General features: G+C 38.6%; 2 protein-coding genes across 4 annotated transcripts; one reads left to right on the plus strand and one right to left on the minus strand.

The window, feature by feature from the left end:
* The first annotated feature begins 7,766 nt into the window (after nucleotides 1-7,766).
* Nucleotides 7,767-90,367, plus strand: TRAPPC8 (trafficking protein particle complex subunit 8). Of its 3 annotated transcripts, none has more exons than XM_061399664.1 (29): nucleotides 7,767-8,396; nucleotides 15,155-15,349; nucleotides 24,671-24,760; nucleotides 26,299-26,473; nucleotides 28,631-28,784; nucleotides 30,918-31,011; nucleotides 31,675-31,931; nucleotides 32,544-32,659; nucleotides 33,498-33,648; nucleotides 38,605-38,705; nucleotides 44,852-44,957; nucleotides 50,894-51,025; nucleotides 55,122-55,346; nucleotides 56,260-56,368; nucleotides 57,816-58,010; nucleotides 58,424-58,554; nucleotides 59,719-59,793; nucleotides 60,273-60,399; nucleotides 63,007-63,161; nucleotides 67,611-68,053; nucleotides 69,573-69,720; nucleotides 70,714-70,810; nucleotides 72,862-72,930; nucleotides 73,021-73,079; nucleotides 74,294-74,467; nucleotides 77,985-78,086; nucleotides 81,712-81,857; nucleotides 87,988-88,077; nucleotides 89,321-90,367. In XM_061399664.1, exons 1-29 carry the CDS (start codon nucleotides 8,240-8,242, stop codon nucleotides 89,553-89,555), a joined length of 4,308 nt encoding a protein of 1,435 aa, XP_061255648.1. In that variant the 5' UTR covers nucleotides 7,767-8,239; the 3' UTR covers nucleotides 89,556-90,367. The 3 variants fall into 3 exon arrangements, with proteins under 3 accessions (XP_061255648.1, XP_061255649.1, XP_061255650.1); XM_061399665.1 differs by having other exon boundaries at nucleotides 7,769-8,396; nucleotides 31,678-31,931; XM_061399666.1 differs by lacking the exons at nucleotides 7,767-8,396; nucleotides 15,155-15,349; nucleotides 24,671-24,760 and having other exon boundaries at nucleotides 26,384-26,473; nucleotides 28,631-28,749.
* On the minus strand, nucleotides 34,768-37,932 carry LOC133237857 (small ubiquitin-related modifier 2-like). The gene is made up of 2 exons (XM_061400484.1): nucleotides 37,881-37,932; nucleotides 34,768-35,187 (listed from the first exon to the last, which is right to left on the minus strand). Exons 1-2 carry the CDS (start codon nucleotides 37,930-37,932, stop codon nucleotides 34,910-34,912), a joined length of 330 nt encoding a protein of 109 aa, XP_061256468.1. The 3' UTR covers nucleotides 34,768-34,909.
* Nucleotides 90,368-144,179: the final 53,812 nt, after the last annotated feature.

Genomic DNA, 144,179 nt, shown 5'->3' on the forward strand with positions numbered 1-144,179 from the left:
CTGCTCTTAAGCATGAATTTTAGGTTTACTTTGTCAAATTCCATAAAATCTCTGTGGCTATTTTGATTGGAACTGCACCGGATCTCTGGTTAGATTCTGATGGAATTGATAGGTTTATGGTGCCTCTGTCACTACCAATGAGAGCATAACTGAAAGCTCCCCAAAATGTGTTTCCTCACATAACTGACTATCAGATAGGATTCTTGCACATATATGTCTAGCTGACAAAACCCACAACAAACGATGATGTCTTAGCTATAAGAGATGGTGAAAACATGAGTTCTGTCTCCTAATTTGGGGAGGGCAACTGAAGAGACGGAGAGTTACACAGATATGATAAAAGTGCTCTATATATTTAGCCCACTATAGAATTTCTAAATAAGTAGTTCTGTTCTTTTTGAAATCTTAAAAATTTTTCTTCTCCAGCTGCTTTTGTAAGGAAGCTAGAAAATTATTGAATAGAAGCAGTGATAATGAGACAAGATAATTTTTGTCTCAATCTGATTTTAAAGGGAATGATTCTTACATTTAACCATTAAGTGTAATATTATGAATCTTTGTTACATAACCTTTAACTGATTAAGTTTCCTTTTATTTAGCTATAATTGACATAGAATAGTATCTTACTTCCAGGTGTATACGGTAATGATTCAGTATATATCGTGAAATGGTTACCACAAAAAGTCTAAAAAATGTCTATACATTTAAAAGTTGCTAAGAGAAGACGTGTGAGAAGTTCTCATCACAGGAAGAAACAATTTTTGTAACTATATTATGGTGATAGATGTTACCTAGATGTTGCACATTTTTGATTGGATAATTTATCCTTTTTATTGAGTTGTAGTAGTTCTTTATATACCCTAGTTTTTTCCCCTTGTATCTCTATACTTTGGGCATCCAAATCCCATTTTTAGCCATATTTATATTTATCATATTTTCACCAAATCATTTTAGATATGTGATTTTCAAAAAACTTCTCCCATACTGTTGGTTGTCTTTTCACTTTCTTAACAGTGTCCTTTGAAGCACAGTTTTTAAAATTTGGTGATGTTCAGTTAGTCTCTTTTTGTAGTTGTTTCTTCTGCTTTTGTTGTTATAGCTAAGCAACCATTGCCTAATTCCAGGTTCTGAAGCTTCACACCTATGTTTTCTTCTATGGGTTTTATTGTTTTAGATCTTACATTTAGGTCTTTGAGTTAATTTTTATGTATATGGTGTGAGTTGGGGGTCCAATATCATTCTTTTGCATGTAGATAAAAAGTTGACCCAGGACCATTTGTTGAAACGACTATTTTATTTTCCTTTAATTGCCTTGGTACCCTTCAAGAAAATCAACTGCCTTTAAAACATGAGGTCTTATCCTGGGACTCTCATTTCTATTCCATTGATCTATATGTCTATTCTTATGCCCATTATCACACAGTCTTGGTTACTGTAGCTTTGCTTTAGGTTTGTAATTATCTGGTTTGAGTCCTTCAACTTTGTTTTTTAAAGATTATTTTGGCTATTCTGGCTCCCTTGAATTTTGCCATACTTTACCATCAGCTTGCCAATTCCTACAAAGAGGGCAGCTGGTAATTTGATATGAATCTACAGAACAATTCAAGGAGTGTTGACATCTCAATCCTAAGTCTTTTGATCCATGAACATGTCCTTTCATGTGTTCAGGTCTTTATTTCTTTCAAACTGCAAATATTTTTTTTATCATGCAAGTTCAGTTCAGTTCAGTCGCTCAGTTGTGTCTGACTCTTTGCAACCCCATGAACTGCAGCATGCCAGGAACCGCAGCATGCCAGGCTTCCCTATCACCAACTCCCAGAGTCCACCCAAACCCGTGTTCATTGAGTTGGTGAAGCCATCCAACCATCTCATCCTCTGTTGTCCCCTTCTCCTCCTGCCCTCAATCTTTCCCAGCATCAGAGTCTTTTCAAATGAGTCAGCTCTTCACATCAGGTGGCCAAAGTAGTGGAGTGGCACCTTCAACATCAGTCCTTCTAATGAACAGCCAGGAGTGATCTCCTTTAGGATGGACTGGTTGGATCTCCTTGCAGTCCAAGGGACTCTCAACAGTCTTCTCCAACACCACAGTTCAAAAGCATCAATTCTTCAGCGCTCAGCTTTCTTTATAGTCCAACTCTCACATCCATACATGACCACTGGAAAAACCATAGCCTTGACTAGACAGCCCTTTGTTGACAAAGTAATGTCTCTGCTTTTCAATATGCTGTCTAGGTTGGTCATAACTTTCCTTCCAAGAAGTAAGCGTCTTTTAATTTCATGGCTGCAATCACCATCTGCAGTGATTTTGGAGCCCCAAAAAATAAAGTCTGACACTATTTCCACTGTTTCCCCATCTATTTCCCATGAAGTAGTGGGACCAAATGCCATGATCTTCGTTTTCTGAATGCTGAGCTTTAAGCCAACTTTTTCACTCTGCTCTTTCACTTTCATCAAGAGGCTCTTTAGCTCTTCTTCACTTTCTGCCGTAAGGGTGGTGTCATCTGCATATCTGAGTTTATTGATAGTTCTCATGGCAATCTTGATTTCAGCTTGTGCTTCCTCCCGCCCAGTGTTTCTCACTATGTATTCTGCATATAAGTTGAATAAGCAGGGTGACAATATACAGCCTTGATGTACTTCTTTTCCTATTTGGAACCAGTCTGTTGTTCCATGTCCAGTTCTAACTGTTGCTTCCTGATCTGCTTATAGGTTTCTCAGGAGGCAGGTCAGGTGGTCTGGTATGCCCATCTCTTGAAGAATTTTCCACAGTTTATTGTGATCCACACAGTCAAAGGCTTTGGCATAGTCAGTAAAGCAGAAATAGATGTTTTCCTGGAACTCTCTTGCTTTTTCGATGATCCAGTGGATATTGGCAATTTGATCTCTGGTTCCTCTGCCTTTTCTAAAACCAGCTTGAACATCTAGAAGTTCACGTTTCACATATTGCTGAAGCCTGGCTTGGAGAATTTTGAGCATTACTTTACAAGTTAGCTAACAAGTATTCATTCATGGCTTTTGAAGACTGCTTAGCAGCTGTAACTATTCATTTTTATGTAAAATCACTTTAATGTGTTGAAATTAAAAGTACTTATAAAGATGTATGAAAACAATGTACGTTGCATTAAATAAATTCTGAAATAAGGAAGGGGAAGTAAGTAAAAATCATTTAGTTAATATATAAACTGGGGAAGTATAATGAAACATGTTTGAGACTGAAAGTCAGGAAACTGGGAAGCTTTTTCCAGCTCTGTGCTTAACTAAGCATATGACCTTGGGGAAATTATATCTCTAAGATTGTTTCTTCACATTTAAAATGATATTGTGATTTTTCCTAAATGGAAAGTCATGAGTCTATGCAACAAATCTACAACATAGCATGCAAATTATTTTTAGCCTAAATCTTGAGGATTAATGTTTATAGAATTGTTTGGAGTTGAGATCTTCAACATTCCCACCCACTGCTTCCCCCATCTATATTTTTCTTATCCAAATCCAGTTGTTTTTGGAAGTATTTACACATGATTTAAAACCAAGTACTAATAGTATTCCTTATCTTAGAAGCCTAAAGGAGAAACTATGTATAAAAGATTTTTACTTGTTGCAGATTAAATTAGAGGAGGATTTATATGGGGCTTAAATACCTATAATAAGTATAAAATAGAATTATGAGCAATATTGTGGCTATGATTCATCATTAAAATAACCAGGAAGTGGATGCCATCTGTTTTAGTCAGAATTTTAATGATAATAAGCCTACTTAAAACATCCAGTACAGTAAATAAGATAACAAGTGTGGGCCAATATGTGGATTATATATTTAAACCTTTCTTTTTTTAGTGTTTGAAAGTATCCTAGCATAAAATTCTTTAAGAAACTTTTTTAAAAAGTAAAGTATCTTTAATACTGTGTTGGTTTCAGGTGTACAACACAGTGATTCAGGATTTTGCAGATTATAAGTTATTACAAGATATTGGGTATAACATGTATATAGTAAATCCTTGTTATATGTTTTACATAGTTTGTATCTGTTAGTCCCATACTCCTAATATGTCCCTCCTTCTCCCCACTTTCATAGCCGTAAGTTTGGGTTCTATGTCTGAGTCTGTTTTTGTTTTGTATATACATCCATTTTTTTAGACTCTACATTAAGCCTAGGAAACTTTTAATGCACCACTTTTCTCAGCATCCCTGGACCTCCAATTACCTCCCATATGAGATCCATGTACTCAGGAATTGTTTTAGTGGCTAATTAGAACCAGTTTTTTAATTGGCTTTTGAAGCCAGTACTCAATAGCACCATCTACTGTTAACACAGTGAAATTTAATAATGGTGAAAAGATCTTCACATTGGAGTGAATACAAGAAATCATCTAGTTCCAACTTCATAAGCTCACAGATAAAGAATGTGAGGCTCAGAAAAGACACATAACTTGTTAAAAGTCACAGATTTATTGGTAAAACTGTATTGCAAGCTATTGCAAGTTAAAATTTCTGTAGGTGCTCTCAAAGTAAGGAAACATGTGGAAAAGCAATTTATCCTAGTGATCAAGTCTCTAGGGTTAAGAACTGAGCTGGTTCTGCACCAGTGTTATCCTGGGACAAGCTAATTAACTTCTGTGTGCTTCAGGTGCCATATCTGGTAACTGGCTACACATGTGCTTCTCAGGGTTTGTGTAAGCAGCAGAAGTAGTAGTCAGTATACCTAAAGTGCTATGCTTGCTTGATGTATGGTGATGGACAATGGTGATATGACTTTTATGCACAAGTGGTGGAGATACTTTCGAGTCCAGGACTCTCTGATTTCAGTGTCCATGTTTTTGACCACAGCAGATATCAGAAGAGACTGGCACTATTTTACATGCAAAATAATTCATGGGCATTTGATAACACAGTATTTCAAAATATAAGCCTACTGGCATAGCATATGTTTTATGGGATTCTTTCATGTTGGGAGTCTAAGAAGTTGGGTTTCATCTTCAATACTTGGAAAAGAGATCCTTAGTTGTTTGTGTTATCATTTGGCCCAGCAAGCTTCCTCTCTTTTAGTGATAGATCTTATCCTCGTGGCCTTGAGGGTTCTGCAGAAAGTAAATGGTTCAGAGGGCAAGTGATGTTAAAAGGGTCAATGTCCAGGGGAGTCAGAGAAATGAGAGAAGTGTGATATCTTAGAATTCAGGCAAATACATCCTGCGGGGTACCTCATTCCTAATAAAGTGGGGAGGAGAAACTTGCCCTGTCATCCCACTTTCATTCTCTTCATTTAGCAACAGAACTCTCAGGCCTGTACTTTCTAGTCTCCTTTGGAGACACTAGAGCCAGTGATATTAGAGTGAAATTGCTGGATGCCATTTTAAAATTTGATCTGAAACCGTTAGTCATTTACTTTTCCATTCTCTTTTCCCCATTCCTGTCGACTGAAATGCAAATATGCCAGTGACTCAGCTTCAATCTATAGGGAAAGAAAATACCTTAGAAGATGAACATGTGAGGTAGTTTAGGATAGACTAGGAAATAGATTTTAACAGTGCACTTACTGGAAACTGTGTGCATGTGGTGTCAGACAGTAAATTCAATGCATAAGCTAACAATCCATTTATGCTTAGACATAAAGAGGAATGACATACTGATTCATGCTACAATATGGATAAGCCTTGAACATTACTCCAAATGAAAGAAATCACACCAAAGGCCATGTATTGTATGATTCAATTTATGTGAAATGTTCAGAATAGGTAAATCCATAGAGACATAAAGTAGATGAGAGATTGCCAGGGGCTAAAGGGCTGCTCTAGGGACTTCTCTGGTAGCTCAGATCGTAAGCAGTCAGCCTGCAATGTGGGAGCTGCTGCTGCTGCTAAGTCGCTTCAGTCATGTCCAACTCTGTGCGACCCCAAAGATGGCAGCCCACCAGGCTCCCCCATCCCTGGGATTCTCCCAGGTTCAATTTCTGGGTTGGGAAGATCCCCTGTAGAAGGAAATGGCAACCCACTCCAGTACTCTTGCCTGGAAAAATCCCACGGCTGGAAGCGCCTGGCGGACTACAGTCCACAGGGTCACAAAGAGTTGCACAGGACTGAGCGACTTCACTTCAGAGGGGTGTTGGGGTGCAGAGTGACTGCTAGTGGGCAATAGGCTTCTTTGGGGGGGTGATCAAAGTGTTCCAGGATTACTAGTAATGATTGTGCAACTTTCTGAATACAGTGAAAACCACTGAACTGTACACTTTAAAGGAGTGAATTTTATGATATGTTAAGTCTATCTTCAAATATCCATTTAGAGTAAATTACACTTGAGAGTTCTTCTCCCAGAGTCTAATACAGTTAGTTTACCTCCAATGTAAAAAACAAGTTGCCTTTTTAACTTCTGAGTTGAGAACTAAAGTAGCATGCTTGCACTGAGGCGCCCTGTTACAAAAAATGTATTAACTTGAGTCACCCGCGGTTACATAAGATTCTCACATTATAAAGCGTAAGGGACATATCAAAGGTATTCAAAAGGGAGTATGTATACTCCAGGGGATAAAAGACCACTTTCCAAGAGGTTCTCAAGCACAGACGGTTCTAAGGAAATGAATTTCCAGATCCTCAACTTGCATGTGTTATTGTTTCTAGACTGATCTGTGGCTAAGTTGCCATGTCATAAGTTCCTATTGCCCTTTCCTACCTCCCATTTTTCAATTTATAGGAGAAAGGCATACTCACCTCTCATGAATTCTTACCATGGTGAAACTTCAGGGTGCCAAACAATCTGACAGTTTGAGACACTCTTCTTTGGGGAATGTGCTTAGTCGCTCAGTCATGTCCGACTCTTTGCGACCCCATGGACTGTAGCCGGCCAGCATCCTCTGTCCAACCCATCTCCTGTGTCTCCTGCATTGCAGGTGTATTCCTTTACCCACTAAGCCATCAGGGAAGCCCCCTTGCTTGGAGAAGCGTCCTTTAAACCAAGGACCATAAAGCCATGATACGGCGTTGCATTTTTCCCTGTCTTGTATTTTTGACATACAATTCAGAGTTAAGTCCAATCAGTTGAATATTTTAGTAAAATTCCTTTCATTAACTTCTACACTTTGAGAAGAAAAGTCTATAAAAATGAAAGCTAGGAAGAGAAGCCGATTCAGGTCTTCATTCGGTACATGATTACTGGCTTCCCACACCCTCATCCCTAGAAAGTAATTTTTCCAGCACAGTGTGAAAAGGAAGCGCCCGAGGATGAAGGGGTCGGGGGCCAAGGCTTTCCCTGAGACCAACGAAAACGCAGGAGTTTCTCTTACACTTGGGTTAACTGCCACATATTTTTGTGCCACAACGGCACATATTTATGCCCGCTGGTTTAGAGTCCACCTTCGTAGTACACCTTTCTAAAAGCATGGTTGTGTTCAAAAGGTACGTGGACGGTTTAAGCCGGCTCCAGAGAAACCTCCAAGAATCCGGCCGGCAGCTAGCTCTCTACAGTGAGCAGGTTTCCCTAGTCATTCCACCAGAAGTGTGGGAAGGGCGGGGCGAGCCGGCCGGAAGCTGCGAGAACAGCCACACAAGGTTTGTCCACTGTTTCCAGGGAGGACCAAGTCGGCGTGGAAGGCGAATGGGCACCTCCCCACTGTGACAGCACCGACCACGAGCGTCATCCTACCTACTCCCTCGTCACACCTCGCTGGTCTTCTACGCGCTGACAGAACCAGGCCAAACGTCGCGTGCCTACCCGCCTGGCTCCGCCCACCACGCTCGTAGCCCCGCCCGAGACCCGCCCAACAGGAGGTCCACCCATCGCACTTCCGGCATCAGCCGGCCGACCAGCCTCCTTCCCTCTTCAAGGCTCTCTTTTCCCGCCCCTATCGACTTTAACACTGTCACGTGAGGGGCGAGCGCGGGGGCTGCCGGGATAAGTACGCCGGTGGGTCAGGGTTCGGCCTCAATATGGCGGTTCCAGTCCGGCAGTGACCAAGGCTTTGCCGTCGAGACGACTAACTGGCGACTGCCGGCGTCTCCACCTATCGGGGTGGAATGCGAGGACGCCGGGGCGAGCGCTGAGGAGCGGCGGTGACGGGGAGGGGTCGGTGGCGGGTGCTCCGGGAGCCAAGGCGGCAGCGTCTGTTCGTTCTATTGGTCTCAAGGCTTCAGCGCCCGGCCCCGCCCGGCCGGGCCAGGCCGGCGGGCGGCGGCGGTAGCTGCTGCAGCCGCAGGATCAGCCTCCGAGAGTGGGCCGGAGGGCGGACGCCGCCGCTGCCTCTGCCGCTGTGATGGCCCAGTGTGTACAATCAGTGCAGGAGCTCATCCCGGACTCCTTCGTCCCCTGTGTGGCCGCGCTGTGTAGTGACGAAGCCGAGCGGCTTACTCGTCTCAATCACCTTAGCTTCGCGGAGTTGCTTAAGCCCTTTTCTCGCCTCACTTCCGAGGGTATGTGGTCTCCCCTTTGCACTGAGCTCCCGCAAAGCCGGGGCCGGGAGAGGGAAGTTGGGGGCGGGCGGGGAATAGAAGGGCGGTGTTTACATCTCGGAGCCGGGAGAGTGGCGTCGGGCTGGGGCCCCACGGTGTCTTTAGTGGCCGCTGGAGGAGGTTCCGTAAAAGAGATGGTCAAGACAGCAGCGTGGTTCTGACCTCCAGTTTTTCGGGCACTTCCCGGACAAACGAGCTGCTGCTGCTGCTGCTAAGTCGCTTCAGTCGTGTCCGACTCTGTGCGACCCCAGAGACGGAAGCCCACCAGGTTCCCCCGTCCCTGGGATTCTCCAGGCAAGAACACTGTTGGGTAATTAAAGAAAAACGTGAGCCGCAGAGAAGGGCATTGAGCCTGTTCTCAAGGGCCGTAGGGAGGGAATTAGGAAGTTGCAAGGAGGTCAGGCTAAGAAGATGCTCGCTGTTAGACCAATGATGTCTTAGTAAAGAAGACAAATCGTCTTCCCCTGGGAGTTAAACTGGGTTTTCAAAGTTGCCTTAAGTATTATATTCTCTAGCAGTGAGGCGTATCCCTTTCAAGACTTAGGTTTATTTTACTTCTTTCTTTTGAAAACATTTCTCTAGGTATCCAGAATTTTACTTCACCTCTCAAGCAAATAAAAGGTATAATAGTGAAACTTGGAACAGCTTTTTTTTTTTTTTTGGCCTGATGGATGAGGAAATAAGGACAAGTTGTAGTTACAATAATTTAATCGAGTTAGTGGCAGTTATCTAGATTTATAGGGATGGAAAAGTCCTGAAGTTTGTGGGTGTTTTTTTTTTTTCCAGATAAAAGTTTAATCAACAGGAGAAATATCTTTTATTGAAGAGTTGCCTGTTTTTTCCAGCTTTAGATTCTTTATTAGGGAAAAGTAAGCGTAATAATAGCCTAGTGTGGTTTAATCAATATCTTTACCTGTACTTTGCAAACAGAACATTGAAAAATATGGGTAAGATTTTTGTTTTAGACTTTTAAAAGGTTCTGTAATAAAGGTTGTCAAGACAACAATGATGTTTACTTGGTTATGATGACTTCTTCACACACACAAATGCTGTGCCATAAGTTTTATGTATTTACAGGCCACACGTGTGTATTCTTTGGGAGAATACCTCCATTATAAGTTTACTTCTGTATTTAAAGGAGACAGGGAGCTATCCAAAATAAACAGGTTGAGAACTCTTGAATTTCCTTCAGCCTGTACCTTAGCCATCCATCTCATCTCCTGCAGTATTTTTTACTAACTCAACAAAAATGACAAAGTGTTCTACATTCTAAATTCTTAAAAAACAAAACAGAGGAGCAAGTTTGCCTATGATTGGAGTGCTCTTTCCTGCTCTGTTAATAAAGAATAGTAACACTAACTGATGTATATACTTAGGGTTTCTCTTTTAGTTTGTCTTGAGTCCTGTGAGAAAGGTATTGTTAACACCATTTTAAGTTTGAGGACGTTTTAAATTTGAGGCATGGAGATACTAACTTGGTCAGTCCTATACAGGTGGGAAAGATTTAAAAACAGGCAGTGTGATTCAAGACAAGGTATTCTTAGTCAAATCATCTTATCTCCTGTTAATGTTTAGACTCAATTGTTCACAGGCAGGAGCAGTGTCTTCCAGTAGTAACAGTGTGACTCACATGCGTAACTTGAAGTTACTTTGTAGTCACATTGTAAAAAGATAAAAAGAAATTGGTAAAGGAGATTAAATAATAATTTATTTAATCCAGTATTTCCAAACGTCATTTCAACAGGTAGTAAGTATAAAAAAACTTAATGAGCTATTTTGCATTTGTTTTTTATTGCTAAGTCTTTGAAAGTTGGTGTGCATCTTACACTTATATCAACACCTAGGTTTGGACTAGATATATTTGAAGTGCTCGGTAGACACTTGTGCCTGGTGCCTCCTGTATTGGACAGTGCAGTGAATAGAGGCTGAAATCTTTACTCTTTTCCTTGTGTAGACTGCAAAAGATTTAGGGATGGAGTATAATGAGATAGACTTGAATAGGTAGATGTTGGAACGGAAGAGGATGAGCACTCCCTTTTGAGAACAGAGATGATGTTAGAATGATATGGACTAAGGTAGAAATGATAATTGAGTGGTCGGGGAACAGTGGGAAAACTCCCTTTTCAGTACAGGATAGTAAGGGAAAAGGCCTCGATGAGGAAGGATCTTGAATTCTGGGAAAGGAATTTTTGATTTCCTATCTCATGGATATGTGATAGTCAAAAAAGATTTCTTAAGCAAGGGCATGGAGTTTGGGGGAAGTTGTGTGGTTTGTAAGCAACTGAGGTTTTCTTTTTTAATACAGGAAAGTTTTATGTGTTACGTAAAGATAAAAGATGTCATTATTTTTCAAAATAATTCTGTAGAACACCAGTTATGTATGTTTCCTGAAAAAAATTTGTGGTCGAGTAAGTTTGCTTAAAAATCGTGTATTTGGGAGAATTAGTGTCATTTAGTGTATTAAGCAGAGAAGGCAATGGCGCCCCACTCCAGTACGATTGCCTGGAAAATCCCAGGGATGGGGGAGTCTGGTAGGCTGCAGTCCATGGGGTCGCTAAGAGTCCGACACGACTGAGCGTCTTCACTTTCACTTTTCACTTTCATGCATTGGAGAAGGAAATGGCAACCCAATCCAGTGTTCTTGCCTGGAGAATCCCAGGGATGGGGGAGCCTGGTGGGCTGCCGTCTCTGGGGTCGCACAGAGTCGAACACGACTGAAGCGACTTAGCAGCAGCAGCAGCAGTGTATTAAGAGCTCTGGGAACACCTACTGTCAAGAGACGTTTTAAAAGTGTAATCTAGTTTACCAGATTTATTTGAACGTGAAGTTGAGTTTTCAGAAACAGTGGTCTTGAGCAGCCAATAATCTGTGGGCAGCACATACTGGTGAATGTTGCTTCAAGGAGCTATATGTGGCAGTCTATAAAAGTAAGGCAGTGGTGGAGCTGAATTTCACCCTGAAATTGAGATGTTATTTGCTATATAAAGTCACCTTTTGTGACGTTATAATCTTAATAAAGCCTTAATATAATTATTTAATTTTGAAGCTCTGGGATTTTTGTGTGTGTGATTTAAGAGCTTTTGTCAATCATTCTTAATTCTTGCTTTTCTCTTTATTAAGCTGATTTTGTGCTACTCCAGTGTATTACTTATCAATTGTTATGTAATAAATTGCCCTGAAACTTAGCACCTTAAAACAAAAGCGTTTTTAAAAATTAATTTTATTTACTTATTTTTGGCTCTGACGGGTCTTTTCTCTAGTTGTGGCAGGGGGCTACTGCTGTTACAGCGCAGGCTTCAATAGTCACGGCTCCTGGGCTCTAGGGCACACACTCAGCAGTTGTGGCACACTGGCCCAGCTACTCTGTGGCACGTGAGATCTTCCTGGATTAGGGATCAAACCCGTGTCTCCTGAACTGGCAGGCAGATTCTTTACCACTGAGCCACCAGGGAAGCCCCCAAAGCATCTTGTATCCCTCATTTTCTCAGGGGTCTGAGAGTGGCTTATCTGGACTGTTGTCTCTTGAGGTTGCCCTGGAGCTGTCAGCAGGGGCTGTGGTCATCTAGGGCTGGAGGATCCACTTGCAAGCTCACTCCTACAGTTGTTGTTTCACCTCTTCACTGGGTGTTGGCCTGAGACCCCAGTTCTCTGCCATATGGGCCTCTCCAGAGGTTCCTTGAGTGTCCCTATAACCTGGCAGTAAGTTTCTCCTAGAGGGAGTGATCAGAGAGAAAACCCAAGATGGAAGCCATACTCTTAAAATCTTATCTCAGTAACCTTATCTCTTATAACCTTATCACAGTAGTTTTTGCTGTGTTCCATTGGTCACACATGGGCTTCCCAGGTGGCTCTAGTAACATATCCAGCTACAATGCAGGAAACATGGATTCGATTCCTGGGTCAGGAAGATCCTCTGGAGAAGGAAATGGCAACCCACTCCAGTATTCTTGCCTGAAAAATCCTGTGGACTGCAGAGTCTGGTAGGCTATAGTCCATGGGGTCCCAAAAGAGTCAGGCATGACCTAGCAACTAAACAGCAAGAACATTGGTCACACATATCCATCCTGGGATGTGGGAGAGCATATACTGGGAAATATCGGGATCATCAGGTACTATTTCAGAGGCTGGCTGCCATATATTGACTCATTTCTGGATTATTGATAAGATTACCCAATAACGACCCATTCCGAATATAGGACACAACTCTTAGTAGAATAACTTTTTTGTGTTAACACTTAAGAATACCAGAGTCAATTTAAAATTTTAAGAGAGATTTAATATACATAATGGTTGCTTATGTTATTTGACAGTTATGGATTAACTTCAAGGAAACAGCTTGTATCCTAAAAATATCAGAAATATATCATAGTATTTTGATGTTTTTTGGTTTCTCTTTCATAGACCAGCTGAGAAGTTTAATTAGGGAACTTGAGTATGTTTATTTAAATCATTTAGAAAACGAGCAATTACAGATGAATGCAGAAGAATGCAAGAAGCATCCAGCTCGCCACTACCTGGAGCCAGCGAATCTTGTCATACTTGCTTTGTATCTTTTTCTTTGCTTTAAGAAACAAAGTTGAATTCACCTTTTTACCCTTCCTTAGTCCCATTTCTTTCCTGCTTTTACCATAGGTAATCATTATAATGGAATTTGTGTGTATACTTTCTGTACATATATTTAGTTTTACAAATACACATATTCATGTCATCTGTAGTATTTTTTAAAAGCTTTTTGTCTTATATTTTTTAATTGAAAATATAGACATCAGCTGAGAGAGAACACACTGGAAATTAAGACAGTTTTTAATGGATGTAACTTTATTTAAAACCTAGGCGGACCTGAACTTAAAAGTTTATTATAAAGCATTTCCCATTAGAGGAAAATGTCATTTTTTAGTGGGTAGGTATGCAAAGTCAGTTTTCTAAGAATTGCCCTGTGTTGGTACATGATGATCCATAACATACTTGAAACAGGGTGTTATATGTGCCGCCGCCATCCTAACTACCTACTCATGTGTTAGGCCTCTGCTGAGTGCTTTACACTTACTGTTTTCTAACAGTATGTCATTTAAATTCTTAAAATAACCCTGTGAAGTAGGTTATTTCCTTCATATGTTACAGGTGAAGAAAAAAATGAAGCATGGAAAAGGTTAAAAGTTGTTTAGGATAACCCAGTTAAAAGTAGTGGGTTAGTATTTCAGGTAAAGTCTGACTCCAGGATTTGGGTCCTTAGTCTATACAATGGACTGCTTCTAGTGCTACCATGGAAGCCAATCATCTTGTCTGATTATAAGAAAAAAATATACTTAAATTTCCTACTGTGCACCATGAGCCCTGTCTTACTACAGTTGCCTAAGAACCTCTTGTCTGGCCTTGAAGCTCTGAGCCCTGGTTATAAATCATCTAGACTGAGACAAGGCCTGTAGTAGGGAGGAGACCAGAGGTATTTATTAGGTTAGGAGAAGGAATATGGGCACTGATTTTTGTTTTCTTCCTTTTTACTAGACTCTGTTTTTTAGAGCCCTATTAGATTCACAGCAGAATTGAGCGGAAGATACAGAGTTCTCATATACCTCCTGTTAGGATATGTGTACAGCATCACCTACTATCAGCATCCCACACTAGAGTGGGCATTGATCTTTATGATAGTAGAACAGGGGCCGAGAATGCAGGCATCTCTGTCAGGGAACCAGAGGAACCCTGGTGGAGCATTTAATGCCTTTTCTTCCCTGATTTTCAGTTTTGATACCATAGATCTCACACTGCCTTGAACCAGCCTTAGGGTAAAGTGAGAATCAAGAGATTTGGTATGGATGGTGGTTGGGCTTCCCAGGTGGCTTAGTGGTACAGAATCTGCCTGCCAAGCAGGAGATGGGGGTTTGATCCCTGGGTTGGAAAGATCCCCTGGAGAAGGAAATGGCAACCCACTCCAGTGTTCTTGCCTGGAGAATCCCATAGAGGAGCCTGGTGGGCTGCTGTTTATGGGGTTGCACAGAGTCGGACATGACTGAAGCGACTTAGCAGCAGCAGCAGCCGGTATTCTTGCCTGGAAAATCCCATGGACGGAGGAGCCTGGCCGGCTAAGTCGGACACAACTTAGCGACTGAACCACCACCACCACATGGATGGTGGTTACGTGCTGCGTGGTCAGTCGCTTCAGTCATGTCCAACTGTGACCGTATGGACTGTTGCCCGCCAGGCTTCTCTGGAGATTCTCCAGGCATGAATACTGGAGTGGGTTGCCATGCCCTCCCTCCTCCAGGGGATATTCTCAACCCAGGATTGAACCCACATCTTTTATGTCTCCTGCATTGGCAGGAGTTCTTTACCTGCTAGTGGATTCTTTACCACTAGCCACCTGAGACGCCCTCCCTGTCAATTCCAAAGGTAAGAAGAAGGAAAAGACCTATGGTAGAGTAGCTGTGAGCATTGCGGTACCGGAGAGGAAGGTTAGACTGTCTAGCTAGCCCTTTGGTGTGTAATGGAATGTTGTTGTTCCGTTGCTAAGTCCTGTCCAACTCTTTGGGACCCTGTGGACTGTAGCACACTATAAGTCAGTTGTATTTTGGAAGACTGTTACACTTGGAATTTCTGGGTTCCAAATTGAGCATTGTTTGTAAATCATTAACCCAAGTTTTTTTCTTTTTAATAATTGTTATAATTGTTGGCTTGTTATACTTTGTGTAGAATTACTTTCAAGTTTGTTTTCTTTTTTTTAGTTCATATGAGAGATCCCAATAATCAGCTTCACGTAATTAAAAACTTGAAGATAGCTGTAAGCAACATTACCACCCAGCCACCTCAGCCTGGAGCCATTCGGAAACTCTTGAATGATGTGGTTTCTGGCAGTCAGCCTGCAGAAGGATTAGTAGCTAATGTGATAACAGCAGGAGATTATGACCTCAACCTCAGTGGTATGTAATAAGGTTTATTATTATTTTTTAAATGACATTTCTTTTGTTAGAAAAGGTAATTCTGTAATTTGGAAATCATTCAATACACACTTAAGTACTTGCTGAGTGCGTGAGCCTGAGAATACAATGTGGAGGACAAGTCCTTGCTTTTTAGGAGATTACAATCAAGTAAGCAGGCAGCCATTAAAATAACGATGAAATACGTGATTCCACATTTTCATAATGAATAATTTTTTTGTAGTTCTACTTGTAAAGTTAATTCCTAGAACATGTGCATAATATTTCTTGAATGAAAGAACCAACAGTAGACAAAAAAGCTATTCTTTTGTGACATTAGTAATACAATGATTATGTAAAAGCATTCATTTTATTTTATCTTTTATTTTGCTTAGTGTTAAATGGAGGAAATGTTTATAGTATATAAATACTTATCCTAATCTGATGTGACTGGTAAATGTTTTCATAATAAAATTGGTAGGTGAAACTATAATAATATGTGAAGTGAGTTAGCAGTATTTGGTGTGACTCTTTGCTAGTGTAGAAAAGACTTGATGGGGGGACATGGGATAGATTTTTAGAGGGGAAAAATGAAAAGTACATCATCTAGGAATTTCCTGGTGGTCCAGTGGTTAGGACTCCCAAGCTTCCACTGCAGAGAGGCATGAGTTTGATCCTTGGGCAGGGAACTTAGCTTCTGCATGCGCCATACGTCATCTAATTAGGCTATTTTAGCTACCTAATAATCATCTTAGATCAGTATAACTTATAATCTATTATATTAATGCATCCTAATTGCATAGTTGAAGATTTTCCTAAACATACAAAGAGAAATTAAGAGGTATGTTTTAGATCGTGAAGTTACTTGGTTGCACTTGTATAGTTAGAAATATTTGTAGATTTACATTGTTTAAAAATTAACAATTTTTCTTCTTTCTATGTCATTTTAATTCCAACAAGGTAAGTTACCTTGATAAGATTAAGTTAAGAAAATTTTGGTTATCTTTAAATCAAAGGAATCCATTTCAGGATATGTACTTTAAGCAGTTCCTGACATAACTTATTTTCATGAGGCAGGATTTGCGTATTTTGGGGAGAAAGTGATGGAATTTGAATTATTTCTCTCATCAGTGGAAAATTTGAAGTGTGAAAGGAAAGGCACTGAATCTAATGCCAGAGTGTCCAGGTTTTTATATTACCATTGCCAGGGTTAGTTATAGTTAGTTGGATAATCTGAATCAGTTACTCAGAATCAGTTCTGTTCTCTGAAGATGAGAGAATTTGACTAGATTACTTCTTAAGGCCTCTTCTAGACCTTTAATCCTGTGATTCTATTTTATAGGGACTTTAACATTTTTATTACTCATGCAACAAATATTTATTGATTTCTTACTATTATGCTTTGCTCTGAGATAAGATGCTATATGTAACTTCATAACCTGATCAATAATTAGGAGACATTCTAATTTATAGTATCTTAAAATATATTATAATAGAGATATAGCATATCTAATATGCCAGAGTGCTGAGGGGCACAGAGAGAAATTAATTATCATATTTTTTCAAAATTATCTTTTTTTATAGTGCAGATACATTCCTGACCTCCAAAGCTCATATACCTTTTACTTTTAAAAAATTTATTAAAATGAGTTGGAAAAAAAAATTTATTAAAATGATACATGCACAGAAAGAAAGCAAAAGTGTCAGTCAGTCAGTCCTGTTTGACTCTGTGTGACCCCATGGACTGTAGCAGGCCAGGCTCTTCTGTCTGTGAAATTTTCCAGGCGAGAATACTGGAGTGGCTTGCCATTTCTTTCTCCAGGGGATCTTCCCAACCCAGGGATTGAACTCTCATCTCTTTTGTCTGGTGCATTGCAGGCAGAATCTTTACTGTCTGAGCCACCAGGGAAGCCCAGTACAAACAGAGATAATGCTGAAAAGACTTAAGAGAAACAAGCAACAGTAATCTGCTCTCTGTACCCCTGCCCCACCAACTTTTAGTGGTTTTCTCTGGTATTCATTTTGTGTTTCTAAGTAATATTTTTATGTGGTTGTTTATGGCTTAGTTAAAATTTTTTATTTATTGATTTTTCATTATATGATTTAGCTTAAGTACGCCCCTTCTTCCATCTCCCTAATGTGGTTTTTTATAATTTTCGGTTAATACTCACTGTTGGCAGTACTAAGTATTCACTTCTTCACTGCTGAGCCAAATATTGGGCTTTAAGTTAGTTTTTATACAGCATTTTGTTTTTTTTCAGGATTTAGTTAATCACCTTTTAAAAAACACCTTGCCCAGAGTTCTTCGTATTTTTTGCTAGTTTCTCAAGCTTCCAATAGCCTTTCAGTAAGATTTTCCCCTTGATTAATTTATGAGATAATCCATTTATTAAGATCTCCTTCCTAATGTCTTCTTTCTACTCCACACGTATTCTCAGTAGGAAATGATAAGCATTGCTCAAGGGGGTGAAAATTTGGTAGTTGGGGGACAAAAAATATATACTACAGTGATTTGTGACTCTCCAAAGAACCACAGTACATTAATGGATACATAGTGTATCTGTGGTATTACGTAAGAATATTCTGTGGGGAGAAGGAACATTTAGAAGAATATTTTAAAAAGCTCACCAGGCGGGGATGGAGGGGAGAGGGAATATAATGAAATGGAAGTTTCAAACACTGTTCTACTCTGTCATGGTTTGGCTGCATTCCAAGACCTGCTCCACAACTGCCATCCTGGAGATTTCCTTCCCTTCTCTGTAGCGTCTCATTCATATCTTTAGGTGTATTTCATTGATTTGGTAAAGGACATCTCCAGTGTCTTCCTAAAAAAGATTTATGTTTTGGAAGGTGAAATTTTTGAGGAATGAATGTCTGAAACTCCTTGCTGCTGCTGCTAAGTCGCTTCAGTCGTGTCCGACTCTGTGCAACCCCATAGACAGCAGCCCACCAGGCTCCCCCATCCCTGGGATTCTCCAGGCAAGAAGAACACTGGAGTGGGTTGCCATTTCCTTCTCTTTAGGCAGACTGTAAAAAAGAATCTCAAGTGGTTAGGACAAGCTTCAGAAGAAAAGTTTCTTTAGCTTCTTTCTCTGCTACTTAAGGCACTTCCCTTTAGCTTTATTGTTATGTTGGTCTTGAAGACTGAGAATGTGAGATGCTGAAGTACTGAATTCATTTTAATAAAATTCTGTTAGAGTAATACTCTTTGGAGATTTGAGTGGTTTTATTCATTTTAAGTAAAATTAATTCTTTGTCTAGAAATACTCTAGTTTTACCATTAATGTGAGTCATCATACTTTTCACCCATTCTGTTTATGAAATAGGTGTTAGATACTTACCTCATAAGCCTAGCTTTCACAGTGCCATTTCTTCATCAGATTGGTCAATTAAAGCTAGTGTTCCTTGGTGTAGTAATTGTAGAGACATAAGGATGGAATTGAAAGAATCCTCATTATATACAGGTATTTCCCCTGGTGGTCTCAGTTTTCCAGATTGTTCACAGTCTACTCCTTGTCTATTACTTTTTTTTTCCACTCAGGTACTACTTTTTTGTATTTGTTTCAGTTAACATGTCTGTTTAATTTTTCTAAAATGGAGTTAACTTTTGTTATCTCTTACCTATTACCTATTGTATTTACTCTTGATTTACAGTATTATCTGCTAAACTCAGGCATTGACCTTGAAAAGTATAAATTGGGCTGCACCTTGTTTTGGTAAGAAGGAAGAATATATTTTCCACCCTTTTTCAGTATGTAGTGTACTTTTTCTGATTGGCTTTATGTTAACTACTAATACTCTGTAAGATACCATGAGACTTCAGTGAATAGTCATTTGTAAACAGTGTTTTAGGAGGCTGTTTAAGTATTCTTTAATGTCTTTCCAAAGATTTTTACTTAAAAGCATAAAGAACCTTTTTAAAAAGTGGTTATTATTTAAAATGTGGGTAGTGCAAAATAGGAAATCATTGCTCTTATTTTTCTAGTATCTTGAAGTATTTTTCTGTTTTTCGTCCCAGGAATTGTTTATCAATACCAGTTACTTTGAACTATAAGAAAATCCAGAAATAATGAAATACCCTAGGATAATGCAATAGTGAACAAAATCACTGTTATATCATCCTTCAGTTTGAAATTTTGTATTGCCCACAGTTCTAAATCTTCTTTCAGGAAGTTATGAAAGAAGTTTGGAGACAACATCTTCATAGTCATCATCTTTATCTTTTTTTTTTCTCCATTGAACACAATTGAGACTTGGGGACTTGTAGTCCATATTGACAAAGAAAAGAAAATTGACAGTGAAATACACAATTTTTCACAGTTACTAGACAAATTAGAAGATGAATGCAGTGACATATGGCAGTTCAGACTAATGCGATCTAGTAGAAATAAATGAGCCACTTACGTTGTTTTCAGTGTTCTGTAGCTACAATGAAGAATGTAAGAATAGGGAATTCCCTGGTGATCCAGTGGTTAGGACTCCGTGCTTTCACTATCAGGGAACCCAAGTTCAATCCTTGGTCAGGGCACTAGATCTCACAAACTTTGTCGCATTGCTGAGAGGGGGGAAGAAGAATGTAAAAAGAAATGAGTGAAATTAATTTTAATGATATATTTAATTTTAACCCAAATATTACCATTTCAAATGTAATAAATGGAATTTTTTTTTTGTATTATCTTCAAAATTTTATGTGTATTTTATACTTAGAGCACACCTCAATTCAGACAAGCCACATTTCAAGTGCCCAAGAGCCACATGTGGCTAGTGGTTACTTACCTTATTGGACTCTGATGACAGTGGTGAAATTGATCCTATATAGAAATCCCAATCTTTTGAGTCTTCAGATGACAGTATCTAGGACAGTTGTCTTCAAACTCAAGAGTTGATGAGTGAGCAATGTACTTCTAAAAACAAAAAGAAAATACAGTATTTTCACCCAGTTTAACAGGAAGGACTTAATTTAACAGGAAGGACTTCATATAATATTTTGAAATGCTAACCTAGACCGTTCCATTTTATTAAAGGACATATGACCATATTTTTTCATCTTTTATGATGTTTGTGTAACAATTTACTTGATAAAATTTTTAAGTGTCAGGTATGTGTATGAAGGTAATTGGAAGGAATCAGATGATGTAGAAATGAAAATTCATTAACTTAATCATTGTGTTTGCTGTTTAAAAATGTAAAGAATGAAAATGCTTCACAGTGATGGAGCAAAATAAAATGACCTTTTTGTTTTCAGCAAAATTTTGAGCCATCACGTTTTTCCAAAATGTTGCACCTTGGCTGTGCAAGAAAAACCAGAAATAATGATAAACTAGAAGTTGTTAGACATGTGTTTAAATCTGGAATCAATATTTACACTGTGAATGTGTTCTAGGTTTGTGCATAATAGTTGATGGACATTCAAAAAACATTGCCTAATTGAGGTACATATCTTTGAAACTGGGAATAGATGGAATACAATTTGAGATTGCTTTATTAAAATTTATAAAAAGCTTGTTTTGGTTTTATTCTTAATTCTGTGAATAATTTATAAAATGAATTAGAAATACAATAAAATATCAAGCGTCGGTTAAATCCAGATAGTAAATGCAATGTCTATTTTTCTTGATATACTGAGGGTTAAAAGGAATATAGTTTCAAAAAGACTGATCTGTTTTTTAAAAAAAAATCTGATGTATGATAAATTTAATTGTTGGACATAAGTAATCATGACTTTCATCTCTTTAGAATACTTTGAGTTTTGCTGATTTTTTTTTTTAGAAAACACTTGATTAGAAATAGTCTCTTCAAGGATAGTTCTCAAGGGTGTTGTTAAAATACAAGGTTAGTATTTCTTAGCTCTTCATATTATTTAAGATTATTTGATTTGCAAAATGCTCATAAATTTTATATAAAAGTTCTGGTTTTAGTTTTTTGTAGCTTTTACAGTCTGAGGTCTTCTGAATTAAACCATATATTCTGATAATCACTGTTACAAGTGTCAAATATTTTTGACTTGAGACTCTTATTGAATTAAATAATTATACATCTAATTATCATATTTCTTTCCCTTACTTGAATATTTTCATTTGGAAAGATATTATTTTGCTACTACTGTTTATCAAAAGTTAAAGTCTTAAGTGCAAACATTATGTGGAATTTGTAATATTTCTTAGTGCCTTTTTCTTTCGTCTGAATGGTGGTTTTCTGGTACTTTCAATGTTTGTGAATGATTAGAGAGGGAAAATACGTGATTTATGGGTGATGTTTATGTTTAGGGTAGCCAGTCTTTTTCACTTGCAGGTTTGGGATCACTGATGATAGTATTTGGTTTCAATAGAAAGAAGACCAGAGTTGCTGTAGGTCTGTCTCACTGCCTGCAGCCCTTGTTAGATATGTATTTGAACACTAATAACTTCAGCTTCCCAGGTGGCACATTAGTAAAGAATCCACCTGCCAGTGCATGAGACACAAGAGACACGGGTTCAGTTCCTGGATCCGGAAGATCCCCTGGAGTAGGGAATGACAACTCATTTCAGTATTCTTGCCTAGGAAATTCTGTGGACAGAAGAGCCTGGTGGGCTACAGTCCATGGGGTTGCAAAGAGTTGGACACGACTAAGCATGCACACACAACTCTGTTTGCCAAGTTACTGGCACTAAGAAGGGAACAAAGAAGAAATGGGGAGAGAGAGAGAGGGCTGCCTTTTGTAGAGTGGAGGATAGAGCATTACTTTTTTTTTTTTTTTTTACTTCTTGGCTGCCTTCTTTCCTTTCTTACCAGGGGAAGTGTATATTCTACATAGAGAAACTTTAACTGGTAGGATGTCATGGTTGCTGTTTCAGTTCCAAACAGAACATGTAGAGAGGGAAAGAAATATGAGAAAAATACTGATTTCATTCCAAAATACGTACAAGAGAATTTTTAAGGGATGAGAAGTGTCACTAAATGTTAGTTTTAGGTTAACATTAAAAAAAAAAAACAAACCTACCTTTTTTCCCTACGTTCTGCAAAAACGTTGCTTGAAAAAGCAGAAAGAGAACGATGCCCTAATCAATTAGCCCTTCAAGGAGGCATGTGGCTGAAGGAAAAAGTTATCTCATCAACGTGAATGTGACCGACTTGAAGGATAAAACCTACTTCTGCCATATATATTTAGAGAATTTTCCTTTGTTCCTGTATTCTATGTTGAGTACCCAGTGTTTTCCTGTACCAGTATTTAGAAAGTATTATTTCAGTTTAAGAACTCCTACATGTGTATGCATGCTTTTTTTCTTTTTGATTTATTTTTTGGTTAGGTTTTGTTATCTGGAACATACAGTTGCAGAGTCAAAACTATAAAAGAAGGTGTATTCACAGAGGCCTAGCTTCTCTCCAGGCCCTTCCCCTTTCTCATCTCTTCCTTGTCTTACACATGGTGCCATTTTTTAGATTCATCCTGTCATTTCTCTTTGACAGAGTAAACTAAATCACGTGTGGCTCTCTTTCTTTTTCCCTTTGTTTCACAAAATTGCATACTTTTCTGCTGTTGTCTTTTTTCACTTAATATATCCTGGGGGCACTTCATAGTAATCATGTGGCGATTTTCCCCTTTCTCTTAAAACTCCATAGCACATCCAGTGTGTGTACCATAGTTTACTTAACCAGTCCCCTCCTGGTGGACACTTGCATTTTCTAGTCTTTATTACAGGAAATGTTGCAATGAATAGCTATTTTGGAAGACCTAATTTGTTTATTCAGAACTCCCCGACCCACTGTGAAACAGACCCCTTGTCATATGTCTACAACTTACCTGTTCCTTGTTAAATCTAAGCATTGTTGAAGCAACAAGGAAAATAGAAAAATAAAGTTGATAAGGCCATTTCTCCCACCATCTGTGGCGATTTCTTATCTAACCAAATCTTTCATTATTTATTTATATATTTTCTCTTCATTGGTACTGAGTGAAAATAAAAACTAATTTTCAAGATAGAGACTCATTTTGACTGATTTAGGGGAAAGATGTTTACTGGTTAGTAAGAAAATTGGTTTCCTGTTGTAACAGACTAGTCTGTGTCATTCTCCAATTATGCCACTTTTCGTGTATGTGTGTGTATGTGTGTGTATATATATAGAGAGAGTACTATTTCTGGGAATGTCTTTCCTCTTCTGTAGCAAGAAAACATGAAATTTTTGTAGTACTGATCCTTCTAAACAATATGGGTTAGTCTCATAATCCATTTGTTGGAATTAAAGTTTTTTTGTATATATGATACTGGGTTGGATATGCTACTTGGTTAAGATGAATAGCTTTATTATTTCACCCGTCCCAGTTTAATGTAGTGTTACAGTGTAAACAGAAAATATACTTGCTATGCTTTCCGTGATTCTAAGAATAAAACAAAAAGTACGTAAGGTTTTATAGTCAACATAAGTAACTAGGAATAGAGAATAGAGTGTCCTTTTAGTAAAACTGTGATTTAGATAATCTGCTTAAACCTAATGAAATGACCAAGTTTAACAAAATTCAAGTTTTTAACAAGTTAGAATAGTTGTGATGTAAAATGCTTAGCATGGAGTGAGAGAGATTTGACATTTTAAGAATCACATCACATACATGTATACAAAAAGTAAAAATACACATCTTTGTATTTGATCGTGAGGTAAGTATGTTTTGAAATTCCATTTGGAGAGGTTCAGTTGCTGTCTGACTCGAGTAATCAAATTATGAAGTAAGGTTTGTCAGCCTCACCACTATTGACGTTTTGAGCGAGATAATTCTTTGCTGGTGTTGGAGTGGGGTGTGTGGGGGGTATTGTTACCCCGTTTTTCTCAGTGTAGGATGTTCTCATTATTCCATCATTCCTGACCTGTTTCCCTAGATGCCAGTAGCACTCCTCCTTGTTCCTATTTGTGACAAGTCACAGTATCTCCAGACAGTGCCAGGTGTTTCCTGGGGGTCATGATTGCTGTTGGTTGAGGACCGCTGTTCAGAAATAATGCCATTTATGAGAAAGAGCTACTTACAACAGCGTGACTAGTGGAAGGGAAAACTGTAGTTCTAAAATCTGGTTGTTCACATAGGTAATACTGAAATCATTAATAAATAAACTGTGGTATCATTGTGTAGGTTGGGAATAGGTCAGTTTTATTTTTGCAAGTACATGTACTGCCATGTATGAATATATTTGTATGGCTCATGTATGTATATCAATATATATATTAAAGCACACGTGAAAAATGCTTGTTTATTGCTAGAAATGATGTTTTATACCTTTCAGGAATATGAACTTGAAATGTGGTCTGTTGTAAACTGATTCTACTGAACAGTTTTAACTTTTTCTTTATTAATTTTAGCTACTACTCCATGGTTTGAGTCTTACAGAGAGACCTTTCTTCAGTCGATGCCAGCGTCAGATCATGAATTTCTGAATCACTATTTAGCATGTATCCTTTGACTTTTATGTTCTCTTAAAATATTTGGAAGTTACTAATCTCAGAAAGAGTTACATAAACGCAAAATTGTTGAGAGGATGTAAAAATTATTTTTTATTGATATGCTTCAGGTTTTCTTGTTGTCCTTGTTAAATAGCATCCTAGTTTCAAGACTGGTAGAGCTAAGTTTTGATTAAAAAATAAGAATACTAAGAGCCTGCTTAGTTTCTGTCATCCAACTTGCACATTTCATGCTTAATATGTTTTAAGTGATTTTAGAAAGAAAAAATGTAAACTGTCAGTGTTAACTGCTTATGCTGATTGTCTCAAAATTCCCTGGTGGTTCAGACAGTAAAGAATCTGCCTGCAATGCAGGACACCCAGGTTTGATCCCTGGATCAGGAAAATCCTCTGGAAAAGAGAACAGCTACCCTCTCCAGTATTCTTGCCTGGAGAATTCCATGGCCAGAGGAGCCTGGCGAGCTACAGTCTATGGGGTCTCAAAAGAGTGGGACACAACTGAGTGACTAACCCTTTTACTTTCAAAATTAACTGCTTATGCAAAAGCTCAGATTTAGAAACAGCTTTCCATCCTTTAGTAACATGTTTTATGGCTATTAACCTCCTTTCACAGTTATGACTTTCATTTTTTTTAACGTGGTTACAGAGAAAAGTTGAGAAGGGACAGAGTATGAAATTGCACTGAAATGGAATGGAGAGGATCAAGACTCAGCAGAAGTTTTCATTATGTTGATAGTTGGACAGTTTTCATATTGTCCCTTTTTATTTTCATGGATTGCCTTATTGTATATATAAGTGATCTAAACAGCTGTCAACAAGATATCTTTAGTACTTAGAACCTTGAATTACTTAGAAATGTCAAAGAAATTATTTTATGCTCGCAGGAAAAGCTGTAAAAATCAGATTTTGTTTGTTTTAGCTCATAAAATACCTCCCTAAGTTTATTTTTAAAGAATAATATTAATTATTGGACTTCCTAGAAGGCACAGTGATAAAGAATCCACCTGCCAGTTCAGGAGATGCAAGAGACACAGTTTCGACCTTTGAGTCGGAAAGATTACTCTGGAGAAGGAAATGGCATCCCACTCCAGTATTCTTGCCTGGGAAATCTCATGGACAGAGGAACCTGGCGGGTTGCAAAGAATTGGACACGACTGAGTATGCACACATGCTTGCTGCTGCTGCTAAGTCGCTTCAGTCGTGTCTGACTCTGTGCAACCCCACAGACAGGAGTCCACCAGGCTTCCCTGTCCCTGGGATTCTCCAGGCAAGAACACTGGAGTGGGTTGCCATTTCCTTTTCCAATGCAGGAAAGTGAAAAGTGAAAGTGAAGTCGCTCAGTCGTGTCCGACCCTCAGTGACCCCATGGACTGCAGCCCACCAGGCTCCTTGGTCCATGGGATTTTCCAGGCAAGAGGACTGGAGTGGGGTGCCATTGCCTTCTTTGTACACATGCTTGCAGTTTGTTTTAATAGGATAGTAGTTACTATTAAGTAATAAGTGATAATTACCTTAATGTGGTTTACAAGGTATGTTGGTGACATCCTCTGGTGAAGCTGAACCTGTGGAACAGTTTTCAAAATTGTCACAAGAACAACATCGAATTCAGCACAATAATGACTATTCCTACCCCAAGTGGTTTATACCAAATACACTTAAATATTATGTACTTTTACATGATGTAAGTGCAGGAGATGAACAGAGGTAAGTTTTATTTTTTTAATTGTAAAATATTTCCTGTCAAATGAGTTAACATTAATTTGGATATGGCTTAAGTTTTTGATATATTTTTCATCTAAGAAAGTAAAAATTAATAAATTAGCTCAATCTTTTATTTGATGTTATATTCAGCAGCTACATCATTTTATTTCATATGCTTATCCAAACTTTTCCTTCAATGTATGTCTATTAATCTTTGTTCATGAGTGCTTGCCATTTTATATCTATAGATCTTAGCTGTATTTCTTACTTGGTATATTATTATTGCTCATTTTTTTCTCTTGTCCCTTTCCCAGTTTTCCTGTAACTTTTCATTTCCTGGTTTATAGGCACTTCTTTTTTCACTCTTCACTCTTAACACTTTATATTTTTAAACTATATTTTTAAACTTGATGTTTTTCACAGTCTCAAAAAAACATCCAAACACTTATTTCTTATGTCCCCTTTAATATTCTTTGTTAGTGATTTGCCATAGTCCTTTTATGTTTGGGATAAGAGTATAGCTTATCTTTAAAGATGAGTTCTTGGAAAAAGATAATATTAAAACAGTTTTGCTTTTGTGGCTTTTTCTGGCCAGTGGGGATTGGGGAGAAGATGGGACACCCAATACTTTTTTGTTAAGAGGGAAACTTAAATGTCCAAAAAAGGCTTAAAAATAAATGCATTAAGACTTTTTGCTGCTTTGCAGTTTATTTTGATTTTTGGTTCAAGATATTGATCAAAATTAATCTTTTGTTTCAAACTGTTATTCTCTTATGTCGATGCTATTTAGAATATGCAGTTAAATAATTGTTTTTTGTCCTTGTTCTGAGCACACGCCATCATTTTAAAATAAAGTTTTCTTGATAAAACCAGAGAATTGTTCTGAGGATTACTAACCTTTATAATTTTTTTTTGACATCATAAATAATCTGTAACCTCTTGGATAAAGTGTATTATATAAATAGGAATAATTTGAACTGGTGTTTATTAGTTTCAGTTGTTTGAATATGGATACCTTCCATATTAAATGGTTATAATGTAGATATTTAAGTGGTAATTAAAGTTATTAGATCAGTGGTTCTTATGCTTAACAGTGTCATTGGTAAAGCAAGTAGATGTTTATTGTACGTGAGTAAATATACACACACATATACTTTGTGTTTATACAAATTTATAACTGTTTTATTTAACCAGCCTTAATTTTACAGTGTGTAGTAGGATTTAATTATTCGTTAGTTTTGTTATTTGTATAGTATTAGTATCTGCATTTGAATGGGCTATATCCACATGTTTTTTGACACCAGATAGCTGATGAGTTTAGGGAGAAAAACTAGGTTAGCTCTATGTACCAAAATTTCATTTCCATTAGAATGTACTATTTGATTCTTAGGCTGACTTATTTGAATTACCTTATCTCTTACCAACTGTCAAGTCTAGTTAACTAAAAGTAAGGAAATCAACTGCTTTTTGTTGCATCTGAGATTAGCTTATGGGTCCAGCCGATAATAAACCAAGCAAAAAAGTTGTATTTTATATAAGTATTTTGACTGCTTTTCTTGTGTGTGTGTGTGTTTTCTTCTTCTAAACTGTGTTTTCTTTGGAAACTGCTTAGGGAAGGGTAAACTGTAGCAGTAAAAGATGATTTTTTTGGGGGGATGCTATAATTATCTATTTTAGCACTTACATTTTTTGATAAGTATCTGTTATCTAAGGCAGAATTTCACAAAGTTGTATTTCCTGAAGGCTAGTCCACATAGTTGAGTTTCTGATTTATAAGTTTGAAGCCACTCTTTGGAAATTCACTGTACACAGTAGCAATGGAAGACTCAGGGGTGATCTGCTGCAAAGAAACTGGTTGGCTTGATTACTGTAGTTCCCCAAACTAGTTTGACCACTGAAACTTTCTTTTTTAATAACATGAGTATTTTTGCAAAATTTATTCCACAAGACGTACTTTGGTAACTGTACTTTAAGGTGATAACCAAGCTAGCTAAACTTCAGTTAGAATCATGAACTTTGTTTTAATTTTTAAAATTATGCTACTTCTAATGTCTTTTTTGGGAACTATTTTTTTTTCATGGTTTTTGTATTATTTTAATATCTATTATTGCCTAAGATCCTCTCTTCGTTGGCTACAAACTTTTCCATTTTTTATTTTAGAGCTGAGTCAATTTATGAAGAAATGAAACAGAAATATGGAACTCAGGGTTGCTATCTACTTAAAATTAATTCTCGAACATCTAATCGAGCATCAGATGAACAGATACCAGATCCTTGGAGTCAGTATCTCCAGAAAAATAGTATTCAAAACCAGGTATATGTAAAAAACAATAATGAAGCAAACCACAAAAGCTGTATTTCAGTTTTATGGCCAATGGCAGCACTGTAGAATTTGTAGAATTACTAATAGTTATTTTATGGAATCTGGCTAGTTTTGATCCACTAGTATGCGAGCTCTTAATGTTTCAAAAGCTGTTTTTAATCGCAGTAATCCCTTCTGTGTATACCTTTCAGATATAAATATCAGTGTTAATTGTTTTCTTGAAAGATGAAAGAAAAGTGGAGACTTCCCTGACAGTCCAGTGGTTAAGACTCTGCGCCTCCACTGAGGGGGGAACTAAGATCCCACAAGGCGCATGGTGTGGCAAAAAAAAAAAAAAGATGAAAAGTGAATTATACATTAAGAATTGAATTAGATTGACTAAACACGTAGATAATAGAATTTTTGGCTTGCACATTAAATTCATTATGAATGCTTACAGTCAATTCTTTATTATCCACATGCTCTGGGGGTTGCCTTCCTTCATTTTCAACATGCTGTTCTTATGGCCACCTTTTGGAGCTCATACTTTTTTAGGTGGGTGGGCTTTTTTCCCTAACTTTCCTTTGATTTCCTTTTCTTTTGAATTTCAAGGAAGTTTTGTTTCTTCCTAATCAATTTTTCTAATGTTGATTTCTAGACTAATGTTAATTGCTGTCTGTTGGCTGGTGTGTGGTGGGTGTAAAGTTTCACGTTCTTTCCAACTTTTAAGATAGAATTTTGTGCCACTTAGTACTAGTCGAATGGCAAATTATACACTTAGTTCAGAAAATCAAGAGTTGACTATTTTTTGTTTAGAAGGAAGATTTCTAAAGTGAATAGAAAATATATTTATATTTTGTATAACTAAGCTGCATTAAATACTTTATGTGATACTATTTTAAGAAATATGAATTAGAAAGTATGTAGATTTTGATGTTCTAATAGAAATATTGTTTAATAATCTGTTTATATATGAAATTTTAAATCCAATTTTATTCAACTTTAACATTGAGATGATTGTTGACCTTCTTTAAGATAATGCTGGGGGAAAATATCTGAGAGAAAAAGAACCAGTTGGAGGTAGAAGAGCTTTAAATAGTGTTTCAGGACCATACTCAGAATAGGAATAGTATTGAAATACTCAGTTTAGAATCTAACCATCTAAGGTTGGGAAAGGGAACATAATAGGTCAGATTGTGCAGTTGGAAAACTTTTAACAGAAGACAGAGCTATAGATATCCTATAGCTTAGAATTCTAGAAGTCCAGGATTGGAGGATAGTTTAATGGTTGTCAGATCCAGTCGTTGTTGTGATGCTTTAATTTCCTTTAAATCTATGAGTGACCTCATCTATTGAAAGTACTCACTGTCTTTTTAGGTGACCTGCTCCATGTTTAAGCAGCTTCAGGATCAAGCTTGTACTCAATCCTATAGGGACCATGTCAGTTTTTCATTAAGATGATTTTCAGAATATAGAACAGAACTCTCATGTCTTTTAATATACCATTTTTTCAACTCTTTCTTAAATGTTGTTTCTAGTAAATTTCTTATCCTGATCACCTTCCCCTTAAGTTCTAGGTTATATATTTTTCTCAAAGTCTGGCACTCAGAATAATAACCTCATGATATTAGTGGGCTCATGGAGTAGTCTGGACATTTTTTAAGTTGTTTTGGTGGCTGAAACCAATACCCTTTGTACAAGTAAACATTGCATTGGATATTTTCCCAAAACTTCTGTGTATTCAGAATGCACTCCAGGCTATTAATACTGCATCCATGAGCCAGGGGATTCCATACCATCCTTTTTTACCCCTCCAGTAGTCCATCTGTCTTGCCATTATTCCTTACATAGTTGCACATACAGGGATTCATATAGGCATGTGCATATCACATATAAACAGATAAACAGATAGAAGTAACTTGAATTCAGAAGAATTAGGGTAGTGTGCATGTGAAACAATATAAGGATATAGTAGGTGTGGATTTAAGTGATAGAATATGATACATGGAAGTTAAGAATTTGGAGAATTAGACATTTTTTGCTGTAGCAAAAAAACAATGAGGTTTACTATAGTTGATAAATTTGGTGATATCTTAAACATGATTAAGTATAACCGTTAATACTTTTTATATTTTATTTTGATAGGAATCATATGAAGATGGCCCTTGTACTATAACTTCAAATAAGAATTCTGATAGTAACTTGCTTTCATTGGATGGATTAGATAACGAAGTCAAAGGTCTTGATATACTTTCTCTTAAGTTTGTCTTTTGATTGAAAATAGCCCTCTTGTTAAAGCATGCTAATCTTTATATGTAAAAGATGGGGGAAAGTTTCATAGTGAAAAGAGGTAATGGTCAGATTACCTTTTCCTTTGAAGATTTTTATTGAGTTATTTTAGTTTGATGTTTTTTGATATTTAAAAATTTGCTTTATAAGAGTAATAAGTCAAACTTCATAAAATTTTTTTTGGTACAGAGCAAGGGACAGTATGATATGTAGCATTAATTATTCCCCTGTTCACGTAATTTTGAGTTTTTGTATTTTAAATTATAGTTTGGATAGTGACAGCTTTAAAATTTTTTGTTATAATTTTTCTCATTGGTTAGTTGTGCTATTTAAAAATAATTTTTGTATTTTAACACTGTTTTCTTCATTTATTTACATGAATTAAAAATTTTCTATTTTTAATATTTCTATTTTTTTTACATGAATTTAAAATTTTCTACATGTAATTAACCCAAGTCCTGATTTTAGGGGGAAACTTGAATGCCGTTGTCTTAGACTTCTAAGACATACAGTAAGAGAAAGGGTTCCAATACTGTTTCTTTTCTTTAGCAGTATGGTAGTAATGCTGCAATTTTCTGTTGATTTCTGAGTAAAAGAAAGATTTGTTTTTCAGTAGATGGCTTACCAAATAACTTTAGAGCTCATCCACTTCAGTTGGACCCCTCCAGTGACTCTTCTAACAGCATTGATGGCCCAGATCATGTAAAATCCACTTCATTACATGAAACAAAGAAAGCAAATGCTGGAATTATTCATGGTGCATGTTTAACCCTTACTGATCATGATAGAATTCGACAGTTTATACAAGAGTTCACATTTCGGGGCCTTTTGCCACATATAGAGAAAACAATTCGGCAATTAAATGATCAGGTAAGATTTAATTATTTGCATTAGTATTTTTTAAAATTTCAGGAAATAGTAAACTTGGGAATATAGTAGTATAAGTTAAAGAGTTTATGTTTTTATTGTCAAAATAGTCCAGTATTAGAATTTATTAACTTATTATCAGTGATGAAATTCTAGTAAATCCTGCTGCTGCTGCTAAGTTGCTTCAGTCGTGTCCGACTCTGTGTGACCCCATAGACGGCAGCCCACCAGGCTCCCCGTCCCTGGGATTCTTCAGGCAAGAATACTGGAGTGGGTTGCCATTTCCTTCTCCAGTGAATGAAAGTGAAAAGTGAAATTGAAGTCGCTCAGTTGTGTCCGACTCTTAGTGACCCCATGGACTGCGGCCCACCAGGGTCCTCCGTCCATGGGATTTTCCAGGCAAGAGTACTGGAGTGGGGTGCCATTGCCTTCTCCGAGTAAATCCTAGAACAGGCTTATTTATTTTTACTAGGGATTTTGGATAATTTTCTTTAAATCATTGTTACTAAAGTGCACATTTGCTTACTCTTAAAACTTTTTAGTTATTTAGAATTTTTTTTTTCTATGTAAAGAAAACTAAACTCATGTTTGTCAACATTTCATTTGTTTTCTTAGCTAATATCAAGAAAAGGTTTGAGTCGATCTCTATTTTCTGCAACTAAAAAATGGTTTAGTGGCAGTAAAGTTCCAGAAAAGAGTGTTAATGAGCTAAAAAATACATCTGGATTGCTGTGAGTAAAATATTACTGTTTTTAGTTTTCCTGTATTTAACTCTGATTAGTGTTTAATGATGTTCTGCAAAAAATGACTGTATCTCTAGTTTCTTAGTTTCAATTTGGTCAAAACTCCAGTAGAGGTATGGGGAGGGAGGAGGGAGGAGGGTTCAGGATGGGGAACACATGTATACCTGTGGTGGATTCATTTTGATATTTGGCAAAACTAATACAATTATGTAAAGTTTAAAAATTAAATAAAAATTAAAAAAAAAAAAACTCCAGTAGATAAGAATAGCGACCATAAAAAAGTTATATTAAATTAAAAAAAAAACTATAAGTAATTTGATATCTAAAAATAAACAAGATCACAGGAAGGTCACATTATTGGGTCTGTTTTCCTTAAAAAGATAAGAGTTGGATTAGGTATTCATTGATAACTCTTCTTTATTAAAGTACTGAGGTCTGGTAATTCTAAGACATAGCATGTATTTAGAAATTTTGTCTAAAATCTGGTTTTAAGGGAAAATAAAATTCATTTTAGATTTTTTTTTGACTGTACATAAAGGTGAATCACTTGGAATTGATCATTTGCTTCCTAATTTGACCATAGAGAAAGTGCTTGCCTTCTGCTGAGAAGTTCTCAATATAAAGATATAAATTATATAGATACAGATGTAACAATCTGTTTCCAAATATCTTTGAGAAATTCTACCTCCTTGGAGGTAGGATTTTTATAAGACAGGATCAGGTTTTCGTATGTTTTGGACAGTTGGGCATCTTTTTGACATTTTGTAATATTTAATGGCTTAGAGGTCATAGCTTCTGAATTCCTCTTTTTATTTTGTATCTGCAGGTATCCACCAGAAGCGCCAGAGCTTCAGATCAGGAAAATGGCTGACCTGTGCTTTTTGGTGCAGCACTATGATTTGGCGTACAGTTGCTATCATACTGCAAAGAAAGATTTTCTTAATGATCAAGCAATGCTTTATGCAGCTGGTGCCTTGGTTGGTATTCTGTAGTACTATAATTTCTTGTTCCTGCTACCATGAATGACTTTCTTTATGAAATGGCAAGCAGAATTTTCCCTAGGGATAAAGTTGTACTCAAAGAGCATATAATGCTTTATAGATTTTGAATTAATTGGTGATAACTTGATGGATTTCTGTTAAATTAGTATCTTCAAACATGGTCATACATGAGGGTTTCTTAGATTTGATTAATACTTTGTATTTAATTTGAATTATAGTTTGTACTGTATTCCCAGTATAAGAACTTCTCTTTTATAGAGGGTTCTTTTTTATGTCTTGAAAAATGTTTTTAAATTGTTCGAAATGTTTTTTTCTGATCTAAGACTGTTTGTTGGTTAAGAACATGTACTTTGGTGTGCGACAAACTTTCATCTTAGGCAAGTTACTGAACATCTCTAAGCCTTAGTTTTCTCATCTGCAGAATGGGAATCCTAAATGTGGTTAGATGAGATACAAAGTTTGTAAAGTACCTGGCACACTACCTAGGCTGTCAGTAGGCATTGGCAATGTTAGTTTTGTAATTGATATAAAACCTAGGTGTTTCAGAAAGAATTTTCCGTGTTGCCTTATAAACTTCTACTGTATTTGAAAAGTTGTCATAAATATGTTTGTAATGTACTTTCTGTGCTTAGAAAAGAGTAAACTAGCATTGTTACTTTCTACATAGTCTATTTATTTAAATAGCAGGACACATGACTTAAAGGGAAACTAGGATTCATTTCTTTTAGGGTAATTTTTCCCACATAAGGACAGATTGCCCTGCATGTAACAGCTACATACAGAAAAGTTATAAAATTGTTCTTGGTTTTAAATGATTAATGAAAAACATTAAAATTTTCCAATTGGATAAGGTATGCAAGGATTTTTATGTTCTTTTTTTATTAGAACAAAGTGAGTTGCTGGAATATAAAAATAAGAGCTGAAAGAGCATGCCACTAATGGAGAAAAGGGAAAGGGATATTTTCAGAGAACCAGTATTTTTCTCCATCTCATCTCCATTCGATGTTGAACAAAGCGTACCATTGGCCATTTGGTTTAAAAAAAAATGCAGTGTGCTTGTGCACATACACCAGTTACTTTATGTTCAGTTAAAGAATGGGGAAGGGGAAAAGGAAAGAACAGAGAAACTGTACTGTAGTAGTCAGGATGTGGTGGAACCAAATTGCAGCTTTCTAACTGAAAATGTCTTCTTGGTCTGGAGGAACAGAATTCTGGAGTTAAGTAGCAGGTTCCGTTTTTAGTAGAAACCTCTTGTCTGCCACTGGAACACATCAGCTGTATCTTCAGCCTCCATTTCCAACTGTGCAGGTGTGTCTGTTTCATTGATTGGCATCCAGACAGATGGGAATCTGGTTTGCCTCGTTGACAAAGCCTGTTGTTCACAGTAGGCTTCCATTAGTTTACTACTGCGCCACAGAACCCTCTTCAAATGACTAGGATCATCATTCTCAGTCGTGACTCCTCCCTTGGGCTTTTCATTGGCTATGGCATGTGCAGGAATCTCCTCAGCTGTTGCTTCAAAAAAGAGGTATCAGGTCCACACCAAAGGGGCATATGAGCGAGTGGCAGAAGGAGGTGGCGGCAGTGGTGGCGGAGGCAGAGGGCACAGGTCATGTGCTCCCTTCCCCACTCTGCATGTCTTCTTAAAAACATGTAAGCTATAAACAACAGTGTGAAGAATAAAAATACATAAGAACTCTACTTCATTGATAATTACCATGTAGATAACCTGTTTAATAACTGCCATCTATTTTGCATTTGTTTTAATACTGTATGTATAAAAATAAGATGGTGTTATATAGTAGCCATCATGGTCAACAAAAGAGTCCGAAATGCAGTACTTGGATGCAATCTCAAAAACGATTGTATATATAAAAATAAGATAGTAATTATTGTATATATAAAGATATATATACAGTATTCTATGTTGATTATATATAAAGATATATATACAATATTCTATATTGTATATATAAAAATAAGATAGTAATTTTAAAAAGTAAAGCTAAAATAGCAAAAAGTCATCTAACTTTTAAAAATCCTTCAGGAACTGAAAATGTTGATGAATAAAAGTATTTGAAAAAGTATATGAATTGTTCTTGGCTAGACAGCCTCTGGTCTATGATTAACTAACATAAGCTAATAGAAAATCACAAAGACTTAAATATTATTTCATCAGTACTTTATAATGTAAGTTCATAATTACAAAATTATGCATAATGTGTCTGCAAATTGAACGTTTGGAAAAATGGCACAAAATTTGTATGATTTTATGGTATGTAAGCTTTTTCATTTCTGTCTACAATCTGACTAATACTGCATTTAAACCATTTAGATGGAGTCAAATTAGTGGCGTATTGGGCATATTAGTAGATGCATATGAAGGAAAAATAATTGAACACTGGAAAGTAAAGGCATAGCTACTATAACATATGCACACCTAAAAATCATTGTAGTCTATAATTACCCTAAAAATAATAAGCCTTAGAGAAAAATTGGTCTGGTAGAGTCCTCATAAAAACTATGTATCTTTGTAACCAGAGCATAAGGTGTTGTGTGAGGCAGCTTAGCATGGTGGAGGTTATCCCAAGAAATAAAAAAAGTATGCAAAACCAGTTTGTGAACCCTGGGGTAGAGAAAAGAACTCGTAACCAGTGGAATTGTTGTGAAGGTAAGCAGGGAAAGAACTGCAGCCTGCCTTGAGCAAGAGCTGTGCAAGGCTGGGAGTATACCTCTCTAGAGAGACACCCCCGGCCCCCCAGTCACACGCACACAGACAGAGTAGGCATTCATTTTTTATTTTCTTAAAGCATAGATTACAAAAGCTCCTGCTTGGGCAACAGCTAAGTTCGGAGCTTTTTCCTTTCTTGCTGAAGGTTATAATTCTGTATTTGTTATTTTTGATCCCCTTGTCTAAGCAAAACTATTTTTGAATGAATAAAAATTGTTTGTACTGATACCACCTTCCTATATACCATTCGCATAGTAGATAATTGATCACAGACTATACTGCCTGCCATTTTTGATGAAAATTAAGATACTTAATTATTTTAACTATAAAGTTAAAAGGTACATCACAGAAAACCAAAAAAAAATTTTTGGAGAAATACAGTTTATGTTGTAGTTTAATTTGTCATAACTAGCTGAAGGTTAAGTAGGTCACTCCAGTTCTTGACGAAAGTCTTTGTAAAATGTGTTAACCCGTTACTGTATACTGTAAGAAATGATTTAATGGTTGATTATTGAAGATCATGCAGTTACTTGGGGTGATCATTCTGAATGTTCTCATTGTATCTTTAGAAATTGTTAGCTTGTATGTATATTGATTTGTGATTTCTTGTAGAATTAAATTAGAAAGTGACTTAGAATTCAAAGCCTGTTTTTCTTACAGGATTTTTTCCTTAGTATACTTTTATTGATGTGTGTGTGTGTGTGTGTGTGTGTGTGTGTGTGTGTAGTATATATAGTGCATATGTAGCAAATATAATGTATTTTTATATAGTGTTATATATGGGGCTTCCCTGGTGGCTCAGATGGTTAAGAATCTGCCTGCAGTGCAGGAGATGTGGGTTCAAGGTTGGGAAGATCCCCTAGAGAAGGGAATGGCTACCCACTCCAGTATTCTTGCCTCAAGAATTCCATGGACAGAGAAGTCTGGTGGGCTACAGTCCATGGGATCTCAAAAAGTCAGGCATGACTGAGTGACCAACATTTCCACTTTCATGCTACATATGTAATGTATTTTAGTTTTTTTGTGTAATATAGAATCCTGTGTGTATTCATTATATTTATTAATCAAAATATAAGCTAGTTAAGAAAACATGATGTTTCAGAGCCGTAGAAAATTTTGTCACATGGAGATCACATATTTTCGTTCAGTTTCTTCAATAAATTTTTGCGTTGGATGCTGAGGATACAGATATTCTGAAATAGGCAGGGTTCATACTGTCATGGAACTTAAATAGTCTATCGGGTTAAAGGCTTTAAACATATCCCAGTTTTTACATAAATTATTTTTGTGTTTTTTCCTCTATTTTAAAAACTGTTGCAGTAAAGTGTTTATTCATCCTAAAAGTAGGTTGGCATTAGCAAATTTCCCTCCGATTTATGGAAGTTTCATTTATTTCTAGTTAAATTTTTATTAAAAGTTGGTCTATATGAGACTACAAGTATGAATGTAATACAGTATTTTACTAAGAATCCAAAACCTTCATTTTTATCTTCATTTCTTTTCTCTTTTTTGGCTTCACAGTGAGGCATGCAGGATCCTAGTTCCCCACTAGGGATGGAACCCGTGCCTCCCTGCATTGGACTGCCAGGGAAGCCCCTTATCTTCATTTTTAAATCCTTTAGCACCATTGTGTATTATTTGAATTATTAACAATGGAATGGGTCTTTGAAGTAAGAAGTCCTAAAAAGCTGACAGATTGGTTTCAGAAATGGTTTTTGTGCCTTCTGATACAGCATATGAACCATAGAGTTTGTAAGAGGTGAAAGGTATATAGTACAAGTTGTTATGAGCTCTGTTTTCAAATATTGAAGCCAATAAATTGGAAACAGATGCACTCTGTTTCTCTCTCTATGGTTCTATCATTGGTCTGTTCTCTAGTCTCTAAGGAATAGGCAGTAACGAGGAGGTGGCAGCAGAAATCTTACTTGATAGTTACAGACCATGACCAAAAGTGTTTACTAGGTCTTCTTGAAAAACACTCATTTAAATAGTGAGTGACAGACTTTGGAATGTGATTGGAGAACTTTAAAACTGAAAGCATATAAACGTAATTATTTCCAAGTCTGCATTAGGCTATCGAATTTATATATATGGCTACATAAAAAAATTCAGTGAACTGCATTCCAGTTTTTAGACTCTGAATGCTAAACTGACGGCAAGAACTTTCTCGTTTTGAAATACTGTGATGTCTTTCCCTCTAGGAAATGGCAGCTGTGTCAGCTTTTCTTCAGCCAGGAGCACCCAGGCCATACCCTGCACATTATATGGATACAGCAATTCAGACATATAGGGATATCTGCAAGTAGGTGACTAGAATATTTATGTTCTATCCCTTTAGAGATAAACTTGACATTTATATTGTAATTAGATATAAGTGGTTCTTTGTTTTTTTATGTTTTAATCTTAAGCTCCCAAATCAAGTTAATATATAGATGAGGTGATCATTTAAAACCAGTGTTTTACTACATTTTCCTTTCCTGGAAAGATGTACAGTTAGGAATTAGTTATATGTAATGTTGAACTTACTTGTTTCATTGAGGGAGATTTGTGTTTTGAGAACATTTTTAACTTTAATTACTGTTAAGCCAGGAATTGGCTAGTTTGAACTTTTCCTTGTTAAATAGGCAAATACAGAGAGGTAGATAATGGTCTCGGGAAGAAAATGAGAAACGTTTTGTACATGTAGTGAGTTCTGTTGAAACTCCATGGAAGTTAGAACTCACCACCTGTAAAGGAGACTATGAAAGTTGGTCCAGAGCAGGTTTTATGGTATGTTTGAGGAATAGACCTTGAAAGAAACGTGGTTGGGATTTGAGAACCATAAAGCCATTTCAGGAATTTTGGTTGGCAGGAACAATATTTTGGATGTAACATTACTGGAGAAAAGGAAGAGAGCCTGGGCTAGATTAGAGGGTTTTGTGTATATGAAAAGGTGTTTTGAGAGAAATCAGTGTGGGAGAACATTAACTCTCATTTATTACTATTTTTAAGCTGTGGTTAAGATTTATGTTTAATAAATGGGGAGTTACTGAATATTTGAGTAGAGCTTTGACATGGTTATTTTTCAGAAAGATTAATACTAGCCTTTTCTATGTAGAATGGAAAAATTAAAAGATGGGGACACAAAGGTAGCTTTGTCTGCTATAGTGTTGAAGTAGTAGTCATAATAATGTGTTTAGAATACAGCACTAGTAATAAAGATTAACACTGATTTAGCACTCAGCGTTTACCACTGTGCCAAAGTAATTTATATGCTCATTTAATCTTTACAACAAACGTATGAAACGGTGGATACTATTATTACTGCATTCTACCCACAAGGAGATTGAAACAAAAGAGTTTAACTTGCTGGAATGGGTGAATTTAACTCAGATGACCATTATGTCTACCACTGTGGGCAATAATCCCTTCGAAGAAATGGAGTAAATTTCATAGTCAGCAGAAGAGTCTGAAATGCAGTATTTGGATGCAATCTCAAAAACGACAGAATGATCTGTTTGTTTCCAAGGCAAACCGTGCAATATCACGGTAATCCAAGTCTATGCCCCAACCAGTAATGCTGAAGAAGCTGAAGTTGAACGGTTCTGTGAAGATCTACAAGACCTTCTAGAACTAACACCCAAAGAAAGATGTCCTTTTCATTATAGGGGACTGGAATGCAAAAGTAGGAAGTCAAGAAACACCTGGAGTAACAGGCAAATTTGACCTTGGAGTACAGAATGAAGCAGGGCAAAGGCTAATAGAGTTCTGCCAAGTGAACACACTGGTCATAGCAAACACCCTCTTCCAACAACACAAGAGAAGACTCTACACATGGACATCACCAGATGGTCAACACCGAAATCAGATTGATTATATTCTTTGCAGCCAAAGATGGAGAAGCTTTGGGCAGTCAGCACAAACAAGACCAGGAGCTGACTGTGGCTCAGATCATGAACTCCTTATTGCCAAATTCAGACTTAAATTGAAGAAAGTAGGGAGAACCACTAGGCTATTCAGTTATGACCTAAATAAAATCCCTTATGATTATACAGTGGAAGTGAGAAATAGATTCAAAGGATTAGATCTGATAGAGTGCCTAAGGAACTATGGATGGAGGTTCGTGACATTGTACAGGAGACAGGGATCAAGACCATCTCCAACAAAAAGAAATGCAAAAAAAGCCAAATAGTTGTCTGACGAGGCCTTAAAAACAGCTGTGAAAAGAAGAGAAGCGAAAAGCAAAGGAAAAAAGGAAAGATATACCCACTTGAATGTAGAGTTCCAAAGAATAGCAAGGAGAGATAAGAAAGCCTTCCTAAGTGATCAGTGCAAAGAAATAGAGGAAAACAACAGAATGGGAAAGACTAGAGATCTCTTCAAGAAAATTAGAGATACCAAGGGAACATTTCATGCAAACATGAGCTCAATAAAGGACAGAAATGGTATGCACCTAAGAGAAGCAGGAGATATTAAGAAGAGGTGGCAAGAATACACAGAAGAACTATACAAAAAAGATCTTCATGCCCCAGATAATCACGATGGTATGATCACTCACCTAGATCCAGACATCCTGGAATGTGAAGTCAAGTGGGCCTTAGGAAGAAACACTATGAACAAAGCTAGTGGAGGTGATGGAATTCCAGTTGAGTTATTTCAAATCCTAAAAGATGATGCTGTGTAAGTGCTGCACTCAATATGCCAGCAAATTTGGAAAACTCAGCAGTGGCCACAGGACTGGAAAAGGTCACTTTTCATTCCATTCCCAAAGAATGCTCAAACTATCACACAGTTGCACTCATCTCACATGCTAGTAAAGTATTGCCCAAAATTCTCCAGGCTTCAACAGTATGTGGACCATGAACTTCCAGATGTTCGAGCTGGTTTTAGAAAAGGCAGAGGAACCAGAGATCAAATTGCCAACATCCATTGGATTATTGAAATTGCACAAGAGAGTTCCAGAAGAACATCTGCTTTATAGACTATTCCAAAGCTTTTGACTGCGTGAATCACCACAAACTTTGGAAAATTCTTCAAAAGGTGGGAATACCAGACCACTTGATCTGCCTCTTGAGAAATCTGTATGCAGGTCAGGAAGCAGCAGTTAGAACTGGACATGGAACAACAGACTGGTTCCAAATTGGGAAAGGAGTACATCAAGGCTGTATATTGTCACCCTGCTTATTTAACTTATATGCAGAGTAAATGATGAGAAACGCTGGGCTGGATGAAGCGCAGGCTGGAATCAAGATTGCCGGGAGAAATATCAATAACTTCAGATATGCAATTGACCCCACCCTTATGGCAGAAAGCAAAGAAGAACTTAAGAGCCTTTTGATGAAAGAGGAGAGTGAAAAAGTTGGCTTAGAGCTCAACATTCAGAAAACGAAGATCATGGCATCTGGTCCCATCACTTCATGGGAAATAGATGGGGAAACAGTGGAAACAATGAGAGTCTTTATTTTGGGGGGCTCCAAAATCACTGCAGATGGTGACTGCAGCCATGAAATTAAAAGACACTTGCTCCTTGGAAGAAAAGTTATGAGCAACCTAGACAGTATATTCAAAAGCAGAGACATTACTTTGCCAACAAAGGTCTGTGGAGTCAAGGCTGTGGTTTTTCCAGTAGTCATGTATGGATGTGGAAAATGCAGTGGAGACCCACTCCAGTACTCTTGCCTGGAAAATCCCATGGAAGGAGGAGCCTGGTAGACTGGAGTCCATGGGGTCACTAAGAGTCAGACACAACTGAGCGACTTCACTTTCACTTTCATGCATTAGAGAAGGAAAATGGCAACCCACTCCAGAGTTCTTGCCTGGAGAATCCCAGGGACTGGGGAGCCTGGTGGGCTGCTGTCTATGGGGTCGCACAGAGTCGGACATAACTGAAATGACTTAGCAGCAGCAGCAGCATGTATGGATATGAAGAGTTGGACTATAAAGAAAGCTGAGCACCAAAGAATTGATGTTTTTGAACTGTGGTGTTGGAGAAGACTCTTGAGAGTCCCTTGGACTGCAAGGAGATCCAACCAGTCAATCCTAAAGGAAATCAGTCCTGAATGTTCATTGGAAGGACTGATGCTGACGCTGAAACTCCAGTACTTTGGCCACCTGGTGTGAAGAACTGACTCATTTGAAAAGACCCTGATGCTGGGAAAGATTGAAGGTGGGGGGAGAAGGGGACGACAGAGGATGAGATGGTTGGATGGCATCATTGACTCAATGAACGTAAGTTTGAATACGCTCTGGGAGTTGGTGATGGACAGGGAGGCCTGGCATGCTGCAGTCCATGGGGTCACAAAGAGTCAGAGACGACTGAGCAACTGAACTGAAGGGGATGCAGTTGATAAATGGTTGAGCCAGTATCAAACCCTGCCCTTTTTATAATTGTTTGAGAATATATTGGAAGTTTCTGGCAGAAGAAACAGCCTTCTGTCAAAGAGGAACCTTTGAAGAATTCTGAAAAAGAGTTTCAGAATGTAGAAGAACTGTGAGAGGGAGGCAGTAAGGAAGCCTGAAGTCCTTTAAAGTCCTTTCTCCACAAAGGGCTCAAGTTCTCATGAAGTCCTGTAAAGTCCTTTCTCTGAGAAGAATTATTCATGAAGCCCAGAGCTTTTGGCGAGATTCATGTGGAATGATGCAAGACAAAAGTGAAAATATCCATTGACCCAGATAGCTATATGACAATCTGGTTTTGTCCTCCTGTTCACAACAGATTGTATGCTTTTTCTAAATACAGACTTAACTAAATACACATTTACTGTATAATCCTCCTTCTAAGTTACCATGATTGGTAAGGTTTATCATAAATGTAATAGATATCTGGGGATAAATTAGAAACACTACATTAGTTATGCATAGCAATTTTAAGAATCTCCCAGATCTGAGAAATATTAAAATATAAATAAATTTTCTTAAAATACAGTATACTTTAGCAGTGCCCTTAGAATGCCACGTCCCACTTTTTAACTGATGCAGTCCTATTTATCTGGATAAATTTCTTATGAAGCTTTCCCTTCCCTCCTTTATCTCTCATATCATAATAAAAATTAGTTGTACTCTATTCATCATTATCTGTTTTATGTCAGTTTTTGCTTTTAGATAGGGATTTTGTTTTAGAAACGCTTGTATCTGTAGCACTTTCACTGCTTGACACAATGAGTTTAAAATGTTGCTTAAAGAAACAATAAAGTCCTAGACTTGTGGTAGGCTTGTGACTTCATAACTGATCATATGGGGGAATTTGTGAAGACAAAAATAAAACAATTGCGTTAGATTTACAAAGTTTACTAAAGATTCTTTAAGAACTGAGCATTTTGAGCGTGTTGTAGTATATGTAAGTTGTTGTTTAGTTGCTAAGTCATGTCCGACTCTTTGTGACCCCGTGGACTGTAGCCCACCAGGCACCTCTGTCCATGGGATTTCCCGGGAAAGAATACTTGAGTGGGTTGCCATTTCTTTCTCCAGGGGATCTTCCCAGCCCAGGGATCAAACCCATGTCTCCTGTATTGGCGGGCGGATTCTTTACCACTGAGCCACCTGGGGAGCCCAAAACATTCTCAGATAGTCATAAATACCAACCCTCTAAGAAATATCATGGTTTGTAGAAAGTTTATCACAGATCACTACAGTAATTTTGGAAGCAATGAATTGTATTTTAAAAGTATAACTTCAGAATGGCCTTCAAGTTAGTGATCTTTGGTTGTAATTTTAAGGTCAAGTGGTATTTTCATATAAGGATTAGAATGTAAAATGAGAAGAACTTTGCTGCTTCAGTTGACCCTTGATCAAAATGGGTTTGAACTCTGCGGGTCCAACTTATACGTGTATTTTTTCACAAAATATGTACTACAGTACTACACAATCCTAGGTTGGTTGAATCCATGGATATGTAACTTTGGGTACTGAGGGCCAACCGCATATTTTTGACTACACTGGGCGGTCAGCAGCCCCACCCCCTGACTTGTTCTAGGGTCAGCTGTATTTCTGAACAAAAGGATTCCATCTTGAAATTTCTCAGTTTTCATTTATTTTTATTCAAGAATAAATAATCCAATTCTAGATTTTTGATGGTAGAAGTCCATGAGAAAAATCAGCTGATTTAATATTTTCAAAAAGAAGATTTTGGTCAGAAACAGCTAGACAGCACTAGCTCCTCAATATCTCCAGTAGTACTACCACAAAGAAAATGTCTCATTATTCCTGAAAGTAGTCAGTAAAATGAAATACACATAACCAGAGTTTACAGTAAGGAAAGAAGAGAAATCTGGGTGAAATGTGTACCTTCCTTTATGTCTGAAAGCAGGTTTTGTTTACTAACTGCTGGTTCTGGTTATGTTCTAGCATATATATGATATATGATACAGATTTCTTTTAGAATTGGAAGTTTTTGTTGAACTCATGGTTACTGTGATGTACTACAATATTATTATAGTGCTAATTATATTTTTCTTGACTATTTTTCTTTAGGAATATGGTATTGGCTGAAAGATGTGTATTGCTTAGTGCTGAAATCTTAAAAAGCCAAGGCAAATATTCAGAGGCTGCAGCTCTCCTAATACGGTTGACCAGTGAGGTACTAAAACTGTGTAGTACTTGTTTTAATTAGTATTGCTTCATATTTTTTAAAAAGTATTTTCTTTCTTCTTGAGAAGGGTATGCAGAATGAAATGAAAGGGGGATCTCTTTTTTGGAATTTATAACCTGGCTACTTTAGTAATTTGTAGAATTAATTTTAAATGCAATGTTTTGTAAACAGGATTTATTTTATTTATACATTTTAAGTCTACATGATTATTAACCACAACCATGCATTGTATGTCTTCTGTGAATTAGGTTTTGCTTATGGATAACAGTATTTAAAGCAACATGCATATACATCATTCCTGATGTAAAAATCAACACTTAAAAATATTCGGGAATTTTTAATTTTGTTTTTATTCATATGAACTTGCTAAATCATCCTAAACATTTTAAAAATTCTATATTATGAATATTTCAGAAGGATGAAAAACCTGCTTATAGCTGCTATTTCAGGTTTCCAACAATATTAAGTTGCATTGACTATAGGCTTGTAAAGAATGGCAGTAGTATGATTAAAGACATGTTTTTTTAGATGAGTGCTCAAGAACAGAAAAAACAAACACCTTTGTTTGCCCCTTAAATATTAACTTAACCTAGGGTTTTAACCCTTGGACCATTGTGCCTTTTTACTTTTTTGTCATCTGTTTACAGTTATGATTTTCAGTCTCAAATCTCTGCAGCCCTGGAGCTTTAGATTTGATTGGCCTGGAACTTTAGATTTGAATGACCAACTGTCTTTTAGACTCACCTATTCAAGTGTTTCCAGTGCACCTTTGAGTCTACATATCAATAACTAAACTTAATACTTTGTAGATCATGATCTTAAATTACAGCCACCCAGCTCCTAATTTGCTCAAGGCAGAAACTATTTGAGATGCTCCTATAGTGTTCTATACTGTTAGTGACACAGGATATTTTAACTTCTTAAATATGTGTTCTTGTTATAACTTCAAATATTTCACTTATCTTTCTCTTTTTAAAATCCCTCCTACTACTACCCTGGTTCATGTCCTTAATGTCCTTCTCCTGGACTTTGTCCCATTTCATCTTTTCTTCACCTCAGTTCAGTGGTTCCGCTCTCAGTCAGATCCTTCAGACAGTACCCAGGTTTCTTCAGTGTATCTGTCCTGCCCTCTTACATGCTGTGAGACCACCATAGCATATACTGAAAATTTATGTTTAAGCTGTTAGCTTCTTGGAGATAGGAAACTGTTGCTTTCAACTTTGTTTTTCCCTAGTGCCTAACACTGGGCTTGACACATAGTATATGATTTACAGATGTTTGTTGAGCTGAACCATTAATTATTCTATAAAGGTTTCTTAGGATACTACTAAGTAGGCTAAGGGATGATATTAAAAATATTTTATAATTGATACTATGTGGACACTGACCAATACAAACAGTTGTCAGACATTAACCTGTTTGGTAGAGCTGAGTGTGTTGAGTGTGTTGATGTTCTGTCTTTTAATAAATACTCTTAACTTAGGTTTGAATATGTTGGCCATGTTTTTCAGCCTAGGAATTATCAGTAACTGTAAAAGGAGTTTATGGTTTAGAAGCTTGGAATAAAATTTCTTTTATTAGAGCAGATTCTTGTGTCTCATTGTAACATTATTTTCTTTCACTGTTTTTTCTTTCCAACTCTTTTTTAAACCCTTTTTCAAAGCTGGATGATTTATTTTGTCATAAAATTCTAGAAAATTTATTATTGTCTTTTACTGCTTTGGGGTGAAAGATGGGGGTGAATGTGTGTATTTCCCTGGAAGTTGTGATTTTTAGTGGCCTTTTCTACTGTGCTTTTCAGGTATTTCTTTGAAGTAACTTGAAAGTAGAGACTGCTAGGCATAATGTGTCTAAGATTATTAAATTTTAGCTAATAATTATATTTATTGTACTCTTGTTCACTGGAAAAGCTGTATAAAATGACAAGTGCATTTATCCTGAGGGTCGAGAACTGAGTCACATAGTCTTGACACTCAGGAATTGTTTTTCCTAGTGTTGTGTTAATACCATTATAGCACTTGACAGCTGTGAGGCCTGGATGAAGAGTTGAGCTTTGAGTTTGTTGTTTGCACTGTAAGTTTGTGGGCAAGTGGATCTTATTCTTGGGTCGTGCTCTGGGTTTTTCAGCATGGCAGAGCAAATGCAGCTTAATGATAAAACATGTCACATTTATCAGCATATAGGTAGTATGTCTAAATTTGGTGCTTTAAAGCATGATGCTTTCCCTCTACTTGTGTCTGTATTTCTGTGTTGAACATTTATTCTGGTCCTGTAATGCTTTTTGTGTGTTACTCCATTTAAATGCAAATAAATGAGCTTATTAGAGGTATGGTAATAGCAGCAGTTTTTTATTAGTTTCTCCAGCTTGGGAGGAACTGTTCTGTTCCTGTGGTACGTTGGTCAGCTGTTAGCACCTTTCCTATTAATTTCACAGTTATGCAAAGGAAAAAAATCTTAGTGCCATGCCATCTTTGAGATCTGATTCAGTGAAGTTTGTTGTCCTTATCAGCTGTGTTTTTATGGAAGTTTTTACTGAAGCCTCTACCCCAAATGATTTTATATCTGGTTGTGGGCAAAGTTCACAGACTGGAGTTCTTGCTGAAGTGGCACCATGGGTTTTTTCTTTTCTCAGCTCCTCATAGAGCATGCATGATGGCCTTGTCATAGCATGGTTGTGAATTGCCACTGAAGTAAAATTGTGTACTTCAAACATTCAAAGCCTCTGCTTTTTGGATAAAACTGTCCCTCTGTGACATTCTGCCATTTTTCTTCCATCAACACTGATGGTAGTTAGCATTCTTTTCGGGGCCATTTTTTGGTTTCAAAGCAATGTTTTCCTACTTTAGGTGTCTCTGTAAGACAGGAACTAAGCAAAAAACAAAGCTGCAGTGAGATATAAGTGCAGTGTTTAGCCCTGCAGATCAACTCTCAGCAGCTTTACTGAACGCAGGGGCACATTTTGCTTCAGCTAAGTTAATATATGCTGTGGACTTGCCATGTCTTTCTTGAATTGGTCAATCCAGTTAGAGACTGTTGAGGATTTACTGTCCTGGTTCTCAACTGATGTACAATCTTAATAGAATCATTACACACCACCAGAATTGTCTAGTGAATATTCCTTATTTTAATCAGAATGTCCAGGATTGCTGCCCACCAAGTTTTGCAGGATAATGAAGCTCTGTAGAGAATTAAGATGTTTTTATGTTCTGTGTGTGCATGTATGTGTGTGTGTATGGATGTGTGTGCATTGCTGGGAATAAACTTGAGAAATTTATTGGAGTTAAACTGACTCCATTGAGAAACCTAAATTAGTGGGAAATGTTAGATTAATCACTGAATGGTATTGTGACACCTGATTAACTGATTCCTATCTTACTCATTGCATAATATAATTATAGCTTGATTAAGCTAAAATATGAAAAAAACAAAACAACCTCAAAGAAAATACGGAGCTTCCCAGGTGGTGCAGTGGTAAAGAATCTGCCTGCCACTGTAGGAAATGCAAGAGACATGGGTTTGGTCCCTGGGTCAGGAGGATCCCTGGAGTAGGAAATGGCAACCATTCTTTGCTTGGAAAATTCCATGAACAGTGGAGCCTGGTGGGCTGCAGTCCATAGGGTCACAAAGAGTCGGACATGACTGAGTGACTGAACATCCACATGCACACACAGAGAAGAAAATATGGAAGAGCGTTTTTTTTTAATTTAGGAATGATAACATTCTTTCTTAGTTTGCAGTATTTTGAAGCCATGAAACTGAAAATAGTATGTTTGACTACTAAAGAATAGACTCTTTTATAGCAAAATTGGGAAATACTATTTGCAAATGTATGACAAAGGCTTAATATTGATTAAGTGTACAAAGGGTTCTTACAAACTAGATAATCACAAAAACCCATTCACACATGGGCTTAACGGGCAGTTTGCAGAAAAAGTACAAAGACTCTTAAACATATGGTAGATGAACAGCCTTACTATTAAAGAAGTCTAAGTTGAGGAACTAAGTATTATTTTTCTTTTATGAAAAAGGTCAAAAATCTTAAAATTTATTTTTGGCTGGGTAGAGTAGAAAATAAACTCTTACTCTCCAAGAGTTTTTTTTACTGATATGACCTTTTTTGTATCAATATACATTATATATTGATTGGAATTTGAAGTATATGCATAGCTTTCATTAACTCAGCACTTCTATTTCCAAACACTGTCTAATAAAAATATTTGTACAGTTATTAAAAATATTTTTAGAGATGTTTATGGAAGAGTTTTTTTTTGTAGTAGTAAAAATGTGTGGCAATATTGAATCAATCAAGTGGAGACTATATTAATAAATTATGCATTTATATAATAGAATACGGCATGGCTTTAAAAGAAATGAGAGATGTAGATGTTTTGGAAAGATGTCTGATACTAAGGTAAAAAGTGAGATAATACTCTGTGTAATACTATTTCTGTATAAGAAAAGCTGTGGCATTTAACATATAAGTACATACCTATTTAGAAAGAGAGAAGTGACACGGACCAGCGCCAGGTGGGTAATGGCAGTTATCCCGGAGTCAGATGAGGCATGAAGTGGGGAAGAAAGATACTTCCTTTTTTTCTTCAAACATTCATTCTTAAAGGGGAAAAAAAAAAAGAGGCCATATTTAATAATTTTTTAAGAAGAAAGCATTTTCCTAAAAAAAATAGAGAAGTAAGCGCCCTATCTTCCCCAAGTAATTCTGATGCCTTGGTTAACAACTGCTTGTTAACTATACATTCCTAATTTTCCTACTCACTAGCTTTTGGATCTAATTAACTAAGAAAATCATCTGATCATTTAGTTTTTGTTATGAGGGGGTCTGAAATAGATAATATCTACCATTTACTGAATGCTTTTCCTCAGATGTTTCCGCTCTGATATAATTTTATGATTGCTATGGAGGTAGTTGCAGTAATCAGTAGTCTATGAACACTTTTGATGTGACTATAATTTGTTGAAATTATTGCATTTAAAGTCAATGTTTTCTGTTTTCAACTTTCCCTGGGGAAAATAATGGAGCAGAACACATGGAAGGGCATGGTAAGTTCAGCTTGAGAACAGCTGAAAAGCTAGAGAAAGTTTGGTGAAAATGTTGTTGATGCTTGATCAGCAACCTTCAGTACTTTCTCAGTTATTTGTCAAGTGATGATGGCTCTGTTAGTTGAAAGATTGTCCCTATGGGTGAGGCTATAAATGCACAACGTGGTTTTTGTAGACTCTGTCATAAGTCAGTTGCAGTGGAAACTAATTTGAGTTGTACCATTTACTAATATACTAATAGTAGGTGATAATCTTTGAAGGGGAAACCTTCTGGATGTTTTAATGAAAAGCAGTTTCTTTGGCTGTTTTAAACTAGAGCAAAACTGAGAATTCCTTTTAAGTATAGTAAACCTTTATAGAGGATAAAGTAACAGATTTGATTATTTAATGATCTGCACACATTCTGTTTTGGCTTTCCTCTTTTATTGGATGAATAGAAATAGGCTATTGTATGTCACAGATCCGTTTCCAGAAGAAATTAGATATGAATCTGTTTTTCTGTACTCCGTTTTCTGGTTCAAGTCAGTATACCTGTATTAATTCTCAGTTTATAATCTTTTTTTGCCATTTGAAAAGGGATTGCATTTCTTCACAGATTTATTGCATGGTGCATATCACAATCAGACTTTTGGCTTTATTTAAAGCGAAAGAAAATATTTCATGGTAGAGACTTATTTGAACTTTTTTTAAAATTTGTGCTTATTGGAAGAAAGAATCATCAAGACTGGATTGTCTCTTGATCTCTGTCCTCAGATACTTCTAATTTATATTGGATACGCTGTATATCATTTTAAGGAAGAAAATGTTTTTTCACTAATTAACTATAATTTTTGTGAAATTAACCTTTTTCTTTAAACATTCAATAGGATTCTGATCTTCGAAGTGCACTTCTTTTGGAACAGGCGGCACATTGCTTTATAAACATGAAGAGTCCCATGGTTAGAAAATATGCGTTTCATATGATATTGGCAGGCCACCGGTTCAGTAAAGCAGGGCAGGTGAGTGTGCTTGCTTTAAAAAGAAGATAATTTTTTATTTATTTTAATTTTTATTTGTTGTAACTTGTTTATTTTATAAATGTATGTAATTTGTCAATTTTTTGATTTAAAATTTTTAAGATGAAACTAAATTTTGTTCTGAGGTAATGTACATTGGTTAGGACATGAGATTTGGTTTTAAACAAATCTGGGTTTAAATCTTGACCTTGTGCTCACAACTTAACTTTTAAAGTTATGTCTTTGAGCCTTTTTTTTTTTTTTTTAATAAAATTTGCGATTTGCCCAGATTTCTTTGAGGCTAAATGATATATGTGAAGGCCAGATATACTGCACTTAAGTAACTTTAATTCTTCTTAAAGATGATTGAACCTTCCCTACTTCAACTCTGGTCTTCTGTTGTCTCTCAGAGTATCTCTTAATGGTATTTGCTAAATATTTAATGGGTTGAAGTCATCTATCTCTTCTCCCTGGGAGCAGCTGGGTTGGAAGAGATCTTTATTAATTTGGAGCGATTTTCTGGTCCCCAGTAGTCCTTTTAAGCATTAGCTGCAGGGAGCCTTCTTGAGGCAGAGAATGGTAATAGCACCTGAGATGCGGTCATTTGGGTCTGTGTGTGCTCAGTTGTGTCTGACTTTCTGCAGCCCCATGGACTGCATGACTGTGACCCCTGCCAGGCTTCTCTGTCCCTGGTGGTTTACTATAAGTATATGTAAAAATATGGGCTGAGTAATCATCTGTATATTCCAAGCACTCTGCTAGGAGCTGAGCTTACACTTGTTAAACTAACATGGTCTTGTCTCTTAAGGAATTTTTTAATCTAGTCAGGGAGTATGAGGATTTTTTTGAATTTAATTGATATGCATTTTTATGAATGTTCCTTTTTCAAAGTCTTGTGATAACAGAAACATGCCAGTGTTAATTCAAAGGTGCAAAGAAGGAAAGGTGTTCAAAATTACTCTCAATTTCATGGAAGAATGTCATGATTTTTAAAAATCAACTTTTCAAGATTGAGTTCCTCTACTTTTGGAAAATGGGGAGTTTGAAAATACGTGAACTTGCTTTATATTAAATACAGAATTGTAAAAATATTTATGAAATTAAGTCTTTATAATAATTTTATGTACTTTATGATTAGAATTTCTCAGGTTCTGAAGTGAGGGGAGAAAAAAACCTCTGATTTTTCACAGTCCATTTTCCATAATTAGTACAAATGCATCTGAAATATACTATCCCATTGTTTCTCTTTGCTTAAAGTGTTCTATTAGAGAAATCTACAAAATGTGTTAAGCAGAAGAAAAATTACATGCCCCACTAGAAATGGTTCTGTCATTTTTCCACATCTTTGTCCACTTTTGTGAATGATTTTGTCTGTGGTTATGATGTCATTGGATCTTGTATTTACCTTCTAAAGGTACAGGACATACTGCCTCTAGGAAGTGCATGGCAGGTTAAAAATGCTACATTCTGGTAGGTTGAGATACATTTGCTCTCTGGCCTAATAATCATCTTTAACTGTAGTTATCTTGTGGAGTTAATGATTCCAAAGTAGCTGGTTTGCTGTTTTGTGACCTATATACCTTGAACCCGGAGGATCGCTTTCTCAAATAGTAGAAATCTGAAATATGCAGACCTGTTAGAAAAGCAAATATATGTCCCATTGAAGTTGGTCAAGAACAGCGTCTTCCTTGGAAGATAAAGGTGCTCATCGTGTACATAATTCTGACTCAGGCCAAGTTGTTTCTGAGAAGCTCCAAAAAAAAACCAGATGTGGCTATTGACAGAGATGAGTGCGGAGCATAGAGGAGATTATATGTATACAGTGATGTCATTTTTCAGTCCTCTGTGATTGCAAGTTCATGCTGAATTGCTTATCTTGTCCCCAGAAATTGTTTATAGTTCAGTTTTTTCCATTAAGAGTATTAACAAGTAAAAGGTATTTAAAAAGAGAGACAACACTATAATCAGTATTAAAAAAAATTAAAGTCTGAAGGTGTTTCTGATTATGCCCAGTATACCCTGGATGATCTTTCTATTACTTTAAAAGGCAGACTTTAAATCCTTGTTACCTCTTAAATCTCTTTAGATGCTTTTCCAAGAGTCTAAAAAATGTGCTTGAACTTGACATTTAGACACATTTTATTGGTTCTCTGTATCTCTCAGTTTTTAAGATTCAGTATTTGTGTTCCTTTACTAAATGCAATATGGAGATTGGGATTTTTATTTTGTTTTGTTTTTAAGAAACATCACTCAAAAATTATTTTGAGATGGATGAAACTGGAACCTATTATACAGAGTGAAGTAAGCCAGAAAGAAAAACATCAATACAGTATACTAACGCATATATATGGAATTTAGAAAGATGGTAACAATAACCCTGTGTACGAGACAGCAAAAGAGACACTGATGTATAGATCAGTCTCATGGACTCTGTGGGAGAGGGAGAGGGTGGGGAGATTTGGGAGAATGGCATTGAAACATGTATAATATCATGTATGAAACGAGTCACCAGTCCAGGTTCGATGCACCATACTGGATGCTTGGGGCTGGTGCACTGGGACAACCCAGAGGGAGGGTATGGGGAGGAAGGAGGGTTCAGGATGGGGAACACAGGTATACCTGTGGTGGATTGATTTCGATATTTGGCAAAACTAATACAATATTGTAAAGTTTAAAAATAAAATTAAAAAAAAATTATTTTGAAATGATCTCAAACCTATAAAACAGTTTCAAGTACAGTTCAGAAACTTGTTTACCTGAGCCATTTGGGAGTTAAGTTGTCTACCTGGTGCCCCAGTACCCTCCTAATACTTTAGGATATATTTCCTCTTTCTTAGAAACAAACTTCTTTTTTCCTCTACAGCAGTAAAACAACAATGCCAATTGAGAACTTAGCACTTAATACAGTATTACTATCTAATCCTCAGACCCTATTCAAGTTTTGATGGCTGTATAGTGAAGGATCCTGTCAGAAGGGTACTTTGATGTTTATGATGTTGACACTTCTGACGACTATAGGCCAATTATTTTGTAGAGATGTGCCTCCATTTAGGCTTGTTGAATGTTTCCTCATCCTGAGATTCAAATTGGGTATATTTGTAGGAGTATCACAAAGAAGAGACTATGTTCTCACTGCATGCTATCAAGTGGCAGATAATTTTGATGTGCCTTTAACATTTCCTAAAAAAATTGACCAATTCTGGTTGAAAATGATACAGATTTTGTTAATCTACCTTGGAAGAGGGTGGGTATAAGACTTTACTCTGAAGGAAAAGGTTTAGTGGAGAGAAACCTTTTTCTTGGTTAAAAAGTGAAAAAAAGTTAGTTGCTCTGTCAGGTCTGATTCTTTGTGACCCCGTGGACTGTAGCCCTTCAGGCTCCTCTGTCCACGGGATTCTTCAGGCAAGAATACTGGAGTGTGTAGCCGTTTTCTTCTCCAGGGGATCTTCGTGACCAAGGGATTGAACCTAGGTCTCCTGCATTGCAGGCGGGGTCTTGAGCTGCCAGGAATACCAAATCCCGTGTTTAGAATGGAGGTTGTCTGAGTTCAGAGGGTGGCATTAATATGTAATTAAAGCCTAACATATACTCAAGGGTGTGGTAGGATGCAGCCTTAGGCAGAAGAAAAGGATGCCAAACTCTGTCACTATCAAAGACCAACAAATACATGTAGACACATATACCTTCATACTCATATATGCAGAATTAGAACACACTTTACTCTTCAGTCCAGGGCAGTGGTATAGTGACTAACCAAATTTAAACTTCGCACGATAGCTCTCAGCTACAAGCTAACAGCAAGTCTCTCACTGATCTATGACTCCACCTGCTGCTGCTCTGGAAATTCCCAGATGGTTTTTCACAAAGTCAGTATTATTCCTGACCTCTCAGACTTCTTACCCTTGGACAGAGCAGCTGCTTGTCTGCTTCAGGACCTCTTGGTTTTTAGTGATCGTTGCAAAGTTTAGTTTCATTTTCTTCATCATCATCCGAGTCTCTGTTAGAAGAACTCATTACTAGTTACTTGATTTGTGTGTGTGTTTGTCCAGTCCCAGAGAAATTTGGATTATAATACTTTGCTTTATATATTTTCTTACAGAAAAAACATGCTTTACGCTGCTATTGTCAAGCCATGCAAGTTTACAAAGGAAAAGGCTGGTCTCTTGCAGAGGATCATATTAACTTCACCATTGGGCGACAGTCCTACACTCTCAGGCAACTGGACAATGCTGTGTCTGCTTTCAGGCATATTTTAATCAATGAAAGTAAACAATCTGCTGCTCAACAAGGGGCCTTCCTCAGAGAATATCTTTATGTTTACAAGGTGAATACTTATTTTCAGGAGTGGATATTAAAATTATATTTGTCATTATTTTCAGCAAAACTCATTTTCAGTACTATCTAGTAAGAATCTTATAAGTGGTTTTATTAGACTACATATAACTATCTTTCATAATAAAGTGCAACAGACTAGGCTTTTGGTCATAAATCTGAGTTACATTGCCCTTCTACAGTTCTCATAAAAGAGAATTTTAATATTATAGTAAGCATTTGATTTGTGGCTGTATTTGGAATCTTAAAAAAAATACCATGAGCTTTTGGGACTGTTTTCTTCATTATGTATTTTTGAATTATAACTGGTTTTACAGCATTTGGGTTATTGTCCCATTCTTTGGAAAAGTACATTCCTCTGTTTCCTATGAAAGATGAGTAGATATGGATCTGTGAGAGGTAGACATTACTTTGATGTAATGCAGAAAAATTAATAGGAAGAAAAAACATTTCACTGAGACAGGATAGCAAAGTTAAAGCATTATTTTGTGGACAAAATGGAAAGTTGTAATTTTTTCCTCAAGGTCCATGAATAGTAAATATTTTATCTGTCCTGCAGAATATAATTACCCTTTTTTACTTTAGTAATTTTAAATCATATGAGTAAGAATTTTGGCAGATAGAATGCTATAATGAGTCTAGAAAGTAAAACACATATAAAAATAATATTTGGAGCTTTAGCGTCCAGAGAGAACTAACTTGCTGAGTAACCTTAAGGAGATTCTCTTGGACCAAAATAAATATATCTAAAGTTCTTCATCGTAAAATTTTATGACTCGTATGTTAAGTAAAACTAGTGATTCTTAATATTCTTTCTTAACACGCCTTTAATACCTTATGTATTAAAAATGAGGACGGATAAGAGTTCTCTCAAAAATTCTTTTCGTCTTTTGTATTTCTCTTAGAATGTAAGTCAACTCTCACCAGATGGCCCTTTACCGCAGCTTCCTTTACCATATATTAACAGTTCAGCAACCCGAGTTTTCTTTGGCCATGACAGACGACCAGCAGATGGTTAGTAAAGTTTAATTTGGCTTTGTTACCTAGTGACTTTTTCTTTGAAGTTATTTCATCTTTTTCCACTAAAAAATAATGTGTAATTGTTAAAGAATATTTGAAAGTAAACAACTCGACCATATCATCTATCATCCTGCCACTTGAACCTATGACTTCGGTGCTTTTCCTTCCGGCTTTAAAATCTAAAAACGATAACAACAAAATAGCTGTACATATAATGACTTTTCTCACATAATATAAAGAAATTCTCATAATATAAAGGTTATATAATCTTGATAAACATTTTTAATGGTTGTAATGCATTCAATGGATATAAAGTATTTTAATATTTGCTATATGGTGTCCATCTTTTTTGATTATGTGAAATCTAAGTTGTAATGGACATCTTTGTGGATGAATCTTGTCTTAACATTTTATTATGGAAAATTTCAAATGTGCAGCGAACAATTGCCAATATAATTGCTGTTCTTGTTGTGAGACTTTTTAAAAATTTAGGATTATTTCCTTAGCATTGAGCTTTAGAATGGCAATACTGGGCCAAAAGTTTAAATATATTAAAGGTCTTTATGCATGTTAAACTTTGTAATTTTAAGTCTTTTTAATTGGAGCTTAGTATGTTTCTTTTTGAGAGCTAATTTAGTCTTTTATTTAAAATATTTATTAGGGTACTTGTAGCAGCATTGTTTTTAGTAGCAAAAAAAATGAAACAGAATGAATCGATAGATTTTGGTACCTCCATATATTGGTTTCATGCTGTAGGACGTGAGTGAATGAATTCTTTATATTTCAATGTGGATGATACCCACAACATAAAGTTGAGTGAAAAAAGTTGCAGAAGGATGGATCAAAAGTTATTCCATTAACATAAATTTCAAACATACACGCTAGTTCTATGAGTTGTTTATATATACACTCATATTTGATAAAGTAAAACAAAAATTATGAATGTGCATGCTATACTTCAACTTTGGAATAGCTCTGGGAAGAATTGGTACCAGTGGAAGAGATGAAGGAGAGAGAATTAGGGAAGGTGAGATAGAGGAAATCAGCTCCATCAGTAACATTTATTGTGTGTTTTTTTTAATAAAATTTGGTTTCTTATAACAAAGTTGACATTTCTTAAATTTTGATACACAAGTATTTGTTATATTATTTTTCATGTTTTGTCCATATATTTGAAGTATTTCATATAAAATTGTGGACACTAAGAGAAGATATTCTGTCAGAGTCAGAAGGAAAAGAGCATCAGTATTACAAGTTGAGTTCCAATTAGGCTAGAATTAGTAACAGAATATTTTTCTCTCAGCTAAAATTGAAAAAGGCAAGAATGGTATATGTATGTATTTGGATACCTTAGATTTTTATTTAAAATATATTTCATTTGAGGGCAGGTGTTAATAAATAAGTGTATTTAGTAGTGGCACTTTTCTTTTTTATTTTTAAGGTGAAAAGCAAGCAGCTACTCATGTAAGTCTTGATCAAGAATATGACTCTGAATCCTCTCAGCAGTGGCGAGAGCTTGAGGAACAAGTGGTGTCTGTGGTCAACAGAGGAGTCCTTCCATCCAACTTCCATCCCACACAGTATTGTTTGAACAGTTATTCAGATAACTCAAGGTTTCCCCTTGCAGTTGTGGAAGGTAATACACTTGAATTTTTATTCATGGTTTTTTACTTGTTTGTTTAGCTTACAGTGTATTCACGGTAATTTTTTGCATGCCAAATATGAGGGGAGGCTGAGGATACAAAAGTAAATTGAGTACTAGTGAGCTGCATTTATAAAACCAGGCAGTGGGGACTTTAATACAGGAATGTTCAGTGTGCTTTTGGAATGTAGAAGAGACAATGACAGAGTACAGAAAAATTATGGGGGAAATCTTCTAAGGAAGGTAATTTCAAAACCATATCCTGAATAAATGCACATTTACATAGAGAAAAAGGACAGTCTAGGCAGAAATGCAGAGCTTTGAAAGCAAGGTGTGTTCATAGAATTGAAGCATATGGTGATGTGTGGGGTTTATTAAAATTACTAACTAAGGCCTTTCTTTTGCAGAACCAATAACAGTGGAAGTGGCTTTTAGAAATCCTTTGAAAGTTCCACTTTTGTTGACTGATTTGTCATTGCTCTGGAAGTTTCAACCTAAATATGTCAGTGGAAAGGATAATGAAGAAGTTAAAGAACTAGTAAGTTGTTAAAAGGTATTTGTAATAAGCATGTTTCAGTAATAGTCTAACAGATGCTGTAATAACATTTCAGCAGTTTCTGTTCAGGGAGCTGAACTTACTCTTTTCTTATGCTTATTTTCCCTCATTACAAAATGTATGATAATATGCTTGCTGCTGCTAAGTCACTTCAGTCGTGTCTGACTCTGTGTGACCCCATAGATGGCAACCCACCAGGCTCCCCCGTCCCTGGGATTCTCCAGGCAAGAACACTGGAGTGGGTTGCCATTTCCTTCTCCAGTGCATGAAAGTGAAAAGTGAAAGTGAAGTCGCTCAGTCGCGTCCGACTCTTAGCGACCCCATGGACTGCAGCCTACCAGGCTCCTCCGTTCATGGGATTTTCCAGGCAAGAGTATTGGAGTGGGGTGCCATTGCCTTCTCCGGATAATATGCTTATTGTTGAAAATTAAAAGCATAAAATTTTTCCTTGTGATGAGAACACTTAAGATTTTCTCCCAACAACTTTCTTATATAACACGTAGCAGTATTAATTATATTTATTATGCTTTACATTGTTTCTTATATGTTATAACTGGAAGTTTATAACTTCTGATTGCTTTTATCCAGTTGCCCCTCTCCCCACTTCCTGCCTGTGATAACCACACATCAGTCTCTTTTTCCATGAGGTTGTTCATTTGTTCTGTTTTTGAAGTATAGTTGACTTACAACACTACATTAGTTCCTGATACACAACCCAGTGATTCGCTATTTCTGTGCATTTCAAAAGGATCACCATAAGTCTAGTTGTTGTCTGTCACCATTCAAAGATGTTACAGAGTTATTGACTTCTATTCCCCACTTTGTACTTCTTGTGACTCCTTTACTTTGTAAGGGGAAGTTTGTACTCTTAAATCACATTCATCTATTTCCTTTTTTTTTTTTGTATTCACCTATTTGTTTCTTCCCCCTAGCGCCTCCCCTCTGACAACTATCTGTTTCTTCTCTGTATCTATAACTGTTTCTGTTTTGTATGTTGTTCACTTTGTATATTGCTTAGCACATAATAAAACCTAATAAATGCTAACTATAGCTATTGTCATTGTTGCTAAGTATTGATATGTAGCAGTGTTAATAATCTGATACTTGATTCATTCGAATGTATATTTTACATAATTTACTTTTCAGGTAAAAGGTGAACCTGAAATGATTGGAACTGAAGTTATTTCAGAATTCTTAATTAATAGTGAAGAATCTAAAGTGGTAATTATTACTTTTCTGTCACGCCTTTCTAAAAGTAAAATAACAACAGATTTTAAAAGCCTGTTTATTCAGTTTGTTTTCCAGTTTTCTTAAAAATTAAAATTTATCATCTTAGGAAACTGGAATTACATAGAAGAAAATAGGTTGGGAAAGTAGGTTTGCAGTGGTTTTTAGTTTGTTAATTTCCTAAGAAGCCTGGTAAAAAAAGGTTTTGCTTTCTTCTTGGGTTGAATGTTGTAATTTCATATGATATTTGGTTGGCCAGAATATCTTGGTTTTTATTAAAAGTTGTGATGCCTATAATTATTGAGTTTAGAAAGTTTCTTTTGAAAAAAATGCTTTCCAGTAGGAGAAATCAGTTGAGAATTAAATAAATTTAGGTCTGAGTTTTTATTTCTGTAACATTACAGAATTTAGGTGTTGCGCTATTTAAGATACTGTGAAAACAGATAATAAGAGTGACTTAAATATCTCCACAGGCAAGGCTAAAGCTCTTTCCCCATCACATAGGGGAGCTGCATATTCTGGGAGTTGTGTATAACCTTGGTACCATTCAGGGCTCTGTGGCAGTAGATGGCATTGGTGCTCTTCCTGGATGTCACACAGGTAAAGCTATAGCATTGCTGAACAATTAGAAGCCAATAAGTAAATCTCCTTAGAATAAATTGAGAAATGAGATACTTTAAAATTAGGTTTAAAGTACCTTTAATAAAGACATTTAATCAGATGAAAGATGAATAATTGAATGAATAAAGCAACTCTGCAGTTGCTTAAAAAAAACAACTTTATTCCCTTCTGATGTATTTTTGATAATTCTGTGGTTCTACCCTATGTATTTTTCTTCTTTGTTACTGATCCACATTTAGTAAATTCTAAATTAATGTATTCTAAATTAAAAGACGCTTACTCCTTGGAAGGAAAGTTATGACCAACCTAGATAGCATATTCAAAAGCAGAGACGTTACTTTGCCAACAAGTTCCGGCTAGTCAAGCCTATGGTTTTTCCTGTGGTCATGTATGAATGTGAGAGTTGGACTGTGAAGAAGGCTGAGCACTGGAGAATTGATGCCTTTGAACTGTGGTGTTGGAGAAGACTCTTTAGAGTCCCTTGGACTGCAAGGAGATCCAACCAGTCCATTCTGAAGGAGATCAGCCCTGGGATTTCTTTGGAAGGAATGATGCTAAAGCTGAAACTCCAGTACTTTGGCCACCTCATGCGAAGAGTTGATTCATTGGAAAAGACTCTGATGCTGGGAGGGATTGGGGGCAGGAGGAGAAGGGGCCGACAGAGGATGAGATGGCTGGATGGCATCACCGACTCGATGGACGTGAGTCTGAGTGAACTCCAGGAGTTGGTGATGGACAGGGAGGCCTGGCATGCTGCAGTTCATGGGGTCGCAAAGAGTCGGACCCGACTGAGCGACTGAACTGAACTGAGCTGAACCATTGGTTGAGATGTCTGCTGCCAGTACAAAGGTTGACTTAGGATAGTCTTTTTTTTTTTTGAATATTTATAAAAACATAGAGTGAACTAAGGACCAGTGTTTCCACATCAGTGAATGTGAAATGACATAAAATTCTGTCATCTGTTTTGTAAAAAGAGAAGGATTTAGAGTTAAGCTGGTATTCTTGGTTCCCCAGAATTGATAAATTTTACAAATTTTTGAAGAGTAAAACTACCAGATACATGTTTAACACAGCTTGTCTTTTTTTTTTTTTCCTTTAATTTCAGGAAACCATTCTCATTATTTTGTAATAATTATATGTTGCTATTTGAGTTTAAGTTGACAAGACTAGAGAGAGAATTTACTATAAAATTCCTCTCTCCTGTCTCTTCATTTTAATACCTATTTTTAACAAATTAATAGTTAGCAGACTTGAATTTAGCATTTATAAAAGCTTATTATTAATATTGAGAAATCTTTTGGGACCACTTGGAAAATTTGTTGGTTCTTTTAAAGTTCAGTTTGAAATTTCTCCTTGCTTGCATATCTAGGGTAATTTAGTAAAACATTTTTTTGGACCGTATACTGAAATGGAATGAATCCATAAGAATTCAAAAATTATAAAAAAAAAAATTGCCACTAAAGTATAGTATTCTGCAGTTTAGTACTACATGTATAATTCTTGGTTGACAAACACCAGAGGAGATTCTTCTACAAATAATATTGTTAATTTTTAAATATTTAAAGTAAGTTAGCTGAGTGTTAAAAACTTTTTGAAGCTTCTTTCCTGTCCCACTAACCTATGATTTTAATTTTGTACCACAAAGTTATGATTGTCAATAAATTATAGCTAATTACTTCATTCAAGTTACCAAATACATGCATTAATAAATAATTTATAAATTTTTTATGATGTTAGTGGGCGAAGACCCTGAATTACCTATTAAAATAAATTGTACCTTATAGTAGAATTTAAATGAAGTTTTAGTGTAAAATGCTGATAGGGATCTGGGTCAAATGAGGTAATGGAAATGTTACCTTATATGTCTAGTCTGGGCATATCACAGTGAGCTTCAGCATATTAAAGGTTCTAAGTATTCCTGCTAAGAGGGAAATGGCAACCCACTCCAGTATGCTTGCCTGGAAAATCTCATGGACGGAAGAGCCTGGTAGGCTACAGTCCATGGGGTCACAAAGAGTTTGCCACGACTGAGCGATAGGTTCTAAGTATTCCTGCAGGAAATACAGTTGTCTGCCTTTGCTATTTTCACACCTACGTGCAGTGTGTGGAAGTTTTTGGGGAAAAGCTCACATGCGTATTAAATGAGTTTAATTTTGAGAAAGCTATGTATGTTATAATTTTCTTTGTGTAGTCTGTTGAGAAGGTACAGTTAAGTGTTGAGAAAGTATAGTTATTTATAATCCAGAAATAATTCAAATTAGTATATATATTTGAATATGAATAGCTATTCTGTCAGATGGGTCTTTTTGGTTAATTATAGGTTTCAGAAACTTCCCATTTGATGATGTACAGTCCTTCTGCAAAGTAAGTCCTAAGAAAATGAGAAATTAAGCAGCATGCAATAGTAGATGTGGTTAAACCTGAACATAAAATACGCTTAGTTCTTTGCTTAACCATGTTAATTGGTAATTGTCTAGAGTTCTTCTAGAAATAATCTGAAACATACAGTACTCATATATTCAGGCTAACTTGATGTCAGTTAACTTACCAAATTATTTTAGGGCATTGATTGTTTTTTTATTTCAGGAAAACATTCCTTGAGTATGTCAGTCCGAGGGAGACAGGATTTAGAAATTCAAGGTCCTCGACTTAACAACACCAAAGAAGAGAAAACGTCTATTAAATATGGTCCTGATCGACGTCTAGATCCCATAATTACTGAGGAAATGCCACTATTGGAGGTATTTCACTTTTTAAAAATTCATGGGCTTAATAATTTATCTCTAAGGTGAGGATGATATTTTGGATAGATTAATTTTAGACTTTGAGATTGTTGATATATTGAAGTGCAGTTTTAAATTCTTGGTAAGCTAATGTTAAATAGATGTAATTCACAAAGACAAGATAATCATGCAAATTGGCATTAAGTCACAGCCAGGTTATAAGATATAATCCTCAAAATATTAATAGAAGTTGGGAAAAAGCTTCTAAAAGAACACTTTGATTGTTATTAAAATCAGTGACTCTTTCTGGGTAAGATATAAAAATAACAGTTAATTTTTATAAAATGTTTAAGCAATATAGATAGGTGTATGAATAAAAGCAATATTCATTTCACTTTCTTTGTGTCCCGCACTGTCATGCCTTCATGCAGTCTTTTAGCTGCAAAAGATAGAAATTGATGCTAGGTAGTATTAAACCCACTGCCACCACCGCCCTCCCCACACCTATTATTTAGTTCAAAGGATTTTGGAATAACCTCATGGAAACTATAAACCATCATAGAACAGTAAGCTCAAGAAAGAATAAGGACTCAGCAGCTGTGGGAAATTTGTAAAACCTTTAGAAGGCATTACTTTCTAAATAACTTTTTATTTTATATTGGAGTATAGCCAGTTAACAATATTTGATAGTTTCAGGTGGTCAATAAAGAGACTCAGCCGTACGTATACATGTATCCATTCTCTTCCAAATTCCCCTCCCACAGCCTACTACATAACGTTGAGCAGAGTTCCACGTGCTGTATAGTAGGACCTTGTTGGTTATCCATTTTAAACACAGCTGTGTGTACATGTCCATCCCAAACTCCTATTTTGATACAACTTTATTAGTCTTACAACTTCTGGTCTTTGTGCCACTTCATTACAAGATATATCAAGTGTCTAGGAGAGAACTGTGGCCCACCTTGAATCAGCTACCTGAGAGGCAGGCCGCTGGCACAGCCATGGAGTATAAGTGTGAACCCTGGAAGGAGGTTCTTCCTCCTGCATCCTCAGATTGCCCTGGAAGGGGGTGGTTAGAAGCTTAGTCATTCACCTTCAGCCAGTGATACCAAACTGATGTTTCTCTTTTCAGACCTTTCCTTGTATATTTGTATATATTTTTAGTAATCATACTGCACATTTTATTCTGTGACTTGCTTTTTGCCTTTCTCAACAAAACCTGGTCTTTGTTCTCATTCAGTAAAAATTCTTTCACAGCTACATAAGGTATGCCTTTATTTAGATACATTATACTGTATTTTAGTCATTTATGTATCGATGGGTATGGATCTGGCTTTTCATCATTACAGTTCTGCAGTAAACATTATGTATATATTTTGTCCATGCTCTAGTTTAGGCTATAGACTTTTAGAAATGGAATTGTTGGATCAATTGTGTAATGTACCACAGAATTACCTTTAGCAAGCCTCTCAGAATTGACACTTTCCCTTCAGAATGAGAGTGCCATTGCCTTGTGTCAGTGCCATACTGGATACTATTATGTTTTTTTTGTTTTTTTTTTTTAACTTTTGTAAATCAGGCTGGTGAAAAATGACGTTTCTTTGATAACTGATAAGGTTGGTTAGTCTTCATTTTTTTTGTCCATGTGATTTTTTTTCTTCTTTAAGTCCATATGATGCCCTTTAATTGGATGTTACTTCCTTTTTCTCATTGGATGATTTTATGGGTACTAATCCTATACTTATAGTGGTGGGATCGGTAACATGCTCATGAAAATGGTGATATCTGTATGTGTTGAGCAAAAGGTATTGTTGAGCTGCATGTTTTCTGCCCAGATTTTACACCTGCTTAGTTATGTTGCAGACTTCCCAGGTGGCTCAGTGATAAAGAGTCCACCACCCAAGTATGAGAACATGGGTTTGATCCCTGGGTTTGGAAGATGCCCTGGAGAACGAAATGGCAGGCCACTCCAGTATTCTTGCCTGGAGAATCCCATGGACAGAGGAGCCTGACAGGCTGCAGTCCATGGGGGTCTCAGAAGAGTCAGACATGACTTAGTGACTAAACAGCAACAATAATTATGTTGCATTTAAAGAGCTGTACGGGGGATTCGCTGGTGGCCTGATGGTAAAGAATCCGCCTGTCAATGCAGGAAACACTAGTAATAATAATAAAAAATAAAGAGTTGTATAGGGCAAGTAGAAGACCTTCAGCTGAAGTCAGTGCTCATTTCTGGTTAATAAATACTTGTACATACTTTATCTTTCATCTGGCGGTTTTCATCATTTAAGATTTTTAACTTAGTTAAAAGAACGTCTATTATATTTGGATGAGTAATAGTACCTTACTATTAAATATACCTTAATATTAGTAAAAAAAATTCGTAGAATATTCCCATTCCTTATGTCAGAAATATTTTGTAGATGTTTGAAGTGTTTAAGGGAGTAGTGAAAGAAGTAATCAATCTACAACATCTGATGAAATAGTCTCTTAATCAAAACAGACTGAGCATGAAAATTACCGAAGCTGAGAAAAGATGAAAATTAAAGTGTCGTGTGTTAACTGTCAGGTGTGTAGCATACTGAAAGCATACAGCTGTGAGCTGTATCTACTGATTAGAAATATTTTGTTTTTAAGTTCTGTTGGAGAAAAAAACGGTGTCATTGCAAAACTTTTTCTTCCCTTATTAATTTTTTTTACATTTCATTAGAAAAAAGTTGTACATAGAAAAATAGAAGAGCAGGCCCTTCAGGTTCTCACTGTAGGCAGTATGTTGTATATATGACATTTATTCAACCAGACTTGCCTATCATGTCAGATCACTTGATGTTACAAATGAAATCACAATGACTAGCCTTACGTGTATCATTTTTACTTTATATGCCTATCACACATCTTGAGGATTAATTAGTAGAAGTGAAAGTCCTGGTTCTTGGTCTTATTTTCCATTAAAGTTTGAAGCTGTCTAAAACATAAACTTTTTATGAGGACTTTTAGCAGAAATGCATTTGAAGTAAAGGCTAGATATACTGGTTCTCCTTAGAGTCAACACAGTATATTTAGTAAAACTTTATTCTGAAGATACATACAGAGTATCCTATATATGGTTTCTCACTGGTCCTAGTCCACCACCCTTCCCCTTCTGCCAGTGCTGTTGCCTTACCCATGCTGTCTGGGTGTCTATGTGTTTTAGTGCATCTTTACAGTAGTCTTATTTCACTGGTTACTCATGCGGTTGTTTTTGATGTAACAACTCAAAATTGATATTCCTTCACAAATTTTAGCTTATTTGACTAAGCTTATTTGGTACTGGCTAATGAGTACATTATCTGTGTTTTCAGTATAGTGTTAGGCTTAGTTTGTTTTTTCCTAACTTTTTAACCTGTGTTTTGGATTTCTGCATTAATCCCTTATTGTCTCGTGTCCATTTCTGAAGCTTCTCATTTCCCCTGATTTTATCTGATGCCTTAAGAATTTGGCCAGAATGAAGTCTTATTCAAACTTAGATTGAAAGACACAGATATTCCCACTGGACTTTGATGACTCCTTTGGGACAGCCAGCGGTACCTTTACTACTCACACTCTTACTCTCTTATTCCTCCTTTCTGTGATTCTGTCAGAATACTTCTGACATTTATGCTTGTGGATCTTCTAAATGCAAATGACTTACTGGATGGTTTTGTTAGTCCATATTTCTAGCTCTTTAGTAAAGGTCAACAGTCCCTCTCTGAAATCCTGAGGCCAGGCATGTGTTGAAAGTTTTTTTTTTTTTTTAATATTTAGAAATCACGCATATACATGTGTGTTTTTATCTTCCACATTTTGTGACCCCTGTTGGGTTTGTGGCAGCACCAGTTATCAAGCACATTAACATAGCTTGAATGAACCACATGAATATTGCACTAAATTCCCACTTAGTCTATAAAGAATCTGTTAGTGAGATCAGGTTTCCCTCACACATTGGGTTATGGGAACCCTGAGGATATTCAGAGAGAACCAGGTTTAAAAATTATGGATATGGAATCATGCTTCTGTATGTTCTCCTCTTTTCAGAGCTATTGTGCATCGCTTCATTTTAATGATGTATAAATAAATAGATGAGCTACTTTTTAAGTTGAGAGTGTTAAGGGCTCTTCAGCTGATAACTGTTCATGTAATCATGTTAAATGGCTTAATAGCTTGTCTTAACCATAATCTACACAGTTGTGAAAATTTTGCCGGTGGCCCTCTAGTTGTTGACATTGTACCTTTAATATGTAACTCTGAAATCTGCTACTGAGTAACATTGGTCTCTGTCTAAGAACTCATGGAGTTCTTAATAACCATATACACAGGGAGATATCAAAGAGAATGAATAAAATACTTGTAACCTTGTAGTAAAGAAATAACAGCAACTTAAAGTGTTATTCAGTAGAGGTTCAGAATTTTTAACAGACAATATAATAATATTTTTTCCCTCCAATGCAGGTGTTCTTTATACATTTTCCTACAGGGCTCCTCTGTGGAGAAATCCGAAAAGCCTATGTAGAATTTGTCAATGTCAGCAAATGTCCTCTTACTGGATTGAAGGTTGTTTCTAAACGTCCAGAGTTCTTTACCTTTGGTGGTAACACAGCTGTTCTAACACCGCTGAGTCCCTCGGCTTCCGAGAACTGTAGTGCTTACAAGACTGTTGTGACAGATTCTACCTCTGTGTGTACAGCACTCGTATCGTCAGCTTCGTCTGTGGACTTTGGCATCGGCATAGGAAGTCAGCCAGAGGTGATTTCTGTTCCCCTTCCTGACACTGTTCTTCTACCTGGAGCTTCAGTTCAGCTACCAATGTGGTTACGTGGGCCAGATGAAGAAGGTGTCCATGAAATTAACTTTTTGTTTTACTATGAAAGTGTTAAAAAGCAGCCTAAAATACGGTGAGTATTACAAAATTTTTTAGATTTAACCTCTGCATTAAGGATACGTATATATGAAAAAAAGTGAAAGTGTTACCGACTCTTTGCGACCCCATAGACTAAGTGTATGTAGACTGCCAGGCTCCTTTGTCCATGGAATTCTCCAGGCGTGAATACTGGAGTGGGTAGCCATTCCCTTCTCCAGTGGATCTTCCTGACCCAGGGATCTAACCTGGGTCTCTTACATTGCAGGCAGATTCTTTATCATCTGAGCCACCAGGAAAGTATATACCCATTCAAATAAACATTTTATTATTTGTTAACATATGTTGTTGTTTACTAAGAAATTACCATTATCCAAATTATGCAAGAAGTTTTTATCTGAGGTTGTCCCTAATCTGAGTAGCCAGAAGTGGAAAAAAATTAAGCTACATTAATCTTTTTCATGCTTCTTTCTGTAAACTTCATGGCTTTTTGATACAGCTCTGTGGTCAGAGCTACCACATAATAATGAAATTCACAGGTACCATGAATTAAGAGTGTCATTAGTACATGAAGACAGGTTGCCTACAGTCATCCTTTTTAAAGAAAATTATTTTAACTTTTCCTTTTCTCTAGTGCCCTTCTCTGCCTCCCCAAATTTGTGTTTGCAGAGCAAGTAATTTGGGTGGTATTACGGATATCTCTGAAGAAATCAAAACACAAGGAGCTGTAGCTTGTATATTTGCACGACAGAGTATTTCATGCTAATCCTATTGTCATTTTTACAGAATTAACTTGGAATAATTGTGCTACTTTTTAAAATTTGTTTGACTATTTAAAATATCATAAAAGGTTTACTATGAGAACAAAAAGATACAATACTTGTAAGGAAAAGTATGTTGTTAGGTCCTCAGTAAATGTTAATTCCCCTTAAGAAGATGAGTCCTCTGGCCAAAGCAATTCATTAAAGCTTTGTGGAATGTAGTAGTGGTGAAATGAGCTTCCAAAGAAAGTAAAGGTTTCAGAATTTGAATGTCAAAGGGTATAGGCAAAAGAGTAGTGGGTATTCCAGGAAGTAGCTGTATATATGGATAAATATTGACAAGTTAGGAGATACAAACTGAATATAGTTAGTTTGGCTACAGTGTAAAATGTGTAAAACGGGAATGAAGATTGAATTGTAAAGTTCTCTTGTGGAGAGCCTTGAATGCCAGGTGAAAGTGTGTAATTTATCAGTATTTGGTAGGCATCCAGTAACTTTGGAACTATTATCAGAAGAGTCATAATCAAGACGTAACTATATGATGATTACTTTCAGGTCTGTGCTCTGAATGAGTTTGAGCAGGGAAAAAGGGAGACTAATAGTTTTCTTCCGAACTGGGAGTAAAGAATTGAACTAAAGTTAGGCTAACTAGATACTCTTACATTATTGTCTTTGTTTTTTTAATAGTATAAATGGTCCTGAGAGTGAATAGGTTTTAAAAACTTTATTTGGAATTAGAGAATCATAGTGCTGGGAGAGGTTCTTAGATTAAATTTGTAATTTTTACTTCTTTAGTCACAGAATATTAAGACATACTGCAGTCATTTGTACCAGCCGATCTTTGAATGTGCGAGCCACTGTCTGCAGAAGTAATTCTCTTGAAGATGAGGAGGGCAGAGGAGGCAATATGCTAGTGTTTGTGGATGTGGAAAATACCAATACTGTAAGTTGGTTTAAAAATAAACTTTGTTTTTAATGAATTTTTTTCCTTCACAAGACAGCATAAGCTAGGAATTTAGGGAGTGTTCATTTGGAATAGAATATAAAAATATCCTACTTCTCAATTTGCTTTTGTGGCTTTATCCTTTAGTGCTTCAAATAAAAGGATCTAGTGGTATTAATATGCTGCATAGTCGTATGGTATATAGCCATACATACCACTAATTCAACCCAAAAGAGATCTTATAAAATGCTTTCTAGTCTCACCATTGAGAACGTCTTTTGATGTGATTAAATTTACAAAGTTCTATTAGGATTTCACATTCAGTAGTAACTTGATAACCCCTCACTTACACATTTCCAACAGTACCATTTCCTTTATATAAAGCATTTCAAACATTTTATTTACCATTCCTGTTTATGTACTCTAAATATAAAAATGAAAATTCTTGAAGGAAGGGAATGTGATCTTATTAAAATAGAATCTTAGCTTCAGATTGATTCAGTTTAGATACCGATTTGAATTGTTATTAATTTTGTAATGTCCTTTTTCTTTCAACTCCATAAATTTGTAAGGTTATTTCAAGTTGATTGTATTTTGGGATTCTGTTCTTTGTTGCTTTTTTGCCTTAATAAGAATGTGATAGACGAAAAAAAAATGAAAGTGCTATGGTTTTGATTAAAAATTGATAAATAATTTTTGATAAATAACTCACTATGATAGATTCTAATAACTGAATGCCTTTCAGTATTTAAAAATTTGCCACCAGAAGTATAATTAAATCTGTTTCTTGGATAGGTGATGACTTACCTGTTTTAAGAATGTTTGTGAAGGAATTTAAATAATTGCCATTCCTGAAATATATAGTGTTATTTCAGAATAAAAATTGCATCTTATGTTAACTGATAGTGACTTTGATAGCAGTGTCCTTCTCAGTAGAATATACTAAGTTAGTGCCTCTAAATCCTAAATGACTCTCTTACTTCTTTTTGATAGAGTGAAGCAGGTGTGAAGGAATTCCATATAGTACAAGTATCAAGTAGTAGTAAACACTGGAAGTTACAGAAGTCTGTAAATCTCTCTGAAAACAAAGGTTTGTGCTTTTTCCCTCTTCAGAATAAATTCTGATTATTAGTTTACTCTTTATTAGTTACTAGTTTATTAGTTTACTCTTCTTCAGAACAGTACCAGAATATAATAAGATTATTGGTGCTTTTCTTATAATTAACTTTTTTAAGCATTAAATTGTGCATTCATTACATTGCATGATTTTTAATGAAACTACCCATCTTAATCAATGATTTCCCATCTTTTTATTGCACATCTTTTCTATTTGTATATTCTTTTTTAAAAAAATTCAGTTGTGGGACTTCGCTAGTGGTCTAGTGGTTAAGACTTCACCTTCCAATGCAGTGGGTGCAGGTTTGATCCCTGATTGGGGAGCTAAGATCCCACATGTCTCGTGGCTAAAAAGCTAAAACATAAAACTGAAGCAGTACTGTAACAAATTCAATAGTGACTTTTAGAAATGATCTATCAAAAAAAAAATAAAAATTCGATTGTAAAATTAGTGCTTGAGTATATGGTCACAGTCAAAATTTCAAATAGTACAGAAGCATATAGACTAGTTTCTCTTTGTTTCCTTTACTGTTGGTAAGCTGTTTTTCTGTATATAATCATACTTGTATGTTGATTGGCTTTTCTGTGTATTTCCAAACCCATATAACACTTAAAAGAACATGCACACTTGTGATATGTATTGTCTAATTGTTTTCCAAAATATTTCTATCATTTTATCATCTTGCCAGTAATATGAGAGTGCTTAGTGCTTGTCAGAATAGATTGAAGCTGGCAAAATGATACTCTTTCTAGAAAGAATTATACATGTATTTTAAAAGATTAAAAAAATGTTTTAAACCCTTAGCCTCACAGTAATCCTTATTTTTGGAATTTATACAAAGGAATTAATTCAAAATATAAGAAGATCCATATATTGAGAGCAGTTTATTTCAGGGTTATGTTTAATAGGGAAAAATTGAATGTTATCTTTAATGTGAATTAAGCTACAACTCATGTTGTCATTAAAATATATAAGCTTTTAAAATGTGTCTGTAATATAGTGGGAAAATGCATCATAGCAAACTACGTGCATATAATAATATTGATACAAATTATCCACATGGAAAAATACTGATAGGAAATGAAATGATAGCATGGTGGGGTTGTGTGCTCCCTGGCTCCCAAATTCTAAGTTTTCAAAATTTCTGTTTATCTGTATGAACATGAATTTCAGGAAAATTTAATCTTACCCTTTTAAAGAATTGAATGAGATTTGCTTCACTGAGAGAAAAGCAAAGATGTTTTTCAGTCAGTTCAGTTCCTCAGTCATGTCTGACTCTTCGCGACCCCGTGGACTGTAGCATTCCAGGCTTCCCTGTCCGACAAGAGCTCCCGGAGCTTGCTCAAACTCTTGTTCATCGAGTACGTGATGTCATCCAACCATCTCATTCTCTCTCGTCCTTTTCTTCTCTTGCCTTCAATCTTTCCCAGCATTGGGGTCTTTTCCAGTAAGTCAGTTCTTCGCATCAGGTGGCCAAAGTATTGGAGTTTAAGTTTCAGCATCAGTCCTTCCAATGAATATTCAGGACTGATTTCCTTTAGGTTTGACTGGTTGGATCTCCTTGCAGTCCAAGGGACTCTCAAGAGTCTTCTCTAGCACCGCAGTTCAAAAGCATCAGTTCTTCAGCACTCAGCTTTCTTTATAGTCCAACTCTCACATCCATACATGACTACTGGAAAAACCATAGCTTTGACTATTCAGACCTTTGTTGGCAAAGTAATGTCTCTGCTTTTTAATATGCTGTCTAACGGTTGGTCATAGGTTTTATTCCAAGGAGCAAGTGTGTTTTAATTTCATGGCTGCAGTCACCATTTGCAGTGATTTTGGAGCCCAAGAAAATAAAGTCTGTCAGTGTTTCCATTGTTTCTCCATTTGCCATGAAGTGATAGGACCAGATGCCATTAAACATTATTTCTAATGATGAAATGTTTTCCAGTTTGGCTATAGAAGTCTGAGTACTGAACTAGGTTTACCATTTTACAAACGGAGAAATATCTTTGAAATTTACTCTTTTCTTTTTCTAGACGCCAAACTTGCCAGTAGGGAGAAGGGAAAGTTTTGTTTCAAGGCAACACAATGTAAGGAAGAAGAAGGTAAATTCATTTTAGTGTCACACTTTCTTAAATGGTCATTTTCTGTTTCGTGCCAATGATATGATTAGTTTGTTCTCCTCCATTTTTTAGTTGTTACGGAGGTCTCAGAAAAATACACCTTTGCAGATATCATCTTTGGAAATGAACAGGTATGCAAGTAAACCTAATAGCATTTGATATTTAAAGTTATAGTTCTGGAGTATCTTGACTGTTTTGGCAAAACTGTTACTCTGGTAATCTCTAAATTCTTTGGTGGATGAACATGTCAGCTTTGTTGAGTTTTGCAACTGTTGTCATGTCCCAAATCAAATAAAAATGCTATATGTAGTATGCCATTTTAATTAGTAATTTAAAATTAGCTTTCTTTTAGATTGTAAGATACTCAGGAGATAAATTTAGCTCTTGGCATTAAAAAAAGGAACAGGATTATAGGAAAGAACCTACCTATTTGGAAAAGTGATCACAGTGGAACATACAGATGATGATCCCCTGGATTTGGGAATATCAAATGGTTCTGAGACCCAAATAATAAGCTGTTTGTAATTTTTTTTTTTTTTGGTAATGAGATAACTGAAAATTTTTTGTAATTTTTGTAACCAGCGAACTATGTGAACAGTGGTTTAACAGAAAAAAGTTCATGTCTGAGGGGGAAAATCTTACATATTTATTAATATTTAATAATTAACTTGGAAGCTTAACATCTGCTTAACAGAATTTATAATACAGGAAATTAAGTGTCGAGATTCTAAAGTGAAACACAGTATTCTATTAACTAGGGGAAATTCTGTAGTTCTGAGTCTGTTTAAAAGTCTTTTCCCTTATTCTCTCCCTTCAAGTGTAAAAGCCAAGTTAATGCCAATAATTTCATTTGAGTTGTGTTTCATTGGGTATCACCTAGTCTTCCAAGTATTTGATTGGGAAATACTTGTTATTTTTAATAATAAAACAAATTTTTAAATAGGAAAAAATAATTAAAAATTTTTCTTTTTAACAATCTACTTTTTTTAAAACTGAAGAATTGTTTCCAATATTTTATTAGTTTCAAGTGTTCACAGCAAAGTGATTCAGTTATACATACATATTTATATATATGTTCTTCAGATTCTCAACAGTTAACTTCCTATTTTCTTTTAATACCCATTTGTCTTCCCTGGATACTTGGAAGGTCCAAGTTAATGTCATGGCAGTATAGATTTAAGATTCAGGGTAATTTGTACCAAATATTTTAGGTGTTCAAGCATTAGGGTGGCCTTCTTATATTCAACCAAATTGATAAGAAATGTATAAGTTGTATAGAAATACAAATTTTGGCAGGGTATATCTAATTGAAAACACATATAGACAAGTGATTTCCTTTTAACAGATAGTAAGTTCAGCAAGCCCATGTGCAGACTTCTTCTATAGGAGTTTATCCTCTGAATTGAAGAAACCACAAGCCCAGTCTTCGGTGCATACAGGAAAACAGTCAGTAGAGGATGTTATGAAATTAATCCAGAAGTGCAATGAGGTGGATTTGAATATTGTGGTGTTGTGGAAGGTATGTGTTGTTAAATTATTTCAGCAAGCCTTATTTATACTTGATTCTTAGGCTGAACAGTAAATGTAAGCTACTGTGTATATTTTTTCTGCTTAAATTTTCCAATTTGAGTTTGAAAGCTGTTTTATAACTTTTTGTTAACAATTCCAGATGACTTTTTTTTTTTTTTTTTGCCTAAAGGAAAAAATATTCATTCAAATTAAATGACTTTATTCTGTTACTTACTACTTGCAAGAGGTACTGAGAATATTGTAAAACATAAGCTCCATGAAAGCAAAGTGCTATTATTAAACTCTTTATTGTGAGCATTTTCAAACTCTGTAAAAGGAAAAATAATACCACATACCTCTAGGTACCCATTACTCAGGCTCCAGCAGCCACTAATTTGCTGCTGTTCATTTTCCACCGGTATTCCATTAGCTCCTTTACTTTATTTTTACCTTCCTTTGTTTTTATTTTGTACTATATATTTTTAATGACATAATATTTCATCTGTAAAAGCATTTTGCAAACTGCTTTTCTAGCAGATGAGGACTTTCTTGTTGAATATAACCCTGCCATATGATTATCTCACTCTAATTAACAAAAAAATTATTTATAATTACCTAATTGTTGATCTCTGAAATTTTCCAGATTGTTTGAAAATACCATTTTAATTAAAAAGAAAACAAACAGATTGAAATGCCATCTACACATACTCATGGCAGACTGCTGCTGCTGCTGCTAAGTCGCTTCAGTCATGTCCGACTCTGTGTGACCCCATTAGATGGCAGCCCACCAGGCTCCCCTGTCCCTGGGATTCTCCAGGCAAGACCACTAAGAGTGGGTTGCCATTTCCTTCTCCAATGCATGAAAGTGAAAAGTGAAAGTGAAGTCTCTCAGTCATGTCCGACTCCCAGCAACCCCATGGACTGCAGCCCACCAGGCTCCTCCGTCCATGGGATTTTCCAGGCAAGGGTACTGGAGTGGGGTGCCGTTGCCTTCTCTGCATGGCAGACTAGAATGAGGTAATTTAGGCATTGGTCTCCCCTAACTGAGGGTTCCATCCCGGGGTTGGGAAGTTCCCCTGGAGGAGGGCATGGCAACCCATTCCAGAGTTCTTGCCTAGAGAATCCCTACGGACAGAGAAGCCTGGTGGTTGCAAAGAGTCGGACATGACTGAAGTGATTTAGCACGCACGCAAAGCTAACTTGAACTACAATACAGAGATTTATTTTTCACAGTATACCCTTTTGTATCTTAAGTATGTGTCTTTAGAAATGATTCTACACTGAAATTTAGGACCTTGCCTAGGGATATTCACCTGAACTCTGTGAAGAGGTTTTATTTTGTATTGTCCAGTACAGAGGCCTAACACTGGGACATGTTCATGGTAGATGATCAGAACGTGCATTTTAAATTAATTCAGATGTTCTAGCGTGTTCTTTTTACCAAGCTGTACATTTTTAAATCAACTTTCCTGAAACCGAGCTGGCTTTACATGAGTTCCAATAAAAGTACTTAAGCAAATTGACTCTTGTTGATTATAGAAGGTAAAGATGCTTAATGCTAAAAGGATAAATTATACATTGTTACCTTGAAATCAAATGTCCTTGAAGCTTTGAGTCAAAATTCTATTTTTAGCCTCAATAGCATTGCCCCTTTATGTAAACCAACCATCCATTAAGTGTATAATAGACCTTATGCATTTGTAGCTGTCACTCCACAAACGCCTGCAATGTAACAATTGTAATATATCTGAGACAGGATCTTGAGTAATGTGTGCTGTAGTCTGTACTTATTGTTGAGCCCACAGTAACCTTGGTTGGAGGGGTGAGTTATCATTTTAAAAATCACCCTGAATGAAAATCAGCTACTATTATTGCTGATCGCATGAAGAAGAAGAAAACTACCCAAGACTGTGATGCTCCACAGTTAGGAAATGGAAGTTTGAATAGATTAAAGGATGGGATATTGTCTGGTATGTGATAAGTTTATGATTCAGCTCATTTGAGAAAGTGACTAGTAGATTTTCCTTAGTGAGGGCTCTGGATAATGCACAAAGTATCCCCTTGACTGAAAGAAAACTTGACAATTCATATAAGTTGTGGAGTGGATGCTTAGGGAACATAGCACTCTAATAAAATATGATTCAGAAGAAAACTAAGACCTTGGACAACATTTTTGTTTAAAAAAGATTAGTTGTAAGGGGGTATGATTGAAAGTGTGAAAGTGTTACTCACTCAGTCGTGTCCAACTGTGCAACCCCATGGACTGTAGCCCCCAGGCTCCTCTGCCTATGGGATTTTCCAGGCAAGAATACTGGAGTGGGTTGCCATGCCCTTCTCCAGGCGATCTTCCTGACCCAGGGATTGAACCCGGGTCTCCTGCATGGCAGGCAGATTCTTTACCATCTGAGCCACCAGGGAAAGCCCAAGGGGGTGTAATACAGCTTCTAATTATTCTTAACCAAAAATAAAGGTTTGTTTTGAAAAACGAAGACTTTGTGCAGGAGAGACTGCATTATAGGGTTATGCATGATTTTTTTTTGATCTCACAAGACCACTGAAAGAGATGTGTGTCCTTTGTCAGGACTTTATCAGCTGTCATCCTCTCGATTAAAGATCACTTCATCAAGTATTTATTTAACTCCTCCTGCATTTCTCAGTTGTGTGTGGATGGATGCTAAGCAGGCCTTGGGCCTGCCTGGGCCTTAGTGCAGCACTTCTCCAAGTGTGATCAGTGGATGGCAAATTGCCACACGTGTTAAGTATAGAAATTGAAAATAAACATTTTTGGAATGTTTATAGCATTTGACTCAGTAATTTTGAATCTGTTGAGTCTAATAGTTAAAAAACATTGGGCTTGTCAAAAAAAAAAAAAAGAATTTAACTATCTGTAGTTGCATAATGTGATGTTAAGTATATCAGAGCCATTTAGAGATTTTATTTTCTCCAGGATAGAAGTTCAAGAAGAAGAATTACATGCTGGAATAAGTTTTAATATAGATTAAATTAGGCCATTGTATAAGAAGAAAAAAAGCCTTTTTTTTTTTAAGCTTACGTACTTAAATTTAAGATCTCCAAGGACCTGGCATTTCCACTTATAGGATTTACAATTATACTCACTGATTTTGCTCTACTATGTGATAACTCTGGTATGTCTTAGAAGCACAAGTATAAGAAAAAGCCTTTTGCCTGTATATTGTCAATCCAGTAAAGAAAAAAGCTTGTGTTACGGTATAGCACTGTTCTTTTTGGGCCAGCTTCTTAAGCATTCTAGAGAGAATTAGGAAAGGTTTCAAGATTTGTTTCTCCAATATCCAGGTCAACTGTTTTATATTGAGGCAGAGCAGATTTTGACAGATACTTTATTGATTGAAGGAATGAATAAAAGTTAGAAATGCTGACACAGTCATGAGTATTGGTATTTGATAGATATTAGCTATAATACCTCAACTTTCCAGCAGATTTTGCCTTGGTTACTTTTGAGGTTACTGCCAAGCAGGGGTAACGTTTTTGTGGTTTGTTCTTCTTAGGCTTATGTAGTGGAAGACAGTAAGCAGCTCATTTTGGAAGGTCAGCACCATGTTGTTCTTCGCACTATAGGAAAAGAAGCTTTTTCATATCCTCAGAAACAGGTAATGACATGCTTTGGGGCCTCCTGTGAACTTGTGGGGGGGTTTTGTTTGGTTGTTTTGCGTTTTTGAAGGTGTCTGATTTCTGCAAGCTTTTATACTGAGATTTGAGTTGGGGGTTGGTAGCAGAAAGCTGATTAAAATTAAAAATGAACAAATTGATTTTGAAGTTTGCTAGCCCTTAATATGGAGAAGGCAGTGGCACCCCACTCCAGTACTCTTGCCTGGAAAATCCTATGGGCAGAGGAGCCTGGAACGCTGCCGTCTATGGGGTCACTTTCACTTTTCACTTTCATGCATTGGAGAAGGAAATGGCAACCTACTCCAGTGTTCTTGCCTAGAGAATCCCAGGGACGGGGGAGCCTGGTAGGGTGCTGTCTATGAGGTCGCACAGAGTCAGACACGACTGAAGTGACTTAGCAGCAGCAGCCCTTAATAAGAGCATTAAGATGCATTTGTGATCCTGGAGTTTCCTAAGATATACTCTTTATTGAATCTAGAACTCATAGTTATAAAAAGAATTGACTTGTATGAGAGGAAGGAACCATATCCTCTATCTTACCTTGCTTATTGTTCAGCAGGCCCACACCATTGCAAAACTTAATGGGACTGGTCATAGAGTGTAAAGGAGGGCCTCTGGAGTTGCACAGCAGCTGTACTGTTTGTTTTCTCATTTCTCCTAAAATACTGTTTAATCTTATCAAAAGTTCTCATCATATATATAAATAAAATTTAAGCATATTAGTCTTGTGATTCAAAGTAAGTTGCAGACATCTGCCTATCTGCCCCCTAAATACTTGACTAAGTATTCCTGAAGACAAAGACAATCTTCTCCGTAATCACAGAAACCATTACTAATTCAGGAAGTTTAACATTGATGCAGTACTCATATATACAGTCTAAATTCAGATGTCATCGACGGTCTTAGTTATAAGACTTGGTTTGCTTTTTCCCATTCAGAATTCAGTCCAGGATCGAACACTGTGTTCACTTGTCTCTTCAGTCTCTTTTAATCTGGAACATTTTCTGAACCTTTATTTTTCAGTTACCATGTAGACATTTTTGAAGAGCCTTGGCCAGTTATTTTAATGTAAAATAATACTTTGAATATTTCTTATGATCAAATTAAAGTTACACATTTTTAACTGAAATACTTCCTAAGTGATGTTATATCCCTGTCAGTGTATTACATCAGAAGGCACATGAGAGTCTCCCCTGATGGTCCAGCAGTTAAGACTCTGCCTTTCAATGCAAGGGGTTGGTTCGATCCCTGGTTGGGGAGCTAAGATCCCTCACGCCTCAGCGCCAAAAAACCAAAGCATAAAACAAAATCAATATTGTAACAAATTCAATAGAGACTTTAAAAATGATCCATGTCAAAAAATCTTAAAATAAAAAGGCACTTGATATTAATTTGTGCCATTATAGGTGATGGATCATTTGATTAAGATATTACCTGCCATGTTTCTCCACAGTATTACTATTTTTCTTTTTATTTATAAGAAGAAGTAATTGTGGGGAGATAATTTGGGACTATGTAAATGTGATTTCTCATCAAAGTTAGGTATACTAGCTTTACATTCCATTGGTAGTAATATAATTTGAATTGATTTTTACTTTAGTGATGACTAATGGTAATTTTCTGTTAGGTTTAATGAAGATATATTTAACCCCAAATCTGTTTTGTACTTTCAGAAAGTTTTTTTCCTCAAACTGATTTGATTAATTAAAAATCTCATTTTATTTATAAATTGTCATATTTTGATAATTTGGAACATCTCAAGGCAAGATTTTCATTTATAAAATGAAACAAAGTGTTCTCTATAAAATTTACTCATGTTATATTCCCATTTTACAAAAATACTATCTAGGGCATATCCTTTTTATTTCTCTGTATTTCACCTTTGAAATATTTTACATGATTAGCTGAGTTGGGAGATATGGCATGTTCATCATATTGAGGATAATATATATGGAGCTCAGAGACTTTAAGATTGATGACCTAGTGCAATTTACTTGCATAACTTGATAAACTTTAGCTTACTTATAAAACAGGGAGTATATCTTGCCTCTCTTGTGATGGAACTCTCTATCTTGGAGTATAACTGTCTGTCACCCTTATTGGAAAAAACAACTGTACAAATTGTCCAGCACTCACTGTGAAAATTGTTGCTGCTTTTAAGCTGACAGAGAGGGACGCTTTTGTCAGTATTCCCTCAGTAAATTAGCTTCAGGTTTTTGGTAGCCTTTTATGGCTGTTGTTCATGTGTTTGCCTCCTGGTAGGTGGTATGTAGAGATTCAGTATAGTTTAGAAGCCTCAAATAACAGCTTGTTTATCTTAGATGATTATACTGTGTTAAACAATAGGATATTTTTTGAACTTTTTATTAAAGTTTAACAAAAATGCAAAAGAGTGAGTTTTCACAAATTGAAGAACACTCCAGTATAAGCAGGACCCAGATTAAGAAGGGAAACTTCAGACGTTCAGCTCCTTCTGGCTTCCAGGCACAAGTTTTTCCTCCTCCAGAGTAAACCTCTACAGTCACTTTCCTCTCACTCATAAGTTAAAAACAAATTTGAATATTGCTTTGGCAGCTGTATAAATCAAGGGTCAGCAAACTTTTTCTGAGGAAAGCTGGATAATAAACATTTCTGACTTTGCTGGCCAGAAGGTTTTTGTCAGAATTACTCATCTCTGTTGTTTAGAGTCCCAAAGCAGCCATAGCCAGTATGTAAACAAATGGATGTGGCTCTGTTTCCATAAAACTCTCTTTACAAAAACCAGAAGCAGGCTGGCTTTGGCCCATGGGATGTGGTTCGCCAGTCCTGGGTGTAGATCAGATTCCAACTACGCTACCAGGAAATTAAAAAATCAAAATTTTCTGATGGTAAAGGAAAATGGAGAAAAAATTAATCAAGGAAGAGGACTTCCATGGTGGTCCAGTGGTTGGGAGTCTGCCTATCAATGCAGAGGACATGGGTTTGATCCTCGGTCTGGGAAGATACATGCTTGGGGACAGCTAGGCTGGTGAGCCACAACTAGTGAAGCCCATGCACCTAGAGCCTGTGCTCCACAGCAAGAGAACCCATCCAGTGAGAAGCCTGTGCACTGCAACTCTATAGAGAGTAGCCCCCACTCACTGCGGTTAGAGAAAGCACACCCACAGCAAGGAAGACCCAGTGCAGCCATAAATAAATAAGGAGAATATTTTAAAAAACTCTCGAAGCAGATGATATACAATTGAATGTCTATAGCCTAAGTACTAAGCAGTTTTATTAGATGAGAAACACAGCAACTTTTGAAATTATTATTGTGAACCCATTTTTACGTATGAGGAAATTAAGTCTTGAAGTATTAAATAACTATAGAACTACTATGTGAGGTTGTTGGATATCAAGTTAACACTAGCACATGATAGAGAATGAATAAATGATTACAGATCCTAGTTTTTTATACTAGGTTGTATTGCACATGATTCCTACTGTTAGTTTATTAGTTTTTACAGCAGAAAAAGTATTGTACATGCTTTACTTTATTTCCACTGGTTTTAGCTTCTTTTGTTTGTATCTGTTAAACCTTACTTTAAGAAGGCAGTGTTTTCATTGTTGTATTTTTTCTTTTCTCAGGAGCCACCAGAAATGGAACTATTAAAATTTTTCAGGCCAGAAAACACTACAGTTTCCTCAAGACCATCAGCAGAGCAGCTTTCTAATCTTATTAAAACGAGTCTTCACTATCCAGAATCATTTAATCATCCCTTTCATCAAAAAAGGTTTGAGATGTATTTTTGTTAAAATTTTTCTGCAATATACACACCTGTATGTGCATGCACACACATCCACACGTTTATTAATAGCATTCACACAAATATTGAAGAAGAAATCTAGACTAATATTGAGTCTACAGAAATTGCCACTAAGTAATTTACATGTTACTATGGTTATTATATGTTGCTACTGTAATTAATAGATGGATATTTCCTCAGCCAATTAGTTGTCAGAAGTTTTCTTTTGATGAACATATATATCATTAAGTCAAAAAGAAAAATAGTAAATCATTTTGTTTTTGTTTTAGATACAGAATAAACCTGAGACATGACTATGGTATAGATTCATCAGTTTACGTTTAGACAGCATCATTGGCTTAAGGTTTACCAAGTGTTAAACTTTTGGGGGGTGATGTATTTATAATTTTGACAAATAGTTTGATTACATAAATTTGAGGTTCTAAAATAAAAGGTCCTAAGTCAGGTGATACTTCAAAAAGGAGCTGGTTTGCAGATATAAAACAAGATGGAGTGAAGTCTGTTAGAGCCAGTCCGTAAATTAGAATTGAAGGTGTAAGTTTTGGTGAAGGCACCATGGGTAGGGGTAGGGAAGAGGTGGGATAGAACAAAAGAGAATGGTGACCCATAGAACAGTGGTATTGGAGAGATGAGCTAAGGAACAAGGAGTCCATCAAGAATACTGGTTGAGAAGTAGCAGTCAAAGAATTAGGAAGACAAGACCAGTGAGTAGAAAGTGGGATCAAAGAGGTGGAGTGAGAGCAGTTCAAGGAGAAGAAAGTGGCTGCAAAAAGTCGTTTCATTGGTTCTGACGATAAATCACTCCTGATTTTGAGAAGACTCTTAACTGTATGGGGGGTGGAAGCATGACACAGTAGGTTTTGAGGAGAGATAGAGGTGGGAAGGAAGTAAGGATACTGGTGTAGACCACCAGCCTTTCAAGAAGCCTGGCTGTGAACAGGGATCAGGGAATACCCTTCAGTATTACTGTTTTCTTACTTAGAAGATACAGATTGTATTTATGGTCTTGAAGGAAATGATGGGACGCAAGAAGGGCAACAAAACCCTTAATAGATGAAAAGGTAACGCTGAAAAAAGTGGCAGGATTAGCTTTGGACAAAAAGATGAAAGTAGGGAGAAATTTTAACAAGTCTGCACATGCCTCCCTTTTAGAGAGTTTGTAGGAGCAAGGTTAAGTACTCAAAGTACTCTAGGAAATGAGAAAGGGTAGAGAATTTTTAAAAGTGAAATTTGAGGATAACTACTGAGAGGAATGAGAAGCTGGCTGAGAACACAGAGTGCTGGGCAAAACGAAGACCTTCACAGAGACTTAGGAGCATCAGAAGTATCTAAAATGTAACTTGAATGGTGCCAACCATTTTTAAACCTTTTTATTGTGAAATATAACACATTAAAAAATGAAGTTGCTCAGTTGTGTCCGACTCTTTGCAACCCCATGGACTGTAGCCCACCAGGCTCCTCCGTCCATGGGATTTTCCAGGCAAGAATACTGGAGTGGGTTGCCATTTCCTTCTCCAGGGGATCTTCCCCATCCAGGGATCGAATCCAGGTCTCCCGCATTTTAGGCAGACGCTTTACCATCTGAGCCACCAGGGAAGTATAACACATAGAAAAGTTCTCAAAACTGAAAATGTGTGGCCACAGTGATTCTTTTCCATAAAACTAATACCCAAAAAATCATCTCTAGGGAAGAAAAAATTGCTAGCAGTCTCAAGCCCCCTGTGTACTTGCCGTCCATCCCCAGTATTAGCAGTCATTTCTTTGCTCCTCTTTATAATTTTCCAACCAAGTTTACATCTCCGTATTTTGATTTTTGTGGGGTTTTTGAACTTTATTGTATAAGTGGTATTATACAGAGTTTATTCTTTTTATGCCCAGTTTCTTTCAAACTAGTTTTACTAATTAGTACATCCCCACTAGTAGTACGTGGGAGTTCCTTCTGTTGATACCTTCACCAACACTTTCTGTTGTCAGACTTCTAAAAATTTTAGCCATTTAAGTTATTTTTAAATACTTTTGGTCTTAAATCTTTGTCTAGGTCTTAATTGCTCGGTACTCAGTCTGTGTGCCTTTGACTGACAGAGGCATGCTGGTATCACTTGAGGAAATTAAAAAAAAAAAAGGAAGATGCTTTGATCCTACTCCCAGAGATTCCCATTTGATTGGCCAAGGGTTCAGGCAGGACATCCAGAGTTCCTGAAGTTCTCCAGGTGATTCTAATGTGCAGCCAAAGCTGAGGAAAGAAATGTTTTATCCCTACTGAACCTGTCTTGATTTCACACACTTGCATAGACAGTTTTGATTCCATAATATTTCATTGTACCTCACGGTTCTACTTTGTCCCTGTTTATCAAACCCTGTCCTGCATCATGTATTTCCTGAACATCTTAGATTCCATGGTGCTGCTTAGTGGTTAAAACCTGGGCTGTGTGTTAGAGGCTGGAACATGAAGGACTTCTCCGTGTGATTTTGTTAGGGTTGAAAAGCATCATAGAAACTTGGCAGTGCAGGGAAGTATGTAAAACAGGACAGATTTGATCAAACTAAAGCAGAACAGTGAGCTAAAATAAAGCATCACAGAATTCAAACTGTGCATGGAAGTATGTGAAAACAAGGAAGGGTTGAGAAGGATAAGATACGGCAGTTTCTTCCAACTTGGCTGCACATTAGAATCACCTGGAGAATTTTTAAAATCTTGATGTTCAGGCCAGTTAAATCAGAACCTGGGAATAGGACCCAGGTGTCTGTATATTTTAAATAAATCCTCAGATTGCCACAATAATGCTTTGTGAGACACCACTCCAGAATTCAGTAGCTTACAGAGCATTTATTCCCACGCTCATGGGTGTGCAGAGCATCGACAACTTCGATTCTCCTTCAGTCTGTGGGTTGGTTGGATTCATGTCTGTGCACATGTATTTTGGGGGTCAGTCCAAATGGGCAGCAACTAGCTGTTCTTCTCATGGCGTATCTCTGAAGTACAGAAAGTGAGCTACGTTGCAGTAGCACATTTAAAGCTTCTGCTTGCATCAGTCATTATTACTCCATTGGCCAAATAGCCTGTCCTTCACAGTCAACAAAGATGATCCCCCATCACACAGCTGGAACGTGAGGGGAGTGAATAATTGTTAAACAATAATGACCATTACCACAGTAATCAGGGTTGAGGATCGGTGAATTAGAGGGTCAAATGATTGGACATTCCAGTGAAACTGAAGATCAGAAGCATAAATGAGAGAGCTGGTGATCGTGGTCAGTGAGTGGAAAAGCTGAGGAGTATTTCAGAGGTAGTTATTTTAGGGGACTAAAAAAAAATTCACGGTTAAGTCATGAAAGACAGATGACTGAGTTTTGAATACTCCTGGTGGTTATGGAGGTGATAGATTAAGGGTTTGAGAAGGAGCTGAATAAATTGTCTACCTAAACAGTGAAGTTCACCAAAAAGATGACAAAATTCAGGATTGAAAAGAAAAAAGCAAACTCAAGCAGAAGCTTTTAATGAATGAAACCGGTAAGATGATGTGGAAGAGAAGGCCTGTGCAGTGCTTTCTGTCTAGGTGGCAGGCCTCTGCTTGACCCACATCGTAGATGAATCAAGGGTGGGGTGGGGTGAAGCAGATGCTTCCCTCATCTTTACCCCAGATATTTCAAAATGCTTATCCCTTCACCTGCCCCAAGGAATCTCTGTTGCACTGAGTTACGTTCACTAGTTTAGTTTGTTAGTTTGAGGGCAGAGAAAAAGAACAAAAACCTTGGAGTAGTTTATGACAAAAGTGGAGGTGTTTTTATAGGAGAGAGAGGAGGAAGAACTCAACAAGGGGTGTTAACTACATTAATGAGACATTCTGGCCTGAGATGCGGAAGATGCTGGAAGATAAACAGCATCTGTTATGGCAAGGCCTGTAGAGGCAGCTGTGTCCTCAGCCAGATTTCAGTTAAAGTGAGGTGTGGCACATAAAGACAAGAGACTGAGGATCTGGAGGAGTGTTCTTAATGCCATGGGAAGTGGGGAGGGGCGCGACAGGAGGCGACTTGGTCATGGCAGTGGGACACGGGGCAGCAGAGGAATGAGAATACGAGAAACAACAAAGCGTCAAACTGGGGTTAGCTGCCATCGCTCCTCACAGTAAGAAGGCGTGTTAAATAGTGTTTGTGAAGCTTTTGAACTTGTGCTAGGCATTATTGTCAGCGCTTAGCATATTTCATCTTACCAGCCACCACAAGAAACTCAAGAGATGGGTAAAGTTATTATTCCTAGGTTACAGTTGAGGAAACTGAGAAACAGAATTGTTGAGCTGACATGTGAACCCTAGCAGTCTGACTCTAGAACTCATGCTGTTAATAATACCAGATGTTAGTGGTGGGGGAATGGTTGTTAGCAGTTTGATCTTTAGGCACTGTTTTTGGCTCATCACGTGAGCATTTTAGAAAGGCTGTTTTGTGAAGCAGTGATTTTTGAAAGGTGGTCCCAGAGCAGCAGCAGTTGGGAACTCATTAGAAACGCAGATTTTGGGCCCCACCCAGCCCTTCTGAATGAGAAACTCTGGGGATGGAGCCCAGCAGTCTCTTTTATCAAGCCCTCCTGTGACTGTGGTGCAGTGTAGTGGGAGGATCACACATCAGGTATGAGAAACACCCAGTTGAAGATTGGTTTACGTCAGAACACTAATTCAGAGGTGATTAGTAAACCAAGAGATGCAGTGACTTGAGCTCGTAAGGAATGTGAATTTTGAATGAAGTCACCAGCCTCCAGAGCTGTGTGGGAAACAGAATTGATAGGAATTTGTGACGAATAGTAGAAAGTTGGGAATGGGGGGCTAATGAGGCAGTAGCCCCCATTCCCACTTTAAAAAAAAAAAAAATACTTGGGATGATGCCCACGCTTTGCTGGGGAGATGAGAGTGCTGTTCACTGAAACAGCGATGGAGGAAGAAGAGGAATGAAGATAATGACTTTGGGGTTAGGAAGCATCCAGATGTTCTTATTTCTTTCACTGGAAGCATTTAGATAGAGCATGGAGGATTTGAGGCTCAAGTGGCAACACTGCTAGAGTTCCTGAGGTTTTGCTTTGAGTTACAAGTTACATGACTTGAATTTAACTTAATGAGGGGCTCTAGACTAGACCACTGTTCATTAGTTTAGGTTGTGCTCCATTCCTGTGAGAAGTTTGTGGGGAAGGTAAGGATGTAGCATGAGTTTTTGAAATTAACCTAGTTTTTGTCTAGGGAAATCTGTTATTTGCACTGTGTTTTGGAAGCATTTCTTAGTAAGGGGATACAACATTTTTGAGAGCATAAAATATATTATCTGAGCAGAATTTTAATATTGTATGAGCTCATAAGATTTTTTTACTGTTGTTCTTTATGTTAATGGGGTAACGTATTTTAAATAATACTATGTAACCAGGCTTCATTTGTGCATAGAGTATGTTCATTTATTATGTTCTTAATATGAACTCTGCAGCAGTCTGTTCTTAGGTCCTCTTCTCTCACTCCCTGTCCTTTCTCCTGTGCTAAGTGAGATCAGAAACTAGGTTAACTGAGCAAATATGTCTACTTGAAAGGGCTTTTCTCATAACTGGCTATACAGAAATAATTCTCATAGTCTCCCAATCATGATGGCTTCTGTGCAGATTTGATAGGATAGCAAATGTCAATCTAGGCCAAGTTGTCAAAGTTAAGTAATTTTTGAGAAACACAAAGAACAGCATTAGTTATTGGCACCTTTTCACGATTTTTTCCCCTCCATTTGTCTTTCTTAGTTGCAGTTGTTTCCTTCTGTTTTTCATTTTGGGAAATAACAACCTAGAAACATTCTGGTTATTTTTAAAGATTAGCTTTAATAAAAGGAAATAAAAATGGTTTTGTGAATGTATATATTCTAATATTTAGTATTCAAGCATTGTATTAATATGTTTTACTTCTTATTTATGTAACTCATTTAGCTTGAGTGATTTTAGAACTCAGTTTTTTTCCTTACTTGAATATAATTATTTTTGAGGATCTTATGCTGTTAGGTAACTGTAAGTTTTATGTTCAAGAAAGTGTTTTTGTTTTCAATACCCCACTAATCTTTTTTTGGTTTTTCTTTTCCACAGCCTTTGTTTAGTACCAGTGACCCTTTTACTTTCCAATTGTTCCAAGGCCGACGTCGATGTAATAGTTGATCTTCGGCATAAAACAACAAGGTAAAGATTTGTTTAGGGAAGGTTTATTTTATAGTTAAAGATTGAGTTGAAAGTAGTTTAATATTTTGAAATTATGCAAATAATTATCTAATATAGATAGAGTTTACTCAGGCATACCGTTTTTTGTTTGGTATTAAGAAGTGTTAGCAAAGGGACTTGCCAACTCTGTGCTCCCAAGGCAGGCATCCCAGGTTCGATCCCTGGTCGGGCAACTGGATCCCACATGCCACAGCTAAGATTGAAGATCCTGTGTGCTGCAACTAAGACTTGGCACAGCCAAATAAAAAAAGAAGTGTTAGAGAAGAGTTACAGAGATCTGTCTTAGCATTTCAGTAGTCGCAAATGAAAACTGGTTTCTAAAAGCAGCAATTCTGGCCAGAGGTGACAATTTTTATAAAAGCTTGTTGGTGATAAAGAACTCTAAACTTGAAAATCAGTAAGTTCATGATAGAAGTTTTTTTGGTCTTGTTTTGTGATTTATAAAATAATGCTGCTGCTGCTGCTGCTAAGTCGCTGCAGTCGTGTCCGATTCTGTGCAACCCCATGGACTGCAGCCTACTAGGCTCCTCCGTCCCTGGGATTCTCCAGGCAAGAACACTGAAGTGGGTTGCCATTTCCTTCTCCAGCAACAGCAAAAAAAAAAAAAAAAAATAATGCAGGTCTATATTGACAGTCCTAAGAGCTATGTGCTTTTCAGAATTCAGAAAATTTGGGATCTTTAGAAAAGCAATGTGAAGCATATGCTGATTATTAATTACAGTATAACACTGCAAACAGGATCTGGGTCAGCTCTCTGAAATCTGAACATATTTTGTGTATCATAAATTAATTAACTAATGTCTTATTGGTAGACACTGGGTTGGTCTCCATGTTTCAATATTATAAACAGTCTAAATATTATAACCATTCTTAGATATACATTTATTTTTATGTATGGAGAACCAGGTGGTTAAAAGCTCAGGTTTGAAATCAGGTTTCCTATTTACTGGCTGCTGTTGTGAGTGTTAAATGAGATAATTCACTCTTAGCACTAAGACTAGAACATAGTAACTGTTAATAAATGTTAGTTATAGAAATAGTAATATTAGTTATTACTATTGATGTTATTATTAATAAACAGTTGGCATCATAAATAATTTCTAGAATTAGAGTTGCTGGATGAAAGGGATGTGTTACTGGGGCTTTGGGAAAAAATTCCTGAAGAAAAAATATCCTCCAACTTACCATTTTCCTCCTCCCTTAGCCCAGAAGCTTTGGAAATCCATGGATCATTTACATGGCTGGGACAAACACAGTATAAACTTCAGCTTAAAAGCCAGGAGATTCACAGTTTGCAGCTGAAAGCATGCTTTGTCCACACGGGTGTTTATAACCTTGGAACTCCTAGGGTATTTGCCAAGTTATCGGACCAAGTCACGGTGTTTGAAACAAGTCAGCAGAGCTCCATGCCTGCCCTGATCATCATCAATAATGTGTGACACCTTACAGATTTGTACTGAAATGCACAAGAATCAGTTTTATTTTACTGGATGGGTTTTACAGCAGTATTTGAAATGCCTAACTTGTTCGGGAGGTTGGTGTCGGATCACTGCAGAATACTTTTGGTTTGTCTATTTGTTGATGATGCAAAGCACGTTGGACTGAGAATACTTAAATTCTTTTTTTGTATTTCTTTAAACCCTGGTAATAATTTACACGCTCATAATACAGAATTCAGCATATCCATGCACCTTATTAAGCCCCATCTTAAAACCAGTGTCTAAGTCTGCTGTTACAACTTACTGATGGTATATGAACATTAGGAGAGGATTTGAAGGAAGAAAAGGCCTTGTTGGCAATACTCCTTTTAAGCCATTAGTCTATAAATTCCAGCTTTACTGTGAAGTTCTATAGAGTGTCAAATACACGGTTTCTTGTCTTACTTCACACAATTCTCTAAAATCAGTTTTGAACTTTGGTTATGAGTCTTCATACTTCAGTATCTGGTCGTTCCTATGGCTTATACATAACTTTGTAAAAAGAAAAAAATTTTTTTCTGATGCTTTGAATATAGTTTTGAAAGGAGTTGACTTCCCCCCCTCTCATTCATCTCAGCATAGAGTGCACTATTTCACAATATGAGATTTTTGTCATTTAAATTATCATATTCTTTATTATGTAACTTTAACAATTGAGTTGATCTGTTTAAAATATAAATCTACTCAAGTTAATTAAAAACAAGCTTTTCAAAAATGTATTATATTTATAACAAATGTACTGTAAATAGAATAAAGACATGCTATTCACTGTATAGATTTATTAGATGCCTTTTAAAAAAAATTCTGAGAACTTAATATATTCTTTATTCAAAATCAATGCCAACCATATTATTATAGCAGGTAGCAGATCAGTTTCCTGAGAAAGTGTTACCTTTGTTTCCAAAAGTGAAGAACAGTCTTTGTTCCTACAGCCCTTGCTGGCTGTGTTATAAATGAGCAAATGCATTTTGTCTTTAAATGTGTCATGTCTGATACCCAGTTACAACTTTGATAATCCTGTCATATCTTGGAAGAAAGGAAGATCAATGCTAATTGACACTGTTGTGTCAATAACCACAGTGCAGACTCTGATGCTGGTTATGGAGGACTAGCTAATGTAGCTCTCCTGCTGAAGAAAAGCAAAACGTCAGAACGAAATCAAAGAAAATGTTTTACTGCTAAAAACAAAGCGTTGTCAATATGGTTTGTTATTAGAAGACCGGAATCCAAGAGAAGTCTAGAGAGATGAGACTTGGGCCTACTTTGCCTTGGGAGGTTTGACCACGTAGGAAGAAGCAGCTGAGAAGTGGAGCCTACAGTTGACTGACTTTAAGACAAGAAGTATAGGTCAGGAGGACTATTTGAAACTGAAGGAAGGAGAGAAAAAGGATGGAAAGTAGGCCCCCAGAAGATAAGAAACCTACTGGATTCTGTAAGAAAGTCTTATATATTTATTTGGAGTCTGAGAAAGGGGAGAGGATAGGGCAGAAGCAGTATAGGATTTGAGAATTTTCCGAGATGGACAAGTTACGGCTTCAAGTAGTTCAGTAAATCCCAGACAACATAAATAAAAAGGAACCTGTATCCAGATGCATTGTAGTGAAACTTCTGGAATTTAAAGACGAGGAGAACCTGTCCTGAGTACAGAAGACAAAACTTACCATTTGCTACCATGAGCAAATGGTAGCAGTAATTCAACTGATAGCAGATTTCTGAACAAAAATAGTGAAAGCCAGAAGATAGTTCCTTTCAGTCCTTTGAAGATACTAAGCCTGAATTCTAAACGACGAGGCTACCTGTCACGGGAAGTGAAACAAAGATATTTTCAGACAAAACCAGAGAGTTTAATTCCTTCCTGGTGACTGAGGATAATGGTGTGTGTGTGTGTGTGTGTGTACATACGTATGTGTGTACCTGCATGCACATATGCTCCATCATGTCTGACTCTTTGCAACCCCATGGACTGTATCCCACCAGGTGCCTCTGTCCATGGGATTTTCCAGGCAAGAATACTGAAGTGGGTTGCTATTTCCTCCTCCAGGGGATCTTCCCGACCCAGCCATCAAACCTGCGTCTCTTGTGACTCCTGCATTGGCAGGCAGAATTTTAACCACCGAGCCACCTAGGAAACCCTATGGTGTCTACCTAAATCTAAATCTTTGCACTCATTCTCCAAATGAAGTATACAAATCAATAAGAGCAATTGAAACCATGCGTACCTTGTGCTTTTAGCAGAACTAGACAGAATACTAACTTCAGACTATCTGCACATAATCTGCCTGTCTTGAGAATCTATGGCAAGTCTTTATAGAATGGATGGATGTGGGGAAGACAGGAATCTGGAAGGACACTGTGGAAGGGAGATAAGAGAACTGGGCTTAAGAGTGAGCCAAAATCACTCAACAAAGAGAAAGTCATCCTGACTGTTAAAAGTATGAGGCATCTGGTAGACCGGAGCTCTTGTGACAGGCAAGGCACTTGAAGCTTTGCAGTGGGGCATTGTAGGAGCAGAGGGGGAACAGGGTCTGTCCATCACATGGCTAAGGAAGTGCCTCCTGATAGGAATTAGAGTGTTGAGTATTTTGAGGCTTGTGCAGCTCAAATCAAGTGAAATTGTTCCATTAAAGATTTGGACCCTTTGGCCTGAGTTCCAGAAGACTCCATTAAAACAACCTAGAGGGCTGGGATAGGATAGGGAGGGAGGTTCAGGAAGAAGGGGACCTATTTCTGATCCGTGTTGATGTATGGCAAAAATCAGCACAATATTGTAAGGCAATTACCCTTCAATTAAGTAAAATGTGAAATATTAAAAAAACGCAAATGCCTGTAGGTATCCCGAGAAGACTCTTGAGAGTCCCTTGGACTGCAAGGAGATCCAACCAGTCCATTCTAAAGGAGATCAGTCCTGGGTGTTCTTTGGAAGGAATGATGCTGAAGCTGAAACTCCAGTGCTTGCCAGGGACTCTCAAGAGTCTTCTCGGGGTACCTACAGGCATTTGCATTTTTTGAATATTTTGCATTTTACTTTTTAATTGAAGGGTAGTTGCCTTACAATATTGTGTTGAGTCATGCGAAGAGTTGATTCATTGGAAAAGACTCTGATGCTGGGAGGGATTGGGGGCAGGAGGAGAAGGGGACGACAGAGGATGAGATGGCTGGATGGCATCACTGATTCGATGGATGTGAGTCTGAGTGAACTCCGGGGGTTGGTGATGGACAGGGAGGCCTGGCGTGCTGCAATTCATGGGGTCGCAAAGAGTCAGACACAACTGAGCGACTGAACTGAACTGACCCCGAAACCACCCCCCTGCCATCAGTCTTTAAAACGTAAGATTTCTCAGCCATCCTATAAGAGGGCAGTGAGACTGGACACAGAACCATGTCTAGAAGGGAGGATGTGTGGCGAGCTGGTGGGAGGAGCAGAAATTTGGGAGAGGAGGAGGAAGGGATAGGATGCTGAAAGAAAGAAAGCTTGATCTATTTCATGATTTTGCTTAGGGTCAATCCTATTTGGTGTTTCTCAGCTCAGGATAAAATTTGAGTGTCCTGTGCCATCTGTCCTTGCCTTCCTCCCCATGTTTTTGTTTTGATTTTTAATCTGATTGACATAAACTTTTCTAAAACTTGTTAGCAGTTCTCCTCAGTTCCTTACCTACTTGAATTAATTACTCTGTACTTGATGGCAGGAAAGGATACATCTGATAATTGGATGTTTGTGAAAGGCAAAAAGCAAGTGTTCCTTTTCACATGTGAATGGATAGTTCATTAGTTACCTGAACATTCTACCAGGAGGTAGTGTATAAAACCATCTGAAATCTTTGTAAGACTTAGCAATCTTGCTTAGAAAGTTGGCTCTCAAAATAACTTTTTGAGACTTCCCTGGTGGTCCAGTGGTAAGGAATTTGCCTGCCAAGCCAGGGGACATGGGTGTGATCCCTGATCCAGGAACATTGCGCATGCCATGGGGCAACTAAGCCCATGAGCCGTAACTACTGAGCCCACTCCCCCTAGAATCCATGCTCCACAACAGGAGAAGCCCAGGCGTCACAACTGGAGAGTAGCCCCTGCTCACAGCAACGATCAAGCACAGCCAAAGACCAATTAAAAAAATAAATTTATAACTTTTTGAACTAGAGAAGAGGCATTTGGCTGCAAGAGGCAAACAATAGGGAATTTTAACACAAAGCGCAGAGGAAGAGGAGGAGGGTGTTTAGAAGGGAGCTTTCATCCTTGAAGGAGAAGGGCTATGGGTGAGCCAGCGTGGCTGTACTGGGGCAAGTGGACCCAACCCTGCTGCCACCAGACAGCAGTCTGTCCCAGTCTGTTTTCCAGCAGCCCTCTGGAGGAGCTGCACAGAAGTGAGGAGAGATCAATAACCACATTTTCCAAGTTCAGAAAGACCAAGCCTCCTGAGAGCAAAGCTGCTGATCCATGCCACCATCTCGTGCGGGCATCTCGTCTACCCCGCCACACCTGCCTGAATTCTAGGTGCAGGTGTGTGGCAGGGTGGAGAGGAAAGTTACCTCTGGGGACATGTATTTCCTTCTTGGAAGTTAAGAGCCATGATCTGCAGAAAAAAGCAAATTTGAGTGTGAGAGGGAGATGTAGTGAGTAGGTGTGAAACCACACACTTAAGATGGGACTGGAACCCAGTCTTCCAACTGGCGGAAACGCTCAATTCAGATGTGATGATGGGTGACAAGATTCAGCTAACCTTCAGATTGGATGGAAACAGGTGGTAGAATCAACTGATGACTTAGTGCCTGGAACAAGAACTGAATGGGCCAAGAATGCCACTATAATGAGAATAGGTTACAGGCCCAGCTAGATTCCTAAACCCTGGGGTGGAGGAGCTTTACGATGTTTTTAGCCAAGACACATAGCTTGAACTCCACTTACATCTCCTTTATGTTGGTTTCCAGTGCTAATGTCTGCTGGGAGAGCTGACATTAGCTCTGGCATTTGAAAGGCTTTTGGTAGCTGCTTCTGGATTTGTGTACTGACCAATTTTTCAAAGGCTAGATAACCATCCCCGAGTTAGATACTTGAAGTGTTTTTTATCTACTTGTAGGTAAGTAAAACCATTTAACATACATATTTGTCACACTGTCTTTGGTAAAATATTTTTAAGTAAATTATACTCAATATAACATTTGATTCCCAAGGCACAGTGTTCAAGACAGAATTTCCTTTTAGGTTGATAAGAGTAATAAGATTTAAGTCTTAAATTTAAGCACAATATTATAAACTTGAATTTCCCAAATTGTCTTCCACTGAATAGGGTGTTAATAGGTATTAGGTGAAAAAGTAGGGAAATACGGAATTAAACTAAAAAGTTATCTTTATTGCTCATGTGTATTTATGGGGAATTTCCCAAACATATTCATAGGGACCAGGCCTTACTAAACAAAAGCGTTTTTTTGAAACTAATGGTATGCTCATAGACTAGGGATTGGCAAACTTTTTCTGCAAAGTGGCAGATAGTAGTTTAGGTTTTGTGGGTCATACAGTCTGTTGCAACTACTCAGTTCTTGCCATTGTAGTGCAAAAGCAGTCAAACACAAAATGTAAATGAATGTGACTATTTTTGTAAATACACACCTATTTCTGTAAATAAAGTTATTTTAGCTTTGACACTGAGGGATACTCTTGGCGTATCTTGGGGATTGGACAAAGCTAGAGGAGAAAGGAGAGAGGACTACCTTGTTGTTCTTGTTTAGTCGCTCAGTCGTGCCCAGCTCTTGCAACCCCATGGACTGTAACCCACCAGGTTCCTCTGTCCATGGGATTTTCCAGGCAAGAATACTGGAGTGGGTTGTCATTTCCTTCTCCAAGGCCTACCTGAGGGAGCCACGTTCCTCTGTCCATGGGATTCCCCAGGCAAGAGTACCGGAGTGTATTGCTATGCTATCCCCCAGGGGATCTTCCAGATGGACCCAGGGATTGAACCCCAGTCTCCTACCATTTCTGCATTGCAGGCAGGTTCTTTACTGCTGAGCCACCAGGAAAGTCCTTTTCCTAGGGCACGTTTCCTGTTAAAACATAGCAAGTGGGTCCTGAAACCAACTATCCACTAGAGGGCAGCAGGCGCGCGATTTTGCCTCAGTGCCATCCTTACTGCTTGCCTTTAAAATGTTGGAATTTGCATTTTATGAGATAGCACTTGGTAGAGCTGGGTATCACATCAAACATTTTTTCCTTCTACTGTAGAGAATTAGACAATGATAATTCACCAACCTAAAATTACGATATTAATTCAGAAAATACTTCCTAATTAAAGCTGTTGCTGACTTTAGTAGTCTTTATTTCAGAAAATCAAGATAGATGGGTTTTCTTAAAACAATATTTTAAGACACTATAGTTTTATTGATCAAAAGTCATTTAATTTGTCATTGCACAATCTAAAATGAAGGCTAAAATGGAACTTTGTTAATGAAACCTCTGATAAAATACGTGGGTGAGACTAATTCCATCCCTGTTTATTAGCTGTGGACAAACCTCTTAATGTCTTTGTTTCCTTATAACACAGGATTTTACAATATATTTAAGTGAGATAATGAGTTTTTAAAGTTCTTAGAGCTTGGTTGGTATCCAGTGCATGCTGACTAAGTCAAATCATGCATTGGTGAGCTACTGGAAAATTCCTCCCAGCAGGATATGACATTACAGGGCAAGATGACTTAAACCAGAGGAACTCCCAGGCGATGTGGAGAACAAGAAAACTTACCAGCTTGATTCAATCATTTAGGCAGTTTTTTATTTTATTTTTATTTTTAAAAGTATTTATTTGATTGTGGCAGGTCTTAGGTTGAGGCATGCAGGATCTTTAGTTGCTGCATGTGGGATCTAGTTCCCTGACCAGGAATTGAACTTTGGGCCCCCTGCATGGGGAGCTCGGAGTCTTAGTCACTGGACCGCCAGGGAAATCCCTGAGCAGATACTTTTTAAAAGTATCTCACAATTACCTAAAAGTCATAATCTGGGGCTAAGAAGAACTTGGCATGCATAATCTTTCAAATTTTGAAATAGAAGTTACAGTATTATAAACTAAAACATTGATTTGAAAATCAACACCAAAATTGAGATATCAAGTATAATACTTAAATATTTTAGATATTTAAAGGGAAGTTGGATGGCATCACTGACTCGATGGACATGAATCTGAGTGAACTCCAGGAGTTGGTGATGGACAGGGAGGCCTGGCGTGCTGCAGAACTGAACTAACTGTAATATTTTCTAAGCAGAAATGGAAGGGACTATGATTTGGGGCATATGAGTTTACTTGTGGATAACGAACCATAATCTCTGCACACAAGACTACCTTGGAAGAGCTAGTAAAGATGACTCCTAAGTCTACATGGATTGGAAACCAAGGCATTGCTCCTTCAAACATGAGATCTTGGGAAAGTAAAAGTAACTTAACCACCCACATTAGTCTTCTCATTCATACAGTGTGACAACAATAGTTCCCCTCTCACTGGGTCATTGTGGTGATCAAATCACAAAATTTCATAAATGTATTAGTTCACTGACTGGTAGTGAACACTCAATGATCTGTTATTTTTAAACATGATTTACTTAAATCCCATTTGAGAATACCCATTGTAAGTTCCTCTAATAGGTGCCATTTCAAATGACTATGAACCATAAACCCACAATCAGTTCTATCTATAGCAGCCACTGCACTATTTTAAGTTTCCAATTTTGTTCATGATTATAAGCTTTATTTTGATCATAGGCTTGGGCCTCATGCTCATCGACTTGAGCCTCATGAAGGAAGCAAAAAGATTTGCTCCCTTCATATCATCCTTTCCTTAGTACTAAGAACAGTGCAGGACATATGCTAGAAATTCTTGTTGAATTGAACCGAAGACTTGGTTAAATTACCTTTTGTCTGTGACAAGTAGAATGCATTGTGTGATTAGCAGTGCCAGTGGGCAACAGTTCTTCAATGGCTGTATTTAACGTATGTATAATGCCTTTTAAAAAAATGTTTGTTTATTTTTGGCTGTGCTGGGGGCTTTTCTCTAGTTGTGGCAAGTGAGGGCTACTCTCTAGCTGTGGTGTGCAGGCTCCTCCTTGCAATAGCTTCTCGTTGCAGAGCACGGTCTCTGTGGTGCACGGGCTACAGTAGTTGTATTACGTGGGCTCGGTAGCTGTGGCTCCCAGGCTCTAGAACACAACCTCGATAGTTGTGGTGCACAGGCTTAGTTGCTCCACGGCACGTGGGATCTTCCCAGATCATGGATCAAACTCATGTCTCTTACACTGACAGGCAGATTCTTTACCACTGAGCCACCAGGGAAGCCCTTTACAATGCTTTATAGATGAGAAATATTCATAATTCTGGCACTTAGTTTGATAAAAATGAGCTTTTAAAACTGAATTCACATACTTGGATTCATATGAATTCATTTTCCTGTTAAGAAAATGGAAGAAAACAATAACTAGTCTTTTATCCATGACAAAATTTAAGAGTTGTAGGGAAGTGGAAACATTGCGTTTTCTTCTGTATTTGCCTGTTTTGCTAACATTTTCACTAAAAGTGACTTCAAGTATAGAGTTCTAATGGATCATTCATTCAACAGATATGAATGTAGTTTTGCCTTGGCCCTGTTTTAGGTGCTAGAAACCCCATCCTAGGCATTGGCTGCAGTAATAGCTAATACTGAATTAAAAGATATTAACTTTGGGGGACTTCCCTGGTGGTTAAGTGGCTAAGACTCCATGCTCCCGATGCAGGGCCCCAGGCAGGGTTCAGTCCCCGGTGGGGGAACTGGATCCCACAGACAGCAGCTAAGACCTGGTGCAGCCACATAGATGTCAGGTCAGTCGCTCAGTCCTGTCCGACTCTGCGACCCCATGGACTGTAGCATGCCAGGCTTTCCTGTCCATCACCAGCTCCCAGAGCTTGCTCAAACTCACGTCCATCGAGTTGGTGATGCCATCCAACCATCTCATCGTCTATTGTCCCCTTCTCCTCCTGCCTTCAATCTTTCCCACGCTCTTTTCCAGTGAGTCAGTTCTTTGCATCAGGTGGCCAAAGTATTGGAGTTTCAGCTTTAGCATCAGTGGTTCCAAAGAACACCCAGGACTGATCTCCTTTAGAATGGACTGGTTGGATCTTCTTACAGTCCAAGGGACTCTCAAGAGTCTTCTCCAACACCACAGTTCAAAAGCATCAATTCTTCGGCACTCAGCTTTCTTTATGGTCCAACCCTCACATCCATACATGACCACTGGAAAAACCACAGCTTTAACTAGACAAATGGCAAGGTAATGTCTCTGCTTTTTAATATGCTGTGTAGGTTGGTCATAGCTTTTCTTCCAAGAAGCAAGCATCTTTTAATTTCATGGCTACAGTCACCATCTGCAAGTGATTTTGGAGCCCATGAAAATTAAGTCTCTCACTGTTTCCATTGTTTCCCCATCTATTTGCCAGGAGGAGATGGGACCAGATGCCATGATCTTTATTTTTTGAATGTTGAGTTTTAATCCAGCATTTTCACTCTCCTTTTTCACTTTCATCAAGAGGCTCTTTAGTCCCTCTTCCCTTTCTGCCATAAGAGTGGTGTCATCTGCATATCTGAAGTTATTTGATATTTCTCTGGGCAATCTTGATTCCAGCTTTTGCTTCATCCAGCCTGGCATTTCCCGTGATGTACTCTGCCTAGAAGTTAAATAAGCAGGGTGACAATATACAGCCTTGATGTACTCCTTTCTCAATTTGGAACCAGCCAAATAGATACATACATTTTTTAAAAAATACATTAATTTTTTTACCTTAAATGTGGCACTCTTCAGACAACAACTGTGTGAGTAGTACATTTGTGAAGAATCAGAATTTCATCTTTGAAAGTTATAGGAAAATATTTTGCTATGTGAATTTACTAAACCAAGCAATGAAATCTTTTGTTTACAGTTTTCAAGTCACAACCCTCACATTTTTTGCTCACTTTATTTACATACTGTAAATGCATTCCTTTTGGTGTATGCTTTTGAGTTTTGACAAATACATATAATCATTTGACTGCCATCATGAGTCACTTACAGAAGAGCTCATCACCCCCCCATATCCCCTCATGCTGCCCCTGTTGTTTCCTAGGGCTGCTGTAATAAAGACCGCAAACTGGCTGAATCACACAACAGAAATTAATTTCACGTTGGTTCTGGAGGCCAGAGTCCATGATCAAAGTTGGTAGAGCTGATTCCGAGAGCTGTGAGCCCTGTTAGGCCCCTCTCCCCTCCCTTTGGTTGATTTGCTGGCAGTCTTCGGTGTGTGGAATCACCATCCTATCTCTGCCTTTGTCTTCTCCTGGGGTTCTCTCCGTGTGGATGGCTGTGTCCCAATTTCTCTCTCTTTTTTTTTTATAAACACACCAGTCATTTTGAAGGAAGGGCCCACCCTACTCCAGTATGACTTCATCTTGGCTTATTACATCTGCAATGACCCCATTTCCAATAAGATCACATTTTGAGATACTGGGGGATTAGGGCTTTATATGAATTGGCTTGGGGTGGGGACACTATTCAACTCATGACAGTAGCCAGCCACTACCCCAGCTGTCATCCCTGGCAGCCACCGACCTGTGTTCAGGTCCATAATTGCTCCTTTTTCAGAATGTCATGTAAGTAGAATTACACAGTAGAGATTCTTGTCTCTGGCTTCTTTCATTTAGCATACTACATTAGAGGTTCATACAGATTGTTGCCTGTATCAGTAGCTTATATTCCTTTTTATCGCTGAGGAGTATTCCATTCAATGGATGTACCGAGTTTGCTTATCCATTCACCAGCTGCAGGATATTTGAGGTAATACTAGTTTTTGGAGATCATAAGTAAGCTTGCTATTAACATGCACATTCATGTTTTTGTATGAACGTAGTTTTGATTTTTTCTTTTTTTCTGGTCAGTTCTTAGGAGTGGAATTACTGTGTCACATATACGCAGGTAGTGTATGTTTAACTGGATGAGAAATTCCCAAATTTTTTCTAAGGTGACTCTACCTGTTGCATTCTCACCAGCAATAAATGAGAACTTTTGTTTCTCTGCATTCTTGCCAGCAATTAGTATTTATTTTCAAAACATTTTAGCTATTATAATAGGTACATTAATTCTTAGTGTTTCTTTCTTTCTTTTTTTCTTTTTCTTTTTGGCCACACCACATAGCTTGTGGTATCTTAGTTCCCTGACCAGGGCTTGAACCCATGCCCCTTGCAATGGAAGTGTGGAGTCTTAACCACCGGACTACCAGGGAATTCCCCTCTTAGTTGTCTTAATTAGCATTTCTCTAATAGATATTACTTAAAAATTTTTTTAATATGGTGGGTATCTACTGTTCATACTGTAATTGTTATGCTATGTAAATCCTGTCCTTTCTTGATATTTGAGGACTCACTTTGTATCTTTTTTCTTAGAAGGAAAATCACTTTATTTTCACTACAGGTTGTAAACCTTGTTGTAATATATGAATTAGCATGTGACTTAATAGGCTTTCCCTGATGGCTCAGCAGGGAAAGAATCTGCCTGCAATGCAGGAGAGACAGGAGATGTGGGTTTGATCCCTGGGTTGGAAAGACCCCCTGGAAGAGGAAAATGGCAACCCACTCCAGTATTCTCGCCTGAAAAATCCCATGGACAGAGGAGCCTGGTGGGCTACAGTCCATGGGGTCGCAAAGAGTTGGACGTGACTGAGCAACTGAGCAAGCAAGCAAAAGCATTGCAAGTATTACTGCCTATTAAGAAAATTAGCTTACAAACATGCTTTCTAAAATGTGAATAGATTACAACCTCCAAGCCCACAAAAGTTGATGATTGTGGCTGTTATTTAAATACGGATTTTGAAAAATGCATGATTTTTAGACTATGTTTCTGGAAGGTTACAGAAGAACCCAATCATGGTGATTGCCTCTGGACTGGAAAGTTGATAACAGTGGGACAAGAGTGGAAAGGAAACTTGTTTTTCACTCTGTATTTCAAACTAGGCAAATATCTTTCTTTTCAAAATTGAAATAACTACAAACAAATAGCTTAAAAGCTAATTTCCAGCTTTTAATTAAGCAGTTCTGAATAGGGAATCATGAATTTATACATTTAACAACAAAAATGTTAACTTTTTAGGTTTCCTTAAGAATTTGTTGTTATGAATGTCATGATAGAATGTAGAATTGTCTCATGAAAGAATGCATAGCATCAATATTTACCAGTTTTTGCTGGTAATTACTACAGTTTTCACATTAACTAGACTCATAATAGTCTAGTTTTTCTTTGTCTCTAAATGATGTTTTTGGATCCATTCCCCTTGATGACAAAGAACTGGCGTGTTCCCACAGAGATTCTCACGAATTATTTTACATCACTCATGGGGCAAAACATGTTTCCTCACATAATGCTCAGTTTCATTCTCTAAAGAATCAGTGACCCAAATTCTGTGTAACAGGAACTTGAAGTTTCGTGGCATTGGAAGACTTTGATCTTGAAGCCAGCCCAATAGCAAATGGAAACCAGCCTTCCAAGTCGAAGTCCTTCAATGACCCTTATCCTTGGGCATCAGTTCCCACTGACCTACTTCCCCCAGTTTCCATCTTATCATCTGGCTTCCAGACCTCACTGTCTCCCATTTGGACCGCCTCCAGGCCTGCAATCGTCTGTCTTGTGCAGCTTGGAAAGAGCAGGACTCTGTAGGAGTGAAACAGAAAGACTTCTAGTCTTCTCCACCCCCCACCCACCCCAAATACATACCCCCAACCCACCCAGGCATATTGACTGAAATGTCAGTAACTCTTTCAACATCCTCCTGTCACTCTAAATCTTAACAGCCTCAATTCCATCATTAAAATTTCAAAACACTTCAACAGCCAGCCTTCTGAATGTCATAATGTTAAAGCTCTAGTTTTCTGCTGGGAAGCCTTAAATTGGGCAGGGGGGAGTGTGGCAAACTTCTCCCTTTTTCTAATGTACGCTTCTCCCCTTCTGTCTTGATATGCCTGGCTGCCTCCAAATCTCCCAGAATTTGTCCTCTCTCCCTGAGGCAGTGGGAATCTGGCATTGACGTCCTCTGGGCACTTTGGTCTTGGTAGCTATTTAAATCTCATTCTCAACATCTTGTCCTTGAGATTCTGTATCTTGTGCTCTTTTTATGTAGAGGGGTTTGGTTCATTAAGTGTTTGTTTTTTTATCTGATGGGTGTATCTTTGGTTACATATTCTGCCTGCTCTGTGTCAACATTACTCTGATAATTTCTCTCGTTCTTCCTTTTTCCTTGTAGTATTACATATATGTGTGTATGTATATATTTGTATATTGTTGTTGTGAAAGTCACTCAGTCATGTCTGACTTTGCAACCCCATGGACTATAGAGTCCATGGACTTCTCCAGGCCAGAATACTGGAGTATGTAGCCATTCCCTTCTCCAGGGGATCTTCCCAACCCAAGGATCGTACCCATGTCTCCCACATTGCAGGCAGATTCTTTACCAGCTGGGCCACCAGGGAAGCCCATATATATACACATACATACATATATGTATATACATATATATACATATATGTATATACATATATACACACATACATACATATATATAAAATATATATACATATATGGTGGTGGTGGTTTAGTCACTCAGTCATGCAGTCATGTCTGACTCTTTTGTGACCCCGTGGACTGTAGCCGGTCCATGGGACTTCCCAGGCAAGAATACTGGAGTGGGCATTTCCTTCTCCAGAGAATCTTCCAGACCCAGGGATCAAACCCGGGTCTCTGCATTGCAGGCAGATTCCTTAGCTACTGAGCCACCAGCGAAGCCCAAATATACATTTATAATACCATATTCTAGTACAGTTTCTAAACCCATCTTTAAAAGAAATGAGTTCCTTGATTTATTGTTCCTATTTGCAAGAGGTCCTTGGAGAGAGGGTTGTATGTAGTTGATAATGTTGTATCCCAGTAATTTGTCTTATGATTGAAGGTTTTTTAGATACATATACATCTATAATTTAACCTTTGCTACTTTTTAGCCAACCAAGATTAATAGCTGTAGAAACTGCTGCTGGATATTTTGCCTCCACTCCGCCTCACGGCAAGATTTTTTCTCACAGAAATGGCTTGTCAGTGTAATTTCTTGCTCGGCCCTGCCTTTACTGCTTTTCTTCAGGTTCAGACTCAAACAGGAGACTGTCACCTTGACTTTTTATGACAGAACACACTTCCGGTTTTCCTCAGATACATCTGGTGCTGCTTTTGTGTCTCCTTTTTAAGCTCATTTTCCTTTCTTCAACCACCAACAGTTAGCCCGAATTGTTTGTTTTTTAATTATTTATTTTGGCTGTGCTGGATCTTCGTTGCTGTACTCGGGCTTTCTCTAGTTGCGGCGAGTGGGGGCTACTCTGGTTGTGGTGCTCAGGCTTATTGCAGTGGCTTCTCTTGTTGCTGAGTGTGGGCTCTAGGCGCTTGGGCTTCAGTAGTTGCAGCTCCCGGGCTCTGGAGCAATGGCTCAGAAGTTGTGGAGCATGGGCTTGGTTGCTCTGAGGCATTGGGATTTTCCTGGATCAGGGATCAAACCCGTGTCCCCCGAATTGGCGAATTCTTACCCACTGCATCCCCAAGGAAGTCCCTAGTTGTTTCTTAAAGAGTGAGCTGCATGGGGCACAGAGTGAAGTTTCCACTAAAAGGGGCGTTTGATTCTGCTCCTAATTTCTATTTCCATACTTCTCTGAGATTGGGGGTTAATAAGCTCAGGGAATCATAGGGAAAGTGACCTTCCTCCTGAATTTCTAGGGTGCCAAATTAAGCATTTAAAAATTAACAGTGCTCATGGACTAGATGAATTAATAAAAAGGACAACAGAGAAATAGCTTTATAATAGAAAAAAATTCCAGAGAAATGAGGTAAAATGAATTTTTAGAATATTCTAATATAATAAATGGTATTCTTTAGAAAGTTATTCTTTTATTATGAAAACCAGAATCATAGGCTCAAGGACAGTTAATTAAAATTTAGGGCATGTCTGCTAATCTAAAATGAATTGCAGTTTGGGGAGATCCAAACTTGTTAAGTTTAATATATTAAAAATTGGGACTATCTGCCTAGCATTTAAATTTTTTATGCTGCATGTTTCGTATTGAATCAATTAGAAAATGGGTAACTGCAAATCAGATATGATTTATGAAATAAATGATTATTGCTAATGCCATAATTAATCTAATTAATGTAACGTAATAATTCCTTTATTTTTGTATATAGGAACTTGGAAGGGGCAGCTTTACACAAACACTCATCTGCCTATTTACAATTATTTTAAAATGTAAATTTAGGTCTACCATACAGTGTCAGACTTTATTTTGGGGGGCTCCAAAATCACTGCAGATGGTGATTGTAGCCATGAAATTAAAAGATGCTTACTCCTTGAAAGGAAAGTTATGACCAACCTAGATAGCGTATTCAAAAACAAAGATATTACTTTGCCAACAAAGGTCCGTCTAGTCAAGGCTATGGTTTTTCCAGTGGTCATGTATGGATGTGAGAGTTTGACTGTAAAGAGAGCTGAGTGCCGAAGAATTGATGCTTTTAAACTGTGGTGTTGGAGAAGGCTCTTGAGAGTTCCTTGGACTGCAAGGAGGTCCAACCAGGCCATCCTAAAAGAGATCAGTCCTGGGTGTTCATTGGAAGGACTGATGCTGAAGCTGAAACTCCAATACTTTGGCCATCTCATGCGAAGAGTTGACTCATTGGAAAAGACCCTGATGCTGGGAGGGATTGGGGGCAGGAGGAGAAGGGGATGACAGAGGATGAGATGGCTGGATGGCATCACTGACTCGATGGACGTGAGTCTGAGTGAACTCCGGGAGTTGGTGATGGACAGGGAGGCCTGGCGTGCTGCGATTCTTGGGATCGCAAAGAGTCGGACATGACTGAGCGACTGAACTAACTGAACTGACAGAAATTGGAATTGGGTACTTTTCACAAACATATACCTTTATTTGTCAGTTATAATTCATTTAAAATTTAAGCCTAGGGACTTTCCTGGCGGTCCAGTGGTTTAGACTTCGCCTTCAAGGTAGGGGGTGTGGCTTCAATCCCTGGTTGGGAAGCTAAGATTCCACATGCCAAAACAGAAACAGAAACCATATTGTAACAAATTCAAAAAAAGACTTTAAAAATGGTCCACTTAAAAAAAAACTTAAAAATGTAAACTTAGATCCACCATTTGAACATGTTGATCAATCTCAGATTTGTATCTTTAGCCAAAATTTCTCTCTGAGCCTTAGCCCCAGACATTTGACCTCAGCATGTTCCAAGCTCCCCTACCCTCCCCAACCTGATGCCCCTATCAACTTCCTTGTCTCAAGAGATGGCATTACCATCAGCCACACCCAAGCCGTGACACACAGACTTGTTCCCGACCTCATCCTCTCCCTCATTCTCTACATCCAATGAACTGCTGCGTCCTCTTGACACTGTCTCCTCCACGTGAATTTGTCTTCTTTCTCCTTTTGCCCTGATACTTGCAGAACTTCAGACTGCTCTGATGGCTAGTCTGGTTTACCACAAAAATGATCTCATGGGTCTAACCCTTGTGCGACCTCCCCTCCAATCCAGTTGCCACACTACCGTCAGAGTTTCCATCTAAGCATTGACATATATACACTACAGTGTGTAAAATAGTGGGAAGCTGTGTAGCACAGAGAGCTCAGCTTGGTGCTCTCTCTTGACCTACATGGGGTAGGGGAGGGGAGGGAGACTCCAGAGGGAGGAGACATGTGTATACATGTAGCTGATTCACTGTGTTGTACGCAGAAACTAACACAACATTGTAATTATACTCCAATTTAAAATATATATATATATTTTAACCAGAAGAAACTAATAGAAAAATTATCCAAAGAAAGTTCTGTCATCGATCAGAATTTTGCCAAGTCCTGATCAAAGTTGTTGTGATCTAAAGCTCGATTATCATAGACTCTCAGAAGTCGGTAAGAAGCAAAAATCAATTAATCTTAACCTGTGGGGAAATAAAAATAAGAGTAAAATGCAAAGCTGTTCAGTCATTTCCCCATTGGCTCCTTTTTTTCCCCCAAAGAAATTCTAAACTCCCAGCAAGCTCTTCATTCTGAATTTTATTTTAGACTCATCTCCCACCCGCCTCAACCCTGCACTCTGAGCTCAGCTTTCAACAGGACCATGGGCTTCTCCAGTGCTTTGTGCTTTCTCTCACATCTGAGTCTTTATATGAACTACCCCTCTGCCTGGAATGTCCCCTCCCACACTTGCCTTCAGGACAAGCCTAGCTGTCCTTCAGGATTCCAGCTAGCTCTCTTCCCTGAAGCCCCCCGAAGCCTGAAGTCGCTCCCGTAGCTCACAGGGCACTGCCTACTGTATTGTGTTATACAAGCTATGGGTGCAGATTGATCGCTGATTGTCTCATGATGCCCATTCTCTCCTCCTTTCATGTAATAGAGCCCCACATCTTTAGCTGCCATGTGAAAGTGAAAGTGAAGTTGTGTCCAAATCTTTGTGACCCCACAGAAGTCTACCAGGCTTCTCCATCCATGGGATTTTCCAGGCAAGAGTACGGGAGTGGGTTGCCATTTCCTGCTCCAGGAGATCTTCCCAACACAGGAATCATACCTGGGTCTCCTGCATGGCAGGCGGATTCTTCACCGACTAAGCCACCAGTGAGGCCCTATGAGATTTAAGAAGGACGTTTATCTCCTAAGGTCAGTTCAGTTCAGTTCAGTCACTCAGTCGTGTCCGACTCTTTGCAACCCCATGAATTGCAGCACACCAGGCCTCCCTGTCCATCACCAACTCTCGGAGTTCACTCAAACTCATGTCCATTGAGTCGGTGATGACATCCAGCCATCTCATCCTCTGTCGTCCCCTTCTCCTCCTGCCCCCAATCCCTCCCAGCATCAAGGTCTTTTCCAATGAGTCAACTCTTTGCATGAGGTGGACAAAGTACTGGAGTTTCAGCTTGTAGCATCAGTCCTTCCAATGAACACCCAGGACTGATATCCCTTAGGATGGACTGGTTGGATCTCCTTGCAGTCCAAGGGACTCTCAAGAGTCTTCTCCAACACCACAGTTCAAAAGCATCAATTCTTCTGCACTCAGCTTTCTTTATAGTCCAACTCTCACATCCATACATGATCACCGGAAAAACTATAGCCTTGACTAGACAGACCTTTGTTGGCAAAGTAATATCTCTTCTTTTGAATATGCTATCTAGGTTGGTCATAACTTTCCTTCCAAGGAGTAAGAGTCTTTTAATTTCATGGCTGCAGTCACCATCTGCAGTGATTTTGGAGCCCCCCAAAAATAAAGTCAGCCACTGTTTCCGCATCTATTTCCCATGAAGTGATGGGACCAGATGCCATGATCTTCGTTTTCTGTATGTTGAGCTTTAACCCAACTTTTTCACTCTCCTCTTTCACTTTCATCAAGAGGCTTTTTAGTTCCTCTTCACTTTCTGCCATAAGGGTGGTGTCATCTGCACATCTGATGTTATTGATATTTCTCCCGGCAATCTTGATTCCAGCTTGTGCTTCTTCCAGCCCAGCGTTTCTTATGATGTACTCTGCATATAAGTTAAATAAGCAGGGTGACAATATACAGCCTTGACGTACTCCTTTTCCTGATTTGGAACCAGTCTTTTGTTCCATGTTCAGTTCTAACTGTTGCTTCCTGACCTGCATATAGGTTTCTCAAGAGGCAAGTCAGGTGGTCTGGTATTCCCATCTCTTTCAGAATTTTCCACAGTTTATTGTGATCCACACAGTCAAAGGCTTTGGCGTAGTCAATAAAGCAGAAATAGATGTTTTCCTGGAACTCTCTCGCTTTTTCAATGATCCAGCGGATGTTGGCAACTTGATCTCTGGTTCCTCTGCCTTTTCTAAAATGAGCTTGAACATCTGGAAGTTCACGGTTCACGTATTGCTGAAGCCTAGCTTGGAAAATTTTGAGCATTACTTTACTAGCGTGTGAGATGAGTGCAACTGTGGGCAGGCTGCTTAATACACATGTACCAGACACACTGGAAGGGAGGGAGGAGGCCTATCTGGGCAGAGAAAAATTTTATGTTGAATTTTTCTTTTCTTGCCAAAAAACACGAATTTTATTTAATCATTTGTAAGATACTTTTTTATAAAGTGCTATAAAGCCAACCTGCCTGCACTTCATTGCAGAGGGTGTCATTAGCTAGATTTTCTCCAGTCTGATCTTCCAAGACTGTTTACTACACAAACATCCTGGAAAGGGTGGTCTGCTACCAAGGGCCAGAGCAAAGCTTAGCTCACAAGACAAGCAGAAAAGCGGGAGCCCCGTGAAGAACTGTCTCCCAAGAGATAGCAGTATTCTGTCCCTTGAGACTACTTGAATATTAAGAACTTTCCAGAGTAATGATAAGACTGGAGAAAATTTTATACCTCAGCGTGTAATGGGCTTCCCGGGTGCCTCAGTTGGTAAAAAGTCCTCCTGCAGTGCAGGACACCAGGGTTTGAACCCTGATTTGGGAAGATGCCCTGGAATAGGAAATGGCAACCCACTCCCTGGCAACCCACTCCAGTATTCTTGCCTGGGAAATTCCACGGACAGAGGAGACTGGTAGGCTATAGTCCATAGAGTCACAAAGAGTTGGACACGACTGAGGGACTAACACTTTGGCTTTGATAAGTGGTTAAGACCCTGCCCTTCTAATTCAGGGAGTGTGGGTTCAATCCCTGGTTGAGGAACTAAGAGCTCATGACCCTTGTGTCATGGCCCAAAAATGAAAGAAATTGTTGGAATTGCTAGCCAAGAATCAAGGAATTTGGACAGCTTTAGAAACCATATCTATACCTTCTACTATCTGTTGTGGTCTGGGTGTGGGTTGGAAAAGAATTTCCAGACATGAGGCAGAATGAGAGAGGGAAATAAAGTTTATTATGGGAGATGCTGTTAGAACAATGGGCCAGCTCAAGGGAGAAGTGACACTGAACAGGAGTCGTTAGTCCACTTTTATACCCAGGGTACAAGCAGTGGGATAAGGGTCTTGCAGGTCATTTGCTGATTGGATGAGGCATGTATACTGGGTTGGGGGAAGAGTAAGGCAAATACCTTCTCTCTTTGGGGTAGGAGGGGAGACAGGTTATGCTGCTCAGGAGGACCTGAAATCCATTAATAGTTATAATACGGGGGAGGCAAGGACGATAAGGGTCTGGTTTTTCTGTTCTTACATTCCAAGACCCTCCTTGGTTCTGTCTGCTCTGATGTTGGGAAAGATTGACGGCAGGAGGAGAAGTGGGTGATAGAGGATGAGATGGTTGGATGGTATCACTGACTCAATGGACATGAGTTTGAGCAAACTCTGGGAGATAGTGCAGGACACAGGAGCCTGGGAAGCTACAGTCCATGGGGTTACAGAGTCAGACACGACTTGGAGACTGTACAACAAGAAAAGAAAGTGGAAAACCCAACAGATGTAGCAGAAGTATTCTAAGGCAATTTGCTGGGACTGGCAGAAGCTACAAATGATAGTTCAGTTCAGTTCAGTTCAGTCGCTCTGTCGTGTCCGACTCTTTGCGACCCCATGAATCGCAGCACGCCAGGCCTCCCTGTCCATCACCAATTCCCAGAGTTCACTCAGACTCACGTCCATCGAGTCAGTGATGCCATCCAGCCATCTCATCCTCTGTCGTCCCCTTCTCCTCCTGCCCCCAATCCCTCCCAGCATCAGAGTCTTTTCCAATGAGTCTTTTCTTTGCATGAGGTGGCCAAAGTACTGGAGTTTCAGCTTCAGCATCAGTCCTCCAAAGAAATCCCAGGGCTGATCTCCTTCAGAATGGACTGGTTGGATCTCCTTGCAGTCCAAGGGACTCTCAAGAGTCTTCTCCAACACCACAGTTCAAAAGCATCAGTTCTTTGGTTCTCAGCTCTCTTCACAGTCCAACTCTCACATCCATACATGACCACTGGAAAAACTATAACCTTGACTAGACAGACCTTAGTTGGCAAAGTAATGTCTCTGCTTTTGACTATGCTATCTAGGTTGGTCATAACTTTCCTTCCAAGGAGTAAGCGTCTTTTAATTTCATGGCTGCAATCACCATCTGCAGTGATTTTGGAGCCCCCCAAAATAAAGTCGGCCACTGTTTCCACTATTTCCCCATCTATTTCCCATGAAGTGATGGGACCAGATGCCATGATCTTCGTTTTCTGAATGTTGAGTTGTTAAGCCAACTTTTTCACTCTCCACTTTCACTTTCATCAAGAGGCTTTTGAGTTCCTCTTCACTTTCTGCCATAAGGGTGGTGTCATCTGCATATCTGAGGTTATTGATATTTCTCCCGGCAATCTTGATTCCATCTTGTGCTTCTTCCAGCCCAGCGTTTCTCATGGTGTACTCTGCACAGAAGTTAAATAAGCAGGGTGACAATATACAGCCTTGACGTACTCCTTTTCCTATTTGGAACCAGTCTGTGGTTCCATATCCAGTTCTCACTGTTGCTTCCTGACCTGCATACAAATTTCTCAAGAGGCAGGTCAGGTGGTTTGGTATTCCCGTCACTTTCAGAATTTTCCACAGTTGATTGTGATCCACACAGACAAAGGCTTTGGCATAGTCAATAAAGCAGAAATAGATGTTTTTCTGGAACTCTCTTGCTTTTTCCATGATCCAGTGGATGTTGGCAATTTGATCTCTGGTTCCTCTGCCTTTTCTAAAACCAGCTTGAACATCTGGAAGTTCACGGTTCACGTATTGCTGAAGCCTGGCTTGGAGAATTTTGAGCATTACTTTACTAGTGTGTGAGATGAGTGCAATTGTGTGGTAGTTTGAGCATTCTTTGGCATTGCCTTTCTTTGGGATTGGAATGAAAACTGACCTTTTCCAGTCCTGTGGCCACTGCTGAGTTTTCCAAATGTGCTGGCATATTGAGTGCAGCACTTTCACAGCATCATCTTTCAGGATTTGAAATAGCTCCACTGGAATTCCATCACCTCCACTAGCTTTGTTCATAGTGATGCTTTCTAAGGCCCACTTGACTTCACATTCTAGGATGTCTGGCTCTAGGTCAGTGATCACACCATCATGATTATCTGGGTCATGAAGATCTTTTTGTACAGTTCTTCTGTGTATTCTTGCCACCTCTTCTTAATATCGTTTTCTTCTGTTAGGTCCATACCATTTCTGTCCTTTATCGAGCCCATCTTTACATGAAATGTTCCCTTGGTATCTCTAATTTTCTTGAAGAGATCTCTAGTCTTTCCCATTCTGTTGTTTTCCTCTATTTCTTTGCATTGATAGCTGAAGAAAGCTTTCTTATCTCTTCTTGCTATTCTTTGGAACTCTGCATTCAAATGGGTATGTCTTTCCTTTTCTCCTTTGCTTTTCGCTTCTCTTCTTTTCACAGCCATTTGTAAGGCCTCCTCAGACAACCATTTTGCCTTTTTGCACTTCTTTTTCTTGGGGATGGTCTTGATCACTGCCTCCTGTACAATGTCACAAACCTCTGTCCGTAGTTCATCAGGCAGTCTATCTATCAGATCTAATCCCTAGAATCTATTTGTCATTTCCACTGTATAATCATAAGGGATTTAATTTAGGTCATACTTGAATGGTCTTGGAGAAGGAAATGGTAACCCACTCCAGTACTCTTGCCTGGAGAATCTCATGGATGGAGGAGCCTGGTGGGCTACAGTCCATGGGGTCGCAAAGAGTCGGACATGATTGAGCTACTTCACTTTCCAGTGGTTTTTCCTACTTTCTTCAATTTCAGGCTGAATTTGGTAATAAGGCATTCATAATCTGAGCCACAGACAATTCCCAGTCTTGTTTGTGCTGACTGTATAGAGCTTCTCCATCTTTGGCTGCAAGAATATAATCAGTCTGATTTTGGTATTGACCATCTGGTGATGTCCACGTGTAGAGTCTTCTCTTGTGTTGTTGGAAGAGGGTATTTGCTTTGACCAGTGCATTCTCTTGGCACAACTGTTAGCCTTTGCCCTGCTTCATTCTGTACTCCAAGGCCAAATTTGCCTTTTACTCCAGGTATCTCTTGACTTTCTACTTTTGCATTCCAGTCCCCTTTGATGAAAAGGACATCTTTTTTTTGGTGTTAGTTCTAGAATGTCTTGTAGGTCTTCGTAGAACTGTTCAACTTCAGCTTCTTCAGCATTACTGGTTGGGCCATAGACTTGGATTACCGTGATATTGAATGGTTTACCTTGGGAACAAACAGAGATCATTCTGTCATTTTTGAGATTGTACCCAAGTACTGCATTTTGGACTCTTTTGTTGACTATGAGGGCTACTCCATTTCTTCTAAGGTATTCTTGCCCACAGTAGTAGATATAACGGTCATCTCAGCATCATTTTCCGTATGCCTGTGCATGCATGCTGTATCACTTCAGTTGTGGACACTCTTTGAAATCCTATGAACTGTAGCCCACCAGACTCCTCTGTTTCCCTGGGCTTCTCCAGGCAAGAATACTTGAGTAGATTGCCATGCCCTCCTCCAGGGAATCTTCCCAACCCAAGGGTTGAACCCGAGTTTCTTATGTCTCCTGCATTGGCTGATGGGTTATTTACCCCTAGCGCCACCTGGGAAGCTCTCTTGTATTCCTTCTTTACCAAAAATCAATAAAAGCCGCCATCCAGTCTCAGCTGTTAGTGGCAACATGATCTCTGAGCTGAAGACCGAGTGGAAGCAGCGGTTTGGTTGTCACGAAGGACAGCTGACCCCACTAGGGGACGATTTCACAAGGTTTATCAGGGTTGCAGGTTAAAAAGGAACCTGGAGACCTTGGAAGTGCCTGCAAATAGCCAGGAAGGCACTTTGGAGGAAGCACGCCTGTGGGTGTCTGAGTCAAAATAAGTTGAATAAACAAAAATGTAAGCCCGCTCTGAGATCACAGGCCCATGTCACTGGTAACAGGAGTCACAGAAATGTCTTTCAGCACCCTCCACCTCCCTTTCCCCTAAAGCCACACTCAGCTGTTGACCTTCAAATAGTGATTTAGCTTCCCCAATATCTGCCAACAGGGAGAGAATACATTGATAGTTATTGTTGTTTAGTTGCTCAGTCATGTTTGACTCTTTGCAACCCCCTGGATTGTAGCCCTCCAGGCTCCTCTGTCCATGGGATTCTCCAGGCAAGAATACTGGAGTGATTTGCCATTTCCTTCTCCTGAGAATCTTCCTGACCCAGGGATGGAACTCTCGTCTCCTGCATTGCAGGTGGATTCTTTATTACTGAGCCACCAGGGAAGCCTGTGTTGGTAGTATTAGTGTGTATTCCAGTTCTCCTTCAGGCTTTATTTTGCTTGTTAATGTATAGTACTCTTCTGGTCCATAAAACAGTCTTCTTTTTGAGTTTGGTACCTAGGAATCAGTCCTTGTGTGTATACCTAGTGTATACACAAACAAAATAAATTTTTTTTTTGCAGAAACAAAAATGAGATCTGGAGCCACAACTTCTTATATTAGTCTGTTCTGGTTGCCAGAGCAAAGTACCATGGACTGGGTGGCTCAAACGATGAAATTTTATTTTCTCACAGTTCTGGGGCCTGAGCGGGCAGGTTTGGTTCCCCTGAGGCCTCTCTCTCTTGCCTGCAGATGGTTGTCTTCCTACTGTGTCCTCACAAGGCCTTTTCTCTGTGTACACATCCCTGACGTCTCTTCCTCTTTTTATAAAAGACACTGATCAGGAACTTCCCTCGTGGTCCAGTGGCTAAGACTCCGCTCTCCCAATGCAGGGGGCCCAGGTTTGATCCCTGGTCAGGGAACTAGATCCTGCATGCTGCAACGAAAAATCCTTCAACTAAAACACCCTGCATGCCTCGACCTTGCAAAGGTCCCGTGTATTGCAACTCCAGCCAAATAAATAAATATTTAAAAATAAAAAAAAGTAAAGGACATGATCTTACTGAATTACAGGTCCACCCTCATGATCCTAATTACCTCTTTAAAGGTTCTGTCTACAAATATAATTGCATGTGGTGATGGGGCTTCCACGTGAATTTTGTTCACAACACCCTCCCTCCTCTCCCCCACCCCCCGAGGAACACCACGAAGTTTGGATGCCCAAAGAATCCAGCCTCTGTCCCTCGATGACCTTCCCCAGTGACACCTTTCTGTGACTGCATCTCCTTCCCATACAGTCCTTGTCACCCCTGACCAGGCATTGGGAGACTTCCCTTCACATGAGGATGCTCACCCCAGAATCCAGTCTTGCCCCCACCATTCCTCAGGCTGTCACCCTGGCTGACTCCAGCGAATGGAAGACCCAGCAGCAGAGCTCACATCTTTACAACCAGGTCGACCCATTGATGTTCCCTCCCCACTGGTCTCAATTTGAAGATCCTTCGTGGTTCCATACAGCTCACTCTGGAGGCCCTCAACCTGGGGTATGTCCTAAAGTCCACTTTCTCTTCTTCAGCATCAGGTAGCTTAGCTCTTCTTGAGAAAATCTAAGCATCTTTGTTTATTCATTTTTAATTAATTTTTATTGGAGCATAGTTGATTTACACTTTTGTGTTCGTTTCTGCTGTATAGCAAAGTGAATCAGTTATAGAGATACATATATCGACTCTTTTTTAGATTCGGTTCCCATATAGGTTAGAACAGAGTATTGAGTAGAATTCCCTGTGCTATACAGCAGGTTCTTATTAGTTATCTATTTTATATGTTTGCTGTTGTTCGGGTGCTAAGTCATGTTTGACTCTTTGCGACCCCATGGACTATCGTACACCAGGCTCCCCTGTCTTGGGAGGCTTCACTGTCTCCCAGAGTTTGCTCAAATTCATGTACATTGAGTAGATGATGCCATATACATATTATATGTAGTAGGCCCAACCCCACGTCCAAGGAGCTGTGGCTGCGCAGGTGCAGGAGGACCTAGAGGAGCTATCCCACGTTGAAGGTCAGGAAGGGCGGTGGTGAGGAGATACCCCTCGTCCAAGGTAAGGAGCAATGGCTGTGCTTTGCTGGAGCAGCCGTGAAGAGATACATTTCATGCAAAGATGGGCTCGTTAAAGGACAGAAATGGTATGGACGTAACAGAAGCAGAAGATATTAAGAAAAGGTGGCAAGAATACACAGAAGAACTATACAAAGAAGATCTTCACGACCCAGATGATCACAATGGTGTGATCACTGACCTAGAACCAGACATCCTGGAATGTGAAGTCAAGTGGGCCTTAGAAAGCATCACTATGAACAAAGCTAGTGGAGGTGATAGAATTCCAGTTGAGCTATTCCAAATCCTGAAAGATGATGCTGTGAAAGTGCTGCACTCAATACGCCAGCACATTTGGAAAATTCCACGGTGGCCACAGGACTGGAAAAGGTCCATTTTCATTCCAATCCCAAAGAAAGGCAATGACAAAGAATGCTCAAACTACCGCACAATTGCACTCATCTCACATGCTAGTAAAGTAACGCTCAAAATTCTCCAAGCCAGGCTTCAAAAATATGTGAACCATGAACTTCCTGATGTTCAAGCTGGTTTTAGAAAAGGCAGAGGAACCAGAGATCAAATTGCCAACATCCGCTGGATCATGGAAAAAGCAAGAGAGTTCCAGAAAAACATCTATTTCTGCTTTATTGACTATGCCAAAGCCTTTGACTGTGTGAATCACAATAAACTGTGGAAAATTCTGAAAGAGATGGGAATACCAGACCACCTGATCTGCCTCTTGAGAAATCTGTATGCAGGTCCGGAAGCAACAGTTAGAACTGGACATGGAATAACAGACTGGTTCCAAATAGGAAAAGGAGTACATCAAGCCTGTATATTGTCACCCTGCTTATTTAACTTCTGTGCAGAGTACATCATGAGAAACGCTGGACTGGAAGAAACACAAGCTGGAATTAAGATTGCCGGGAGAAATATCAATAACCTCAGATATGCAGAAGACACTACCCTTATGGCAGGAAGTGAAGAGGAACTCAAAAGCCTCTTGATGAAAGTGAAAGTGGAGAGTGAAAAAGTTGGGTTAAAGCTCAACATTCAGAAAACGAAGATCATGGCATCCAGTCCCATACTTCATGGCAAATAGATGGGGAAACAGTGCAAACAGTGTCAGATTTTATTTTTCTGGGCTCCAAAATCACTGCAGATGGTGACTGCAGCCATGAAATTGAAAGACGCTTACTCCTTGGAAGGAAAGTTATGACCAACCTAGATAGCATATTCAAAAGCAGAGACATTACTTTGCCAACAAAGGTTCGTCTAGTCAAGGCTATGGTTTTTCCTGTGGTCATGTATGGATGTGAGAGTTGGACTGTGAAGAAGGCTGAGTGCCAAAGAATTGATGCTTTTGAACTGTGGTGTTGGAGAAGACTCTTGAGAGTCCCTTGGACTTCAAGGAGATCCAACCAGTCCATTCTGAAGGAGATCAGTCCTGGGATTTCTTTGGAAGGAATGATGCTAAAGCTGAAACTCCAGTTCTTTGGCCACCTCATGAGAAGAGTTGACTCATTGGAAAAGACTCTGATGCTGGGAGGGACTAGGGGCAGGAGGAGAAGGGGACGACAGAGGATGAGATGGCTGGATGGCATCACTGACTCGATGGACGTGAGTCTGAGTGAACTCCAGGAGTTGGTAATGAACAGGGAGGCCTGGCGTGCTGTGATTCATGGGGTCGCAAAGAGTCGGACACGACTGAGCGATCTGATCTGATCTGATCTGAATGCATATATGTCAATCCCAATCTCCCAGTTTATCCTCCCTAAACATCCTTAGTACAGCAATCAACCCATAGTCTGCAACCTCGTTTTAAGCATCATTGGAATTTCATTTTACCCTCCTCTTGGTCTGCTTTCTCACCGTAGTTCTTACAAACCTAAGCTTCCAAATAATAATATACTGACAATGTGTCAGTCACTGCTCAAAGCACATTTAATTCTCCTAACAACCCTGGATGGTAGATACTATTATTGTTACTTCTTGCCTCATTTTATAGATGAGGAAATCAAGGCACAGAGACATTGTAGAACTTGCTCAGGGTCCCTACAGCTACTAAGTACCACAACTAGGATTTCAATGCAGGCATACTGTCCTACGTAAATCCCTCCACCTGAGCGATCCCACTTCTGAGACCTGCTTCTCTCAGTTATTTCCTGTCTTCAAATTCTTTCTTTCATTAGCTTTTCCCAGCTTTGTGATTCCCCAAAGCTTGATTATGTCAAAATCTGTTACACTGAGTGAATTCCCCAGAACCCAGATACATCACACAGCCCTGAAAGGTGGCATGCTAATGTATTTATAGTGACACATATAATTTCCAAGGAAACCAAGTGTTCATTTGAGACCAAGCTTAACTCTCATCTCCAGGAGGCCCTTCATTGCTTTGTTGCTTTCCTCCGGCACTTTTCATTTGCCGCTGTGTGCTGCTATTATCTTATTTATTACTATCCTGTGACATCCAACTAGACGAAAGGTCTATCTACTGAAAACAGCAATGATACCCACTCTTGCTTTTTATGTTTGGCCCAGCATCTTGCACACAGTGATCACACATGACAAATCTTGGTTCTTTCAACATTTTTTTCATCCAACACATATGTATTGAGCTGCTACTGTGAGTCAGACATTGTTCTAGTCGGACACGACTGAGTGATTTCATTTTCATTTTTCACTTTCATGCATTGGAGAAGGTAATGGCAACCCACTCCAGTGTTCTTGTCTGGAGAATCCCAGGGACGGAGGAGCCTGGTAGGCTGCCGTCTATGGGATCGCACAGAGTCGGACACGACTGAAACGACTTAGCAGCAGCAGCAGCAGTGTATAAAACAGACAGTGAATCTGATTGCATGGAGCTAATGTTCTAGCAGAAGATGAGCAACTAGGAAATAAATATATGTCAAGTTATGATATGAACTAAAATGAAAAATAATTCAGAAGATAGCATCAGGGTTTGACAGGGGTTGTGGCATTATTTTTACAGAAGGGGTAAGAGACAGCTTTGCTGTCTAAGGTGACATTTGAGTGAAGACCCGAATGAAGTGAGGGGACAAACAAAGAACTGGCTTTATTAGCATGAATATTTATGAAGTGGTGGTTCAGGTCATCTGATACCACTAACCAGCCATGTCATTTTTTCCCTAATAAAATGTTAAACATTTAGAAAAGCTTAAATAATTTTACATTGAACACCATGTACCACCACCTACATCCTACAGTAAACATTTTGCTTTATCACACATCTCTCTATCTCCTATTCATCCATCAAGTCATCTTTTTATTTTCCCTGATACAATTGACAGTAAATTAAAGACATTTGAATATTTTCCCCTAAATACTTCAGCATACATATCATTAGTTTAATTTTTTTAGTTTATTTTTCCTGCATGTAAAATGAAATGTACAAATCTTAAGTACATGTTTGCTATTGTTTTTTTTGTTTTTTTTTTTTTGCTCCTTGGAAGAAAAGTTATGACTAACCTAGACAGCATATTAAAAAGCAGAGACATTACTTTGCCAACAAAGGTCCGTTTAGTCAAGGCTATGGTTTTTCCAGTGGTCATGTATGGATGTGAGAGTTGGACTATAAAGAAAGCTGAGTGCTGAAGAATTGATGCTTTTGAACTGTGGTGTTGGAGAAGACTCTTGAGAGTCCCTTGGACTGCAAGGAGATCCAACCAGTCCATCCTAAAGGGAATCAGTCCTGAATATTCATTGGAAGGACTGATGCTAAAGATGAAACTCCTATACTTTGGCCACCTGATGCGAAAAACTGACATTTGAAAAGACCCTGATGCCGGGAAAGACTGAGGGCAGGGGGAGAAGGGGATAAGATGGTTGGATGGCATCACCGACTCAATGGACATGAGTTTGAGCAGGCTCCGGGAGTTGTCAATGGACAGAGAGGCCTGGCTGCTGCAGTCCATGGGGTCACAAAGAGTTGGACATGACTGAGTGACTGGACTGAACTGAACTTTTTAAAGAAAGGAAACTTCGTTGTTAAGCCTTTTGGATTTTTAAAAATATTTATTTATTTGATCCAATTTGGTCTTAGCTGGGGCACATGGGATCTTTGATCTTTGCTTCTGCATGCTGGACCTCTAGTTGCGGCAGGTGGATCTAGTTCCCTGACCAGGGATCGAACCTGGTCTCCCTGCATGGGGAGCATGGAGTCTTAGCCACTAGACCGTCAGGGAAGTCCCATACATTTGCTGACTTCTGACAGACGCATATACTTGTATAATCCAAATTCTGTTCAAGCTGTAGAACATTACCTTGACTGCAGAAAGTCCCCTCATGTCCTCATGTCTCACTCCATTAATCCCTGGGCCCAACTGGCAATCACTGTTTTACTTTTTACCACCATGGATTTTGCCTGTTCTAGAACTTCATATAAATGAAATTATACAATATACGTTCTTTTGGAGTGAGGCTTTTTTCACTCATAATGTTTCTGAGGTTCATTCCTGTTGTTGCATGTATCAGTAACTTTACTTCATTTAAAACTCTAGTCCAGTGGCTCTCAATCAAGGGCAGTTTTGCCCTTCCAAGGACAGTTAGCATTATCTGGAGATTTTTTTTTCTTTTGACTGTGCTGTGTGGCTGGTGGGATCTTAGTTCCCTGGCCAGGGATTGAACTAGGGTCCCAGCAGAGTACGCGCAAAGTCCTAATCAGTGGACATCCAGGGAATTCCCTGGGGACATTTTTCGTTGTCACATGACTGGGTTGTTACTGGCAATGATTAGAGGTCAAGGACGCTGCTGAATGTTGGGTCCAGTGAGGAGAGCTCCCTCCCTCTACCTGACTACAAAGTATTATCCAGGTCCAGAAGTGGAGAAACCCTGCTCTGCATGTGTGCTCAGCCACTTCAGTCGTGTCTGACTCTTTGTGACCCCATGTACTGTAGCCCACCAGACTGCTCTCTCCATGGGATTCTCCAGGCAAGAATACTGCTGTGGGTTGCCATTTTCTCCTCCAAGGGATATTCCCCGGAGGATCTTCAGGAATCAAACCTTTGGCTCCTGCATTGGCAGGTGGAATCTTTACCACTTGAGCCATCTGGTCTAGCCAGATATAAAGCAAAACGGGTATCTTTCCATCCAATCAATATCTTCTGTCAGTTATCATTGATCAACGAAGGTATTACATCTGGATATTTGCTTAGTGTTAGTCTTCTTGTTTTTGCTTTTTTTACATTTTAAAAAGGACAACATTTTCAGAAAAATAATTTTTCTTTCGTAGTGGAAAATCCATTTGTCAATAGCAGATTCAGGTAGGAGGAATTTGGGGTATGATTCTTTCCTGGCATTCATCAAATCCTATTGCATTCAGATTTCCTGGAAAATCCAGGTGGGGCGCAAACTTCACTGGCCTCGAGGAACCAGAAAAGCAAGTGCAAGTTAGAATTGTTTATTTCCTTTCTTTTCCTTTTCTTCTTGCGTCTCTTCCCCTTTTCTTTTCCTTGTTGATATCCCAGTGAGCGTGGAGAGTGACTAAAGTGGCCACTTTAGATTGAGAGAAGGTCTAAATGTTTCTTGGTTTCATATTTTTTCCCATTCAGAGCAATATTCCAAGAGCAGAAGGAAGCTGGTTGGGGGGTGGGTAGAAGCAGACGGTACTTTGAAATGTTCTGCTGTACTTTTCAAAAAAAAGTCATTGACTACAATACAGAGAACATGAGATCCTAGAAATGTATTGGAGAGCAGTTACATTAAGTGTCTTATAAATTTAATGCCTAGTGTTTAGATCTACCTGATAGATTTCTTGGTATAGATTCTCCTGTGAGGCTGAATTTCTTGTTTCAACAAGAGCTGTGATTAGCATTCACATAGCTCCCAGGCACTTCTGAAAGCGGGGTTAAAAACAGAAGGGAACATTTTCCTTAAAATTAGCTGCTGTGAAGTTCTCCTTTTATGAGGTTTTTTATTATCCTCACCCATGTTGGGTTTTTACTATTTGAACTATTTTATCTATGGTCACTAATTATTTTAAACATTAATGAGAAAAATTAATAAAATCATGGGTGTAAATGCCATATTTGTAACCTTGGACTTTATTTTCATTGTATTTCTGACTCTCCTTGTGTCATAAATATAATGTAATCTGACTTTTGATAATCAGTTTTTAATTATGATTTTTTTTACTTGAGTATATGGTAAGTTAAACAATATACTTACAAACAAATAATTTAATGATATATAAAATGCCTAGGGAAACAAATCACACTAAAGCCTGTTGTCTAGTAGTATCTGTTATCTAATATTTACACTCACATACTTAAAAAATAACTTCCTAAAAAATACATTTCTCGGGAATCTTCCTAGACTGTTGGTGGGACTGTAAATTGGTACAGCCACTATGGAGAACAGTATGGAGTTTCTCTAAAAAAGTGAAAATGGAGCTACCATATGACCCTGCAATCCCACTCCTGGGCATATATCTGGAGAAAAGCATGGTTTGAAAGTATATTTGAATGTTCATTGCAGCATTGTTTCACAGTAGCCAAGACATGGCAGCAACCTAAATATTCACGGACAGAGGAATGGATAAAGAAGATGTGGTACATATACACAGTGGAATATTACTCAGCCATTAAAAAGAATGAAATAATGTCATTTGCGGCTACATGGATAGACCTAGAGATTGTCATACCAAGTGAAGTAAGTCAGACAGAGAAAGAGAGATATCATATGATATCCCTTTTATGTGGAGTCTAAAAAAAGAAATGATACAAATGAACTTATTTATTAAACAGAAACAGACTCACAAACTTAGAGAATGAATTTATGGTTGCCTGGGGAAAGGGTGGGGGGAAGACATGGGGAGTTTGGGATGGAAATGTACACACTGGTACATTTAAAATGGATAACCAACAAGGACCTACTGTATAGCACAGGACTTCCCTCATAACTCAGTCATAAAGAATCTGCCTGCATTGCAGGAGACCTGGGTTTGATTCCTGGGTCAGAAGATCCTCTGGAGAAGGAGATGGCAACCTACTCCAGTATCCTCGCCTGCAGAATCCCATGGACAGAAGAGCCTGGCAGGCTACAGTCCCTGGGATCACAAGAGTCAGACAGGACTTAGCGACTAAACCACCACCCATATAGCACAAGAAACTCTGCTCAATGTTATGCAGCAGCTTAGATGGGAGAGGTACTGGAGGGACAATGGATACATGTATATGTATGGCTGAGTCCCTTTCTGTCCACCTGAAACTATCACGACATTGTTAATCAGCTATATTCCAATATAATAGAAAGTTTAAAAAGTACGTTTCCTCATAAGTCAAAATTGGTGGTGCCCTTCTCTTTTCATTTTCCAGAGCCTCTTTCCCTGGTAGCCCCTCAAGAAACTTCTAACAGGAACCAAATGTAATCTGTTATTGCTTACCAACAGGTTTTCCTTGTAATTTAGTTAAGGAGTTATTAATCTCCTTAATCCAAATATATATCTTTTGGCACAATTAGCTTCTTACCCAGTGGGGTCCAAGTGATATTTTCCTCACAGGTTCTCTCAAAAATTCCATCCCTGGTCATAAATTCCAGATGAGAACATTGTCTTTCTTCTACACAAGAGTGTTACATTGGTTTGCCAGGGCTGCTGTAACAGAGTATCACAAATAGTTCGCTCAAATAACTGAATTTCATTGTCTCACAGTGCTGGAGGGTGGAAGGCTGAAATTAAGGTGTCAGCAGATTGGCTTCTTCTGAGGCTGTGAGAGCAGAATCTGTTCTAGACTTTTCTCCTTGACTTGTAGATAGCCATCTTCATGTCCATGTGGCATTCTGTCTGTAAGTGTGCTGCTGCTGCTGCTAAGTTGCTTCAGTCATGTCCGACTCTGTGCGACCCCAGAGACAGCAGCCCACCAGGCTCCCCCGTCCTTGGGATGCTCCAGGCAAGAACACTGGAGTGGGTTGCCACTTCCTTCAATGTATGAAAGTGAAAAGTGAAAGTGAAGTCGCTCAATCGTGTCCGACTCTTAGTGACCCCATGGACTGCAGCCTACCAGGCTCCTCCATCCATGGGATTTTCCAGTCAAGAGTACTGGAGCGGGATGCCATCGATGATTCCAAACTTTCCCCTTTTATAAGGACACCAATCCTAACAGATTAGGGCCCCACCTAGTGGCATCATTTTAACTTGATGACCTTTGTAAAGACTCTGACTCCAAATAAGGTGACATTCTGGAACTTCCTTGGTGGTCCAGTGGATGACAATCCACCTGCCAATGTAGGGGGCACTGGTTCCATCTCTGGTCCAGGAAGATTCCAAATGCTGTGGAGCAACTAAGCCTGTGAGTGACAACTACTGACCCTGTGTACTGCAGCTACTGAAGCCCAAGCACCCAGAGCCCATGCTCCACAATGAGAGAAGCCACTGCAATGAGAAGCCCAAGCTCCGCAACCAGAGAGTAGCTCCGGCTCACCACAGCTAGACAAACCCTGAGCAGCAACAAAGACCCAGGATAGCCCAAAGTAAATAAACAAGTAAAATTATAAAAAGTCTTTGTCTAACAGTTTTATTTATGTGTAACTGCTGCTGCTAAGTCGCTTCAGTCATGTCCGACTCTGTGCGACCCCATAGACAGCAGCCCACCAGGCTCCCCCGTCCCTGGGATTCTCCAGGCAAGAACACTGGAGTGGGTTGCCATGCACATAATAAACAGTGCATGTTTTGAGTGTGTACATTTGGTAAGTTTTGACAAGTGGTACACCTGTGAAACTACCAACAGAATCAAGATAAGGAATGTGATCAAGATAATGAATGTATTCGTACAATGAGTATAATGAATATACCTCTCCACCAAGACTCCCCAAGTCCCCTTTGTCATTTCTCCTTGTTCTTCACCAACTCCTCTATGCCCAAGGCAACCCACTGATCTGCTTTCTGTTATTCCACATTAGTATGCATTTCTTATGATTTTATTAGGTTGGTGCAAAAGTAATTGCGGTTTTTGCATTGTTGAAATTTGCCCGCAGGAGGGCATGGCAACCCACTCCAGTATTCTTATCTGGAGAATCCCTATGGACAGAGCAGCCTGGCAGGCTATAGTCCATGGGATCGCAGAGTCAGACACAACTGAGTGACTATGCACAGCACGGCACTGGAATACGTTCTTAAATAAATGTGCTTATGTTATACATCATGTACATTATTTTAATGTTCATTTCTTGCTTTATTTATTTATTTTTTTTTGCTAATCACTGATTACTTGCTGTGCATTTTATATTTGTTTTAAACTAGGGAAATGATGTTAGACAAAAAGCAAATTTAAGCAATTTTCTTTTTGAGTTCAAAATGGGTTGTAAAGCAGTGGAGACAGCTCACAGCATCAACAATTCATTTAGCCCAGGTGAACATACAGTGCAGTGGTGGTTCAAGAAGTTTTGCAAAGGAGACAAGAGCCTTGAAGATGAAGGCTCAGTGGCCAGTCTTCAGAAGTTGACAACACCAATTGAGAGGATTATCGAAACTGATCCTCTTACAACTACACAAGAAGTTGCCCAAGAACTCAGTGTTGACCATTTTATGGTTATTCAGCATTTGAAGCAAATTGAAAGGGTGAAAAAGCTTGATACGTGGGTGCCTTATGAGCTGACTGCAAATCAAAAAAATCATCATTTTGACGTTTCTTCTCTTATTCTACACAAAAACAACAAACCATTTCTCAGATTCTCATCATTTCATGTGCAATGGAAAGCGGATTTTATATGACAACTGGTGATGACCAGCTCAGTAGTTGGACAGAGAAGAAACTCCAAAACACTTCCCAAAGCCAAAGTGTTGGTTGCTCAGTCCTGTCCAACTCTGTGACCCCATGGACAGTAACTCACCAGGCTCCTCTGTCCATGGAATTCTCCAGGCAAGAATACTGGAGTGGGTAGCCATTCCCTTCTCCAGGGGATCTTCCTGACCCAGGCATCGAACCTGGGTCTCTTGCATTGCAGGCAGATTCTTTATCATCTGAGCCACCAGGGAAACCCTTTACAAAGCCAAACTTGTACCAAAAAAAAGGTCACGGTCATTGTGTGGTGGTCTATTGCCCATCTGATCCACTACTGCTTTCTGAATCTGTTGAAACCATTATATCCGAGACACATGCTCAGCAAATTGATGAGATGCACCAAAAACTGCAATGCTTGCAGCCGGCACTGGTCAACAGAAAGGGCCCAATTCTCTGCAATAATGCCTGACTACACATTGCACAACCAAGGCTTCAAAAACTGAACAAACTGGGCTACAAAGTTTTGCCTCATCTGCCATATTCATCTGCCCTCTCCCCACCTCTCACTTCTTCAAGCATCTTGACAAATGTTTGCAGTGAAGACAATTCCACAACTAGCAAGAGGCAGAAAAAAATGCTTTCCAAGAGTTTGTCGAATCCCAAAGCATAAACTTTTATGCTACAGGAATAAACAAACTTATTTCTCATTGGCAAAAATGTGTTGATTGCAATGGTTTCTATAAAGATGTGTTTGAGCCTAGTTACAATGATTTAAAATTCATGGTCAAAAACCACAATTACATTTGCACCAACCTAATGTATGAATTGAATTGTAAGAACCTAGTCTTTTAGTTTGGTTATCCATTCACCTGTAGATGGACATTTAGGTCATATCCAGATTTTGGCTATCATAATGAACTTTAGTTAACAGCTATGAACATTTGTGTAAAAGTCTTTCTTTCTTTTTTTTTTTTTTTTGATTTTTTAAAAAATTTTATTTTATTTTTAAACTTTACATAATTGTATTAGTTTTGCCAAATATCAAAATGAATCCGCCACAGGTATACATGTGTTCCCCATCCTGAACCCTCCCCCTCCTCCCTCCCCATACCATCCCTCTGGGTCGTCCCAGTGCAATAGCCCCAAGCATCCAGTATCGTGCATCAAACCTGGACTGGCATTTCTTTTGGTAAAATGCCAAGGACTGAAGTGTCTGGATTACAGAATAGGTGTACATTTAACCACCTCAGAAACTACCAAAATGTTTTCCAACGTGGCTATATCACTTTATATTGCCACCAACAGTCCAGGTCATTCACAGCCTCCCCAACACTTGAGATGTTGTTCTTTTACATTTAGTCATTCTAGTAGATTTGAGATAGTAACTCATGGGGGGTTTAAGTTGTATTTCCCTGATAAATAATGTAGACTGTCTTTTCATGTAACTTTTGGTCATTAATTTAGAAGAGCTTATTGTTGAACAAAATTTCTTAGACAAATTTGATCATGATTTTACCTACAATTATTAATTTTCTAGGGTCAAGGGAACCAGTAAAGTTCAAAGGGAAGAAAGACAGAGGCAATGAAAATCAAGGTATTAACTAGCTGGGAGAAAGAATGATTACATAAGTAGCTAATGTTTTTCAGAGTAGGAAATATTATAGTTTCGTTTCATATCACGACTCTATCAGTGGTTACAAAAAAAGTCTGTGTGGGCTGGGTCCCAGGTGCCAGGTGTCCTGTCTACCCAACAGGAAAGAACTGCCGTCCAGAAGCAGATGATGCAGATATGTCTATGGTGCTCATCACTGGAATAACAAAATTTCTTCCCCCAGCTGAGGTGCTCATTAATCCCCTCAACCTGAAAGGGTGACATGGGGTCAGGCAGAGAGCAGAAGCGGGAATGCAGCTGAACTTTAAACAGTCCATTGCCTGTCATGATGCTTTTCAGGATCCAAACAAAGATGCAGAACACACAGTTCTTTTACTTTCCAGTCTGGAGACTATATTTCCCAAGAGTGGGCTCTTTTCTAACTCAGAAATGTATTGTCTGAGAAGACACACATGCTGACAAAGCAAGAGACTTTCCTGGGAAGGGGCGCCTGGGCAGAGAGCCAGGGGGAGGGAGTCAGCGGGACTGCTCTGCCTTGCGGCTTTAGTCTCGGGTTTTATAGTAGTTGGGTTAGTTTCCAGGTTGTCTCTGGTCAATCTTTCTGACTCAGGGTCCTTCCTGGTGATGCATATAGTTCAACCAAGATTGATTCCAGTGAGAGGAGTCTGGGAGGTTGGTAGGACATACAGACTGACATCTCCTTTCTCCTTTAGACCTCTGCTGAATTCTCTCGGTTGGTGGTAACTTGTTAATTCCACATTCCTTACCAGGACCTCCTGTTTTGGATAACTCATGCAAGTGGTTACTATTGGTCCTGGCCAGGGCAGGTGGTTTCAAGTCGGTGGTTCCCCTAACAATACTATTAAAGAGCATAGGGGACAATATAATTGTTCTAACTAATAAAGTGAGGAGAGTTAAGTTTCTACGGACTGTGTGAGAAAGGGGATCTCTGAAAAGAGGATGGTGTTGGAGGAATGGGGGCAGTTGAATAACATGATGAGGTCGTGAAAAACAGTTTAAGAACGGGCTTCATCTAATTTTTAGGATTTGGAATTGCTGTCTCATGAATACCTCTGTCGACCTCAAATGTCAGTAAATTCTGTTATATGCGTGAATGCCTCATTTTGACTCTGTGTGAGCGTATGAGTCTATGTGTGGTTAACCAAGGACAAGAAGTTGGATCTGACATCTAGGCTGGCACACAGGAGGTGACAGATCTCTGAGTTTCATGAGTCCTCTGGGAGCACAAAGCCAGAATTGCTCAGGGAAACATAAACTCTGGGGAATTTGCAGAAACCCTTGTTATTGTTGTTTAGTCACTCAGTCGTGTCCAACTCTTTGCAACCCCATGGACTGAAGCACACCAGGCTTCCCTGTCCTTCACTATCTCGTGGAGCTTGCTCAAATTCATGTCCATTGAGTCGGCAATGCCATCCAACCATTTCATCCTTGGTTGCCCCCTTCTCCTACCTTCAATCTTTCCCAGCATCAGGGTCTTTTCCAATGATTTGGTTCTTCGAATCAGTTCAGTTCAGTTCAGTTCAGTCCCTCAGTCGTGTCCAACTCTTTTCGACCCCATGAATCGCAGCATGCCAGGCCTCCCTGTCCATCACCAACTCCCGGAGTTCACTCAGACTCACGTCCATTGAGTCAGTGATGCCATCCAGCCATCTCATCCTCTGTTCTCCCCTTCTCCTCCTGCCCCCAATCCCTCCCAGCATCAGAGTCTTTTCCAATGAGGTGGCCAAAGTACTGGAGTTTCAGCTTTAACATCATTCCTTCCAAAGAAATCCCAGGGCTGATCTCCTTCAGAATGGACTGGTTGGATCTCCTTGCAGTCCAAGGGACTCTCAAGAGTCTTTTCCAACACCACAGTTCAAAAGCATCAATTCTTCGGCGCTCAGCCTTCTTCACAGTCCAACTCTCACGTCCATACATGACCACTGGAAAGGTAGCCAAATCATTACAGCTTCAGCATCAGTCCTTCCGATGAATATTCAGGATTGATTTCCTTTAGGATTGACTGGTTGGATCTCCTTGGAGAGTCTCCAAGGGACTCTCAAGTGTCTTCTCCAACACCATAGTTTGAAAGCATTCATTCTTCAGGGCTCAGCCAACTCTCATATCCATACATGATAACTGGAAAAAAAAAAAAACATGGCTTGACTATATGGACCTTTGTCAGCAAAGTAATGTCTGCTTTTTAATATGCTGTCTAGGTTTGTCATAGCTTTTATTCCAAGGAAACCCTTGGAGACCATTAAAAGTTCTAATCTGTTGTATATTAGACCTCTCACAAGTGTGGGCAAGTAGATTCATCTAATTTAGCTTAAATTTTCAAAAACAGAATGACATTTACAAGAATTCAGCCAACAAGAAGCTGTCACAACTCAGTCAATGAAAAGTCACTAAACTTTGAACTCTCAGTGCTTCCAAGTTTGTTTTCCACAGCCCCCCAACTTCCTTCCTCCTCTTTAAAACCGCCCCTCTCTCCTTGCTGCAGGGAACTTACATGTGGCTCGCCATGGTTGCAGACCCTGAATTGTGATTCTTTGTTGATCCTGAATAACAGGTTTTTTTTGTTTTTTGTTTTTTTTGCTAGAGATATAATAGGTTGTCTATTTGTTTTAGGTGAACAGGTGTTACGAGTAATGGACTATTTACCCCTACAGTTAGTGTTAGTCGCTATAGTCATGTCCAACTCTTTGTGATCCATGAACTGTAGCCTACCAAGCACTCTCTCCATGCGATTTCCTGGCAAGAATACTGGAGTGGGTTGCCATTCCCTTCTCCAGGGGACCTTCTTGACACAGGGGTCAAACCCAGGTCTCTTGCATTGCAGGTGGATCCTTTATTGTCTGAGCCACTAGGGAAGCAACTCTACAGCAACCTCTACAGTAAAGAGACCTAATATAAAAAGATGATAAATTGGTGTAACTGAGAGTGGGAAATGATGATGTGGGAAACAGGAAAATATTTTTAGAGTCAAGAAGAGCACTGCAGACTAGGATGGAAAATGACCATTTTCCTAGACCCAGGGCTCCGAGTCTTCATGACAAGGACTTGGAAGTTGGTTTCAGAAAGAGCTGCATTTCAGGAAGATGAAAATTAGGGTCTTTCCCACACTTTGGGGACCTGAGGTTGATAGATGCCCATCCAGTGTTCTTCATCTTACGAACTGACCCAAAAAATTGCATGAGGATTTGACATCACCCTCCAAAGCAGAAAAATTAAAAAAAACACAGCTGAATTTAAGAATGCTCATTACTAGATGCTTTGCTTATGAATACACTCCCAAGGCAGGAAAAAGCACACAGAACAAGCATCCAGATGAAAAAGCATATGGGTGCATACTGTGAATCAGTGTTTGTCCTCATGAGCATTGTGTGTGTGTGTGTGTGTGTGTGTGTGTGTGTGTGTATGTGTGTGAAAGAGATCTATTTACTATTGATAGTGACCTGTTGGAAGGTCTGGAAGGACTGAAAGTAGAATCTGTGTCTAACACTGGCATAGAGACCACAAAGGGGACCAGACTTGAAGCAACCAAGCCCTCAACTGATGATTCTATGGGGCTGAGAGTTGCAAAGTATATTTTGGCTTATGCTGCCTGTCCACATGGGAAGACTTGAGTCCAGGGTGAAAATATATGGACCATGACTTAACCATATTTGTATCCATGAGATGGAGAATGTTGTATGAAATCCATTTGCCAAACCTCAAATGGTCCGTCAGGCAGTTTAAAATGCCCAGGAACTATACAAACAGGCTTCCTTTGGTCGTACTTTGAACAAATGGAATAAGTGAAGTAGGCACTTTTTGTGGCCTTGCTGATGTTTCCCCACTGATACTGATCCATGAATGCTACAATTTTTTCAGTAGACCAATGGTTTAAACCATGTACAGTGGAGAGGAGTGGGAATTTTAGAATCTCCAGTAGGACCAGGTTGTTATTTGGTACAAACCAGAGTTTCTTTTTTTTTTTTTTACAAGCCAACAGTTGCTAAATTTTCAATCTTGTTTTCCCTTTTCTGAGGCCAGTTGTCACACTTTTCTAACAAGTTTTCCTAAATTATCATTTAGGGAAGTATCTGTTAGGACAATGGCAGAGACTTGGCTGCTATTGGTTTCTTTAAGAGCAGCATTTTAAAAATCTACTTATTTATTTTGCTGTACAGGGTCTTGGTTGTGACACACTGGGTCTTGGATATTCATTGCAGCATGTGGGATCTAGTTCCCTGACCAGGGATGGAACCCAGGCCCCCTGCATTGGGAGTGCAGAGTCTTAGCCACTGGACCACAGTTCAGTTCGGTTCAGTTCAGTCGCTCAGTGTCCGACTCTTTGAGACCCCATGAATCGCGGCACACCAGGCCTCCCTGTCCATCACCAACTCCCGGAGTTCACTCAGACTCAAGTCCATCAAGTCAGTGATGCCATCCAGCCATCTCATCCTCTGTCGTCCCCTTCTCCTCCTGCCCCCAATCTCTCCCAGCATCAGAGACTTTTCCAATGAGTCAACTCTTCCCATGAGGTGGCCAAAGTACTGGAGTTTCAGCTTCAGCATCATTCCCTCCAAAGAAATCCCAGGGCTGATCTCCTTCAGAATGGACTGGTTGGATCTCCTTGCAGTCCAAGGGACTCTCAAGAGTCTTCTCCAACACCACAGTTTAAAAGCATCAATTCTTCGGTGCTCAGCTTTCTTTATAGTCCAACTCTCACATCCAAACATGACTGCTGGAAAAACCATAGCCTTGACTAGACGGACCTTTGTTGGCAAAGTAATGTCTCTGCTTTTGAATATGCTATCTAGGTTGGTCATAACTTCCCTTCCAAGGAGTAAGGGTCTTTTAAATTCATTGCTGCAATCACCATCTGCAGTGATTTTGGAGCCCAGAAAAATAAAGTCGGCCACTATTTCCACCTAAAACAGCAGGTCAAACCGTTATATCCAATAATTCCTGATATAGGGGTCATTTAAAATTCTATTTCCACTGGGAGTAAGGAAGTCACATTACTTTTTTACTTTACATTCCAAAATCATAAGCTATTTCAAAAGCCTACTCACTACCAGTTATAAGTGTTGGCAGTTTTGCCCTTGCCCTCATGTAAAAGCATATAATTCAGCATGTTGGGTTGAAGTAGCCATTGCTAAAGACGCTGCCTCAACAATATCAAAAGGAGTAGCAATAGCATATCCAGTGCATCACTGGCCATTGTCACTTTTAAGTAAGAACCACCAGTAAACCATAAGAAGTCAGCATTACCCAGCAGAATTTCCTGCAGATCTTTGCAAGGAGTCAGATGACAGGTCAGTGTTAAGCAGGCATGAGGGACTTGGTCAGTGACAGAGGGAAGAAGAGTAGGCAGGTTAAGGTTGTGACAGTGGAAAGGAGTGATGGAAGAAGCACTTAACAAGAGACTTCATAGGAGGTGAGACATCCGACTGAAAAATACTGAATGTGATGAGAATTCAGGAGGGCTTCTATTGTGCGAGGTACAGAAGTGGTTAAAGAGGATCCCACAGTGATTTTTCTGGTGGCTTTAACCAAAAAGGCAGTGGCTGTAATGGCTCTAAGACAAGGTAGGTATTACCCACAAGGCCCAGGGTCCAGTTGCCGGCTCTAATACCCTATGGGTCATTGGTGGCCCCATGTTTGGGGGTGAGTACCCCCAGGGCTTCCCTGGTGGCTCAGATGGTAAAGAATCCACCAGCATTGTGGGAGACCTGGGTTTTGATCCCTGGGATGGGGAGATCTGCTAGAGGAGGGCATGGCTACCCACTCTGGTATTCTTGCCTGGAGAATTCCTGTGGACAGAGAAGCCTGGTGGGCTACCGTCCATGGGGTTGCAAAGAGTTGGACATGACTTAGCAACTAGGCACTACTGCTACACCCCAAGGGCATTCCCTTCCTTTTCGTATACAAAAAGGAAAAAGGGAATCAATAATGGGATGTCCAAGGGTGGAGTCATCAAACTCTCCTTTAAGGCCTTGAATTTCCCATGGTTCTCCCCATGAACTTGGGTCTGGGGTTGTTACTGTTGAGTAAAACAGTGGTTTGACCATAGAGAGACATTCAGAATTGATCTTCAGCAATAACCCACTAGCCTGAAAAAATGTCACAGTTGCTTCTTAGTTTTGGGAAACTCAGGACACCATGAAGCCTAGCTAGATCCAGATGCTGTCCTTGTCCTGATGGCAGATGCCCTAGATAGTGAACCTGGGTTTGGGCAAACTGTAATTTTCCTTGGCAATCTTATATCCCTTTAAGGCTGAATGCTTTATTTAGCAAGTGGGTCCTAGCTTCTTGTGATGAGGCCTGAGTAAAAGAGCAAAGAAACAAATCATCCACTATTGACTGCAACCAAGGAAACCCTCTTGGGAACTTTATATCAAACAGATTAGCTTTTAGGATTTGCAAAAATATAAAAAGGATTCTCAGTAAAACCCTGAAGCATTGCTGTCCAAGTGAACTGTTTTCCTCCCCAGCTGAAGGCAGTGAAGTATTGACGAGCTTCATCAACTGAAATACTAAAGACTACACAGCATAAATCAACCACAGTAGTGGGGACGGATGTTAGTCATGTATGAGAACTAGGGGCAGCTGGGTGTCAATAACAAGGCTGTTTATTGTGGGAGGCCCTAGATAAACTGCCACCCTCACCCGCTAGGTTTTCGCACCAGTAATTACACAGACTAATACAAGGGATCATGAGGTCTTAAGTCTTGTAATCTTCTATTATAGTCTTTATGCCTTGAAGGGCTTCTTTACTTACAGAATATTGATTCATTCTGGGAAGAGATTTCAATAGATCTATTGAATCTTGATGAGAGTTGTACTGTGAAGTTTTCTAATATCAGCTGATGATTTTGCCCATAAACGGTGGTAGCTGATTCAATAGGGACAAATGATAGGTATTTTCAGATTTGCACTAAGACTGTTAGAGATGGAACAAATAAAATACATCACAGTTAGGTTGACTGCTTTGATCACTTATTTCCAAGTTCTAAAATTATTTTCCCATTTTTGGGAGAAAGGAATCCCAGCAAACTCCTACTGTAAGAAGTCTTGCCCTAACAAATAGGGCAGAGGAACTAAGGAGAAAGGGATGTGTATCTCTCAAAGAGCCCAAACAGGGACTTCCTGACAGTCCAGTGGTTAAGACTCTGAACTTCCAATGCAGTTGATGTGGGTTTGATCCCTGGTCTGGGAACTCATTGGAAGGACTAATGCTGAAGCTGAAGCTGAAACTCCAATACTTTGGCCACCTGATGCATTGAGCCAATTCATTAAAAAAGACCCTGATGCTGGGAAAGATTGAAGGCAGGAGAAGAAGGGGATGACAGAGGATGAGATGCTTGAATGGCATCACCGATTCAACACGAGTTTGAGCAAGCTCCCGGGGGTGGTCAAGGACAGGGAAGCCTGGCGTGCTGCAATCATGGGGTTGCAAAGAGTTGGATACAATTGAGTGACTGAACAATAACTGGGAACTAAGATCCCACATGTTGCCTGGCACTGCTGAGGTTGAGGGTGTGGGGGAAGAGCCTAAACAAAAGGGAATAGGTTCGGAACTTCTCGAAGTTCATTATAGAGATCCCCATAATTTGAACAGGGGCTGCTTAATAGTCATGGGGTTGAAGAATAAGAATGTGGCTCCGGTGTGAGTTAGGACCAGAAGAGATTCATCCCCAATGTGGAGAAATGTCTCTCCAAGCCAACTTCAAGAGAGGAATGGGAAGGACCTCTACAGTTCCTTCAGGTCTTGTTACTGAGAATCGCGAGGATGTTGAAAAGGCTGATTAGAAAGCTAGGTGACTGAAGTGTTTTGATTTTTAAAAATTTTTAATTTATTTATTACTTGGGCTGCACCAGGTCTCTCTCTCTCTCCTTTAAGAGTTATTCATTTTTGGCTGCTCCGGGTCTTTGTTGCTGCGTGAGGGCTTTCTCTAGTTGAGTGGGGGCTACTCTTCACTGTGGTGCTTGAGCTCCTTATTATGGTGCCTTCCTTTTCAAAATTTGAAACATTCTGAAGTCTGAAACACAACTGTTCTCAAAGAAGAGATTGTGGATTTGTATTTGCAGAAAATTCTTTGCTTTGACATCTGCAAATATCAACATTTATTACTACTTTAGGAATTGAATCTTTATCTCAGTTATACCAAGAAGTCTTTGCTTCTCTCCAATATTCTTTTCAAAATTCTGGTTATCTGCTTCTATAACTACTCAAGGAACGGCTGCTCAAGGTTACAGTCTTCTCATGTCTGTGCTACCTCTCTGTTCTAAGTCTAGTCGTTATCATTGTTTTTTGTGGAGGGGGAGGAGTCATTTCTGTGGGGCCTGTGTTATGACCATTGTTGTTGTTTAGTCGCCAAGTCCTGTCTGTAGTCACCAAGACACCATGGATTATAACCCATCAGGCTCCTCTGTCCATGGGATTTCTGAGGCAAGATACTGGAGTGGGTTGCCATTTCCTTCTCCAGGGGATCTTACCCAGGGATCGAACCCCAGTCTCCTGGATTGGCAGGCGGATCCTTTACCACAGGTCCTGGATGTGTCCCTGAAATGCCATTAACCCATTCTCTTAGAGCAGGATCTCTAGGAGAGATCCTCCTTCACGTCCATTACAGTAAACATGCCTTCATGTTCACTAGGGTGCCAGTTTCCCAAACAGGGCTTCTATTAAATATGCAAATATTGACAATTGTAAGGAAGGAGGATCTGGAGTTTGAGAGAGTCATTTCCTAGGCAGGTTGATAAGGAGTCTAGGGGTCCCCAAGGAGAGAGGGGTCTGGAATTCTCAAGAAGGAAGAAAGGACAAACTTTTTTTTCTTTCTCCACATTCCTTAGGATTATATACCAATAATGTATCCTGCCTAAGGACAGTCTTTGGATTCAACCTTCTGTTATCTTAAAATGTTAATTATGGGAGTAGACCTGGTCTTTACAAGGATGTATCTTGCCTGAGGACAGTGTTATCTTAAAATGTAAATTATGGGAGTAGGTCTGATGAGGTCTTTACAACCTCCAGACATTCTTTGGATTATATAACCTCATTGTTAACACTAGCAAGCGGGTACTCTTTCTACCCCCTTCTGATGCCTAGGTCAGAAGCTTTCTCTATCTCCTTTATACTTTAATAAAACTCTATTACACAAAAGCTCTGAGCAATCAAGCCTCGTCTCTGGCCCCAGATTGAATTCTTCTCCTCCGGGGGCCAAGAATCCCAGTGTATTCGCGTGATTCAACAACAACCTTTCAAGTTCTGGCTTGAAATAGAGTGTTAGTTCTTCAGAAAAAACATTGCATCATTGTTGACTTTGTTTAGTACTAGAATTCATTAAAAGCATATTTCTAATTAAATCCTTGCCAAGCTGAAGCCATACTGGTTAACTCCACCTACTCTATTTGGTACATTAGTTTAGTTGCTTTGATTAGACAACTTGCTCCATTTTGGCAGGATATTAAGTTATTTTCTGTAATTAAATGGTCATGCAATATTGATTAAAAATACTGTTAGTGCACTGTTGGCACTCTAACTTTTTCTCCATTTTTGAAATAACTTTAGAATGGAAACTTTGATCCAAATATTTACCCACTAAAGATTATTGATGGTCTATGATGTGACAGGCCTTCCCACTGGGAGTCATAAAGGTGAATGAGACACAGTGCCTGCTTTTAAGATACTCATATGCTGATCAGAGCAAGAAATGTTCAAAATTCATCAGATTGATATTAAAACCGGAATATGTTGTATAAGATACAGAAACCAGTGGGGCAGGGAAGGCGGTACTTGCCTTTTGGGTGTGCCCCATACTGAAATGCAAAAGTAAGAAGTCAAACTGGAGTAACAGGCAAATTGGCCTTGGAATACTGAATGAAGCAGGGCAAAGACTAATAGAGTTTTGCCAAGAAAATGCACTGGTCATAGCAAACACACTCTCCCAACAACACAAGAGAAGACTCTACACGTGGACATCACCAGATGGTCAACACTGAAATCAGACTGATTATATTCTTTGCAGCCAAAGATGGAGAAGCTCTATACAGTCAACAAAAACAAGACCAGGAGCTGACTGTGGTTCAGATCATGAACTCCTTATTACCAACTTCAGACTTAAATTGAAGAAAGTAGGGAAAACCACTAGACCATTCAGGTATGACCTAAATCAAATCCCTTATGATTATACAGTGGAAGTGAGAAATAGATTTAAGGGCCTAGATCTGATAGATAAGAGTGCCTGATCAACTATGGACTGAGGTTCGTGACGTTGTACAGGAGACAGGGATCAAGACCATCCCCATGGAAAAGAAATGCAAAAAAGCAAAATGGCTGTCTGGGGAGGCCTTACAAATAGGTGTGAAAAGAAGAGAAGTGAAAAGCAAAGGAGAAAAGGAAAGATATAAGCATCTGAATACAGAGTTCCAAAGAAGAGCAAGAAGAGATAAGAAAGCCTTCTTCAGCTATCAATGCAAAGAAATAGAGGAAAACAACAGAATGGGAAAGACTAGAGATCTCTTCAAGAAAATTAGAGATACCAAGGGAACATTTCATGCAAAGATAGGCTCTATAAAGGACAGAAATGGTATGGACCTAACAGAAGCAGAAGATATCAAGAAGAGGTGGCAAGAATACACAGAAGAACTGTACAAAAAAGATCTTCACGACCCAGATAATCATGATGGTGTGATCACTGACCTAGAGCCAGACATCCTGGAATGTGAAGTCAAGTGGGCCTTAGAAAGCATCACTACGAACAAAGCTAGTGGAGGTGATGGAATTCCAGTGGAGCTATTTCAAATCCTGAAAGATGATGCTGTGAAAGTGCTGCACTCAATATGCCAGCAAATTTGGAAAACTCAGCAGTGGCCACAGGACTGGAAAAGGTCAGTTTTCATTCCAATCCCAAAGGAAGGCAATGCCGAAGAATGCTCAAACTACTGCACAATTGCACTCATCTCACACGCTAGTAAAGTAATGCTCAAAATCCTCCAAGCCAGGCTTCAGCAATACGTGAACCGTGAACTTCCTGATGTTCAAGCTGGTTTTAGAAAAGGCAGAGGAACCAGAGATCAAATTGCCAACATCCGCTGGATCATCGAAAAAGCAAGAGAGTTCCAGAAAAACATCTATTTCTGCTTTATTGACTATGTCAAAGCCTTTGACTATGTGGATCACAATAAACTGTGGAAAATTCTGAAAGAGATGGGAATACCAGACCACCTGACCTGCTTCTTGAGAAATCTGTATGCAGGTCAGGAAGCAACAGTTAGAACTGGACATGGAACAACAGACTGGTTCCAAATAGGAAAAGGAGTATGTCAAGGCTGTATATTGTCACCCTGTTTATTTAACTTCTATGCAGAGTACATCACGAGAAATGCTGGACTGGAAGAAACACAAGCTGGAATCAAGATTGCTGGGAGAAATATCAATAATATCAATATCAGTATATTGATATCAATATCAATAATATCAATATCAAAATATCAATATCTCAGATATGCAGATGACACCACCCTTATGGCAGAAAGTGAAGAGGAACTCAAAAGCCTCTTGATGAAAGTGAAAGTGGAGAGTAAAAAAGTTGGCTTAAAGCTCAACATTCAGAAAACGAAGATCATGGCATCCGGTCCCATCACTTCATGGGAAATAGATGGGGAAACAGTGGAAACAGTGTCAAACTTTATTTTGGGGGGCTCCAAAATCACTGCAGATGGTGACTGCAGCCATGAAATTAAAAGACGCTTACTCCTTGGAAGGAAAGTTATGTCCAACCTGGATAGCATATTGAAAAGCAGAGACATTACTTTTCCAACAAAGGTCCATCTAGTCAAGGCTATGGTTTTTCCTGTTGTCATGTATGGATGTGAGAGTTGGACTGTGAAGAAGGCTGAGCGCTGAAGAATTGATGCTTTTGAACTGTGGTGTTGGAGAAGACTGTTGAGAGTCCCTTGGACTGCAAGGAGATCCAACCAGTCCATTCTGAAGGAGATCAGCCCTGGGATTTCTTTGGAAGGACTGATGCTAAAGCTGAAACTCCAGTACTTGGCCACCTCATGGGAAGAGTTGACTCATTGGAAAAGTCTCTGATGCTGGGAGGGATTGGGGGCAGGAGGAGAAGGGGACGACAGAGGATGAGATGGCTGGATGGCATCACTGACTTGATGGACATGAGTCTGAGTGAACTCCAGGAGTTGGTGATGGACAGGGAGGCCTGGCGTGCTGCAATTCATGGGGTCGCAAAGAGTCGGACACGACTGAGCGACTGAACTGAACTGAACATACAGAGTTCGGTTGTAGAGTTTCACTCAGAATCAAAATCCCTGTCTTATATTCACATCTAATCTTCTAATTTAGCAGACAGTGTGGAGATCGCAAAACATCACTCAGGATTTCAGTCCAGTTCTGCCACTAACTTTTTGACTTATAGGATCCCCATCAGTCATCTGGGCAGGCTTATTACAAAGGCACATCCTAGATAACACTGCATTGTATAATTGAAATTTGGATGAGAGTAGAACTTAAGTATTTTTACCACACACACACAAATATCAACATTCTTCAGCAGGTGAAGACTTAAGCACGTGCTGAGACCTTAGGGAATGCATGGTGGCATGAGAGTGGATTGTGTCTTCACGAAGCTGAGCATAGTCACCGGTGGGTGCAGTAAAGGGTGCCAAGGGCCTCGCTGTGCTTGTATGGGGAGAAGGGGTCTGTGTTTAGATTGAGGATTTAGGAAAGACTCCCAAAAGCTAAGTAGGAGATAGAAGGAAGGACAGTTTAGGCAGAGGGGATAACAATATAAAGGCAAAGAAGTGTCAGCCAACATGTTATGCTTTTTTTCTAGAGACCACAAGTCGTTTGATATGGGGCTGGTGCAAAGGATGCCTTTTGAAGTGTGTTGGCAGATAGGGCCCAGGGTAGGAAGACATCCGATCACGAGGGACCTTTATCTTTCAGATATTGTTTAATGATTTACGCAGGGAGAAAACGATTTACACAGGGAGATATATTAGGAAGATGATCACCTCAGCTCTAGTGTGGGGGGCGCATTGAGAAGGGGCAAGGTTCTCTCACCCAGGAGACTCTGAGCATCTCTCTTTAGTTCTCTTTCTACTGCATTCTGATTGCCAACATCTTGACAGAAAACGTGAGAACTCACTATCGATGTCAGAGAAAAGCAAACCAAACCAAAGAAAACAAAACAAACAGAAAAAAGAAAAAGTATATCCTTCTAGCCTCCAGCAGTGCTAATATTTAATACCCAGCAATTAAATTTGTAATGAAGATCATTGCTACAAAAATCAGTCTGAGTCTGAATGTTGGTGTCTCCTTTCTCCTTCTATGAGAAGGTTTTATTTCTTTTCACTAAAGTTTAAAGAGGACTCAGGGGTTTGTAGGATTCATTCAGGAGCAATTCACTACAGGAATCTGTTACTGGGATGGGCAGGGAAGCGCCATCATTTGATCCCAAAAAAGCCTGTCATTTGACTCTGTTTACAGTGGGCAGCGTGCATCAGAGGGCGGTGTAGCCGGGTGCTATGACCTACTTTGTGGCTAAAGTCTTTCACTGTTCCTGGGAGGGAGGTTATTTTTGTTTCTGCTCATCTCTCATACACACACATGAAACCCAAACATCTGATGCTCCCTGAACACACACCAAGAGTTGTAGGGCAAAATGGGCTTCAAGGTTATTTCATTTATGCCTCTTCAGCCTGATACTTCTTTTTCTCCCAAGCGAATTCCATGCAGCATATAGAACTTTTAACCTTTTACTCATCTTTTCCTTACCATCATCTTTTCCTTTCTTTTTAAAAGAATATTCCAAGGCTTAACTGGCGGGCTATGAATTCCCAGCTTTTGTGCTTCTGGATATAAAGCTTGTTTTGTCTTCCTGAAAAATTACACTAAAATCTTCTTACCTCACTTAGGATAGTGATAGTGATAAAAAAAATAGTAATTTTTAAAAGTTTCAGTAACATTTCCTTAGGAAAATGACTGGGAACGTATCTTCATGGTACCCTTAGAGGAGGTTGGCGACAGAAGAAACACAAGTAGTGTCTATGTCTTTTAATATCTAGGGATTCTAGTATCTTTGGACTAGTCTGGCTTTCATTTTATCCAGCTCATTTAGAAAGATATTGCCATGCTCGTTCGAAAGGAATCCTTCTCACATATTAGACAGTCATTGTGTGGAAGTTTATTCAGACTCCTTTCATGGTTTTTTTTTTTTTTCCTTTCTTTTTTTAGTTTATTTGGCTGTGCTAGGTCTTCGTTGCTGCATAAGGGCTTTCTCCAGTTGCATCAAGGGGGCTTCTCTCTAGTTGCAGTGTGCAGCCTTCTCTTCTTGTGGAGCACAGGCACTAAGCACCTGGACTCCAGCAGTTAGGGTGCACACGCTTAGCTGCCCAGCAGCATGTGGAATCTTCCAAGACCACGGATGGAATCAGTGTCCCCTGCATTCACAGGTGGATTCTAAACCACTGGACCACCAGGGAAATCCCAGACTACTTTTATGTTTTGATTTTATGAGACAAATCAAATTGTTCATGTAGAATCAGGAAGCTTAGTTAACCTTCTGTCTAGAATGGTGCCTGGTATTTGTGAGCTTGGGAAAATCTTTTCCTTCCCCCATCAGAATTTGTAGTTCATGGCAATAAACCTTACTCAGAAATTTCGATAACAACACACCAAAATAACAGTACAGACCATAAGAAGTAAAGAACGTAAGCTTTAGAATAAGACTCATCTGTGTTAAAATCCTAACTTCACTATTAAAAAGCTGTAATGATATCAGGGAAGCGACCCTTGTGTTTTTCATCTGGAAAATGGTGTAATATTTACTGCAAGTGGTTGTTTTGAGTTATTAATGAAATAAATGCCAAGGAAGGCAGCCAATACAGCATCTGCTAATGACATAGTTTCAAATTATGAAACTTGTTGTCATCCTCTTTTCTTTTTCTCTCACCCTTTGTATTTCTCCCAGTATCTTTCTAGTATGGAAATGGAGTCTATCCAACATTTACAGTGTTGATTCTATTTTGATATGTTGGCTACTACTAATACTTCCTTTCATATATCTAGTTCTTCTTTTCTGGTCTTGATCTATTATTTGGGTTTTTCTCCAGTGGTTTCACTGTCTGGATATAATGTGTGTGTGTGCGCACACGTGCACACGCACACGCGCGTGCTCAATTGTGTCCGACTCTTGGTGACACTGTGGACTGTAGCTCGCCAGGCTCCTCTGTACTGGAGTGGGTTACCATTTCCTCCTCCAGGGGATCTTTCTCACTCAAGGATCGACCCCTTATCTCTTGCACCTCCAGCACTGGCAGGTCAATTCTTTACCACCGAGTCACCTGGGGAGCCTTTTAAAGGACAACCACCATGTAAACATTTCCTGGCATCTGAATACTGCAGTCCAGTCAATGGGACCTAAATGTGCCCACCCTTCACGAGACCAGTCTCTGAATGGTTACATAAAAGAAACACAGATTGGACTCCACACAGGTCTTTACCAAACATCTCTTAAGAATTTGGAAACTGGATTTATACTACATTTTTGTATAATTGAATTTAACTTTAATACAATTGTATTTAAATGCTACTACAAGTATTTAACTCCTGCTGCCCACAGTTCCAGCCTCCACATAACCTCTCATATCCACTCCCTCTGCCATCTTTCTTTCTATTTCACATGCTGCTCGCTGCCACCATACTAGCTCTCTTCTTGACTCCCAGCCTCCAGTTTGTCAAGATCTTCCTATTTTCTGTTTCCCAAGTTTCTTCTCCATGGGCACCTCCATGCTCTTTCTCATGTGGAAGAATTTAGCTACTCTTAGATTCTACACGTCTCTTTTCTAAGTTGTTCACCCACTAATTCTAACAAAGGCAGATACTTAAAAGGAATTATTTCTAAGGGACTTTCCTGGTGGTCCAGTGGTTAAGAATCCACCTCACAATGCAGGAGACATGGATTCAATTCCTGGTTGGGGAACTAAGATCCCATGAGCAACTAAACCCAGGCAGTGCAACTAGAGAAAGCCCGTGTGCCACAAAAAAAGACCCAGTGTAGCCAAAGTAAAATAATTTTTAAAATTGAGGTATGATTGGCATACAAAAAGTTGTACCTACTTAATATATACATCTCGACGAGTTTGCAGGTAAACCTGTGAAACCATGACCATAAACAATGCCATAAACAAAGCCATCACTTCTAAAAATTTCCTCCCCTCCCTCTTAAGAAATTCTTGTTACAAGTATATCAGTGGGATTTACCTAAAACTGTAGCATTCCTATGTCAACATGACTTCCTAGTTCATTCCTAAGAATTTGTTCAAAACAGATACAGTTGCAAACCAATAAATAACTTCAGTGTTTACTTCAGGAAATTCCCTCAAAGCAAATCATTAGGGATAATAAGTTGCTTACCTGGGCAAAATCTTGTTCATTAACCACAGGTTTCTTATTCAAGACCCTTGGTTTGCTGTGCTGACCAACCTAGATATAAATAAGTAAGTAATAAAATAATTTTAACATATTATATGTAAAAATAAACTCTGTATTTATGTACAATAGAAATAAATTTTCCTGCCTTGAAGACCCAGCTTAAACCCATCTTGAGCTCAGACCCCAGAGCTGAATTAATATCTCACTTCTGAGTTCCCTCTTTGAAATGCTGCTAAGATTGTCAAAGTTGTCTTCTCTCTTTGGGAGAAACTTATAAATTTAGCTTTGTTTTATTAAAAGGTGGTATTTTGGAGAGATGAACAGAGCAAATAAATATTTTCTAACTTATCTTATGTTCTTGGTAACTATGTGTTTAAAAAACACACAGAAAGAACTGCCTGTATTTATAATTTGCTTTTTTTCCAGAGAATCCTTTTATTTTATTTATTTATATTTTAAATTGAAGTATAGTTGATTTACAAGGTTGTGCTAATCTCTGCTATATAGCAAACTGTACACACATATATATATACCTTCTTTTTCAAATATTCTTTTCTACTATGGTTTATCCTAGGAGATTTTATATAGTTCCCTGTGCTATACAGTAGGACTACGGTGTTTATCTATTGCAAATGTAATGGTTTGCATCTACCAACCCCAATTTCCCAGTCCTTCCCTTCCCCCCATCCTTCCCCCATCCTCCTTGGAAACCACAAGTCTGATCTCTGTGTCTATGAGTCTGTTTCTGAAGAATCCTATTTTTAATTAGAAGAAATACTTAGATCAAGCTCATGAAATAGCTTTATTTCTGAAAGTGAAAGTGTTAGTTGCTCAGCTGTGTCCTGTTCTTTG

The sequence above is a fragment of the Bos javanicus genome, chromosome 24 (genome assembly GCF_032452875.1).
Source record: "Bos javanicus breed banteng chromosome 24, ARS-OSU_banteng_1.0, whole genome shotgun sequence".
NCBI classification, from domain to species: Eukaryota; Metazoa; Chordata; class Mammalia; order Artiodactyla; family Bovidae; genus Bos; species Bos javanicus.

Coding starts and splice junctions, on each gene's coding strand:
- TRAPPC8 (XM_061399664.1), top strand. CDS start 8,240: ATGGCCCAGTGTGTACAATCAGTGCAGGAGCTCATCCCGGACTCCTTC. Junction 56,369..57,815: donor TGACAGACGACCAGCAGATG/GTTAGTAAAGTT, acceptor TTTATTTTTAAG/GTGAAAAGCAAGCAGCTACT. Junction 88,078..89,320: donor CTTCGGCATAAAACAACAAG/GTAAAGATTTGT, acceptor CTCCTCCCTTAG/CCCAGAAGCTTTGGAAATCC.
- LOC133237857 (XM_061400484.1), bottom strand. CDS start 37,932: ATGCCTCACTGTGAAGCCAAAAAAGAGAAAAGAAATGAAGATAAAAAT. Junction 35,188..37,880: donor AAATGAAGATAAAAATGAAG/GTTTTGGATTCT, acceptor TCTTTTTTGAAG/CAACAGCTGAGGAGATTCCT.